Source organism: Bos grunniens, chromosome 19, assembly GCF_055505025.1.
Source record: "Bos grunniens cultivar Pamir isolate PY7600 chromosome 19, Bosgru_T2T1.0, whole genome shotgun sequence".
NCBI lineage: Eukaryota > Metazoa > Chordata > Mammalia > Artiodactyla > Bovidae > Bos > Bos grunniens.
The window spans coordinates 36,050,871-36,185,173 of record NC_141183.1 but is presented as its reverse complement, the minus strand read 5'-3'; the positions used below and the strand labels follow the sequence as shown (position 1 = coordinate 36,185,173).

The 134,303-nt window shown below is 48.6% G+C and overlaps 12 protein-coding genes, 1 long non-coding RNA gene and 4 other non-coding genes across 63 annotated transcripts in view; 12 read left to right on the top strand and 5 right to left on the bottom strand.

Annotated features, from left to right (window-relative positions):
- Positions 1–13,893, bottom strand: part of LOC147352141 (uncharacterized) — a 44,390-nt gene extending 30,497 nt beyond the window's left edge. For 3 of the 4 annotated variants that reach the window (XR_015147942.1, XR_015147944.1, XR_015147943.1), the window contains exons 1-2: positions 13,505–13,867; positions 8,692–8,755 (exon numbers count right to left, since the gene is read on the bottom strand). This is a non-coding gene — a long non-coding RNA (uncharacterized LOC147352141). Of the gene's footprint in view, positions 1–8,691; positions 8,756–12,754; positions 13,310–13,504 lie in introns of those variants that run through there. The other variant, XR_015147941.1, reaches the window with a different exon arrangement.
- Positions 4,693–22,101, top strand: LOC147352140 (tumor necrosis factor ligand superfamily member 12-like). 2 transcript variants are annotated; one of them, XM_086359182.1, is made up of 6 exons: positions 4,887–5,137; positions 5,285–5,332; positions 5,864–5,936; positions 6,716–6,751; positions 11,670–11,794; positions 11,986–12,758. In XM_086359182.1, the coding sequence occupies exons 1-6, from the start codon at positions 4,997–4,999 to the stop codon at positions 12,268–12,270; spliced, it is 708 nt and encodes a 235-aa protein (XP_086215308.1). In that variant the 5' UTR covers positions 4,887–4,996; the 3' UTR covers positions 12,271–12,758. The 2 variants fall into 2 exon arrangements, with proteins under 2 accessions (XP_086215309.1, XP_086215308.1); XM_086359183.1 differs by lacking the exons at positions 11,670–11,794; positions 11,986–12,758 and adding an exon at positions 21,830–22,101 and having other exon boundaries at positions 4,693–5,137.
- Positions 22,102–66,403: 44,302 nt separating this feature from the next.
- On the top strand, positions 66,404–74,231 carry TNFSF12 (TNF superfamily member 12). 6 transcript variants are annotated; one of them, XM_086359161.1, is made up of 7 exons: positions 66,404–66,616; positions 66,764–66,811; positions 67,348–67,420; positions 68,065–68,118; positions 68,202–68,237; positions 73,182–73,306; positions 73,501–74,231. In XM_086359161.1, exons 1-7 carry the CDS (start codon positions 66,458–66,460, stop codon positions 73,750–73,752), a joined length of 747 nt encoding a protein of 248 aa, XP_086215287.1. In that variant the 5' UTR covers positions 66,404–66,457; the 3' UTR covers positions 73,753–74,231. The 6 variants fall into 6 exon arrangements, with proteins under 6 accessions (XP_086215287.1, XP_086215291.1, XP_086215286.1 ...); XM_086359165.1 differs by having other exon boundaries at positions 66,761–66,811; positions 73,182–73,195; XM_086359160.1 differs by having other exon boundaries at positions 66,761–66,811.
- On the bottom strand, positions 74,228–75,444 carry LOC147352138 (uncharacterized). Its single transcript, XM_086359139.1, has 2 exons — positions 74,986–75,444; positions 74,228–74,782 (listed from the first exon to the last, which is right to left on the bottom strand). The coding sequence occupies exons 1-2, from the start codon at positions 75,442–75,444 to the stop codon at positions 74,243–74,245; spliced, it is 999 nt and encodes a 332-aa protein (XP_086215265.1). The 3' UTR covers positions 74,228–74,242.
- On the top strand, positions 75,297–78,018 carry TNFSF13 (TNF superfamily member 13). Of its 3 annotated transcripts, none has more exons than XR_015147939.1 (7): positions 75,297–75,700; positions 75,893–75,966; positions 76,055–76,133; positions 76,266–76,313; positions 76,457–76,575; positions 76,786–76,924; positions 77,172–78,018. XR_015147939.1 is itself a non-coding variant. In XM_086359169.1 (7 exons), exons 1-7 carry the CDS (start codon positions 75,443–75,445, stop codon positions 77,279–77,281), a joined length of 798 nt encoding a protein of 265 aa, XP_086215295.1. In that variant the 5' UTR covers positions 75,297–75,442; the 3' UTR covers positions 77,282–78,018. The 3 variants fall into 3 exon arrangements, 2 of the variants coding, with proteins under 2 accessions (XP_086215295.1, XP_086215294.1); XM_086359169.1 differs by having other exon boundaries at positions 75,893–75,937; XM_086359168.1 differs by lacking the exon at positions 75,893–75,966 and having other exon boundaries at positions 75,298–75,700.
- A 383-nt stretch (positions 78,019–78,401) lies between these two features.
- On the top strand, positions 78,402–87,731 carry SENP3 (SUMO specific peptidase 3). 2 transcript variants are annotated; one of them, XM_086359127.1, is made up of 11 exons: positions 78,402–78,643; positions 79,784–80,509; positions 82,841–83,080; positions 83,170–83,281; positions 83,663–83,810; positions 83,940–83,987; positions 84,397–84,474; positions 86,150–86,287; positions 86,472–86,555; positions 86,677–86,727; positions 87,191–87,731. In XM_086359127.1, exons 2-11 carry the CDS (start codon positions 79,795–79,797, stop codon positions 87,299–87,301), a joined length of 1,725 nt encoding a protein of 574 aa, XP_086215253.1. In that variant the 5' UTR covers positions 78,402–78,643; positions 79,784–79,794; the 3' UTR covers positions 87,302–87,731. The 2 variants fall into 2 exon arrangements, with proteins under 2 accessions (XP_086215253.1, XP_086215252.1); XM_086359126.1 differs by lacking the exon at positions 78,402–78,643 and adding an exon at positions 78,833–79,100.
- An 886-nt stretch (positions 87,732–88,617) lies between these two features.
- On the top strand, positions 88,618–94,625 carry EIF4A1 (eukaryotic translation initiation factor 4A1). Of its 3 annotated transcripts, none has more exons than XM_086359134.1 (11): positions 88,618–88,654; positions 90,034–90,082; positions 90,499–90,631; positions 91,094–91,233; positions 92,172–92,340; positions 92,670–92,779; positions 92,942–93,085; positions 93,168–93,305; positions 93,426–93,515; positions 93,774–93,853; positions 93,961–94,625. In XM_086359134.1, exons 1-11 carry the CDS (start codon positions 88,632–88,634, stop codon positions 94,103–94,105), a joined length of 1,221 nt encoding a protein of 406 aa, XP_086215260.1. In that variant the 5' UTR covers positions 88,618–88,631; the 3' UTR covers positions 94,106–94,625. The 3 variants fall into 3 exon arrangements, with proteins under 3 accessions (XP_086215260.1, XP_086215261.1, XP_086215262.1); XM_086359135.1 differs by having other exon boundaries at positions 88,618–88,889; XM_086359136.1 differs by lacking the exon at positions 88,618–88,654 and adding an exon at positions 88,832–89,338.
- LOC147352135 (small nucleolar RNA SNORA48) lies at positions 90,666–90,800 on the top strand. The gene has a single exon (XR_015148507.1). It is a non-coding gene; the product is annotated as a small nucleolar RNA SNORA48 (small nucleolar RNA).
- Positions 91,518–91,662, top strand: LOC147352134 (small nucleolar RNA SNORA48). The gene has a single exon (XR_015148508.1). It is a non-coding gene; the product is annotated as a small nucleolar RNA SNORA48 (small nucleolar RNA).
- LOC147352133 (small nucleolar RNA SNORD10) lies at positions 92,436–92,576 on the top strand. Its single transcript, XR_015148515.1, has one exon. It is a non-coding gene; the product is annotated as a small nucleolar RNA SNORD10 (small nucleolar RNA).
- Positions 93,561–93,704, top strand: LOC147352132 (small nucleolar RNA SNORA67). Its single transcript, XR_015148475.1, has one exon. It is a non-coding gene; the product is annotated as a small nucleolar RNA SNORA67 (small nucleolar RNA).
- Positions 94,626–95,139: 514 nt separating the features above from the next.
- CD68 (CD68 molecule) lies at positions 95,140–97,140 on the top strand. Of its 2 annotated transcripts, none has more exons than XM_086359138.1 (6): positions 95,140–95,271; positions 95,425–95,810; positions 95,978–96,097; positions 96,217–96,289; positions 96,402–96,572; positions 96,804–97,140. In XM_086359138.1, exons 1-6 carry the CDS (start codon positions 95,223–95,225, stop codon positions 96,935–96,937), a joined length of 933 nt encoding a protein of 310 aa, XP_086215264.1. In that variant the 5' UTR covers positions 95,140–95,222; the 3' UTR covers positions 96,938–97,140. The 2 variants fall into 2 exon arrangements, with proteins under 2 accessions (XP_086215264.1, XP_086215263.1); XM_086359137.1 differs by having other exon boundaries at positions 95,350–95,810.
- A 699-nt stretch (positions 97,141–97,839) lies between these two features.
- MPDU1 (mannose-P-dolichol utilization defect 1) lies at positions 97,840–102,244 on the top strand. Of its 18 annotated transcripts, none has more exons than XM_086359145.1 (8): positions 98,844–98,961; positions 99,759–99,896; positions 100,098–100,163; positions 100,352–100,484; positions 100,822–100,907; positions 101,026–101,144; positions 101,304–101,414; positions 101,548–102,244. In XM_086359145.1, the coding sequence occupies exons 2-8, from the start codon at positions 99,857–99,859 to the stop codon at positions 101,668–101,670; spliced, it is 678 nt and encodes a 225-aa protein (XP_086215271.1). In that variant the 5' UTR covers positions 98,844–98,961; positions 99,759–99,856; the 3' UTR covers positions 101,671–102,244. The 18 variants fall into 18 exon arrangements, with proteins under 18 accessions (XP_086215276.1, XP_086215282.1, XP_086215275.1 ...); XM_086359157.1 differs by having other exon boundaries at positions 100,786–100,907; XM_086359148.1 differs by having other exon boundaries at positions 100,273–100,484.
- Positions 102,245–105,176, bottom strand: SOX15 (SRY-box transcription factor 15). Its single transcript, XM_086359167.1, has 2 exons — positions 103,293–105,176; positions 102,245–102,639 (listed from the first exon to the last, which is right to left on the bottom strand). Exons 1-2 carry the CDS (start codon positions 103,823–103,825, stop codon positions 102,471–102,473), a joined length of 702 nt encoding a protein of 233 aa, XP_086215293.1. The 5' UTR covers positions 103,826–105,176; the 3' UTR covers positions 102,245–102,470.
- Positions 105,177–105,179: 3 nt separating this feature from the next.
- FXR2 (FMR1 autosomal homolog 2) lies at positions 105,180–118,900 on the bottom strand. 11 transcript variants are annotated; one of them, XM_086359121.1, is made up of 17 exons: positions 118,452–118,900; positions 112,749–112,801; positions 112,312–112,405; positions 111,842–111,913; positions 111,578–111,726; positions 111,248–111,341; positions 110,666–110,782; positions 109,137–109,307; positions 108,782–108,860; positions 108,353–108,462; positions 108,037–108,123; positions 107,503–107,749; positions 107,124–107,321; positions 106,836–107,036; positions 106,645–106,740; positions 106,401–106,501; positions 105,180–105,314 (listed from the first exon to the last, which is right to left on the bottom strand). In XM_086359121.1, exons 1-17 carry the CDS (start codon positions 118,530–118,532, stop codon positions 105,309–105,311), a joined length of 1,956 nt encoding a protein of 651 aa, XP_086215247.1. In that variant the 5' UTR covers positions 118,533–118,900; the 3' UTR covers positions 105,180–105,308. The 11 variants fall into 11 exon arrangements, with proteins under 11 accessions (XP_086215247.1, XP_086215249.1, XP_086215250.1 ...); XM_086359123.1 differs by having other exon boundaries at positions 106,645–106,737; XM_086359124.1 differs by having other exon boundaries at positions 107,527–107,749.
- An 8,655-nt stretch (positions 118,901–127,555) lies between these two features.
- Positions 127,556–129,239, bottom strand: SAT2 (spermidine/spermine N1-acetyltransferase family member 2). Its single transcript, XM_086359170.1, has 6 exons — positions 128,879–129,239; positions 128,655–128,706; positions 128,435–128,518; positions 128,233–128,334; positions 128,066–128,106; positions 127,556–127,933 (listed from the first exon to the last, which is right to left on the bottom strand). The coding sequence occupies exons 1-6, from the start codon at positions 128,942–128,944 to the stop codon at positions 127,766–127,768; spliced, it is 513 nt and encodes a 170-aa protein (XP_086215296.1). The 5' UTR covers positions 128,945–129,239; the 3' UTR covers positions 127,556–127,765.
- SHBG (sex hormone binding globulin) lies at positions 129,008–133,917 on the top strand. 5 transcript variants are annotated; one of them, XM_086359130.1, is made up of 10 exons: positions 129,008–129,253; positions 129,863–130,023; positions 130,195–130,399; positions 130,561–130,652; positions 131,438–131,627; positions 132,100–132,261; positions 132,499–132,658; positions 132,775–132,911; positions 133,293–133,500; positions 133,750–133,917. In XM_086359130.1, exons 3-10 carry the CDS (start codon positions 130,220–130,222, stop codon positions 133,896–133,898), a joined length of 1,278 nt encoding a protein of 425 aa, XP_086215256.1. In that variant the 5' UTR covers positions 129,008–129,253; positions 129,863–130,023; positions 130,195–130,219; the 3' UTR covers positions 133,899–133,917. The 5 variants fall into 5 exon arrangements, with proteins under 5 accessions (XP_086215256.1, XP_086215257.1, XP_086215255.1 ...); XM_086359129.1 differs by lacking the exon at positions 129,008–129,253 and adding an exon at positions 129,372–129,516; XM_086359131.1 differs by lacking the exon at positions 129,863–130,023.
- The last annotated feature ends 386 nt before the right edge of the window (positions 133,918–134,303 follow it).

Here is a 134,303-nt window from a genome sequence, read left to right as displayed (position 1 = left end):
AACTGTTTGAACACCTAACACTTGAATGATGGGGTTATTGTGATTGTATTTACCCTTCCTTTGTTTTATGTAAGTCTCAAGGAAATTGGGGTGGTGGGTTTGGACACGTACACATGGGGTATAAAAGATTTTCACAAATGCTGGTCGGGGTCCTTGGCTAAGACCAGACTCTGCCTTGGGCCCACCAGGGTAATAAACTGCACTCCACTATCTGCATTGTTCTTCTGAGTGAGTTTGTTTCCCGGAACGCATGGCTATAACACCGACAGCTCTGCTCAGACTCAGGATGACCCCACAGTCCCAAGGTTCTTCTCCATACAAAATTGTGTATGGGAGGCCCCCTCTCATAATAAAACAGGTGTCAACAAATTTGCCTCAGGTAAGGGGAGATGCATATTGAAAAGCAGAGACATTACTTTGCCAACAAAGGTCCATCTAGTCAAGGCTATGGTTTTTCCTGTGGTCATGTGTGGATGCGAGAGTTGGATTGTGAAGAAAGCTGAGCGCCGAAGAATTGATGCTTTTGAACTGTGGTGTTGGAGAAGACTCTTGAGAGTCCCCTGGACTGCAAGGAGATCCAACCAGTCCATTCTAAACACGATCAGCCCTGGGTGTTCTTTGGAAGGAATGATGCTAAAGCTGAAACTCCAGTACTTTGGCTACCTCATTCGAAGAGTTGACTCATTGGAAAAGACTCTGATGCTGGGAGGGATTGGGGGCAGGAGGAGAAGGGGATGACAGAGGATGAGATGGCTGGATGGCATCACCGACTCAATGGATGTGAGTTTGAGCGATCTCCGGGAGATGGTGATGGATAGGGAGGCCTGGCGTGCTGCGATTCATGGGATCGCAAAGAGTCGGACACGACTGAGCAACTGAACTGAACTGAACCGAAGTTTTTACAAGAAAGGGTGCCATTCCCCCTTGGGGAACAGATTCACGAATTTGTGCCTGGGGATCAGGTGTGGTCAAGGACTGGAAACACGACTCCTTGGCCCCACATTGGAAGGGTCCATATACTGTTGTTCTAAGCAGCCCTACTGCAGTTAAAGTTGCAGGTGTCACTCCCTGGATCCTCCACATGAGGGTGAAGAGAGCAAACCATGAGACCCGGAGGACGCCGAGCAGACTACACAAAAGGACCTCACTGATCCCTGTGAAGCCAAGATCATCTTAAAGAAGAAACAGAGGTGAAGCTCTACAATCAACTGCTGCTACAAGGACTTGCTGGTATCATCTTGAGACTAACCGTAGTTTCAGTACAAAGAGGGACCTGTGCTATAATTAAAGTTGAATGTTGTGTATATATTCCTGATTTATCTGGCTATATATCAGCCACCCTAGATGACATGAAAGGTCAGGTAAAAGCTATGTCTGATGATAATCTTCCTTTTTGAACTTCGGTCCTATCTGGGTGAAGGGTGATTGGTGGAAAACTATATTTACCATTGTTGTAGTTGCCTTGATAGTTCTGCTTTGTGGACCCTTTATTTTATAATGTATTATGAACTTTGTAACCCAAAGGTTGATGTCTTTCTCCCAAATTGGAGGTCAGAGAGTCGGAGGTCGGAGGTCGGGTGCAATATATCCCTATGAATGATGCTCATACTATGAGTTAAGAGCATCAAGAGGGGGGAATGAAGGAGGAAGCAGACAGAACAGGCTCCATCTTGAAAGCAGGACTCCATCTTGGCCAGACTGTGGACTTTGAGTTAGATGCCCAGTATCTATGGAAAGGACACACCAACTGGAAAGCCAGGCCCCCTGGATGGAAGAGCCCCAGGGCTCGTATCTAGACTCTCTGTTGCCTAAAAGAATACCCTAATTATCTGTGTAACCGAATAGGATCATAAATTCTATTATGCTTATTGGGGTATGACCACAGGCCTATTGATAATTGTCCACTGTTAACTACCTAGGCTTAAGACATATGAATCATGGGTTAACTTTGATAGTATCTTTCTTTTCCTTTGTTCAGACTAGTTTCAGGGAATTTGGGGAGGTGGGTTTGGGCACGTACACTTAGGGTATATAAGGTTTTCAGAAAAATTGGTCAGTGTCCTTGGCTAAGAGGAGACTCTGCATTGGGCCCGCCGGTGTAATAAACTGCACTCCACTATCTGCATTGTCCTTCTGAGTGAGTTTCTTTCCCGGAACCATGATTACAACAATATCACAACACTTCCCAACCCTGAGCAACCCCTGTTCCTACCCTAGCATGCAAAAACCTGCTTTAAACCAGATTTCAAAGTCTTAAGAAATGTTGTGGCCTCACTTATTTCCCTGTGAAGTGTTGTCAGACTGTCAAGGGATAAGTAATAAACTTGGCTTTGAGTGGTCCAGGGTTCAGTCAATTCAGTTCAGTCACTCAGTTGTGTCCAACTCTTTGCGACCCCATGAATCGTAGCTCACCAGGCCTCCCTGTCCATCACCAACTCCCGGAGTTCACTCAGACTCACGTCCTTGGAATCAGTGATGCCATCCAGCCATCTCATCCTCTGTCATCCCCTTCTCCTCCTGCCCCCAATCCCTCCCAGCATCAGAGTCTTTTCCAATGAGTCAACTCTTCGCATGAGGTGGTCAAAGTACTGGAGTTTCAGCTTTAGCATCATTCCTTCCAAAGAAATCCCAGGGCTGATCTCCTTCAGAATGGACTGGTTGGATCTCCTTGCAGTCCAAGGGACTCTCAAGAGTCTTCTCCAACACCACAGTTCAAAAGCATCAATTCTTTGGCACTCAGCCTTCTTCACAGTCCAACTCTCACATCCATACATGACCACTGGAAAAACCATAGCCTTGACTAGACGGACCTTTGTTGCTAAAGTAATGTCTCTGCTTTTGAATATGCTATCTAGGTTGGTCATAACTTTCCTTCCAAGGAGTAAGCGTCTTTTAATTTCATGGCTGCAGTCACCATCTGCAGTGATTTTGGAGCCCAGAAAAATAAAGTCTGACACTGTTTCCATTGTTTCCCCATCTATTTGCCATGAAGTGATGGGACCAGATGCCATGATCTTAGTTTTCTGAATGTTGAGCTTTAAGCCAACTTTTTCATTCTCCTCTTTCACTTTCATCAAGAGGTTTTTTAGTTCCTCTTCACTTTCTGCCATAAGGGTGGTGTCATCTGCATATCTGAGGTTATTGATATTTCTCCCAGCAATCTTGATTCCAGCTTGTGTTTTTTCCAGTCCAGCGTTTCTCATGATGTACTCTGCATATAAGTTAAATAAGCAGGGTGACAATATACAGCCTTGACGTACTCCTTTTCCTATTTGGAACCAGTCTGTTGTTCCATGTCCAGTTCTAACTGTTGCTTCCTGACCTGCATACAGGTTTCTCAAAAGGTTCGTCAGGTGGTCTGGTATTCCCATCTCTTGAAGAATTTTCCACAGTTTATTGTGATCCACACAGTCAAAGGCTTTGGCATAGTCATAAAGCAGAAATAGATGTTTTTCTGGAACTCTCGTGCTTTTTCCATGATCCAGCGGATGTTGGCAATTTGATCTCTGGCTCCTCTGCCTTTTCTAAAACCAGCTTGAACATCTGGAAGTTCACGGTTCATGTATTGCTGAAGCCTGGCTTGGAGAATTTTGAGCATTAGTTTACTAGCATGTGAGATGAGTGCAATTATGCGGTAGTTTGAGCATTCTTTGGCACTGCCTTTCTTTGGGATTGGAATTAAAACTGACCTTTTCCAGTCCTGTGGCCACTGCTGAGTTTTCCAAATTTGCTGGCATATTGAGTGCAGCACTTTTACAGCATCATCTTTCAGGATTTGAAATAGCTCAACTGGAATTCCATCACCTCCACTAGCTTTGTTCCTAGTGATGCTTTCTAAGGCCCACTTGACTTCACATTCCAGGATGTCTGGCTCTAGGTCAGTGATCACACCATCGTGATTATCTGGGTCGTGAAGATCTTTTTTGTACAGTTCTTCTGTGTATTCTTGCCACCTCTTCTTAATATCTTCTGCTTCTGTTAGGTCCATACCATTTCTGTCCTTTATGGAGCCCATCTTTGCATGAAATTAGCTTAGGTGTGGTGTTTTGGTTTTGCTAAAGATGGCTCCCCACAAGGGACTCCATCTGGGGTCGATTTAAAGGGACCTCCCTGAGCTCCTTGTAACTCCTCGCTGAGCTCAGGTAACCCTTATTATTTGCATAAGTGGCTGGTGTGTTTCCAGAGAACTGCATTTGGGGAACACACTTGGGGTGGGGGTGGGGGCACACAGCTACCGGGGCACAGTTCTAGAAGCTTGCTCTCCTCAGGTGCAGGATCCTGGGGTTTAAATCAACTACCAACTGATTTGCTAAAAGAAGTAGAAACCCAGCCTGCACGAATGCCAGACCTCAGCTCTTTTCCTTACTTGCGGAGGAGGATGTCTTTAGGTGCGGCTGCTAAAATCCGAATGTGCCCTGGCCTCCAACTGTGTTGACTGAGGGAATATTAAGACCAGCCACATGTGGCCTTGTCACCTTGGCCTGCAGGCCTAATTTAGCAATCTCGCTCAGGCAGGACTAGACCCGCCGCACTTGCGGCAGTGCTCCCGCCCCGCCACCGGCACCCAGGCCGCGTAGAGTTTCTGCTGTTTCAACCCTCGCTCCCTCTCTCCCGCCGGCCGGCCGCCCGCGTGGAGAGAGCTCAGCCGCACACCCCAGCTCGCCCGCTGCACACTCACACACACATCGCCCCGCTTTTCCGCGCTCGGGAGGTGCGTGCCTCCAGCCGGGAGCCGCTCTGGGCTCTGCAAGCCCAGCGGCGCGCGACCCGCTCCGTGAACTGAGCTCGGCCCGGCTCGGAGTTTAATCACAGGGTCCGGTTTCCTGTCCTCATCCCCTACCCACCCCCCCACCAGCTCCTGCCCCGTTTCCCTGGACCCTCCCTCTCCCCGGCCAGATCCGCCCGCCGGCTCCCCCTCCCCCGATGCCTAGGGTCCAGGGATGGGGGGCCGGTGAGGCAGGCACAACCCCCGCCCGTGGCCACCGGTTGGATCCAGATGCTCCAGACGCGGATTGAGCGCCAAGCGGAGCCCGGCACCGCCCTGCTGGCCCTGCTCGTGCTGGGCCTGGGCCTGGCCTGCCTCGGCCTCCTGCTGGCCCTGGTCAGCCTAGGGAGTCGGGCATCGCTGTTTGCCCAGGTGAGGCTGGGCTGCACACCCCTCCCTGGGACTGTCCCGAACATCTGCTGGGGCCCGTGGGCAGAGGGGAAAGGGGGCCAGGAAGGTGGGTGGAGGGTGAGATGTCAGGTGGAGAAGGACAAGGTAACGCTGCCTCCTTCCCAGCAGGAGCCTTCCCAGAGGGACCTGGTGGCAGAGGAAGACCCGGACCCGCTGGTGAGTTGGGGGTGGGTGCTGGCTCCATGGTTGCTCGGCATGGGAAGTGTGTGCCCTGCCTTGTGCCAGACATGTGTGGGGGGGGCATGTGCATCAGCCCTCTCATGCCTGGGTACATGAGTGACAACTGTGTGTAAGGGTTTGTGCCCCCTTGATGTCAACCAAGTACGAAGTGTTATTGGCTGTGGGGGACGTGGGAGTGTGAGATGCAGGAGGCTGCTATGGAAGAGGGATGGTGGGTGTGTGTTCAGGGTGTGTACTCATTTTGCACACTGACTGGGTGTGGGCGTGTGTGTGTGATGTACCAATTGCTGGTTGAGGGGAGCAGACTAGGGGGATGTGGCTGGTTTTGGGGAGAGGGGTGAGCCCTGACCCCAAGAAGTTGCCTCCCGGTGGCCTCGGCCACTCTTGGCTGAGGGACTCGGTCCTCTTGCTGACTGGGCCTCTCCTGACGGGCCCCCTGTGGGTCTTAGCTTGTGTCTTTGGAGTCCCTGGTGAGATCCTGGTTTAGCTCTGCCCTAATGCCCTTAGGACCTGAACCCCCAGCCCGAGGAAAGCCAGGATGCTGTTCCTTTCCCGAAACTGGTTCGGCTTTGCAGAAATGGTGAGCAGCCCTTTATCCCAACCTTAGGAATCATATGGTGGTTTCTGGACTCACTGTCTGTTTTGCTCATCATAACAGCCCTGTGAAGCAGGCAGAGCAAAACCCATTATCCTTGCTTATGGGTAGAGAAACTGAGGCACAGAGAGTAAAAGTGGGGTTCGGAGTCACAGAGACTCAAACCTAGAATTCTGACCCTCCCTCTGAAGCTCCTTCCATTGCATAGACCTGCTTCTCACTCAGACCCCACCCTGAATATGAAGGCAGGTGGCCAGGAGTTAGGAGAGCTCCTGAGGTCCTCATGAAGACAAGGTACGGAATCAGAGGCCCAAACCCCCAAAAGCAAAGACTTATGACTGGGGTGACCCTGTGACCATGTGTCCAGGCTTGCAGGCTTACACCTGTGGGCTCAATGTGATGATTAATAATCCCCTCTTGCGCTCAGAAGCATCCCACTTTGGATGATAAATTATCAGTGGCTATACCTGTGGAGGAAGATACGGCCTGAGGTTCTGAGACCAGGAGACTGAACAAGAATAAGGATGCCAGGGTACTGGGGGGAACGGGGCTGAGAGAGTAGCTCCTGGCCACCAAGCCCCCAGACGTGGGGACTGCTTTGCCCATCTGTCTTTCCTTGATCCTCAGCATCTAAAGGCCAGAAACCATGGGCGCGCAGAGCAGTTGCAGCCCACAATGAAAGTGCAGCATGGGGAGCCATGCCCAGGGAGAAGGGGTGGCAGGGTGCAGGGCATGGCTCACCACCCCTTTCCTGTGTCTTACAGTTCGCCCACGACCAGGACAAGATGGAGCACAGGCAGGTGAGGCCCCGATCCGCCTCTGAGCTCTTCTCTTACCCTCACAGCCCTGGCCTTCTGGACAAGGGACCCCTCCAAAACCTTGATTCCCAGCCCCATCCCCACCTTCAACATCAGAAACTCCAAAAGCCAGTTCAGGAAAATGCTTAGAGCTCGCTTCTCTTGGCTCCCCAAACTGGACTTTGTCCGTGACTCAGACATGGGACCCCAGGGAGACCCCTTCCCCTTTCAGAGACCAGGCAGATCCCCCCAGCAAAACACCAGCTGGGCTTCTCCCTCAGCCCTCGCTCATCTCCAAGAAGCATCCTTGATTTTTTTCACTCTTCTTTCCCCTCCATATTCCAAGAGTTTTTGTGCTCTGATCATTTTTCTCTAAATATTTCCAATCTCTGATCTTCTTTTCCATCCCCACCCCACCCCCGCCTCAGCACCATGACCTCAGAACCTCAAACTCAAGTCTCCAGCTCCTTCTCCATTCTAGACTTTTCCCACCCCTACTGTGTCCCACCTGTGTTGCCAAGTTCAGCCTCCTTAAGCATCTCTCTCATTCTTCTATTGCTTTTCTGCTTGGCTTTCATCCTCTCCACGCTCCGGTCTCAACCTCTTTTCCTGGCACATCCGTATGCCCTCTCCACGCTTGTTGGCTGACACCCCCTGCCCACCAATGTGCTTCTTCTGGACTTTGGACATACTGTTCGTTCACCTGGAATTCCCTTCCATGTGATAGGCCAGGAGCCAAGATACGAGAGTGACTTAGTCTAGGGTTGGCAGCTGAGACGGAGAGAAGTAAATGGATTCAGTGTGTAGTTTGAAGAGAAGGACTTGGTGGAGCAGGATTAAGGGGCGAGGGGGAAGGAATGACTTCTAGATTTTTAACTTGGGCATCTTTGAGAATAATGGTGTCTTTTATTAAGTGGTGTTAACCAGGAAGGAAACAGGTTGGGGGGGGCATGTAAATTAATAATTGAATTTGAGAGCTAATAATAACTAAGTGGATAAATAATAAACAAGTGAGTTTCACAAATAGTTAGCTGGACTTGGTGAGTGGCTCAGGCCTGGGCAGGGTGTGTAGAGTCAGGAGTCATCACCAGATGGATGGTATTTAAAGCTACAGGACTGGATGAGACACCCACGAGGGAAGGGGGCCCCACAAGGAAAGCCCTGAGGCTCTTGGAGCAGAGTGGGAGAATCCAGAAGAGACTGAGAAGCAGCCAGAGAGAGGGGAAGAAACCCAAGGAGGGCAGTGTCCTGGAGTCTCAGAGAAGACATAGTTTCAAGAAGGAGGATGTGGCTGTCTATGTTGAATGCAGCTGAGTGGTCACATGAGATGAGAACAGAGAAATGACTGCTGCATTTAGTAACATTCAAAGTCAACTGGTGACCTTGACAAGGGCGGTGGCTGGTGTGGTTAGGTTGGAAGCCAGTGTGGACTGGGTTAAGAGAAAATCGGAAATAGGAATCAGAGACAGTGACAACTCTCTCCAGAAGTTTCTCTGTGACAGGAGCAGAGAAATGGGCCAGGAGGTAGAGAAGGATGTGAGTCCAGGAAAAGTTCAGTCCTTAAGCAATACTGCCTAAATCATAGCTACCTATTCAGGTTTTAATCTCACCTAATCCTTGAAAGAGTCCTAAAAGGAAGATAATCCAGCCATCTGCTTTTTACAGAGATGACGGTAACCTGTCCAGGTCATGATGATGCTAAGAGGTGGGGCCAGGATTTGAATCCAGCTATCTGTGCTTGTGTTGCAGACATTGAGTGAGAGGCGATTGCCAGTGCAGGGGTGGGGGAACCTGCAGGCAGCATCCAAGGAGGTGGGAGGGGGTGGACTCCAGAAGGAAGAAAGGGACGGGACGTGTCATCTCATCTCCGTAAGAGGGTCAGCGGTGACCACGAGAACAAGTCGGTTTGTGGTTTGGGTGGGAAGACAAAAGGTAGCCCTTACCTGATGCCTTCGGGGTCCTCTGGAGATTGAGGGAGATGGGCAGGAGGGACGGTGAAAAGCAAGCCTAGCAGGGAAAAAAGGGGGATTGCCGGGCAGTAAAGAATGAAATTTAGTGATACCATGGTCTCAGGCACACCATGCCCTTAGCCACAACCAGCTCAAACTAGTTCCCTAGCCAGGAATGCCCTTTCTCCTTCTCTCCCCTACTCTTCATGCCTCAGGCCAGCTTTCCTCCCTTCTGACTGGACCATTATTTTAGCAGTTACCCAGACATTTACTCATTTGTTGACTCAGCACACATGAGCTGAGATGCTACTGTTTGTATGGACCCAGCTAGGTGCCCACACTGAGTAATATCCAGACCTATTTGCAAGGAACTGCTGTCTAGGAGAGGAGGCAAGCATCTAAATTTGTAAATTACAATGTGATATGACAAGAATAATAATGAAAGTAGCAAGAGACACATGGCCAGTACAGAGGAAGACAACTTTACAATGGAGTCAGGGACTCTTCCCCAAGGAGGCATGGGCTCTCACCCAAGTGTGAGTATAAGATGGACAGAGGGGCAGGGCCACTTGTACAAAAGCCCAGAATTTGCCAAGAGTCTGATGAGGCTGGAGGACGGGGAGCAAGCGGTTCGATGTGGTTGAGGAGACAGATCCAGAAGAGCAGGATGGGGTGAGGCTGGAGAAGCATATGGAGCCAGGTCACAGTTGGAGTCTGGAGGTTATTCTGAAGTCAAAGCAGGAAGAGACAGTCTCATGTCTGCATTTGAGAAACATCACTATGGCTCTGTGTAGTGTGGCGAGTAAACTGGAGCAGGCAGTTTACTCCCAGTGGAAACAGGGAGCCTAAAGAGGAAGGAGCCTGAAAAGAGTCCCAGTGAGAAATGGCCGAGTCCACACACACAGGGGACGGAGACAGCTACTTAGGTGGCAGACTTGCTAGGAACTGGTGATCAATGGATAAAGCTGGTGAAGGAGAGAGAGGCTTGAGTGCTTGACAAGAGGTAGGACCAGGAGCCCATTGTGGAATGCAGACGGTCAAGCAAATTTGGGGTTGGGGGGGGGTCAGGCTCAGTTTTGGTCTAGGTGAGTTTGCAGTGGGGAGCATGGGGAGGTTACTCTAATGGCAGGCAGGGAGCAGTGTCAGGAGGGGCAGAGCTGGAGACTCAGACTGGAGTCTTGCAAAATAAAAGCCAAGGCAACCCATAGGCAGGGATGAAAATGCCCTGTGAGCATTATGTTCTTGAGAAAGGAACCAGGAGAGCACCCCGGGGCAGGCAAAAGATGGGGGTGCCGGGAAGGAAGCTTCCCAGGCTACTGAGATGAGGTGCTGGAAGCCCCGGAGAGCAGCCTGTGGACCCAAACAAGAGACAGCTGCCTCTACAGCCTCTTCCTCCCCTCTGTTTTCTTCCCACCAGCATGTGCTTGGTGTGTGCTCAGAGCAGGCCCAGCTGCAGGGCCTGGGGTGCGATAATCAGACCAATTCCCCTGCTCCTTGGGGGAGGCAGACCCCAAACTATCACAGAAGGAAATAAAGATGATTTCTGTCCTTGGTGACTGCTATGAGAGAGATGCGGTGAGTGGAGAGTTTAATGGAGACTAGCTATTAATATTTCAGACTGGGAGGCCTGGGGAGGTCACTCAGAGTGACCAGACTGACTGAAGGGAGGGAGGAATCCTGGGGGGAGGCAAGAGCAGTAAAAACCCTGTGGAAACAGTGAGCTTGGTGCCTGGCAGGAACAGAAAGTGGGCCTGAGGGCCTGGAGTCTTGTGACTTGGAGGAATGTGTGAGATTAGATCTGAGAGGTAAACAGGGGCGGCTCATGGAGGACTGTGAAGTCACTTGAGACCCTGCTTTGTCATTTGATTATTTGTCTTCTTTACAATTTGCAATTACCTTTACTCTAGTTTTGTTATTGTTAACGGCTTTATTGAGATATAATTCACATACTATACAATTCACCTTTTAAAAATGTACAGTTAAGCTTTTAGTATAGTCACAGAATTGTATGATCATCACTACAGTAATTTTAGAGTTTTCATTACCTCAAAAAGAAACCCTGTATGCTTCACCCACCACACTGTATTTCCCTGATCCCCTCCAGCCCTAAGCAACCACTGATGTACTTTTTGTCTCTGTGTATTTGTTTATTTGGAAATTTCATGTGCATGCGTGTTCAGTCGCTTAGTCATGTCTGACTCTTTGTGACCCCATGGACTGCAGCCCTCCAGGCTCCTCTGTCCATGAGATTCTCCAGGCAAGAATACTGGAGTGGGTTGCCATTTCCAACTCCAGGGGATCTTCTAGACCCAGGGATCCAACCCCCATGTCTTGTGTCTCCTTCATGGGCAAGCAGATTCTTTACCATTGCGCCACCTGGACAGTCATAGAACACGTGATCCTTTGTGACTAGCTTCTTTCACTTAGCATGGCGTTTTCATGTTTCCTCCACATTGTAGCATGCATTAGTACTCCATTTCTTTTTATGGCTGAGTAATATCCCATTGTATGGACTTAACACAATTTTCCTTATCCATTCATTAATGGAGATTTGGGTACCATTTTATTATTTTTAATTTTTTGTTTTTATATTTTTCCCTTTTGATTTTTTATTTTAATAACCCATGTTATATATGATTTAAGTAATGCATGCATACCTTCTCCAAGTAAAAGAGCAAATGGTGCAGACACAACCTATAAAAGCCCCCGTGCTTCTTGAGTCCTTTTCCTGTCTCCAGAAGCAGCTGGTGAGAACTTGCTGTCTATCATTCTAGTCCTCTAGGTCGGGTTTCTTCCCCTAACTTCGTATCACACTCCCAGCTCCCTAGGCTGTGGCTCCTCCCTTGTCCCGGGCCTCCTAGATATCTTCTGGGTAAAGTGGGCCCAAAGGTTTATAAACTCAGTGTCTCACTGGCCAGTGTGAGAAGGTTCTATAGAGGGAATTCCCCCTGTCTCTGAACACCCACATTCAGGTGTGGACGGGACGGTGAGTGGCTGGGAGGAGGCCAAAATCAACAGCTCCAACCCCCTGCGCTATGACTGCCAGACCGGGCAATTTACGGTCACCCGGGCTGGGCTGTACTACCTGTACTGTCAGGTAAGCCCCACCTGGCTCCACGGGTAAAGCCGGAACTGAAGAAGGGCTGGGCTTCCAGGTTGGGGGCAGGTTAAAGGTGGAGAGGGGAGCGTGGGGTTTGGGCTGAGAGGAGCCTTGGGCCTCTAAGGACACCTGAGATGAAGCCCAGGGCCAGCAGAGGCCTGGACTCCGCCCCTCCCCTGCCCCCCCAGGTGCACTTTGATGAGGGGAAGGCTGTCTACCTGAAGCTGGACTTGCTGGTGGATGACACGCTGGCCCTGCGCTGCCTGGAGGAATTCTCGGCCACTGCGGCCAGTTCCCCTGGGCCCCAGCTCCGTCTCTGCCAAGTGTCAGGGCTCTTGCGCCTGCGTCTCTGCCAAGTGTCAGGGCTCTTGCGCCTGCGGCCAGGATCCTCCCTGTGGTTCCGCACCCTCCCCCAGACCCAACTCAAGGCTGCCCCCTTCCTCACCTACTTTGGACTCTTCCAAGTTCTTTGAAGGGCCATGGTTTCCAGGTGGCTTGTCCCCACGGCCGCTCTCTGAGCACCCCTGTCCCCTCTGCCCCACCCTGAGCTGCTCCTCCCCCAGACCTGGCTCTCCCCCGCTCCCCCAATGAAGGCTGCCAGGGCTCACGTGAGGTCCATGCCATGCAAATATTCCCAGCTCTTCCCACCTCCAGCTCTCCACCTCACTAGCTCCCCAGCCCCATTTATCTCCTGACTCCCCAACCCTGGCTGCAGCCCCCCAGGACACTGTGTTGACTGTACTCTGGGTGATGATGGGTCCTCCATACCCCCTCTTCAGCCACTAAGAGGGGCCGGATGCCAGAGAGACAGGGACTAGGCCAGGAGTTCCCCAATGTGAGGGGTCAGAGACCAGGACAGGCTCCTCCCCTGATAATTCCCTGTGGATTTTTAAAACAGATATTATTTTTATTATTATTGGGACTAAATGTTGATAAGTGGATACTAAAGAGAATAAGTCATGGTTTCTCTCTTTATTGGGGCTTAGGGGGTATCCTCAGGGTAGCTGAGGGCCAATGGAAGGGGGGGTCTGGGAGGTAGGGGGTGGGGGCGACGGTCACCTGAATTCCAGGTCGACATCCAGGCTTGGGCACGGAGACCTATGTGCCTTGAAGCCCCAGGCAGGAGAAGAGAATCAAAAGGCAAACTGCCAGGGGGGAAAAAAATCAATTCTCTGCCCAAGGTCCAGCAGAAGTGGCCTGATTTACCTAGGAGGCGGGCTTCCTCCTGTGGGGAATCCCTGGGCTGGGAGGAGCAGCGGCCCTTCCCTTGGCAGCCTGGGCACCTGCAGCAGGTGCTGGCACCAGCCTAGGCTGGGACTTGGCGCAGGGAGCGGGGAAGCGGGGGGTGGGCAGGGAAGCAGGCGCGATGTGGGGGCTCAGGGTCAGGAAGTGGGACACTAGGGCCCAGGAACACGGGAAGCTGCGCCCCAGGGTCCAGGCAGGAGTCCTACAGTGGTGGGGCGCTCCGGCTGTCTCTTTCTCATTTGTCCAGAGCCTTATGTAAGAGCGTTTCTGGGGAAACAGGAAGTCCCGCTTGCCAAGTTCAGCAGAGAGAGTAGTGCAGGCCTCCTTCCAACACACCCGGCCTGCCCTTAACCCCGGAACTCAGCCAGTTCCTTGCTTCCCCGACCCTGGTTCTCCTCCCCACTGACCCCCTCTCCTCCCCTACCTTCAGTCACGGTGAGCAGACTGCCCCGGAGATCTCACCTGTGCCTGGGCGCGAGGGTCTTCCACTCTCCGCCCTTCACCCTCGGTTTCCCTTTTTCCTCTTCTTCCCCCGAAGCCTTTTCCTTTCCCTTCCTCATTTTTCTCTTTTGGGGAGACAGAAACATCTCCGGAAGGTCGGAGGAGAGCTCCTTTCACCCCTTAGCGTTCCCCCGCCTCCTTCCCTCCCCGACCTTTCCCTCCTCCAGCTTTTTCTTCACAAACCGGGGAGATCCTCCCCAGCCGCCGCCCGGACGAGGTCTGAGCGCCTAAGTGGAGGCGGCGCAGGCTTTTTGTACTGAGGTTTGCGCCTGCGCAGCGCGCCTGCGTCCACCATGCACGGGGGGTGGCCCCCGCTCCTGGGGCAGCGCATGCCCGCTGCGCACCATCAAGAGCGTGCAGTTCGGAGTCCTCAGTCCGGAAGAACTGGTGTCCTCCCACTACTCCTCCCTCCCGCGTTGGGGGCGGGGCTTGACGGTAGCCGTGGAAACCTGGCACTTCTCCTGCCCAAGGGGACCGGATGGGTTAGTGGCGCCAAGGCAGTGCTGGGTCCAACTTTGGCTGCTGCTGCTGCTGCTGTTGCTAAGTCGCTTCAGTTGTGTCCGACTCTGTGCGACCCCATAGATGGCAGCCCACTAGGCTTCTCTGTCCCTGGGATTCTCCAGGCAAGAACGCTGGAGTGGGTTGCCATTTCCTTCTCCAATGCATAAAAGTGAAAAGTGAAAGTGAAGTCGCTCAGTCGTGCCCGACTCTTAGCGACCCCATGGACTGCAGCCTACCAGTCCATGGTATTTTCCATGCAAGTCCATGGGATTTTCCAGGCAAGAGTACTGGAGTGGGGTGCCATTGCCTTCTCCGCCAGCTTTGGCTAGCCAGAGTTAAATTTCCTTGGGGGTCAGCAAACTTAGTGCTGTGTCCGAGCTGGGGGCCTGGCAACAGGAGGGGCTGGAGGGTGAGCAGGAGGGAAAGAAGTGGGGGTGATTGGCTCCACACCCCAGACACCAACGTTAAATGAGATGACACGAATGCTAAGAGGTCTTTACAAGTTTGGATGAGAAGTTGAGCCCCCAATTTTTTTCCCTCCCCCTGCTACAAGTATTAACTGAGTACCTGCTACGCAATAGGCAGAACAGATGCTGGGGATACAGAACTGAAAAAGATGAGGACCCTATCTTCTAGAATCTAGAGCACTTTCTTTGAGAAGGGCCAGGGAAGACAGACGATAAACACGAATAAATGAACAAGATAATTCTGTTAAGGGCAAGTGCCTTGAATAAAGTGAAATGGTGTTATGCGATGGATAATGAATGAGGTGAGGCTTCTTTAGATGGGGTGGTGTCACTGGAAAGGCCTGAGATGACATTACCCGAATAATGAGAAGCAGCCAGTCTCCTAGGCCATAGGTTCTCGGACAAGAGCTTTTCAGGCAGAAGAAAGAATAAGTGCAAAGGGCCTGAGGGAGGGTGTACCCTGGAAGCTGAAAAGTGACCAGGGTGGCTGGGGTTTAGTGGTGAGAAAGAGAGTATTATTAAACCATTCCTGAAGACACATGAGGTGGGGCAGGCCGGGTGGGATATCGTAAATCATGGTAAGGAATCCAGATTTCATTCTGTTTTCGATTGGAAGCTATTGGAGAATTTGTAAGCAGGAGAGGGATATCAAATTTACATTTAAAAAACAATGACTAGTTTGATTGTTGTATGAAGAACTGACTGGGGAGGACTAAGAGTGGAAGCAGGAGGGACCAGGGAGGAGGGAGGGCTATGGGCGAATCCGACTCCTTTGTGGAATGAACTGGAGGAAGCCAGCGAGCTGGAAAGAATGGAATTGAATAGCTCTGTGATGGAGACAATTTTGCTAGAGGCAGGGGCCCAGCTATAGGAAAGTTGTGTCAGGAATTAGAACATCCTGAACTCAGACCACACAGAATACATTCCAGATGGAGTGAGGTTGACGTCTAAAAAGCAAAACTATAAAGCACTCAAAAAGTATAGACAGCTTTTGGAGGATGATACCAGGGGAAAATCCTTAGAAGGAATGAGTGAATTATGGGTAAATTTTATTGAGTGCCTCTTATGTGATAGGCACCCAGCTAAGCATTTTATCTACAAAGAAGAGCAAGGCAAACTTAAAGATAAGAGCCACTTCTGTTTGTCAGCGACACCATGAACAGCTGAAAAACAGATTGGGAAACCATATTTGCAACGTGAGGGACAAGGTTAGGTTCCTTAATGTATAAGGAACACTTAGAACTCAGGAAGGCACAAATCTAGATAAGAGGATCAGGGATAGGAATAGGCAGTGCGTAGAAGTACTACAAATGGCCAATAGAAATATTCAACTTACTAATAGAAATATGCAAATTAAACACAAACTTTTTTTTCTTACCTGATTTTCCCCTGTTGACAAAAGCACTGGGAAATAGGCATGCTTACACAATTTTTGGTAGGGATAGATTGGTGTATAACCTTCTTGGAGGACAGTCTTGACAGTATGGATTGTTTAATATGCATATTATTTGGCCCAGTGCTGCACTTCTAAACATTTATCCTTAAATAAAAGACTATTAATGTCTCTCCTCAAGTATGTCCCTGCCCCAGTCTTGCCTGGGTCAGCAAGCAGGGAGGGCTCCACAGTGCCTCCAGTGGCTCCCGCCCTAAACCCAAAAGCCATCTTTTTGACTCTTCCCTTTCTCCCAGCCTCTGCTCAGTCTGTCTGCCAGTCTGTTTGTTCTGCCTTTCAAAATGTGGTGGAATCCAATCATTCATGACTGGCTCAGCCACCATGGTTCACCCCACCATCGTCTTTCCCACGGGGTGCCACGGTAGTCCCAGACCCTAGTTATTTCTGTTAGAGTTTGCAAAGCAGCTAGAGAGATCTTTTAATCGTATCTCTCCCCTGCATGGAATTCTCTTCAAAGGATCCAGACTCCTTACTCTGTTCTGTGAGGGCCTGTGCTTTCTGACCCCTGCTGACCTCTCCATCTCATTCCAAATCTCCTTTTTGCTCTTTAACTTCTCCGACCTGCTGGTTGATCCAGAACTAGGAGCTCATTCCTGCCTCAGGGATTTTATTATTCACTGTTCCTGCTGCTTAGAAGAACATTGCTCAGACCTCAGCAGGTCTGTTCCTTTATGTCAGTATGTGTTCTGCTCAGATGTCGTAGCCGCTGATCTCCAACCACCCTATTTAAGTAGCATCTTTTTGCATTCTCTAACCCCGTCTTGACTTTATTCTACTTCATAGCTGGTCAGTACTTGAAAGGATTCGTTTTTTTTGTTTCTTACTTCCTGAATAGAATGTAAATTTCAGTGAGTTAGCTCAGTCGCTCAGTCGTGTCGGACTCTTTGCGACCCCATGAATCGCAGCACGCCAGGCCTCTCTGTCCATCACCAACTCCCGGAGTTCACTCAGACTCACGTCCATCGAGTCAGTGATGCCATCCAGCCATCTCATCCTCTGTCGTCTCCTTCTCCTCCTGCCCCCAATCCCTCCCAGCATCAGTCTTTTCCAATAAGTCAACTCTTCGCATGAGGTGGCCAAAGTACTGGAGTTTCAGCTTTAGCATCATTCCTTCCAAAGAAATCCCAGGGCTGATCTCCTTCAGAATGGACTGGTTGGATCTCCTTGCAGTCCAAGGGACTCTCAAGAGTCTTCTCCAACACCACAGTTCAAAAGCATCAATTTTTGACGCTCAGCCTTCTTCACAGTCCAACTCTCACATCCATACATGACCACTGGAAAAACCATAGCCTTGACTAGACGGACCCTTGTTGCCAAAGAAATGTCTCTGCTTTTGAATATGCTATCTAGGTTGGTCATAATTTTCTTTCCAAGGAGTAAGCGTCTTTTAATTTCATGGCTGCAGTCACCATTTGCAGTGATTTTGGAGGACTTTGTTATTCACCTCTCTTCCTCCAGCATCTCAAATAGTGCCTGGCACATAATAGGCATGTAGTAAAAGTTACTCGAATAAATGGGTGAACGAATAGTTGGACAGGTACATAAAAATACACATAGAAGGATTTGTACTGCAACATTGTTTCTAAATGATACTGTTTGAAATTATAAGTCACGTAAGTATTTACTAATGCAGTTCAGTTCAGTCGCTGGAATTCTATTTAATAACCAGGGTTTATTATAATAGAATAAGACTCTCTTAATAGGTTAAGTCCCCTGACTCCCTATTGGCAAACTCGTGAGGCACCGCAGCACCCACAGGGATCCAGTGGGAGATTTTTAAATTTTCAGGAGAAGTAGAGCTCATCTGCTTGATGCCTTGGGAACCACTCGATTGGGCAGCTTTCTTTTCAGCATTAGATGGCGCCAGATCCCTTTCGATGACGTCATATCTTTGTGAAGCTGGGGTTTTAGCAGTGGCTAAATACTGGGCAAGAATCAGTGTGGAACCAGAGATAAGAGTGGTGTCTGATTCTAAGATTTGAGAAGTGTGGTGCGCAACAGGTGTCATACATAAGTAATTGTGGTTATTCTGGATAAGGAAAAATGTTATTTTTATTTTAATACATTAAAATAATATTTGTCTCAGTTTTTGTGTGTTGTTTTTTCAAAGGGCTGTTAAGTTGCTCTCATGTAAATCATTACTAGGTTGTTTGGATCCGGGTATTTAACAAGTGGATCTCTTTTGGCTGTGAGAGGTAGTGAGGCAGTAAGGGCATTGTGAACCGCTAAAGTTTAGGAATCTGGAAAAAGAAAAAGGTTCCTCAACAGTATGTAGAATGAGGCTCCGTTTATGGAAGAATGGGAATATATTTGTATTTTTTGAAAAGCATGGAAGGCTGTGCACAAAATTTCACAGGCATCATCTCTGGTGTGTAGGCTTTTCCAAGACTGATTTTGTTCTGCAAGGCTTACCGGCTTACCATTTATATCATACTTCGTCTTAGAGGGAATAACAAAGTTCCACCTAGGCCTGGAGAAGCCTATTGGGGCACAGACAATATTAAAGGTAAAATATTTTCCAGACGTCTTGACAGTAGTGTATGTGTTGAAATAGAGAGGGCTCTTGGGTTGACTGTAAGACACAGCAGTCGTCTTTGCTGTTTGAGGAAGGTTTTGGCTGTTGTTGCCAAGGGCTTCCCTGGTGGCGTAGAGGATAAAGCGTGTGCCTGCAATGCAGGAGACCGGGGTTCAATCCCTGGGTCAGGAAGATGCCCTGGAGAAGGAAATGGCAACCCACTCATGCCCTGGAGAAGGAAATGGCAACCCACTCCAGTACTCTTGCCTGGAAAATCCCATGGACAGAGAAGCCTCATAGGCTACAGTCCATGGGGTCACAAAGAGTTGGACACTTGGCTGTTGCCAAGTGAGGGGAAGGAAGCAAGGAGGGTTGCTGCTGAGGCTTTATGCAAAGCTTGTACAGAGTCCAGGGAAGTGGGCTCCTGATTACTTGAAGGCGTTGCCCCCATTCATTAAAAGCAGTTGTCCACTGTGGAAAGCATAAGTCAATTTGTTGATACTCCAACTTATTCCAGGAAGAATTTAAAACAGTAATAGACTCTTTTAGGTGGAGTGTGGGCTACAAGGGTGAATCAGAAGGTTATCCTGGTCCTCAGATTATTTATAACTCAGTGAGGGGTTTCCTATACATGCAGCAGGTGTTCACTGAGCCCCTACCCTGTGCTGGTTACTTTACCAAACAAATGAAACGTGATCCTTGCCCTCAAGGATTACAGTCCAGTGGGAGAGACAGATGTGTAAACAAGTAATTAACGTTGGGCTGAGAACTTTGCTGGGGTGTAGATAAGGCTAGGAAGAGTTGAGAATGCTCTCTAAAGAGGTGACATTTGAACTGGGCCTTGAGAATAAGTTTGCTGGAAAGGAGAGCATGTGAAGAAAAGGAACTTTGAAAACTCTATTGTAGTTGGAGCAGAAGTGTTGAGCCCTTGGAAGTCAAACCTTTACCATATGGGCAGTGCGAACCGATGGATGAAGGATTGGGGGCTGAAGTATTTTGTGTGTAATCCAAAATATAACTTAGGTAGAGGGGTTAGTCCAGAACATTCCAGGACAGCCCCTGGCCCACTCTCAATGCCTGGAGGCAGAGGGAGTCTTTAGAAGGTGGCTGCCTTGGTGAGCATGGACTTGGAGCAGAGGGGCGTGAAAAGCCTTGAGTGTGATTTCCTTTGGGCCTGTCTCTAGTGACCTCTGGAAGCCAGATTCAGGCCTGCTCCTGCTTCGTTGTGTTTGATTCAAGGCAAGCAAACACTTCTGTTGTGTTTCTCACGAGACACGATGCAGCTGATGGGGTCTGGCTTCGTGAATTTAGTCAGCACAGGACCTATCTCCTTGAGATTTCATCAGGTCATCTGGATGAGCATTGTGGATGTTCAGAACCTCTTAGCCCTGTATCTGTAGACCACAACCCAGCAGTGGCTAATCAGATTTCATTATGAGAGGATCATTGGTTTGACTATAAGGGAACAACCTTTCTCTTTTCAAGTTCTTTGAGGGCACTTCCCTGCAGTGGAGGGTCCTAAGCAGTTTAGATCAGTTTCACATGATCAGGATAATAGAGGAATGCTACCTGCCCAAGAGATGCTTAGAATCTATGAGGAAGACAAGCCCCAGTAGATAACTTCATTGTGTTATGAGATGTGCAGTGATGGAGGGGTGTGGAAGCATGGCAGGGGCACCAGTCTGCCTGGGGAGGCTGTGTAAAGGCTTTCTGGAAGAAGTAGTGCCTGAGCTGAATCTTTTATTTTTTTAATTATTACTTTTTGGTCTTTGTTGGCGTGCATGGGCTTAGTTGCCCGGCAGCATGTGGGATCTTAGTTTCCCAACCAGGGATCGAACCCGTGATCCCTGCACTGGAAGGTGAATTCTTAACCACTGGAGTACCAGGGAAGTCCCTGTATCATATTTTAGATTCCACATATACGTGATATCATATGGTATTTGTCTTTCTGTGTTTGACTTCACTTGATATGGTTATCTTTAGGTCCATTCAGGTTATTGCAAATGGCATTATTTCATTTTTCATAACTTAGTAATATTCCGTTATATATATGTATCACATCATCTTTAGCCATTCATCTAAATGAATGATGAGCATTTAGGTTGTCTTGGCTGTGATGAATCGTGCTCCGGGTGTCCTTGAGTTTAATTGTTTCCGCTGCAGTACCGTAGGATGATGAGCATATGTTTGGAATCAGAGAGAGCTGGATTTGACTTCTGCTGGCTCCTTGAGATTGAGGCCTTGGGCAGTCACTTTATATAGCCTCAGGTTTCTTATGTCAAAGAGATAGGAATTCACTTACAGCAGGTTAGTGGTTAGGGTTAGACAAACAAGGTACATTAGGCATGTTTAGTGCCTGGCATGAAGTTGACACTCAAACTAGAAGCTTTTATTAAATTCTTCTGAGTTATTCTCTGTGCAAGTTTAGTGGACCAAAGCTTAACTAATTTTAAAGTTTCTGGTTTTCAGTGTGTGAAAAGTTGCCATGGGTTTCCTTGAATAGCTCAGAGCAGAAGTCTCTTCTTGAGGTTGTACCTGTTTCTGAGCTCTGCCTTCTCTCCCTTTCCTCCACTGAATTGGTCCCATTGAGTCCTGGCTGTACCTTCCCCAGGATTCTCACCAAGGGCCAAAACCCTCAAGCCATCTCTTAAGGCTCCAGGGTTCACCCTGAAAATTTTCTGTGCTCCAGACAATTTTCACCAACCCTTTGCTCTAGTGCTCCCTCCTTCTGTCTTATCCTAAAATGTCTGAACATAGAAGGGATTCAGGCTGTCCCAAGCCCTTGAGAAAGAGGAGGTGACAAGGATATAGGCAAAGAGTGCCTAACTTTAGGAGGTGAGGTTAGAGTTGACAAGGCATGTCTTGGGGCAGCACACCTGAGCTGTCAAGGTGTGGTGGCCATACGGGGAAGTTCCTGCCAGGGACCCCAATTCTGGCCTTGGTTTCAGCTTTGGGAAACAAACAAGACATTGATTTTTTCCCTTTTCTTTCCCCCTTTGAAGCAGCTTTATTTCTTTTGTGGTTAAATTCTATAGATGACAGTGGCCTAGAATTCATCCCAGAGGAATGAATAGTGTGTGTGGAGCCCAGAGCTGCCCACACACTGGTCTGCATGCCCTGTCTCACTCAGAAGGTGACTGGAATGAGCTTCTGACTTGTGGTATCTGACTTTGGCATTTTCAGAATCAAATATCACACACACTGACCTCCCACTCCTCTCACTCCAAGATAAACCTGCTTAGTTCTTTTGTAAGTAGTTGAGGGTCCTTTGAGGCCTTGGTATAGAGCTCCCCAGCCATGAAATCTGAAAACTAGGGATTCAATTCAGTATTAGCCTTTCTTTTCCACAGAAGCGAATGTCTGTGACAGAGGGCGGCATAAATACCCAGAGACGACCGAGGGAGGCCGCCCCAAGCTCAGGGGGCTGATGGATCGGAGGCAGGGGGTGATTGAGAGGACGGGCCGCTGCCAAACCTGTGCAGGTGAGCAGAGAGGGCTGGCGTGGACCCTGGAGGGAGGGAAAGGCTTGACCTCACAGAGAACTGGGGCTGAGGGTGGAAGCACAGAGACCTGGTCTCTGAGGTGAGTGCTGGAAGGAACATGTCGTGTGTATTTTCCCAGCTACTCCCCGACATCGCCTGCCTATGAGCCCCGCTCCCCTGGAGGCTACACACCCCAGAGTTCCTCTTACTCCCCCACTTCCCCCTCCTACTCCCCTACTTCTCCGTCCTACTCTCCAACCAGCCCCAACTACAGCCCCACGTCACCCAGCTACTCCCCGACCTCTCCGAGCTACTCACCCACTTCTCCCAGCTACTCACCCACGTCTCCCAGCTACTCTCCCACTTCCCCAAGCTACTCTCCCACATCACCTAGCTACTCACCCACATCACCCAGCTACTCGCCCACCTCTCCCAGCTACTCGCCCACCTCTCCCAGCTACTCGCCCACCTCACCCAGCTACTCGCCCACCTCGCCCAGATACTCGCCCACTTCGCCCAGCTACTCACCGACATCTCCAAGCTATTCACCGACATCGCCAAGCTACTCTCCAACTTCTCCAAGTTACTCACCCACCAGTCCTAACTATTCTCCAACCAGTCCCAATTACACCCCAATATCACCCAGCTATAGCCCAACGTCACTGAGCTACTCACCTACTAGTCCCAACTACACACCAACAAGCCCCAACTATAGCCCAACCTCTCCAAGCTACTCTCTGACTTCACCCAGCTACTCCCCAACCTCGCCAAGCTACTCTCCTTCAAGCCCACGATACACACCACAGTCTCCCACCTACACCCCCAGCTCGCCTAGCTACAGCCCCAGCTCGCCCAGCTACAGCCCAACTTCACCAAAGTACACCCCAGCCAGTCCTTCCTATAGCCCCAGCTCACCAGAGTACACCCCACCTCCCCCAAGTACTCACCTACCAGCCCCAAATATTCACCCACCTCCCTCAAGTACTAACCTACCAGCCCTACCTACTCACCCACCACCCCAAAATACTCACCCACATCGCCTACTTACTCACCAACCTCTCCTGTCTACACCCCAACCTCCCCCAAGTATTCACCCACTAGCCCCACCTACTCCCCCACCTCCCCCAAGTACTCACCCACCAGCCCCACCTACTCCCCCACGTCCCCCACAGGCTCTACTTACTTGCCCACCTCCCCCGGCTACTCGCCCACCAGCCCCACCTATAGCCTCACCAGTCCAGCCATCAGCCCGGATGACAGTGATGACGAGAACTGAGGGTGAGCTGTGCGCAGCGGCACCTGGCTAGGTGGAGGGCAGCCTTGAGGTACCCTGCCGCTCCGCTCCCCTGTGGGGTACAGCCCCAGTCTGGCTCCCTTGTACATAGCTCCTTGTGACCGTCCCCTGTTGAGGTTCCAGACCCATTTCTGCTGGGGATTTTGTTTTGTTCTCTACTTGCGCTATGGCAGAACCCACTCACCCTCTGTGGTGGTCTCCTTCCTGCCCCACTACCCCAGGCCTGTCCCCAAATCAGACATCCTTCTCGCTGTGGCTTGATTGGGGATAAAGGGTATTTTCACTTCTTAGGGGTAGGTCCAGCTCTGGGTTGTCACACCTGATCCTCGGGAAGAACAAAGCGAAAGCTGCCTTTTGTCTGTTATTTTATTTTTTGAACTTTAAATAAAGTTTACTAGTTTTGACCAAAAGTGTGTCTGTTGAGTGGTTTAACAGGAGGTAAGACCAGCCAGGCTCAACTCCCTGCCTGGGCTGCTGTTGCATTTCCAGTGTCAAGGCTGATCTCTGCTAATGGGCAGGGGCAGGAACCAAACGCAGACAGTACATTCTTTCATCCAACAAACTGTGCACCAGGCATTGCTCTGTCTTGGCTTTGGGGTCGAACAAATAGGCCTCATCCTGCTTTAAAACAATATTGACATAACATCTTTTTCAGCAGTTCTACTGATTGTCATACTATATGGGCTTCCCTGGTGGCTTAGTGGTAAAGAATCTGCCTGCCAATGCAGGAGACAAGGGTTCAATCCCTGGGTCAGGAAGATACCCAGAAGGATATGCAACCTACTCCAGTATTGTTGCCCGGGAAGTTCCCTGGACAGAGGACCGTGGTGGGTGATAGGCCATGGGGTGGCAAAAGAGTTGGGCACGACTTAGCAATTAAACAACATGATTTTAGAAAAGCACAGAGGTGTAGTACAGAAGCAAAAAAGTTATTACCCTTTACCATCGCCACCAGGAGGCATATTTTCTTTGGGTATTTTTCTTAGAGGGTTCTCAAGTCACTTCTGATCAGTGTTTGTTTTGGCCTCAAACCAACAATGAGATTATGAATACTACGGTATTTTTTAAAGCTGAAGTTAAAGGAGTTGCTGATAATTTTCTGTTTTCAGTTGGCCATGTCATATTTTGTTTCATGAGTTCTTTTTTAAATTCTTACTTTGGCCTCACAGCTTGTGGGATCTCAGTTCCCTGACCAGGGATTGAACCCCAGGTCCCTGGCAGTGAAAGCCCAGAATCCTCACCACTAAGCCATCTGCGAACCCTCTGAAGTATTTCAAATAGTTTGGAAAGTAACATGGCCAAGATCTATTTACTAAGATTATAGATGGTAGATACCATTTTGCAATATTTAATCCAGGTCTTAAATTGTTTTGATAGATGACTTTAATGACTTTAAAATTTATTTTTTATTGAAGGATAATTGCTTTACAGAATTTTGTTGTTTTCTGTCGAACCTCAATATGAATCAGCCATCAGATCCCATCAGATCAGTCGCTCAGTCGTGTCCGACTTTTTGTGACCCCATGAATCGCAGCACGGCAGGCCTCCCTGTCCATCACCAACTCCCGGAGTTCACTCAGACTCACGTCCATCGAGTCAGTGATGCCATCCAGCCATCTCATCCTCTGTCGTCTCCTTCTCCTCTTGCCCCCAATCCCTCCCAGCATCAGAGTCTTTTCCAACAAGTCAACTCTTCGCATGAGGTGGCCAAAGTACTGGAGTTTCAGCTTTAGCATCATTCCTTCCAAAGACATCCCAGGGCTGATCTCCTTCAGAATGGACTGGTTGGATCTCCTTGCAGTCCAAGGGACTCTCGAGTCTTCTCCAACACCACAGTTCAAAAGCATCAATTCTTTGACGCTCAGCCTTCTTCACAGTCCAACTGTCACATCCATACATGACCACAGGAAAAACCATAGCCTTGACTAGACAAACCTTTGTTGGCAAAGTAATGTCTCTGCTTTAGAATATGCTATCTAGGTTGGTCATAACTTTCCTTCCAAGGAGTAAGCGTCTTTTAATTTCATGGCTGAAGTCACCATCTGCAGTGATTTTGGAGCCCAGAAAAATAAAGTCTGACACTGTTTCCACTGTTTCCCCATCTATTTCCCAAGGGTATACATATATCCCCTCCCTTTTGAACCTCCCTCCCATGTCCCTCCCCGTCCCACCCCTCTAGGTTGATAGCACCTGTTTGAGTTTCCTGAGCCATATAGCAAATTCCTCTTGGCTATCTATTTAGTGACTTGTTTTTATAAAAGAAAATGTTCATTATCGAAGATGCAAGCATGACAGAACATCTCCCGAATCCTCTGAATTACACTTGGTTGTTGGTGAACATAATCCCAGACAGGTCTCTTATCATATAGAAGGATAGGAATTTAAATAGAAATGGCTCGTTTTTTGGTGGTAACTCAGTATTTACTCTTCTTTTTTTTTTAAGATTTATTTTATTTATTCTGGTTGCCCTGGGTCTTTGATGGTGTACAGGCTTCTCTAGTTGCAGTGAGTGGGCTTCTCATTGCTGTGGCCTCGTTGCGGAGCGCGGGCTCAGGGCGCCCGGGCTTCAGTTGTTGCTTCATGTGAGCTCGGTAGTTGAAGTTTGCAGCCTCTGGGGCTCTGGCTCAGTAGTTGTGACACCCGGGCTCAGCTACCCTGCAGCGTGTGGGATCGTCCCAGACCAGGGTTGAAACCCATGTCCCCTGCATTGGCAGGCGGATTCCCAACCACTAGACCACCAGGGAAGCCCAGGATTTACTCTTAACAACTTTGCAGTATACCGTATAGCCGTCGCCATGTTGTATACGTGACATTCCCAGTACTTTACTTATAACTGGAACTTTGTACCTTTTGACCACTTTCATGTAATTCCTCCATCCCCTGCCCTCACCTGGTAATCACAAATCTGATTTCCTTTTCGATGAGTTTAGTTTTTGTTCTGTTTGGTTTAGATTTGGCATGTAAATAAGATTATGTAGTATTTATCGTTACTTTTTTGGGCTGTGCATGTGGCATGCTGAATTCTAGTTCCCCATCTAGGAATCGAACCTGTACCCCAACCTCTAGGAAAATCCCTACATAATATTTCTGTTTGACTTATTTCACTTTGCATAATGCCCACAAGATCCATCCATCTTATTACAACTGGCAATTAGATAAGTGAACTCTGCCAGGGCCAACCTCAGGAGAGGCAAACAGGGCACTCTCCACAGGGACCAAATTTAAGGGGCAACAAAAAAACTCATAAATAATACTTTAATACAGTATTTTAAAAATTAAAATTAGTATAAAAATCCATGATGGACACACAAGTGTAATAATTAATACTCAAAAAATAAATACACTTTTAATATCAACTTTATTTTAAAGGTTTTACTCACTCGAGCGTTCCACCCTTAAAAAAAAAAAAAAATCCATGATGGAGTAAAGAGTAACAGTTTTTAAAGATTTTTATTTTTTTTGGATGTGGACCATTTTCAAAATCTTTATTGAATTTGATATAGTATTGCTTCTGTTTTATGTTTTTTGGCCCCAAGGGGATCTTAGCTTCCTGATCAGGGATCAAAGCTGCACCCCCTACATTGGAAGGTGAAGTCTTAACCACTGAATTGCCAGAAGTGAAAGTCGCTCAGTTGTGTCCTACTCTTTGCGACCCCATGAACTGTAGCCTGCCAGACTCCTCTGTCCATGGAATTCTCCAGGCCAGGATACTGGAGTGGGTAGCCATTCCCTTCTTCAAGGGATCTTTCCAACCCAGGGGTTGAACCCATGTCGCCCGCATTGAAGGCAGATTCTTTACCATCTGAGCCACAGATCAGATCAGATCAGATCAGTATCTCAGTCGTGTCCGACTCTTTGCGACCCCATGAATCGCAGCATGCCAGGCCTCCCTGTCCATCACCAACTCCCGGAGTACAGGGATGCCCCTAAAATTGCCAGGGAGGTCCCCAAATAGTAACATTTGAAATTTTGAAAGGATCTATATGAATCCCCCACCACGACCCCATGTTTGCCTCTGGCCCCACTGTGACTGGACACAGCGCTGGTCTTCACAGGTGTCATTCTGTGGTCTCTTGTCTCTTGCGATGACTCATGATGCCTCATTTAAGGCTTGTGTGTGTTTTTTTGCTTTAGATCGTGAGCTGCTCTCTTTCCTTGGAACTTAATCTTTGGGAGAACTTTGAATCTTTGATGGAAGTGGCCTACCTATAGAGAGAATGTATGTTTGCTTTCTCCCAGCCCGAGGCTGCACTAGCAACCTGGGAACCCTTTGCATTTTGTGAAGGTTTTCTTAAGCTCCTCAAGTGGGTGAATTGCACCACAAACTATGGAAGGGCTGGGTTGTAGTTTCAGGTTTTCAAGAAAGATTATTTTTTCCTTCCATTCAAGGTTGAGCCAGGCAAGTTCCCTTGCTCCTTCCTTCCTAAAATGGGTTTTGGATTTGGTTTCCCCGTCTTTATACTGAGCTTGCAGGAGGCCCTGATGATGTGCCGAAATCTCCCACAATCTTGGTGGAGCCTTGGGCTTTAGCTCCTGTCCCCTATAGCCCAGAAAACAGTCTGGACAAAACTCAAGGTCTCCTATGTTTCACAGAAACCCTTCGGGAGAAAAGCTGACTTAGGTGCTTACTTACCTCCCAGGCTTCCTGAGTTTATTGCATTTTCGGCCTCTGTAGAAATATTTCTATTTATTCCAGCTCAGTAATGTTTATTTTCTGTTTTTTTTTTTTTTTTTTTACAAAATATTTATCCACAAATTTAGTCTTTTCAATTAGGAAAGCCATGTAGGCTACCTAGTCAGCTGATGGCCATCCTACCTCGCAAGTATGGCTTTTATCCTTTTTTGGTCAGGTTTTATAATATTTACTTTCTGTTCTGCAAATATAATCCCTGCAGTTATGCCCTCTTATTGATGTATTTAAATGGCTCATCTTTAACTTATCACGGCTCCTTCCCTATCATCTTTTTTATTCATCTCTCTAGGATGTTTTTCAGAAAGGGCTCATAACTGCTTCATTATAATCCCTGAATCTTTTATTTTTGAAACTCTTCTGTAGCCTTCAAAACTGAAAGCATATCTTGGCCGGATATTTCTTTCTCTTATACTTTTGTGGACGTTGCTGATTTTTGTATTGGTCAGAGTTCTCCAGAGACTCAGTAGCATGAATATGTATGTGTATATGTATATATTTCGGAGGCTGAAAATGGATGATTTTCATGATCATCCACTTGCAAGTTGGATACCCAAGAAAAATAGGGGTGTAATTCAGCCCAAGTTCAAAGGCCTGAGAAGATTAGATGACATGTCCCAGCTCAACCAACTGAGGCTGGAAAGAAAAGGGGTGAATTTCTCCTTCCTCCATCTTTTGTTCTATTCAAGCCTTTGATGGATTGAATGATGCCCACCCACACTGGGGAGTGCCATCTGCTTTACTGGGTCTACCAGTTCAAATGCTAATCTCATCAAGAACACCTTTACAGACACATTCAGAAATAATATTGAACCTGGGCACTTCGTGGTCAGTCAAGTTGACACAAAATAATCATGACCAGTCCACCCCTTTTCAATTTGTACCCCAATGCATCTCTTTAAACCATATTTAATCTCCAAATAAAGATAATAACAAGATCATAATTCCATGATACAACTGTCATGTGTACAGCTGAAAATACACTAACCCCTTCCCTGGCAAAAGAGCTAAAGTCCTTGAGTGGTATTTACTCTTCTTGTTATGTCCTAACTTAAATACTATGATGTAAAATTAACAATACTTAAAAGCTATGATAGCTTCCCTGATAGCTCAGTTGGTAAAGAATCTGCCTGCAATGTAGGAGACCCCGGTTCAATTTCTGGGTCAGGAAGATGTGCTGGAGAAGGGATAGGCTACCCTCTCCAGTATTCTTGGGCTTCCCTTATGGCTCAGCTGGTAAAGAATCCACCAGCAATGTGGGAGAAATGGGTTTGATCCCTGGGTTGGGAAGATGCCCTGGAGAAGGGAAAGGCTACCCACTCCAGTATTCTGGCCTGGAGAATTCCATGGACTGTATAGTCCATGGAGATGCAAAGAGTTGGACACGACTGAGCGACTTTCACTTGTCACTTAAAAGCTATGATGTAAAGTCAGTACATCTTCAGTTACATGATAAGACAATAAGAGAGGAAAGAAAACAGAGATACACATACAAACACATATTCATCAAAAAATAAAATATTCACAACAGTTATAGCTATAACTAGCCATGTGTTCATGCAAAGTCGCTCAGTGTTCATAGCTGGCATTTATAACTACCTTCTTCTAACCATTCTGTAATGTCTACCTTCAGCAAGCACCTCAGGTGGTTATGATTCTTTACTTGGGGGGATGACCCAAACCTTCATTTTTGAATATTTTAATTTATCTATCATATTTATTTATTTTGCCACACCACACAGCTTATGAGATCTTAGTTGCCTGACTAGGGATTGAATCTGGCAGTGAAAGCTCTGAGTCTTAACCACTGGACCACCAGAGAAGTCCCCAAACCCTCATTCTTGAAGGGTTTTAGACCATTACTAATCCTTCCTCCATTGGATTGTTGTCATTTTCCATTGACTTTAATTGCAGGACATGGTGATACTAAGAGATGCCCACACACACTCTTCCTTACCTCCACTGTCGATAGTAGTCCAATTTCTGCTTGGCAGTCAGGATCTATCACTCTAGCCAGCCAACATCATAACTCCCTTCTTTGCCTGTTGAGTCATGAGATGCCCAAAGTGGCTGGGTGGCAGTCTTAACGTCAAGTGCAATGAAATCTTTATTGTGTCTCCTGGTGGAAGCATCCTTCCCTCTGGAAGAAGGCCTCTAGGTCAGCAGAGCATAAAGTCACAGAAACAGGAAGCAAAAATCTTGCTGATGAGTCATTAGGGGAAATAGGGTACCACTCCCTTGATTCCTGGACCCATGAATCCTGGCTATCAGAGAATCAGCACCATATATCTAATGCTGATTCAGAGCACACACAGCCTCCTGGAGAACCTCGCCCCAGTCCTGGAACTGTGAAGTGAGTTCTTCTTTTTCTTTTCTTAATTGTATTATTTATTTTTGCCTGTGCTGGTTTGTGGCTGCATGAGGGCTTTTCTCTAGTTGTGGTGAATGAAGGGCTACCCTCTAGTTGTGATGTGTGGGCTTCTCATTGCAGTGGCTTCTCTTGTTGCAGAGCAACAGCAGTAATTGTGGTGCATGGGCTTAGTTTCCCCAGGGCATGTAGGATCTTAGTTCCTGGACCAGTGATTGAACCCATGTCCCCCGCATTGGCAGGCAGATGCTTTACCACTAGATCACCAGGGAAGTTCCCCACCATAGTTTTAAACTCATCTGACTCTGGTTTCCATGCTTGCTCTGTCTCTTCAAACTGTTTTAACTTTTAGTATGCCTTGTAAATTGTTGCTGAAAACCAGACAAGATGCACTGGATAAAAGGAATTGCTATAAACAAGGCTTCAGTGATGTTGCCTTGAAGTCTGTGGGTAGGGGAAGGGAAGCATTCTACAGCCTATGAGTAGGTCTCACTATTTTAGTTAGCCGATGCCCTGGGCGACAAACTTCACAGGTGTTTCTCCAGTTTTGGGGATGGGGTTGTTAGAGAGCGCTGCTGCTGCTAAGTCGATTCAGTCATGTCTGACTCTGTGCAACCCCATAGACGACAGCCCACCAGGCCCTCCATCCATGGGATTTTCCAGGCAAGAGTACTGGAGTGGGGTGCCATTGCCTTCTACAGTTAGAGAGCGCTAGGATTGGGTATTTCCTTTCTCCCAGGTGGGTTAGGCTCTGGTAAAATAGCTTCTCTTGAGGGCAGATCTCATTAAGAAGAACAGAATATTCTGAGGGTGTCTCAAAATGGCTGCTTTTCCTCTCCTCCTGACAGAAGCAGATTTTTCTCTGATCTTCACTTTAAGAATCTGGTGGAGTTCCTGGAGGTAAAACTCACAAAGAAAGGGCCACTCCATCTAAGCCTGGGCCCCCTGGAGTTTTAAACCCTTAGGTTTGTCCACACTGAGCCTCCAGTAATTCAATGGCCAGGAGTGTTTTGTTTGTCTTTCTTTAAAATTTTGGCTGCATTGTTCAGCATGCAGAATCTTAGTTACCGTACAAGGATTGCACTTGTGCCCCCTGCAGTGGAAGCGTGGAATCTTAAATTCTGGACCGCCAGTGTTTTGATATTCCTACCCTAATGGGGTTCTAGTGGAGGCGTCTGTTCACATGTTTCTGCTCTGGTTAAGTTGTAATTCTTTGTATGTTCCTGTCTCTCCCCAACTGGGAGGGTGGGCAGGCAGAGGTTTATGCTCTGACCCCAATTGTCTAATGGATCTAAAAAACGGTGTTGATTCATTTTGTTCAGCTTTCTACTCTTTAGGATGGAGTGACAACTTCCAAGCTCCTTACATGCCAGACAGGAAACTGGAAGTCTCTCTCTCTTTTTAAATGACAGCTTTATTGAGATATAATTCATATATAACAAAACTCACCCTTTTAGACTGTAAAATTCAGAGGTTTTTAGGATATTCACAAAGTTGTGCAATCCTCTCTGTTTTGTTGTGCTCAGTTGTGTCCAGCTGTTTGCGACCCCATGGACTGTAGCCCGCCAGGCTTCTCTGTCCATGGGGATTCTGCAGGCAAGAATACTGGAGTGGGTTGCCATTTCCTACTCCAGGGGATCTTCCCGACCCAGGAAGATCATATCTGTTGCATCTCCTGCGTTGGTAGGCAGATTCTTTACCACTGAGCCACCTGGGAAGCCCTTCAGATCAGATCAGATCAGTCGCTCAGTTGTGTCCGACTCTTTGCGACCCCATGAATCGCAGCACGGCAGGCCTCCCTGTCCATCACCAACTCCCGGAGTTCACTCAGACTCACGTCCATCGAGTCAGTGATGCCATCCAGCCATCTCATCCTCTGTCGTCTCCTTCTCCTCCTGCCCCCAATCCCTCCCAGCATCAGAGTCTTTTCCAATGAGTCAACTCTTCGCATGAGGTGGCCAAAGTACTGGAGTTTCAGCTTCAGCATCATTCCTTCCAAAGACATCCCAGGGCTGATCTCCTTCAGAGTGGACTGGTTGGATCTCCTTGCAGTCCAAGGTACTCTCAAGAGTCTTCTCCAACACCACAGTTCAAAAGCATCAATTCTTTGACGCTCAGCCTTCTTCACAGTCCAACTCTCACATCCATACATGACCACAGGAAAAACCATAGCCTTGACTAGATGGACCCTTGTTGCCAAAGTAATGTCTCTGCTTTTGAATATGCTATCTAGGTTGGTCATAATTTTCCTTCCAAGGAGTAAGCGTCTTTTAATTTCATGGCTGAAGTCACCATCTGTAGTGATTTTGGAGCCCAGAAAAATAAAGTCTGACACGATTTCCACTGTTTCCCCATCTATTTGCCATGAAGTGGTGGGACCGGATGCCATGATCTTCGTTTTCTGAATGTTGAGCTTACCACTATCTAATTTCAAAACATTTCATCACTTCAAAAAGAAACCCCATTATCAATTGCTCCCATTCCCTCCTCCACCTCACCTTACCCAACCACTGCTTTAAGTCTCTAGAGATTTGCCTATTCTTGAAATTTCATATAAATTGAATCATACACTATGTGGTGGTTAGCTTCTTTTATGTAGCATAATGTTTTCAAGGCTCATCCATATGGTAACACGTATCAGTACTTCATTTCTTTTTATGGTAGACTAATATTCCATTGTAGAACCGTACCACATTTTAGGTATCAGTTCATCAGTTTATGGACATTTCCGTTGTTTTCACTTGGGGGCTATAAGGAACAATGCTGCTGTGAACATTCGTGGACAGATTTTTGTGTGAACATGTTTTTGATTTTCTGGGATATATACCTGAGAGTGGAATATGTGAAACTCTTGTGTTTCAACATTTTGAGGAACAATACTTACTGGTCATTTGTACATCTTCTTTAGAGAAATGTCTGTTTAAACCCTTTGCCCATCTTTAAATTCAGTTGTTTGTCTTTTTATGATTGGGTTGTAAAAGTTCTTTCTTCTGGATACAGTCTCAGAGCCATGATTTGCAAATAATGGGTTGTCTTTTCACTTTTTTCATGGTATTCTTTCAAGCTAAAAAGTATTTAAATTTGATGAAGTCCAATTTATCGAATTAGTTTTTCTTTAACTTTTTTCCTTTTGGTTTCATATCTCAGAAATCATTGCCTAATTCAAGGTCACAAAGACATAGGCCTATTTTTTCTTCTAAGAGTGTTATAGTTTTAGCTCTTACATTTAGATCTATGGTCTATTTGGGATTAACTTTTGTGGATAGTGTGAACTAGGGATCTAACCTCATTTTTTTAAAGTTGGAGTATAGTTGCTTTGCCATGTTGTGTTAGTTTCTGCTGTGAATCAGCGATACATATACATACAATCCTCTTTTTTGGGTTTTCTTCCCATTTAGGTCACCAACTTCATTCTTTTACATGTGACACTCCAGCTGTCTTAGCAGTATTTGTTGAAAACACAATTGACTTGGCATCCTTGTTACAAACTGGTTGGGCATAAATGTAGGGATTTCAGATCAGATCAATAGCTCAGTCATGTCCGACTCTTTGCAACCCCATGAATCACAGCACGCCAGGCCTCCCTGTCCAACACCAACTCCTGGAGTTCACTCAGATTCACGTCCATCGAGTCAGTGATGCCATCCAGCCATCTCATCCTCTGTCATCCCCTTCTCCTCCTGCCCCCAATCCCTCCCAGCATCAGAGTCTTTTCCAATGCATCAACTCTTAGCATAAGGTGGCCAAAGTACTGGAGTTTCAGCTTCAGCATCATTCCTTCGAAAGAACACCCAGGACTGATTGCCTTCAGAATGGACTGGTTGGATCTCCTTGCAGTCCAAGGGACTCTCAAGAGTCTTCTCCAACACCACAGTTCAAAAGCATCAATTCTTCAGTGCTCAGCCTTCTTCACAGTCCAACTCTCACATCCATACATGACCACAGGAAAAACCATAGCCTTGACTAGACGAACCTTTGTTAGCAAAGTAATGTCTCTGCTTTTGAATATGCTATCTAGGTTGGTCATAACTTTCCTTCCAAGGAGTAAGCGTCTTTTAATTTCATGGCTGTAGTCACCATCTGCAGTGATTTTGGAGCCCAGAAAAATAAAGTCTGACACTGTTTCCACTGTTTCCCCATCTATTTGCCATGAAGTGATGGGGCCGGATGCCATGATCTTCGTTTTCTGAATGTTGAGCTTTAAGCCAACTTTTTCACTCTCCACTTTCACTTTCATCAAGAGGCTTTTGAGTTCCTCTTCACTTTCTGCCATAAGGGTGGTGTCATCTGCATATCTGAGGTTACTGATATTTCTCCCGGCAATCTTGATTCCAGCTTGTGCTTCTTCCAGTCCAGCGTTTCTCATGATGTACTCTGCATATAAGTTAAATAAGCAGGGTGACAATATACAGCCTTGACGTACTCCTTTTCCTATTTGGAACCAGTCTGTTGTTCCATGTCCAGTTCTAACTGCTGCTTCCTGACCTGCATACACATTTCTCAAGAGGCAGGTCAGGTGGTCTGGTAATCCCATCTCTTTCAGAATTTTCCACAGTTTATTGTGATCCACACAGTCAAAGGCTTTGGCATAGTCAATAAAGCAGAAATAGATGTTTTTCTGGAACTCTCTTGCTTTTTCCATGATCCAGCGGATGTTGGCAATTTGATCTCTGGCTCCTCTGCCTTTTCTAAAACCAGCTTGAACATCAGGAAGTTCACGGTTCACATATTGTTGAAGCCTGGCTTGGAGAATTTTGAGCATTACTTTACTAGTGTGTGAGATGAGTGCAATTGTGCGGTAGTTTGAGCATTCTTTGGCATTGCCTTTCTTTGGGATTGGAATGAAAACTGACCTTTTCCAGTCCTGTGGCCACTGCTGAGTTTTCCAAATGTGCTGGCATATTGAGTGCAGCACTTTCACAGCATCATCTTTCAGGATTTGGAATAGCTCAACTGGAATTCCATCACCTCCACTAGCTTTGTTCGTAGTGATGCTTTCTAAGGTCCACATGAAATGAGGTTCGTGACATTGTACAGGAGACAGTGATCAAGACCATCCCCATGGAAATGAAATGCAAAAAAGCAAAATGGCTGTCTGGGGAGGCCTTACAAATAGCTGTGAAAAGAAGAGAAGCGAAAAGCAAAGGAGGAAAGGAAAGATATAAACATCTGAATGCAGAGTTCCAAAGAATAGCAAGAAGAGATAAGAAAGCCTTCTTCAGCAATCAATGCAAAGAAATAGAGGAAAACAAAAGAATGGGAAAGACTAGAGATGTCTTCAAGAAAATCAGAGATAGCAAAGGAAAATTTAATGCAAAGATGGGTTCGATAAAGGACAGAAATGGTATGGACCTAACAGAAGCAGAAGATATTAAGAAGAGCTGGCAAGAATACACAGAAGAACTGTACAAAAAAGATCTTCATGACCCAGATAATCACGATGGTGTGATCACTGACCTAGAGCCAGACATCCTGGAATGCACCTTGCTAATTCTTACTCATTTTTTTGTGGTTGCTCTTGTTAAAATGTATTTTCTTTCTTTCTTTTTATTTTTGCCTGTGCTGGGGCTTCGTTGCTGCTCAGGCTTTCTCTAGTTGCAGAGAGCGAGGGCTGCTCTCTAGCTGTGGTGCGAGGGCCTCTCGTTGCAGTCATTTCTCTTGTTGCCCAGCGTGGGCTATAGAACGAGTGGGCTTCAGTAGTTGCGGCTGCTGCTGCTAAGTCGCTTCAGTCGTGTCCGACTCTGTGGGACCCCGGAGACGGCAGCCCACCAGGCTCCCCCGTCCCTGGGATTCTCCAGGCAAGAACACTGGAGTGGGTTGCCATTTCCTTCTCCAATGCACGAAAGTGAAAACTGAAAGTGAAGTCGCTCAGTCGTGTTGGACTCTTAGCGACCCCGTGGACTGAAGCCTGCCAGGCTCCTCCGTCCATGGAATTTTCCAGGCAAAAGAGTACTGGAGTGGGGTGCCATGGCCTTCTCCAGTAGTTGTGGCACTTGGGCTCAATAATTAAATTTTGCAGGCTCTAGAGCACTGGCTCAATAGTTATGGCTCACAGCTCAGTTGCTCCGCGGCACATGGGATCTCCTCAGAGCAGGGATCGAGACTGTGTCTCCTGTATTGGCAGACGGATTCTTTACCACGAGCCACCAGAGGAGCTGCCTGACTCATTTTTAACAAGTCAAATCAAACATCTTCCTCAGTGGTGCCTTCCCGACCATCCTGCCTCCCTCTGCACCCAATTAGTTAAGGCTTTTGTAATGTCATCTCCAATCCCGGTTCACAACCCTCTGTATGTAATTATTTACCTCCCTCCTGCTCCATGTCTGACTCTGTAGATTCAAACCCTCTGAAGTCACTGTAGCATTTGAGTGCCCTGTACCTGGGTCCCTATAGGATATCCTCAGCTTTTTTTTTTTTTTCTCTTTTTTTTTGCGCAGGATCTTGGTTCCCCAACCGGGGTGGAACCTGCACCCTTGGCAGTGAAAATTTAGAGTCCTAACCACTGGACCGCCAGGGAATTCCCAGCTGCTGCCCTTTTGAAGGAAGGTTTTCTTTGTGGTGCTGGTTTTGCCTTTCTAGGGTGACCAGATCATCTCTATTTCCCTGGCGCTGGAAGTCCGGGGTCCCAAGGAACACCTCAGTCCCAGGCAATGTGGGTGGTTGGTCAGCTGACCGTTCGTGCTCCGGGACAGGTTTGGGTCCTGGGTGGAGGCTCTTGCACCCAGGCCTGAGTCCTTGTCATGCTCCTCAGCTCTCCCCGGAGTCTGTGAACCTGACTCCTCCTCCGTGTCTGTAGAAAGCAGAGTATGTGCTCCACTGACCACGGGGGTTTCCTGGTGACCCTGTCGCCACCTCACTGCCACTTATCAGGCTCCAAGGTCTGCAAGAGACAGAATCCAAGAGGCAGAATTCCTATACACCTCTTGTTCTCCTTGACAGCCTGGGCCAAACCCAGAGGCAGAGAGTCAGCGAGAGGTCAGGGCTCATCACTGACGTCCAGGCTGCACCTACCAGACTGTGCTGCAGGCCACATGGAGGGCTTTTTAGGAACTACCCATGATTCTTGCTCTCAAAGCTTCATGAGGAGGTCAATTCCTTTTTTTTATTTCTACTTAAAAAAATTTTTTTTAATTTAAATTGAAGTATAGTTGACTTACAATGTTGTGTTAATTACTGCTGTACAGCAAAGTGAGTCAGTCATATATATATATATATGTATATATTCTTTTTTATATTCTTTTCATTATGATTTATCATAGGATATTGAATATGGTTCCTGTGCTATACAATAGGACTTTGTTGTTTATCCGTTCTATATATAATAGTCCCCATTTGCAAACCCTCCCCTCCCACACCATCCATCCCCAAGCCCCATCTGCTGTGGCCACCACCAGCCTGTTCTCCGTGTCTGTGATTCTGTTTCTGTTTCATTGACAGGCTCGTTTCTGTCATATTGTGTCATGTTTTAGACTCCACATGTAGGTGATATCATATGGTCTTTGTCTTTCTCTTTATGACTTGTTTTACTTAGTATGACCATCTCTGGTTGCATCCATGTTGCAGCACATGGCATTCTTTCATTCTTTTTGAGGGCTGAGTTGTATTCCATTGTGTATATGTACTGTATCTTCTTTATCCATTCATCTGTCAGTAGACATTTAGGCTGTTTCCTTGTCTTGGCTATTGTGAATACTACTGCTAGGAACATAGGGGTACATGTATCTTTTTGAATTGTAGCTTTGTCCAGATATGTGCCCAGGAGTGAGCTTGTGGGATCATCTGATGCTTCTATTATTAGTTTTCTGAGGACCCTCCATACTGTTTTCCACAACAGCGTAGGAGGGTTCCCTTTTCTCCACATCTTCTCCAGTATTTTGTTATTTATAGACTTTTTAATGATGGCCATTCTAATTGGTGTTGTACCTCATTTTAGTTTCAATCATATTTCTTAAAAAATCAGGAATGTTGAGCATCTTTTCATGTGCCTGTAGCCATCTGTCTTCTTGGAGAACTGTCTTTTTAGATCTTCTACACATTTGTGAATAAAGTTGTTTGCTTTTTGTTGTTGAATTGTGAGCTGTTTATTTATTTTGGAGATTATGCTCTTGTCAGTCTCATCATGCAAATATTTTTCCCATTCTGTAGGCTGTCTTTTTGTTCTGCTTATGATTTCCCTTACTGTGCAAAAGCTTGTAAGTTTAATTAGGATCCATTCGTTTATTTTTGTTTTTATTCCTATTGCCTTGGGAGTCTGACCGGGAGGTCAGTTCTTTATCCAACCTGCTAGGAGGATCTCAGGAGAAATGTCTCCATGGATTGATCCTAAGACCAAGAGCAGAAGTTTCCTGAGCAGTTGGTTGGTTATTAATCTCAGAGACTCTCAGAACCGTGTTATTGAGCGAGTCATCCTTCCTTCATCAGCTGCGGGGATGTCTGGAGCACACTTGTGTTCCACTCCCCCAATGCAAAGCATTTAGGACATCATGGTCCCCACTTTGTCCTTGTTCCTGGTGTGTGATGGCCCCACCTTGCCATTTCATTCCTCTTTCCCCTTCTTTGCTTTGTTGACGTAAAATTACATCCAGTGAAAATGCACACATCTTACGCATACAACTGGATGAGTTTTGACAACTCAAATGTTGACACCCATGTACCAACGCCCAAATCAAGAAAAAGCACATTTCTATCACCCAGAAAGTCTACTCATATTTCTTTACGGCCAACTTCTCACCCTGAAACTATCCTTTCCCTGCTTTTAATACATTCTCTTACTGTTTTTCATGTAGTCTCCCCCACCCCCACTGGTTGTAGTCACTTTATATACATATTTTTTATTTTTATTTCCTTTTTGGTTGTGCCACAAGGCAAGTGGGATCTTAGTTCCCTGACTGGGGACCGATTCCAAGCCCCTTGCAGTGAAAGTATAGAGTCCTAATCACTGGACCGCCAAGGAAGTGCCCATGTAGTCTTTTGAATATCTTACATCTTCCCTTGCAATGAGAAAGAGCATGAGTAAGGAGGGTATTGTAATGAGGGAGATGTCCCAGCCCTGGCTCAATATTGTACAGAGCTTCCCTCCCACCTGGGAGAATGACAGAGCGTAGAGTGCTGAAGAAGCTCGGATCCCACCATCTGAGGCCTACTGACCACATCCAGGTTCCCTGCAGGCCCTCCTCCCCTCTGTGTGTCTGGAAGCCTCCTCCGTGTGGTGCTGCCCAGCCTCGGGGTGCTTCCCAGGACTCCTCCTCGTGGGTGACTTGTCTTTGTTCACTGTCTCCCCCATTGCTAACCATCATGGATGCTCCCATTCCTTCAACCCAGCCCCAAACTAGTCTTCACATTTCATCCTGCAAACCAGTGCCTGCCACTGTGCTGAGTGAGGGAGACGCATAGACAAGGCTGAGATGGTTTTGGCCCTCTGGGAAGTAAGGGGCTTGCTCACGCATACATGGAGAAGTCACCTCACAATACAAGACTACGTGTGACCACAGGAGAGGAGAATTGCTGTGCATTTATGCACACGAATGTCTGCAGCAGTCTAAGGTCCTCGAGTTTATTAAGCCATTCAAAAATATTTATTTAATTTTGCTACATGCAAAGCATAGTTCTATAATTTTTTTAGGCCACGTGGCATGTGGGATCTTCATTCCCTGACCAGGGATTGAACCAGCAGCCCCTGCATTGGGAGGGTGGCGTCTTAACCACTGAACCAGGGAAGTCCCCAGGCACAGTTCTAGACACATCAGTAAACTGTGAGGTCCCCTGCCCTTGGGGAGCTTGTACTGTCGTGGGAGAAAATACACAATAAATGTGAGAAATCAGTAAATCGTGTAGACTGTGAGAAAGTAACCATTGCTGTGGCAAAAAGGAAAAGAACAGGATCAGGGATCAGGAATTTGGGGTGGTGGGCCTGATGCAGGATTAAATGAGGTGGTCTGGGTAGGTGTCACTGAGCAGGTGAGATTTGAACAAAGACTTGATGGGGGAGGGAGGAAGCCAAGTGGGTATCTAGGAAAGCCCATTCTAGGCCAGGGGTTCTCAGTCTGTGGTGATTCCTCCCTCCTACTCAGGAGACTTTTTGCCAATGTCTGGAGACATTTTTATTGTCACAACTGTGTGTATGTTTGGGTGCTGCTGGCTTCTCCGAGGGAGAGGCTGTAAACATCCCACAATACACGCAGGACAACTCCCACGACAAAGAATTAGCCAGACGGCCAATGGTGCCAAGGTGAGGAAGCTGGTCTGGTAGCAGAAAGAGCCAGCGCAAAGGATCTGTGGCAGAAGCATGCCAGGCATCCATAGAACTGCTGGGAACCCATATGGCCGGAGGGAGGAGACAGGAGCCAAGGTGAGAGGCAGGCATGCCAGCTGACATAGGGCAGGGAAGCAAGAGATGACTGACATGAGTCGTCACTGCAGGGTTTGAAGTGGAGGTTGATGTCATCTCACTGAACATGTTAGAGTCTCCATCAGGCTGCTGTGCTGGGAACAGGCTGTGGGACCGAAAGCCAGTGACCTGAGAGCCGGTTTGGACTTTCCCCTCTTTCCTCCCCATCCTCTGCCCCCGCTCTCACTCGCAGATGCCTCAGAGCAAAAGCAGCAGCTGTGAGATGTGCCCCCCTCCCCCGGCCCCCGCCCCCGTCCTGTCCTTTCCCGGCGCAGGGCACAGGCCAAGCCCCAGGCAAGGGCTCAGGATTCCCCTCCAGTGCATCCCTTCAGTGCGCAGGCGCATGCCCATGTCTCCCGGATGAGAGAGACACTGCCCAACCAGCCCCAGACACAGAGCTGGCCTTCAACACAGGAAAGTCTGGGAGGGGGTCACCATCATCAAGTGCCAGCCTTTCATAAATTGAATCTCTTTCTTATGAAAGATCCTAGGGGTTCCCTGTACCTTACCGTATGAATTCTTTATGAGCAGGCATTCCTTTTCCAGATAAAACAGAAGCAAAGATTAAAAATATTTAACAAAAATAACTAAAAAACACCCTCCACTGGCCCTGGAGCCCCTCTTCAGCTACCATCCCCCCCCCCCTCTCCTCCCTACCCCTTTGCATCAAACCTCATCTTCACCCACTGCAGTCTGGTTTCTGCCTCCCCCACTGCACCCAAACGGTTCTAACCTCTGTGTTGCTAAATCAACACAGTTGACAACCTCCTTGCTCCCTGACACCCGGTCTTCCCCTCCGGCCCTACCTGGGCTCCTCTTCTGGTCTTCTGGAGTTCCTCAGCGGGATCTTAGTCCATGACGGGGATTGAACCCGGGCCTCCTGCATTAGGAGTGTGGAGTCTTAACCACTGGACCGCCAGGGAAGTTCCCAATCAGCCTCTACTTCTCTCTCTCTGGGTGGTCTCCTCCCACAGATCCAAATAACATTTACATTTAAAATATCATTTATAGGGGCTTCCCTGGTGGCTCAGTGGTAAAGAATCTGCCTGCCAATGCAGGAGACAAGGGTTTGATCCCTGGTCGGGGAAGATCTTACATGCCTCGGAGCATTTAAGCTCGTACACCACAACTAGTGAGCCAATGCTCTAGAGCCCAGGAGCCACAGTGACAGCCCATGTGCCGCAACTATTGAAGCCCACACACCAAGAGCCCATGCCCCACAGCAAGAGAAGCCACTGCAGTGAGAAGCCGGAGCACCACAGCTAGAGAGTAGCCCTGGATTGCCACAGCTAGAGAAAAGCCTGAGCAGCAAGGAAGACCCAGCACGGCTTAAATAAATAAATATATTTTTTAAAATATCATTTATAGCATCAGCCTGACTCCAACCTGAAATACCCAAGCACTAGGCTTCCCTGCTTGGGCATCTCACGGGTATTTCAGACCTAGCAGGATGGGATGGAACTCTGTCTCAGACTTGTTCCTCCCTGGAGGTCCCCATCTCAATGCATTGCACTCACATCCACCAGGTGCTTGTTCTGTCTTTATGATTTTGACTACTCTAGGTCAAGACTAGTTGCTGCTTAGCCTCTTGGGGTGATCCTGTTTCTGGCACCAGTCACGCAGGTGAGTTTGGCCATGAACACACAACATCTTTGTTCTTGTCATCTGCTGTCCCCACACCGCACAGCTGGACGCACAGCAGCTCCTGAACTGACAGGTCAGGTGAATGAAAGCTTCAATCAGGCATTCTTCCTGCTCCCTGAAAAATGGGGCCTGCTCCTCCACTGCAGGGAGAAGCCTGAAATGCTTTTTCAGAATCCTGCCTAGTCAGACTACAGAGTACATTTCTTATATCCAACTACAATTTCCTCGTTGTATAATGAAAATTGCTCTCAATGCTCCTTGCATCCAAATGAAGGCTCAATGACTATTTGTTAGCAGTGAACAGATAGTGATACCTCAGTGATTGTTAGCTAATGAGCGTGAACATGACTTAAGTATAAGCAAAATGTAAAGAAACAAGCCTTAACCTCCACCAAAACGCTAAGGACAAAGCTGCCACCAGCATGGGCATTAGGTCTCATTTGGAAGCCAAGAATCTGATCATCCTGTCTGGGCAATTTCCTACCATAGGCACGTTGCTAGGAGGTAAAGCCTTCCACCCTCAGTAGAGACCCTATGGCCAGAGGTTCACTTTCCCAGCATCCCTTGCAGCTGATGGGGGTGACACATGACCCAGGCTGAGTCAGGTGGACCACTGCCCCCTGAGATTTTGGTTTGAAGGCTAGAGAAACAAAGCCACATGAAGCGTATCCATCTCAGGGCCAGCAGGGGCCTCCAGCGTCCAGGGCCAGTGGTGCTGGCAATCCTGGCTGTGCATCTGTGTCCTGCAGGGCCTGTGGTGGGCCTGCCCTCAGCAGGCCAGATCCGCAGTGAACGTTGGTCCCTGTCCATGCTGTGACTCCCTTGACTAGGTTTATTTCCTGAGCCTGGCTATCCAACCTTCCTGGAGACTGGGAGCCTATGGCCTTCTTTCTGATTGATTTTTGCTGCACCGCACAGCTTGTGGGATCTTAGTTCACCTACCAGGGATCGAATCTGCACCCCCAGCATTGGAAGCTCGGAGTCTTCACTACTGGACCTCCAAGGAAGTCCCCCTACGGCCTTCTGATAAACTCCTTTCCGGCTTGTAAACACCAGGGATGGTTTTTATTGCTTAAAACTCTAATAGCTCGCCACAAACAAGAACTTAAGGGTGAGGTGGAGGCCTTATGTCCTGCTCGTCTGAGAGGCACGCATCAACTCCAGGCTCAGGCTCTGACAGGGGACTCCTCCAGCAGAACCTGAGCAGGACCCTGAAGTGGTGGGGCCAGAGGCTGAGAAAGTCCTTCCTAGAGTGAGGTCCCCAACCAGCAGTGGAGGCGTTATCAGAAATGCAAATCCCCCCTCCCGGATCAACAGAACCAGAGGTGCAGGTGGGGGCTTCCTGGTAGTCCAGTGGTTAAGACCCTGCCTTCCACTGCAGGAGGTGTGGGTTCGATTCCTGGTCAGGGAACTAAGATCCCACATGTCACAGGGTGCAGCCAAAAATTAAAAAAAAGAAAAAAATGCTGGTGGTGAGTCCCAGCAATTGACACTTTAAGGAGCCCTGTAAGTGACTCAGATGTACCCTAAAACTTACCCTGGAACTTCAAGGAGGAGCCATGTGCAGCAGAAAAAGCATCAGATAGAAACCAGAGACCTGGTTCTAGCTCTTGACTAGTTGACTTTGGACTCATTTGCCTTTTCTGAGTCTAGTTTCCTTTCATCTATAAAACGGGGCTTGTGACATCACCACAGAGGCTTTTTGTGAGGATCAAATTAAATAACACTGTACACATACAGTGCCAAGCCTGATAACGGGCCCCAGGAGAGGCCCAGGAAATGCCAGCCCTCACTGTGCAGAATGGTTGCAACTCATTCTCTTGGTAGACATCTGTGCAAATTTGGGTGGGGCCCCTAGTGTCTCAGCCTCTTTTTCTCTCTGTAACATGCAGATAACAACCCTCACCTAGGCTGGTTTGGAGAATCAAGGAAGATAAAATATGAAAGGAATGTTTTGTCCAAACTGAAACATGAAACTGTGAAAACGCAAAATGAAATAAAGTTCAAATATATTCTACCTAGGGGACGTCCCTGATGGTCCAGTGTCTAAGATTACACGCTCGCACTGCGGGGTTTGATCCCTGACCAGGGAACTAGATCCCACATGCCACAGCTAAAGATTTTGAATGCCACAACAAAAATTGGAGTTCCTGTGTGCCACAACTAAAACCTGGTGCAGCCAAATAAATAAATAAAAATTTTAAAAATAAACCAAAAGTATTCCACCTAGACAGCAACACACCAACACAAGGTGAGGAAGGGCTTACTTAGGGGTTTCTCATGAGGCCTGGGCTCCCACTGTGGGTGGAGGCTACATTAGGCATGGAGGATCCTGCAGTGAACTGGCAGAAATAGTCTCTGCCCTTGAAATTGTTCATAATTTAACTTTCAACTCATTCAGGCCAGAATGTCATATTTCGACAGTAAAACATTTATGTAGAGTTATGCCAAAGAATTGATGCTTTTGAACTGTGGTGTTGGAGAAGACTTTTGAGAGTCCCTTGGACTGCAAGGAGATCCAGCCAGTCCATTCTGAAGGAGATCAGCCCTGGGATGTCTTTGGAAGGAATGATGCTCAAGCTGAAACTCCAGTACTTTGGCCACCTCATGTGAAGAGTTGACTCATTGGAAAAAGACTCTGATGCTGGGAGGGATTGGGGGCAGGAGGAGAAGGAGACGACAGAGGATGAGATGGCTGGATGGCATCACTGACTCGATGGACGTGAGTCTGAGTGAACTCCGGGAGTTGGTGATGGACAGGGAGGCCTGGCGTGCTGCGATTCATGTGGTTGCAAAGAGTCAGACCCGACTGAGTTATGTGTGTGTGTTAGTCACTTAGTTGTGCCCAAATTCTTTGTGATTCCATGGACAATAGCCCACCAGGCTCCTCTGTCCATGGAATTATCCAGGCAAGAATTACTGGAGTGGGTTGCCATTCCTTTCTCCAGGGCATTCTCCCAACCCAGGGATCGAACCAGTGTCTCCTGCATTGCAGGCAGATTCTTTATTGTCTGAGCCACCAGGGGAGCCCAACATATTTATATATACACACATGTATATTTATATATATTCATACATATGTGCTTGTATGTGCTCAGTCGCTTCAGTCATGTCTGACTCTCTGCGACCCCGCCAGGCTCCTCATTCCATGGGATTCTCTAGGCAAAAAGACTGGAGGGGGTTGTCGTGGCCTCCTCCAGGAGATCTTCCTGACCTAGGAATCAAACCCGCATCATCTCCTGCATTGCAGGTGGATTCTTTACCCACTGAGCCACCTGAGATAACATATAAACCTTTGTTTCTCTGCATGTGAGTGTCAAATTTGTGTGCGTATATATAATTACATAGACGAGTTAGATTTAAACTGAAGAAAGATTTGGAAACACAGATTTTAAAAACTGTGGTGCCAATTCTTTCCTTACTGTATTCATTTGTTTAGACCAGATGACACATACACATGGCTATAGAAATCTATGGCAAAAATTCTCTCTCACCGCAGACGCTCAGATTCCCAGCTCTTCTGCTGCAGGGAGAACCCTGGTACCAATCTCCTGTGTCTCCTTCTAGAAACATAGGCTGCGCTTATGCAAGTTACGTGTGTGTGTGTTTACATGTGTGTTTCCATATTTGCTCTTTTAATGATATATAATAGAGCTTGTTCCTTAAACAGCTGCACGTGTAAATTAGGTTTTGTCCACGATATCTTGACCTCAAGCAATTCAGTTCAGTTCAGTTGCTCAGTTGTGTCCGACTCTTTGTGACCCCATGGACAGCAGTACGCCAGGCTTCCCTGTCCATCACCAGCTCCCGGAGCTTGTTCAGGCTCATGTCCATCGAGTTTTTGCAAGCAATTCTTCGACAACAAAACACACTGCTTGAAAGTATGCCATGGACTGCCTTGGGGGTCCAGTGGCTAATACTCTGTACTCCCAATGAGGGGCCGAGGTTTGATCCCTGGTCAGGGAACTAGATCCCACATGCTGCAACCAAGAGTTTGCATGTTGCAACTAAGGATCCGGTTTGCCACAGTGAAGACTGAAGCCCCCACATGTGGTGTGGTCAAACAAATAAATACGTTCAAGAAAAGAATGCCATGATGTGATCCCACTCTCCCCTCTAGCAGGATTCCCCTCACCCACCTGGCTTCAGGCCTGATTTCTTTCAGCACGTTTTATCATTTGAGACTCCAAAAGCTGGACGGTTCATCTGAGGCCTTACCAAAGATCTGAAGCCAGTGGAGACCAGAATCCAGGTTTTCCATTTCCAGGCCCACTTCCAGCCAGAGGGTCAATGGCTGTTGGCAGACACCACAAGTGTATTTTTTTGTTTTTGACTGACTGACTCGTGCGTTTACATTTGCCTTCCCCAAAAGGGTCTGAGGTGGCTGCCAACGAAGTATCAGGACTTGTGTTTGCTTTTACCGTTTTCTCCTGCTTGGAGGGAGGCCAGATGGTCTGAGCCATTGCAGCGAAGCTAGAACTGAGTCAAGCTGCAGCTCAGGGCCAAGGCTGAGGTAGGTGCCAAGGGCCAGGGGCCAAACTAGATTGACCATATTAGTTATCAGGTCAATCTCCATGGTGCCAACGTAGCCAAGTCTGAGCCTCAGGCCACAGAGCTAGCCCAGAGAGTGGTGTCCAGAGCACACACCACCCAGGAGCCTGGCCCCCTCCTGACATTCAGTACCATCTGGGCTGAGTCTTACGCTGAGGCAGCTATGAAATGGACGGAGAGCTGAGGATAAAAGTAAAAACCTTGTGGGGACTTCCCTGGCGGTCCAGTGGTTACAAATCAGCCTTGCAATGCAGGTGATGCAGCTTCGATCCGTGGTTAGGGAACTAATTTCCTGAAAGCCTTGGTGCAACTAAGCCTGCATGCTCCAGGACCTGAGCACCACAGCAAAAGGTGTGGCACGAGGCAAGGAAGATCCCGTGTGCCCCATATAAGACCTGATGCAGCCAAATAAAAAAAATTTAAACAACAACAACCATGACCTTATGACAGAAACCCTGAAATAGAGAAGGTACAAAGTCAAAGGCGCAGATGACAGTCAGGCTAATCATTGCTCATCTAACCTTGAAAGGCTGATCCTTCTTCTCTACTCATCAAATCCTACCCAGTCTTCAAGGCCAGTACTTCTTTCCCCTCCTCTGGGAACTGATGGGACACATAGGGCAAGGGGCCACGTGGGAGTCCCAGGTTTGAATTCTGGTACCTTCACTTCCTGGCAAAATCACTCATTCATACAATGAGTGTCTATGGAGCATCTACTATGCGTGAGGCATTAGCTGGGGTAGGGAAACAAAGATAAATTGATCACAGCCCCTGTACCCATGAAGCTGACAATAGGGAGTCAGATAAGTCAACAGATGAAAATGTGGAGGGACAGTGATATGATAAGATAAACACAGGCAGCTGGAATTCAGAGCCAGGCCCTAAGCGTCAAAGGATGCAGAGGGACCCAAAAGGTCCAGGCAGAATCCTTTGGAGAATTCCCTGAGACCAACCAAGGAAAAGTAGCCATTTATTCAACAAATACATGGAGTGCGTTACTGTGTGCCTGGCAAGAAATAAGGCACTGGAGATACAATGGTCCATAGCACAAAGAACTTCACACTCCAGTGAGGGGATGCCCAATGCATATGAATTTTGCCTGGACTTCCCTGCTGGTCCAGTGGTTAAGACTCCACGCTTCCAACTCAGGGGCCCTGGGTTCGATCCCTGGTTGGGGAACTAATATTCCCACATGTCACATGGGACCACCAATAAATAAATCAGTTGGGTCAAGTGCAATGATAGAAACACAGCATTGTGATCAAGAGTAATGCTGGGGATGGGATGTGAAGGGGATACAACTGTTGGAGGGAGGATGAGGAAGAACCTTGTGGTGTTAGACCGCAATGAAAAGCGTCATAGGAATTTATTATATGGTATGTATCCTATCTATGTCTGATAAAGGGTCTAGAAACAGTAGTATTTCCCAAACTGCTGACTTTACTTTGTGCTTAGATCTTGGTTTCTCATAGACCTCTCTGTGATAGGAAACAGAGTTCTTTGAAGAACTCCCAGGGCTGGTAGAGAGGAAGTACAAAGGGCACCTGGAAGAGAGAGGTGCGGGGGGTGGGGAGAAGAAAGAGAAAGGGGAGGAGAAGGCGAAGAGGAAGAGAATAAGGACAACAAGAAGGAAAGGCTCAAAAACTAAAGAGGGTGCAGGGATCAAATGGAAAAATCTCCCACTGGATGAATCTGGACAATATAAATATTGAAATGGAGGATGACTTAATAGGTTATAATACATGAAACAATACGTAACTAATGGGCACATGGTTATCCTAAAACTAAAGACAAATAAGTTGGGGAAGAAGAGAATTTATAGTATACTGTAGTCTATAAATACAGAGGGACAATTACGAAGTCCACGTCTTTAAACCAACCTAGTAATAATTGTGGCACCCCACTCCAGTACTCTTGCCTGGAAATCCCATGGATGGAGGAGCCTGGTGGGCTGCAGTCCATGGGGTCGCTAGGAGTTGAACACGACTGAGCGACTTCACTTTCACTTTTCCCTTTCGTGCATTGGAGAAGGAAATGGCAACCCACTCCAGTGTTCTTGCCTGGAGAATCCCAGGGATGGCGGAGCCTGGTGGGCTGCTGTCTGTGGGGTTGCACAGAGTTGGACACGACTGAAGCAACTTAGCAGCAGTAGCAGTAATAATTGATTCAGGCAAGAATCATTAAAGGATGTTAAAATCTTCAGACAAAGTTTGTTGGAGGACAGGATATTTATAGGGTCTCAATGTCTTTCCACAGATTTTTTTTTCCATGTGGCCTGTGGGATCTTAGTTCCCCCAGCAGGGATCAAGCCCACAACCCCTGCAGTGGAAGCAGAGTCCTAACCATTAGATCATCAGGGAATTCCCTCTACAGACTATTCATTCATTTCAAAAATGATAAATGTAACTTTAGAGTGGAGGAGCCTGGCACACATGACCTTAACCAAGGGATAGAAGTTAACATCACCACTAACGGGATGAACTATGACCTGTGCCTCCTGGTATGAGGCACCAGGAAGGACATTACAGCATTTCTAGGTCTTCGCTGCCAAAAATGTGCAATCTGATTTATTCATTAAAATAAAGAAAAAAATAAGGGATGTTCTGTGATATTTTGTTTTATAATAAGAAATATATATTTCATCTTTGTCTCCATTTCTGGCCCAGAGTGCCTAAAGCCCTTGGAATTTCCCAATCCATAAGAGCAATGGGAATATCTTTTCTTTTAGCATTTGGTCTTTTGTCCTTGGGTTCTGAAAAAATGCCAGGGCCATAAAGGTGCAAAGAATGTGTCATAACAAGTGTCATAACAAACCCCTTTCTACCACAGGTGAGTTTATGTTAATGGAGTGACTTTTGGAAAGCCTCTGGGGATGGGGGCGGGTTACCAGGGAAACCAGTCATGTGATTAGAGGGTTGGACTTTCAATCCCAAACTTCCAGGGAAAGGCTAGAGATGGAGTTCAAGCACCAATGGCTGATGATTTGATCAATCATGTCTATGTAAAAATGTCTCCATAAAACTGCAAAAGGACCAGGTTTATAGAGCTTCTGGGTTCAATGGACATTTGGAGGAGCCTGGAGGGTGCATGCCTCTTCCTACATACCTTGCTCTATACATCTCTTCCATCGGCTGTTCCTGAGTTGTATCCTTCTGTAATAAACTGATAATCTAGTAAGTAAATGGTTCTCTTGAGCTCTGTGAACCTATTAGCAAATTAATCAGTGATTAATTAACCACTGCTTCATAGCTGGTTGGTCAGAGGCATGGTATCAACCTAGACTTTCCATTGGTGTCTCAAGCATATGGGGAGGGGATAGTCTTACAGGACTGAGCCCTTAACCTGCGGGATCTATGCTATCTCTAGGTAGATGGTGCTGGAATTGGAGTTAAATTGTAGGAAACTCAGGTGGTGTCATGGAAATGCCTGATGTGTGGGAAAAGTGTACATCTGGTGTCAGAAGTGAAGTGGAGTAGTAGGAGTACTGACAGTAGAGGAGACACACAACAGGAAGTGAGTTTTTCCTTTACACCATCTGTAAACCAGCAACCTGGACACAAAAACAATGTCGTGAAAGACAAAACAAGGCCAAGAAACCAGTCTCAATAAAAGGAGCCTAAAAAGGCATGACACTGTGACCTGTGATCCTGGATCAGAAGAAACAATTGCTATAACACACATTATTGAGACAATCAGGGAAACTTGAATGTAGATTTTACACAAGATAATGATATTGTGTGTGTGTGTATGCGCTCAGTCACTCAGTCACTCAGTCGTGTCTGATTCTTTGCGACCCAATGAACGTAGCCTGGCAGGTTCCTCTCTGCAGGGAATTTTCTGGGCAAGAATACTGGAACAAGTTGCCAATTCCTACTCCACGGGATCTTCCCGACCCAGGGATCGAACCCAAGTCTCTTGAGTCTCTGGTATCTCCTGCATGAGCAGGCAGATTCTTTACCACTGTGCCACATGGGACGCCCCAGTGGTGTTGTCCAGATATTAAGTATCCAGATTTGATAGTTACATTGTAGTTAAGGAAGAGAAAACCTCTGGGAGTTCCCTAGCCATCCAGTGGTTAGGACTTGGTGCTTTCACTGCCATGGCCCGGAGTTCAGTGCCTAGTCATCTGGGAACTAAGATCCTGCGTGGCACGGCCCCACAAATAAATAAATACAAAATAAAAGAATTTATTTAAATAAAATCTTTGTTCTTAGGAGAGCCAAGCTGAACTATGTAGGGTAAAAGCCTGCAATACCTGCTACTTACTCTTACATGTATCAATAAGAATAAGAAGATGAAGTATATTAATGTGTATATGTGAAGAGAAAGGTAAAATCAATGTGGGAAAAAGCTGGCCATTGGTGAATACAGGGGAAGGTCTAAGGGTGGTCATTACACTATTGTTGTTTAGTCGCTAAGTCGTGCCTGACTCTTTTATACCCCATGGACTATAGCCTGCCAGCCTCCTCTATCAGTGGGATTTTCCAGGCGAGAATATTGGAGTGAGTTGCCGTTTCCTTCCTCAGGGGCTCTTTCTGAGTGGGTTCGAACCCACGTCTCCTGCATTGGCAGGCGGATTCTTTACCACTGAGCTGTGAGGGAAACCCTCATTGTACTATACTCGCAACTTTTCTGTAGGTTTAAAATTGTCCAAAATAAAGTTTCAGAATAAAAAGCTGGACTTCTCTGGTGGTCCAGTGGTGAAGGATCCACCTTCCAGTGCAGGGGACATGGGTTCAATCTCTGGTCGGACAACTAAGATCCCACACGCTACAGGGCAACTAAGCCCTCGAGCTGCAACGAAGACTCAGGGCAACCAAAAATAAATGAATACTAAAAATAAATCAAAAGCTAAAACCAGTTCCAATTTAAAATACTTTGGAGTGAATTCAGTATCAAGTGTGAAATTTCTGTATCAGCTCAATTTATGATACCAAGTTTGGTAAAAGAAATGAATGAACCAACTTAAGGATAGTGCATTTATCTTCCTTAAAATGACTAATGAAGGAAATGAGAAGCCAAAGAGGTAGAGGCCAAGAAAAGAGGGCTTCAGAATGAGAGTGAAAAACAAAGACACTACGAAGAAGTAAGATGTGGGCTAAGGTATATCTGCTGAGGTGAGTAAAAGGGACTGGTCTTCCAGCAATCCCATGACTGGGGGTATACCCTGAGGAAACCATAATTGAAAAGGACAAATGTACCCCGGTATTCATTGCAACACTGTTTACAATAGCTAGGACATGGAAGCAACCTAGATGTCCATCCACAGATGTATAGAGAAAGAAGGTGTTGCACATATATACAATGGAATATTACTCAGCCATGAAAAGGAACACATTTGAATCAATTCTAATGAGGTAGATGAACCTAGAGGCTATTATGTAAAGTGAAGTAAGTCACAAAGAGAAAAACAACTCCTGCATATTAATGCATATATGTGGAATCTAGAAAGATGCTACTGATGAACTAGTTGCAGACCAGTAATGGAGATGACTGAGCTCCTTATTGCCAAATTCAGACTTAAATTGAAGAAAGTAGGGAAAACCACTAGACCATTCAGGTATGACGTAAATCAAATCCCTTATGATTATACAGCGGAAGTGAGAAATAGATTTAAGGGACTAGATCTGATAGAGTGCCTGATGAACTATGGACTGAGGTTTGTGACATTGTACAGGAGACAGGGATCAAGATCATCCCCATGGGAAAGAAATGCAAAAAAGTAAAATGGCTGTCTGGGGAGACCTTACAAACAGCTGTGAAAAGAAGAGAAGCAAAAAGCAAAGGAGAAAAGGAAGGATATAAGCATCTGAATGCAGAGTTCCAAAGAATAGCAAGAAGAGATAAGAAAGCCTTCTTCAGCGATCAATGCAAAGAAATAGAGGAAAACAACAGAATGGGAAAGACTAGAGATCTCTTCAAGGAAATTAGAGATACCAAGGGAACATTTCATGCAAAGATGGGCTCGATAAAGGACAGAAATGGTATGGACCTAACAGAAGCAGAAGATATTAAGAAGAGGTGGGAAGAATACACAGAAGAACTGTACAAAAAAGATCTTCACGACCAAGATAATCACGATGGTGTGATCACTCACCTAAAGCCAAACATCCTGGAATGTGAAGTCAAGTGGGCCTTAGAAAGCATCACTATGAACAAAGACTAGTGGAGCTGATAGAACTCCAGGTGAACTATTTCAAATCCTGAAAGATGATGCTGTGAAAGTGCTGCACTCAATATGCCAGCACATTTGGAAAACTCAGCAGTGGCCACAGGATTGGAAAAGGTCAGTTTTCATTCCAATCCCAAAGAAAGGCAATGCTAAAGAATGCTCAAACTACTGCACAATTGCACTCATCTCACACGCTAGTAAAGTAATGCTCAAAATTCTCCAAGCCAGGCTTCAGCAATATGTGAACCGTGAACTTCCTGATGTTCAAGCTGGTTTTAGAAAAGGCAGAGGAACCAGAGATCAAATTGCCAACATCTGCTGGATCATGGAAAAAGCAAGAGAGTTCCAGAAAAACATCTATTTCTGCTTTATTGACTATGCCAAAGCCTTTGACTGTGTGGATCACAATAAACTGTGGAAAATTCTGAAAGAGATGGGAATACCAGACCACCTGACGTGCCTCTTGAGAAACCTGTATGCAGGTCAGGAAGCAGCAGTTAGAACTGGACATGGAACAACAGGCTGGTTCCAAATAGGCAAAGGAGTACGTCAAGGCTGTATATTTTCACCCTGCTTATTTAACTTATATGCAGAGTACATCATGAGAAACGCTGAGCTGGAAGAAGCACAAGCTGGAATCAAGATTGCTGGGATAAATATCAGTAACTTCAGACATGCAGATGACACCACCCTTATGGCAGAAAGTGAAGAGGAACTCAAAAGCCTCTTGATGAAAGTGAAAGTGGAGAGTGAAAAAGTTGGCTTAAAGCTCAACATTCAGAAAACTAAGATCATGGCATCTGGTCCCATCACTTCATGGGAAATAGATGGGGAAACAGTGGAAACAGTGTCAGACTTTATTTTTCTGGGCTCCAAAATCACTGCAGATGGTGACTGCAGCCATGAAATTAAAAGATGCTTACTCCTTGGAAGGAAAGTTATGACCAACCTAGATAGCATATTCAAAAGCAAAGACATTACTTTGCCAACAAAGGTCCGTCTAGTCAAGGCTATGGTTTTTCCTGTGGTCATGTATGGATGTGAGTGTTGGACTGTGAAGAAAGCTGAGCACTGAAGAATTGATGCTTTTGAACTGTGGTGTTGGAGAAGACTCTTGAGAGTCCCTTGGACTGCAAGGAGATCCAAACAGTCCATTCTAAAAGCGATCAGTCCTGGGTGTTCTTTCAAAGGAATGATGCTAAAGCTGAAACTCCAGTACTTTGGCCACCTCATGAGAAGAGTTGACTCATTGGAAAGGCTCTGATGCTGAGAGGGATTGGGGGCAGGAGGAGAATGGGATGACAGAGGATGAGATGGCTGGATGGCATCACCGACTCAATGGATGTGAGTTTGAGTGAACTCCGGGAGTTAGTGATGAACAGGGAGGCCTGGTGTGCTGCAATTCATGGGGTTGCAAAGAGTTGGACATGACTGAGCGACTGAACTGAACTGAACTCAACTGTACTGAATGGAGATTAAGATATAGAAAACAGACTTGTGTACACAGTAAGGGAAGGAGACGGTGGGATGAATTGAGAATGTAGCATAGAAATATATATATATATGACCATATGTAAAATAGGCAACCAATGGGAATTTGCTCTATGACAGGAAGCTCAAATCCAGGTGCTCTCTGACAACCTAGAGGGGTGGGACATGTGTATACCTATGGCTGATTCATGTTGATGTATGGCATAAACCAACATAACATTGTAAAGCAATTATCCTCCAATTAAAAATAAATAATTTTTTTAAAAAAGGAGGAGAGGTCTTTGGTGGAGCATTGGTTCAGCTGGCTGATGGGTGGGGGGAGGCGTAGGAGGGAGGGCCAGGAATCATCAGCAAAGGGATGGTTTTGAATGTCTGGGGAAGGCTGAGGATGGGGAATAGGAGTGGAGGATTTCAGTTGTTTTCTTAATTGATTAGGTTTTGAGCATACAAATTTTGACCAGAAGTGTGTGGGGTGGTGGCTTGGGAGGGTGGTTATGAATAGCTAGTCCTCTCCTAGGCTTGGTACCAATTCATTCCTGTTGCCTGGGATTGTTCCAGGTATAGCATCACAAGTTCCCCCTCCTAGGAACCTTCTCAGTCAGGCTTGTTACTCTCCATTCCCAGGCTGCTCCCACCAATAAATATTCCCTGGTCACTGCCAGCCCATGAGGTTAGATTGTATTTATTCTTTCAGCAAGCTTTTGCTGGTGCTGAAAATATGGTGGCCAGCAAAGCAGACAGCCGCCACCCTTACAGACCATGTGAAATTCCTTCTTTGCACTGAAGTGGTATTAATAAAACTGGGCCTCTTTAAAAAAGAAAATCTCATTTCCCCTCATCATAATTGTAGAAAACTTGAGAAGAAAAGCGTAAAAAGACAAAGGAAAAAAAACCCACACTGGCAGATTTCCTCTCAGTATTTTTCCTACACATTTCCCAAGTCACTTCCGATCAGTGTCCAGAAAAATGCAAGTTAATTTTAATTTTGGCCGCAAACCAAGAACAAAAAGGTTAAGTGCATTGAATTAATTTTTCAAGCTCAAGTTAAAGGCTCTGAGGGTGATCTGCTGTCTCCAAGGATCCAAACCTGCTGTTTTTTCCACTAGCAGGTGTGATCACAGACCTGGCCCAGGTGGGAAATGACTTTCTCTCCTCAGCAAGGCTTCCAGATTTGCAATTTCTCTCTTTTTCCAAATAAAATGCTGCATTCACTGATAAGGAATCAAGCAGAACAGAGGCCATTACCCTGAGAAACAGCAGAGCCTCACCCCTGCCCATCCTGTTCCAGCCCACCCCACTCCCTCGACCTAGAGGCAACACTTTTTAACAGTTTCTATTTTTGTTTCTTCTGGAAGCTATTTCCAAAAATCCTAGCTCAAATGCCCATACTTTATTTCTTTGTATTCTGATTTCAGTGACTATTGACGTTCCAATATAAAACATGAGGCATTTAACTCATTTACATTCCCTCTTCCTCTCTTCTTCCCAATGATGACTATCTATATTATTATTTTGTTTTCATTTTTGTTATTATTTTTAATTTAATTTTTTGGCCAGACCTCACGGCTTGTGGGATCTTAATTCCTTGACCAGGGATTGAACCCCTGGCCCTTGGTAATAAAAACACAGGGTTCTAACCACTGGAAAGTGAAAATGTTAGTCCCTGACTCTTTGCAACCCCATGGACTGCAGCCTGCCAGGTTCCTCTGTCCATGGAATTCTCCAGGCAAGATTACTGGAGTAGGTAGCCATTCCCGTCTCCAGGGGATCCTCCTGACCCAGGGACTGAACCCAGGTCTCCTGTCTTGGGCTTCCCTCATAGCTCAGTTGGTAAAGAATCCACCTGCGATGCAGGAGACCCTGGTTTGATTCCTGGGTCGGGAAGATCCACTGGCGAAGGGATAGGCTACCCACTCCAGTATTCTTGGGCTTAGCTGGTAAAGAATCCACCTGCGGGAGATTCTGGGTTCCATCCCTGGGTTGGGAAGATCACCTGGAGAAGGGAAATGCTACCCACTCCAGTATTCTGGCCTGGAGAATTCCATGGACTAAGGCCATGAGATCACAAAGAGTCTCAGACACGACTGAGAGACTTTCACCTTCACCTTCACCTTCACCTTCACCGATCTCTCACTTCCTGTGTTGCAGGCAGATTCTTTACCATCTGAGCCATGAGGGAAGAAGCCCCCTAACTACTGGACCACTAAGGATTTCCCTATTTTTGCTTTCAAATAAATTATTATATTTTGGTTCCATCTCTTTTCCTTGGTATCTCTAGTGAGAGGCCAGTTTATAACTCCTCTTTCTCTCCACACTTCCACATGCAAACTTTTTCTCAGCCTTTCATTTACATACTCAAGATTTTGAGTATTTACAATCATTCCAGCCACCAAAACAAAATCTTCCAGATTTTTCTACATTGATTCTAAAGGTTGAGGTCTAATGAACAGTACTTGTGGTCGCACTCAGGCCAAACAATGGGCAGGATTATATTTTCTATACCTTGCCTTCAATTCTACAACCCAGGAGAATGTTTCAAGCACATGGTCAATTCAATTAAATTAATACTAGGTCAGTTAAACACCATCATGTCATATTATATCTTGCCTATCGTTTACATCAAGAATTTCTTTTTCAGTTTTGGCCTTTTCCTAGAGATTCTGATCACTTTTCTTTCTTCTTGTATTCCTTACATATACCATATCTTTTTTTTTCCCCAAGTGATTGTTCACACCATTTATTCAGTTCAAGCTCCATTTGCCTCTTCCTCCAATTAGAACCCATTACTCCTTAAGTCTGCTCCACAGTCATCATCCTGGCATCTTCATGCACTGATCTTTGGGCTTAGATCCACTGCTTCCTGTGTCCTATTTTGTCTTCTTTCTGGTTCGCTACCACATTTCCTGGTATACACCCTCAACTTTCTAGGAGTGTAGAAGCCAACTCTGCACGTCAAAACAAGCCTTTATGTGTTTGACTGGATATAGAATTCTAGATAGAAATTCATTTCTCTCAAAATTGTACAGGCATTTCTCCATTTAATCTTCTAGGATTCAGTGTTATTGATGCAAAGTTTGTGGCCATTTTGATTCTTGTTCCTTTAGAGATGAATAGTTTTTCTCTTTAGAATGTTTATCATCTTCCCTTTATTCCTGATATTCTGAAATTTCATAAGGAAGTATCTAGATACAGATGATTTTTCATTCATTATCTTGAGCACACAATAAACCCTTTCAGAATGGAGACATTAGTTTTAGTCTTGAAGTTATCTCTTATTCTTTTCTAAGATATTTTCCTTCCCTTCAATTTATTCATTATTATTTTTCTGGGGTTCCTAATAGCTGTACGATCCTTCTGGATTTGTCTTCTGTGTTTGCCGTCTCTTCTCTGATTTCCATTTGTCACTCTTTTGCTCTCTATATTTTTTCAAGTTGTATTTATTTATTTTGGCTGTCCTGGGATTTCATTGCTGAGTGCAGGCTTTCTCCAGTTGCAGTGAGCAGGGGCTACTCTGGTTTGGAGTTCGGGCTTCTCATTGTGGTGGCTTCTCTTGTGGCTCGTGGGCTCTCGGGCTCGTGGGCGTCAGTAGTCGCAGCACGTGGGCTTAGTGGCCTCCCAGCATGTGGAATCCTCCCAGACCAGGGAGAATCTGGTCCCCTGTGGACCACTGGGCCACCTTGCTCTATTATTTTTAGAAATCCACCCCCCCAACTCTATGTTTTAATCCTTCTAATGAACATTTTACTTTTGCAACCACATTTTTAGTCCCTGCAAAATAATTCTTGTTCTCTGTTTCTCTTTCATACAGCATCCTGTTCTTTTTTTATGGATGTTTTGTCTTCCTGAATCTCAAAGTATATTAGATCTTTCTCTTTGTACTCTGGATTATCTCTTTTTTCTTGTGTTACCTTTTGTTTTGTTTTTTTTTTGCTTATTTTCGTCTTTCTTTGCATGCAGATTCTCCTTATATGCCTGGTGATCATTGGTAATACGTGATAAAGAAGCACCTAGGTATCCTCAGTGATGGCATCACCAACTCGATGGACAAGAGTTTGAGTACGCTCCGGGAGTTGGTGATGGACAGGAAAGCCTGGCATGCTGCAGTCCATGGGGTCCCAAAGAGTCGGACACAACTGAGCGATTGAACTGAGGTATCCTCAATTATATTATTTCTTCTCTACATCTCTCCCTGGTAGAAATTTGGCCTAGAAATTCTTTGTGAATCAAGATAGGATATATCAACTGAAAGGCTTCAGTAGGGATAGGGAGAGTTGATGGTCAATTGTCAGTTTATTTTTCCAAGAGACTTTTGCCCAGGAAGATGAATGTTCCAAATTAACTTTACTGCTTATTCCAGGAACTTCCGGTAAGACCCATTAGCTCTTCAACAGAAGGCATCAACTGATGAAGAAGGAAACAGACAGAGCTGGACTCCATCTTAGGCCTGGCTGCGAACATTAGGCTACACGCATGGTCACCCTCCCAAAGGACTCTGAACTTTGTGCCCGGTGTCTATAGAAATGGCATACCCATGGAAAACCAGACCCCTGGATAAAAGAGCCTCAAGACTTGTACTTGGATTCTCCTTTGCCTAAAAGAGTATGCTAATTATCTCTGTAACAGAACAAAGTGGTAAATTCCATTATGTTTATCAGGATATGACCCCAGGCCTACTGATAAACATCCACTGTTTATCTAGTCTTGTGACACAGGAATCATGGGTTAACTTTGATCCTATCTCTCCTTACCTTGTCCAGACTAGTTTCAAGGAATTTGGGGAGGTGGGTTTGAGCAAGTACACTTAGGGTATATAAGGTTTTCACAAAACCTGGTCGGGGTCCTTGGCTAAGAGGAGACTGTGTCTTGGGCGCGCCGGTGTAATAAACTGCACTCCACTATCTGCATTGTCCTTCTGAGTGAGTTTGTTTCCCGGAACGCGTGGCTACAACATTTGGTGCATTGGCCAGGAAACTCCTCACTTTGAGGAGACAAGTCCCATTTGGGACTTCTTCTAGGCCTTGCAGCTTGAATCTTCTAGAGGGGGGAAGATGCCTTGCCCTTCTGGAGGGATTCTGGGTCTCAATGCCTGGACCTTTCATGTTAGCAGGTAGTGGACAGCAGCAGGGAAACTGAGCGCTCAGGTGAGGAGGAACCCAGATGGAAGAGGGGGCCTGATCACCCCCCTGGGAGGGACTAGAAGGAGCGGGGACCCACAGGAGCCTGGAATAGGCAGGCGGCGATTCCTTGGTACACAGGTCGACCAGTGTGCTAGGGCTTAGGAAGGGAATTTGCCAAGGTCATTAAGGAGGTGTGTCCACTCCATCTCAGGGAAAATTATTACCAGTGATCGCCAGGGGATTTTTAGGATAGGAAACTTGTCGTTGTATGTTCATATTCTGCCCTCCCCCAGGAGGTGTCCCGTCTGCTGTGAAATGCTTGACCCCCTTGGAATTGTCAGGCTAGAAGAAGGGGGATACATAAGTGAGTATGAACTGGCTTTTCCGGAGACGGCCTGGGACATGGGATATTTAACCCATCTATGTTTTCATCCTCACCTGATCAAGCCCACCAAGGCAGAACGGATTTTAAGGTAGAAACAGTCTTGGACCACGTTGTGTTCTGGTTCGGCCTTGCTGACCGGCAGGTGAAGACACGCCGATCTCCCTTCTCCCTCTGGGATCTGGCAGGATTTGGACAAGGATAACCTGCCCCTCCCCTATACTGGATGACTCGCCCACCGGCCCAGTGCTCCACCAGGACGGAGGCCGCCTTAATTCCAGATCCAGGGCCAGGTGAAGTTCCTGCAGCAGCTGCTGCTCCTCCACCAGCTCTCCCACAGTCGTAGAGACGCCACCTTGGCAGGCTCCGATCTGGTGGCAGAAGCCTCTGGCCAACACTTCCAGGATCCGGCTCCAGCCGAACAGCCCAAGCTATACCCGCTTTTCCCGGTGAGTTTGACAGGAAGGGGAGGGAGACGTTGGAATTAAGCAGAGACTGAGCTCTGCCAGAGAGCTGGAGGGAACAGACAAGAGGTTTGCAATGCTAGCTGCTGCTCTGGGAAAGTCTATCTCTGGCCCTCTGGAAACCTCCTCTGCCCCAGGGACAGGACAGTCCTTCAACGGGTTCTAACGGAGGCCCCATTACAGACAAACCAGTGTGCCTAGTGCGGAGGTTTTGGCCACTGGAAGAATAAATTCCCTAGGGCAAGAAAAGAAGAGGAAGCTCCCGCAGCTGTGGGGCTTGCTGGCTTGGAAATTAAATAGGGCTGCCAGGGCTCAGAGATATCAGGTCCCCGAGAGCCCATGGTAACCTTAAAAGTGGGGGACCAAACAGTTACTTCATGGTGGATACAGGAACAGAACTGTCAGTAGTAACAAAGCCTGTGGCACCACTGTCCAAAAAGACTACCGCTGTAACTGGGGTATCGGGAGAAGAGATGAGTAAATCGTTTTGCCAGCCCAGAAAATGTCAGATGGCGGGGCACCAAGTGATTCATGAATTCCTCTACATTCTGAGGTCCCAGTACCCCTGTTGGGAAGAGACTTGCTCTCTAAACTAGGAGCACAAGTGACTTTCTCCCGAGGAGAGGCCCACCTTCCAGATGGGCACTATGACTTATTTGCTCTCTCTCTCAAGACCCCCCAAGATGACTGGAGGTTGCATGAGCCTCTGAAGGAAGAATCAGGTGGGCCAGGAGAGCATGAGAGAGAGCTAACTCAATTATTCCCTGAGGTCTGGGTGGAAGATAACCCCCCCTCCCCCCAGGCTGGCTAAACATCAAGCCCTAGTGATAATAGAACTCAAACCAGGCACCATCCCAGTTACAAAGCGCCAGTACCCGCTACCGATAGAGGCTTGGGCTGGCATACTGCCCCACATCAATAGATTAAAACAGGCGGGCACTCTAGTAGAGTGCCAGTCGGCTTGGAATACACCGATCCTGCCAGTCAAAAAGGAAGAAGGACAGGACTATAGGCCTGTAGAAGATCTCAGGCTAGTCAACTAGGCTACTGTGACTTTACACCCCACTATTCCAAACCCCTATACCTTACTTAGCCTCCTCCCGCCAAGGACTAAAGTTTATACTTGCCTAGATCTCAAGGATGCCTTCTTCTGCATACACCTCACCCCAGCGTCACAGCCCATCTTTGCCTTTGAATGGGAAGATCCAGTCGGGGGCACCAAATAACAGCTCATCTGGACTCCCCCACAAGGGTTTAAAAATTCCCCAACCATCTTTGGGGAAGCCTTGGCTTCTGACCTGAACTCATCCCATCTGGAAGAGTATGGATATTGGTTCCTACAATATGGGGATGACCTGCTGCTGGCTGCCGAGACCAAGGAAAAATGTTGGGAAGGGACAAAAGCACTGCTCCAGCTGCTGATGGAAGCAGGTTACCGGGTGTCGAAGAAGAAGGCACAGATCTGCAAGGAGGAGGTAAGGTCTCTGAGGTTTGTTTGAAAGAAGGACACAAGGTTCCAGACCCTAGTTGGGTCCTATATACTGATGACACTAGCCTCATAAAACAAGGACAACGGCTGTCAGGTTAGCCAAAGCGGAAGGGGCCATCAAGACTGAAAAGGGATGGTGGGAATTGCCAAGTGGCAAATTGTTGGTACTGGAGGAGCTGGCACACACTCTGGTAAGCCAAACACACCATGCGACCCACCTAGGCCATGCTGCCTGCCCACAGGTTAATGCTGCCTCTCGGTGTTCAGACAAAAACCTCCGGGTATTCAGCTGAAAGGCACGCTGCCCTTTGAACACCTGGGAGTGGACTTCACTGAAATGAGACCTCATCGACACTACCATTACCTGCTGGTCATGGTATGTACATTTTCGGGATGGGTAGAAGCTTTCCTACCTGGACTGAAAGAACATCAGAAGTAGCCCGGTGCCTGCTTAGGGAAATAGTTCCCAGATTTGGATTTCCTAGCAGCATTGGATCAGACAATGGCCCGGCTTTTGTAGCTGATTTAGGACAACAAGTAAACAAAACTATAAACATCAAATGGAAACTGCACACTGCATATAGGCCCAGAGTTCTGAGATGGTGGAATGAACCAACCGGCCATTAAAGAGACTCTCCAAGTGGATCATAGAGACTGACTGCTCCTGGATGGACTTATTTCCGATTGCTCTGCTCAGACTCAGGATGCCACAGTCCCAAGGGTCTTCTCCGTACAAAATTGTGTATGGGAGGCCCCGTCCCATAATAAGACAGGTGTTAACAAATTTGCCTCAGGTAAGGGGGGATAGGATTTTGTAGCAGATGGAACTGGGTAAGGTAATAAATCGGGTAACTAAGTTTGTACAAGAAAGGGTGCCATTCCCCCTTGGGGAACAGATTCATGAGTTTATGCCTGGTGACCAAGTATGGGTCAAAGTTTGGAAACTTGATTTGCTAGCCCCTCGGTGGAAGGGCCCTTATACTGTTATTCTAACTACCCCTACTGCAGTTAAAGTTGCAGGTATTGTCCCTTGGATCCATCATACGAGGGTGAAGAGAACATATCACGCAGACCCAGAAAACGCTGAGTTGACTGCACAGATGGAACCCGCTGACCCTCAAGAGACTAAGACCATCCTTAAGAAGAAGGAAAAGATGATCCCAGACGAGCCCCTTGAGGATGAAGCCACATAATCAACTCCTGCTGCTTGGTCTCATCAACGTGCACATTCCTATGCCAACTTCCACAATTCTTCCAACTGTTGGGTATGTGGGGCTATGCCTCTGTCTGTGATGGATGGACTTCCCTGGTGGCTGTCACCGCTCCGCCAAGGAGATTTTAAACCACTCTGCTCTTTTCTGGGACACAATCATAATCTTTCCCTGCTCTCTGGGTGTAAGCCAGACCTACAGTCAATAGATTCAGGTCATAGGGTTACATTTGATATAAATGCCAGTGTAACAAAAGCCTAACCTACAACAAGCCCTGGTAAATCTACCTTATTTACATGCTAGGTGGCCAAGATCTGTGTTTCAGTGGTATAAGTATATTGCTGCCTTATTCATACCCTCTATAGGGACAATAGATATTATGATTAAAGTAGAAGCCTTGACTAATTTCACAAAACAGGCCCTCCTAGATAAAACAAAAGCCATCCAAGCCTTAAATGAAGAGCACATCCAAATGAGAAAAGCAGTAATTCAAAATAGAATGGCTTTGGACATACTCACAGCTGCTCAAGGAGGGACCTGTGCTATAATTAAGGTTGAATGTTGTGTATGCATTCCTGACTTATCGGGCAATGTATCAACTGCTTTAGATGTCATGAAAAACCAGGTAAAAGCAATGTCAAATGAAACGTTCCTTTATGGACTTTGGTCCTATCTTGGGTGAAGGGCGATTGGTGGAAAACTATATTTACCATTGTTATAGTTGCCTTGATAGTTCTGCTTTGTGAACCCTGAATTTTACAATGTATTCAATGTATCCCTATGAATGATGCTCATAATATGAATTAAGAGCATCAAGATGGGAGAATGAAGGAGGAAACAGACAGAGCTGGACTCCATCTTAGGCCTGGCTGCGAACATTAGGCTACACGCATGGTCACCCTCCCAAAGGACTCTGAACTTTGTGCCCGGTGTCTATAGAAATGGCATACCCATGGAAAACCAGACCCCTGGATAAAAGAGCCTCAAGACTTGTACTTGGATTCTCCTTTGCCTAAAAGAGTATGCTAATTATCTCTGTAACAGAACAAAGTGGTAAATTCCATTATGTTTATCCGGATATGACCCCAGACCTATTGATAAACATCCACTGTTTATCTAGTCTTGTGACACAGGAATCATGGGTTAACTTTGATCCCATCTCTCTTTTACCTTGTCCAGACTAGTTTCAAGGAATTTGGGGAGGTGGGTTTGAGCAAGTACACTTAGGGTATATGAGGCTTCCCTGGTGGCTCAGACGGTAGAGCGTCTGCCTGCAACGCGAGAGACTCAAGTTCAATCCCTGGGTTGGGAAGATCCCCTGGAGAAGGAAATGGCAACCCACTCCAGTACTCTTGCCTGGAACATTCCATGGACTGAGAAGCCTGGTAGGCTACAGTCCATGGGGTCGCAAAGAGTCGGACATGACTGAGCAACTTTGCTTCACTTAGGGTATACAAGGTTTTCACAAAAAACTGGTCAGGTTCCTTGGCTAAGAGGAGACTCTGCCTTGGGCCCGCCGGTGTAATAAACTGCACTCCACTATCTGCATTGTCCTTCCAAGTGAGTTTGTTTTCCGGAAGGCATGGCTACAACACTGACAGGTTGCATCCTAGACTATTTGAATCCCTTACCTGAAAACCCTCATTTTTCTGTTGTTGATTCTAAGTTATTATATTACAACCCTTCCCAACCCTACCAACCCCTGTTCCTACCCTAGCATGCAAAGACCTGCTTTAAACCAGATTTCAAAGTCTTAAGAAATGTCCTGGCCTTACTTATCTCCCTGTGAAGTATTGTCAGACTGTCAAGGGATAAGTAATAAACTTGGCTTTGAGTGGTCCAGGGTTAAGACTTAACAAACTGGAGGTCCAGTGGTTAAGACTCCACACTCCCAATGGAAGGGGCATGTTTTCCATCCCAGGTCAGGGAGCTAAGATCCTGCAGGCTGTATGGCAGAGCATGAAAAAAAAAAAAGAAAAATTTCCACCAAGTAAATTTGAAGAACTAATTGGCTTTATTCAACATTCACGAATCAGGGATCAGAAAACATCCCATTTAACAAGCAGACAGGCCCTCCAAGGAAATAAACGGATCTTTTATAGAGACAAGGTGTTTATCAGCAAAAGAAAAGAAAGAATTGTTTCAGGCAAGGTCACCTGGTCACCTTTCCTTTGGGGTGAGGAAGGGCAGGGGTCTTATCCAGCAGACTACCTCCTCATTAACATGCATCAGGGAAATTCCAGACTAATTGGTTTAAATCTCTGCTACTAGGAGAGGCTGAAACTTCAATTAGCTTAGACGTGGTGTTTTGGTTTTGCTAAAGGTGGCTCCGCACAAGGAACTCCATCTGGGGTCGATTTAAAGGAACCTCCGTGAGCTCCTTGTAACTCCTCGCTGAGCTCAGGTAACCCCTATTATTTGCATAAGTGGCTGGTGTGTTTCCAGAGAACTGCATTTGGGGAACACACTTGGGGTGGGGGTGGGGGCACACAGCTCCCAGCGCACAGTTCTAGAAGCTTGCTCTCCTCAGGTGCAGGATCCTGGGGTTTAAATCAACTACCAACTGATTTGCTAAAAGAAGTAGAAACCCAGCCTGCACGAATGCCAGACCTCAGCTCTTTTCGTTACTTGCAGGAGGAGGATGTCTTTAGGTGCGGCTGCTAAAATCCGAATGTGCCCTGGCCTCCAACTGTGTTGACTGAGGGAATAATAAAACCAGCCACATGTGGCCTTGTCACCTTGGCCTGCAGGCCTAATTTAGCAATCTCGCTCAGGCAGGACTAGACCCGCCGCACTTGCGGCGGTGTTCCCGCCCCGCCACCGGCACCCAGGCCGCGTGGAGTTTCTGCTGTTTCAACCCTCGCTCCCTCTCTCCCGCCGGCCGGCCGCCCGCGTGCAGAGAGCTCAGCCGCACACCCCAGCTCGCCCGCTGCACACTCACACACACATCGCCCCGCTTTTCCGCGCTCGGGAGGTGCGTGCCTCCGGCCGGGACCCGCTCTGGGCTCTGCAAGCCCAGCAGCGCGCGCCCCGCTCCGTGAACTGAGCTCGGCCCAGCTCGGAGTTTAATCACAGTGTCCGGTTTCCTGTCCTCATCCCCCACCCCCCCGAACAGCTCCCGCCCCGTTTCCCTGGCCCCTCCCTCTCCCCGGCCAGATCCGCCCGCCGGCTCCCCCTCCCCCGATCCCTTGGGTCCAGGGATGGGGGGCCGGTGAGGCAGGCACAGCCCCCGCCCCATGGCCACCCGTCGGATCCAGAGGCGGAGGGAGCGCCGGGGGGAGCCGGGCACCGCCCTGCTGGCCCCGCTTGTGCTGGGCCTGGGCCTGGTGCTGGCCTGCCTCGGCCTCCTGCTGGCCGTGGTCAGCCTGGGGAGCCGGGCATCGCTGTTTGCCCAGGTGAGGCCCGGCTGCACACCCCTCCCTGGGACTGTGCTGAACATCTGATGGGGCCGGTGGGCAGGGGGGAAAAGGGGCCAGGAAGGTGGGTGGAGGGTGAGATGTCAGGTGGAGAAGGACAAGGTAACGCTGCCTCCTTCCCAGCAGGAGCCTTCCCAGAGGGACCTGGTGACAGAGGAAGACCCGGACCCGCTGGTGAGTTGGGGGTGGGTGCTGGCTCAATGGTTGCTCGGCATGGGAAGTGTGTGCCCTGCTTGTGCCAGACATGTGTGTGGAGTGTGTGTGCATCACCTCTCTTATGCCTGGGTACATGAGAGAGCGACAACTGTGTGTAAGGGGTTTGTGCCCCCTTGATGTCAACCAAGTACGAAGTGTTATTGGCTGTGGGGGACGTGGGAGTGTGAGATGCAGGAGCCTGCTATGGAAGAGGGATGCTGGCTGTGTGTGCAGGGTGTGTACTCATTTTGCACACTGACTGGGTGTGGGCGTGTGTGTGTGATGTACCAATTGCTGGTTGAGGGGAGCAGACTAGGGAGATGTGGCTGGTTTTGGGGAGAGGGGTGAGCCCTGACCCCAAGAACTTGCCTCCAGGTGGCCTCAGCCGCTCTTGGCTGAGGGACTCGGTCCTCTTGCTGACTGGGCCTCTCCTGACGGGCCCCCTGTCAGGCTTAGCTTGTGTCTTTGGAGTCCCTGGTGAGATCCTGGTTTAGCTCTGCCCTTAACACCCTTAGGACCTGAATCCCCAGCCGGAGGAAAGCCAGGATGCTGTTCCTTTCCTGAAACTGGTTCGGCCTCGCAGAAATGGTGAGCAGCCCTTTATCCCAACCTTAGGAATCATATCATGGTGGCTTCTGGACTCACTATCAGTTTTGTTCATCATAACAGCCCTGTGAAGCAGGCAGAGCAAAACCCATTATCCTTGCTTATGGGTAGAGGAACTGAGGCACAGAGAGTAAAAGTGGGGTTCGGAGTCACAGAGACTCAAACCTAGAATTCTGACCCTCCCTCTGAAGCTCCTTCCATAGCATAGACCTGCTTCTCACTCAGACCCCACCCTGAATATGAAAGCAGGTAGCCAGGAGTTAGGAGAGCTCCTGAGGTCCTCATGAAGACAAAGTACAGAATCAGAGGCCCAAACCCCCCAAAGCAAAGACTTATGACTGGGGTGACCTGTGACCATGTATCCAGGCTTGCAGGCTTACACCTGTGGGCTCAATGTGATGATTAATAATCCCCTCTTGCGCTCAGAAGCATCCCACTTTGGATGATAAATTATCAGTGGCTATACCTGTGGAGGAAGATACGGCCTGAGGTTCTGAGACCAGGAGACTGAACAAGAATAAGGATGCCAGGGTACTGGGGGGAACGGGGCTGAGAGAGTAGCTCCTGGCCACCAAGCCCCCAGACGTGGGGACTGCTTTGCCCATCTGTCTTTCCTTGATCCTCAGCATCTAAAGGCCAGAAACCACGGGCGCGCAGAGCAGTTGCAGCCCACTATGAAGGTGGGTGATGGGGAGCCATGCCCAGGGAGAAGGGGTGGCAGGGTGCAGGGCAGGGCTCACCACCCCTTTCCTGTGTCTTACAGTTCGCCCACGACCAGGACAAGATGGAGCACAGGCAGGTGAGGCCCCGATCCGCCTCTGAGCTCTTCTCTTACCCTCACAGCCCTGGCCTTCTGGACAAGGGACCCCCTCCAAAACCTTGATTCCCAGCCCCATCCCCACCTTCAACATCAGAAACTCCAAAAGCCAGTTCAGGAAAATGCTTAGGGCTCGCTTCTCTTGGCTCCCCAAACTGGACTTTGTCCGCGACTCAGACATGGGACCCCAGGGAGACCCCTTCCCCTTTCAGAGACCAGGCAGATCCCCCCAGCAAAACACCAGCTGGGCTTCTCCCTCAGCCCTCGCTCATCTCCAAGAAGCATCCTTGATTTTTTTCACTCTTCTTTCCCCTCCATATTCCAAGAGTTTTTGTGCTCTGATCATTTTTCTCTAAATATTTCCAATCTCTGATCTTCTTTTCCATCCCCACCCCACCCCCACCTCAGCACCATGACCTCAGAACCTCAAACTCAAGTCTCCAGCTCCTTCCCCATTCTAGACTTTTCCCACCCCTACTGTGTCCCACCTGTGTTGCCAAGTTCAGCCTCCTTAAGCATCTCTCTCATTCTTCTATTGCTTTTCTGCTTGGCTTTCATCCTCTCCATGCTCTGGTCTCAACCTCTTTTCCTGGCACATCCGTATGCCCTCTCCATACTTGTTGGCTGACACCCCATCCCCACCAATGTGCTTCTTCTGGACTTTGGACATACTGTTCGTTCACCTGGAATTCCCTTCCATCTGGCAGGCCAGGAGCCAAGATACGAGAGTGACTTAGTCTAGGGTTGGCAGCTGAGACGGAGAGAAGTAAATGGATTCAGTGTGTAGTTTGAAGAGAAGGACTTGGTGGAGCAGGATTAAGGGGCGGGGGATAAGGAATGACTTCTAGATTTTTAACTTGGGCATCTTTGAAATAATGGTGTCTTTTATTAAAGTGGTGTTAACTAGTAAGGAAATAAGTTGGGGGGGGCATGTAAATTAATAATTGAATTTGAGAGCTAATAATAACTAAGTGGATAAATAATAATAAACAAGTGAGTTTCACAAATAGTTATCTGGACTTGGTGAGTGGCTCAGGCCTGGGCAGGGTGTGTAGAGTCAGGAGTCATCACCAGATGGATGGTATTTAAAGCTACAGGACTGGATGAGACACCCACGAGGGAAGGGGGCCCCACAAGGAAAGCCCTGAGGCTCTTGGAGCAGAGTGGGAGAATCCAGAAGAGACTGAGAAGCAGCCAGAGAGAGGGGAAGAAACTCAAGGAGGGCAGTGTCCTGGAGTCTCAGAGAAGACATAGTTTCAAGAAGGAGGATGTGGCTGTCTATGTTGAATGCAGCTGAGTGGTCACATGAGATGAGAACAGAGAAATGACCGCTGCATTTAGTAACATTCAAAGTCAACTGGTGACCTTGACAAGGGCGGTGGCTGGTGTGGTTAGGTTGGAAGCCAGTGTGGACTGGGTTAAGAGAAAATCGGAAATAGGAATCAGAGACAGTGACAACTCTCTCCAGAAGTTTCTCTGTGACAGGAGCAGAGAAATGGGCCAGGAGGTAGAGAAGGATGTGAGTCCAGGAAAAGTTCAGTCCTTAAGCAATACTGCCTAAATCATAGCTACCTATTCAGGTTTTAATCTCACCTAATCCTTGAAAGAGTCCTAAAAGGAAGATAATCCAGCCATCTGCTTTTTACAGAGATGACGGTAACCTGTCCAGGTCATGATGATGCTAAGAGGTGGGGCCAGGATTTGAATCCAGCTATCTGTGCTTGTGTTGCAGACATTGAGTGAGAGGCGATTGCCAGTGCAGGGGTGGGGGAACCTGCAGGCAGCATCCAAGGAGGTGGGAGGGGGTGGACTCCAGAAGGAAGAAAGGGACGGGACGTGTCATCTCATCTCCATAAGAGGGTCAGCGGTGACCACGAGAACAAGTCGGTTTGTGGTTTGGGTGGGAGGACAAAAGGTAGCCCTTACCTGATGCCTTCGGGGTCCTCTGGAGATTGAGGGAGATGGGCAGGAGGGACGGTGAAAAGCAAGCCTAGCAGGGAAAATAGGGGGATTGCCGGGCAGTAAAGAATGAAATTTAGTGATACCATGGTCTCAGGCACACCATGCCCTTAGCCACAACCAGCTCAAACTAGTTCCCTAGCCAGGAATGCCCTTTCTCCTTCTCTCCCTTACTCTTCATGCCTCAGGCCAGCTTTCTTCCCTTCTGACTGGACCATTATTTTAGCAGTTACCCAGACATTTACTCATTTGTTGACTCAGCACATATGAGCTGAGATGCTACTGTTTGTATGGACCCAGCTAGGTGCCCACACTGAGTAATATCCAGACCTATTTGCAAGGAACTGCTGTCTAGGAGAGGAGGCAAGCATCTAAATTTGTAAATTACAATGTGATATGACAAGAATAATAATGAAAGTAGCAAGAGACACATGGCCAGTACAGAGGAAGACTTTACAATGGAGTCAGGGACCCTTCCCCAAGAAGGCATGGGCTCTTACCCAAGTGTGAGTATAAGATGGACAGAGGGGCAGGGCCACTTGTACAAAAGCCCAGAATTTGCCAAGAGTCTGATGAGGCTGGAGGACGGGGAGCAAGCGGCTCGATGTGGTTGAGGAGACAGATCCAGAAGAGCAGGATGGGGTGAGGCTGGAGAAGCATATGGAGCCAGGTCACAGTTGGAGTCTGGAGGTTATTCTGAAGTCAAAGCAGGAAGAGACAGTCTCATGTCTGCATTTGAGAAACATCACTATGGCTCTGTGTAGTGTGGCAAGTAAACTGGAGCAGGCAGTTTACTCCCAGTGGAAACAGGGAGCCTAAAGAGGAAGGAGCCTGAAAAGAGTCCCAGTGAGAAATGGCCGAGTCCACACACACAGGGGACGGAGACAGCTACTTAGGTGGCAGACTTGCTAGGAACTGGTGATCAATGGATAAAGCTGGTGAAGGAGAGAGAGGCTTGAGTGCTTGACAAGAGGTAGGACCAGGAGCCCATTGTGGAATGCAGACGGTCAAGCAAATTTGGGGTTGGGGGGGGTCAGGCTCAGTTTTGGTCTAGGTGAGTTTGCAGTGGGGAGCATGGGGAGGTTACTCTAACGGCAGGCGGGTAGCAGTGTCAGGAGGGGCAGGCAGGGGCAAAGCTGGAGACTCAGATTGGAGTCTTGCGAAACAAAAGCCAAGGCAACCCATAGGCAGGGATGAAAATGCCCTGTGAGCATTATGTTCTTGAGAAAGGAACCAGGAGAGTGCCCCAGGGCAGGCAAAAGATGGGGGTGCCGGGAAGGAAGCTTCCCAGGCTACTGAGATGAGGTGCTGGAAGCCCCGGAGAGCAGCCTGTGGACCCAAACAAGAGACAGCTGCCTCTACAGCCTCTTCCTCCCCTCTGTTTTCTTCCCACCAGCATGTGCTTGGTGTGTGCTCAGAGCAGGCCCAGCTGCAGGGCCTGGGGTGCGGTAATCAGACCAATTCCCCTGCTCCTTGGGGGAGGCAGACCCCAAACTATCACAGAAGGAAATAAAGATGATTTCTGTCCTTGGTGACTGCTATGAGAGAGATGCGGTGAGTGGAGGAGAGTTTAATGGAGACTAGCTATTAATATTTCAGACTGGGAGGCCTGGGGAGGTCACTCAGAGCAGACTGACTGAAGGGAGGGAGGAATCCTGGGGGGAGGCAAGAGCAGTAAAAACCCTGTGGAAACAGTGAGCTTGGTGCCTGGCAGGAACAGAAAGTGGGCCTGAGGGCCTGGAGTCTTGTGACTTGGAGGAATGTGTGAGATTAGATCTGAGAGGTAAACAGGGGCGGCTCATGGAGGACTGTGAAGTCACTTGAGACCCTGCTTTGTCATTTGATTATTTGTCTTCTTTACAATTTGCAATTACCTTTACTCTAGTTTTGTTATTGTTAACGGCTTTATTGAGATATAATTCACATACTATACAATTCACCTTTTAAAAATGTGCAGTTAAGCTTTTAGTATAGTCACAGAATTGTATGATCATCACTACAGTAATTTTAGAGTTTTCATTACCTCAAAAAGAAACCCTGTATGCTTCACCCACCACACTGTATTTCCCTGATCCCCTCCAGCCCTAAGCAACCACTGATGTACTTTTTGTCTCTGTGTATTTGTTTATTTGGAAATTTCATGTGCACGCGTGTTCAGTCGCTTAGTCATGTCTGACTCTTTGCGACCCCATGGACTGCAGCCCTCCAGGCTCCTCTGTCCATGAGATTCTTCAGGCAAGAATACTGGAGTGGGTTGCCATTTCCAACTCCAGGGGATCTTCTAGACCCAGGGATCCAACTCCCATGTCTTGCGTCTCCTTCATGGGCAAGCAGATTCTTTACCAGAATCTGGTAAAGATTGTTGCGCCACCTGGACAGTCATAGAACACGTGATCCTTTGTGACTAGCTTCTTTCACTTAGCATGGCGTTTTCATGTTTCCTCCACATTGTAGCATGCATTAGTACTCCATTTCTTTTTATGGCTGAGTAATATCCCATTGTATGGACTTAACACAATTTTCCTTATCCATTCATTAATGGAGATTTGGGTACCATTTTATTATTTTTAATTTTTTGTTTTTATATTTTTCCCTTTTGATTTTTTATTTTAATAACCCATGTTATATATGATTTAAGTAATGCATGCATACCTTCTCCAAGTAAAAGAGCAAATGGTGCAGACACAACCTATAAAAGCCCCCGTGCTTCTTGAGTCCTTCTCCTGTCTCCAGAAGCAGCTGGTGAGAACTTGCTGTCTATCATTCTAGTCCTCTAGGTCGGGTTTCTTCCCCTAACTTCGTATCACACTCCCAGCTCCCTAGGCTGTGGCTCCTCCCTTGTCCCGGGCCTCCTAGATATCTTCTGGGTAAAGTGGGCCCAAAGGTTTATAAACTCAGTGTCTCACTGGCCAGTGTGAGAAGGTTCTATAGAGGGATTTCCCCCTGTCTCTGAACACCCACATTCAGGTGTGGACGGGACGGTGAGTGGCTGGGAGGAGGCCAAAATCAACAGCTCCAACCCCCTGCGCTATGACTGCCAGACCGGGCAATTTACGGTCACCCGGGCTGGGCTGTACTACCTGTACTGTCAGGTAAGCCCCACCTGGCTCCACGGGTAAAGCCGGAACTGAAGGAGAAGGGCTGGGCTTCGGGGTTGGGGGCAAGTTAAAGGTGGGGAGGGGAGCGTGGGGTTTGGGCTGAGAGGAGCCTTGGGCCTCTAAGGACACCTGAGATGAAGCCCAGGGCCAGCAGAGGCCTGGACTCCGCCCCTCCCCTGCCCCCCCAGGTGCACTTTGATGAGGGGAAGGCTGTCTACCTGAAGCTGGACTTGCTGGTGGATGACACGCTGGCCCTGCGCTGCCTGGAGGAATTCTCGGCCACTGCGGCCAGTTCCCCTGGGCCCCAGCTCCGTCTCTGCCAAGTGTCAGGGCTCTTGCGCCTGCGGCGAGGGTCTTCCCTGCGGATCCGCACCCTCCCCCAGACCCAACTCAAGGCTGCCCCCTTCCTCACCTACTTTGGACTCTTCCAAGTTCACTGAAGGGCCCTGGTTTCCAGGTGGCTTGTCCCCACGGCCGCTCTCTGAGCACCCCTGTCCCCTCTGCCCCACCCTGAGCTGCTCCTCCCCCAGACCTGCCTCTCTCCCCGGAAGGCTGCCAGGGTTCACGTGATGTCCATGCCACACCAATATTCCCAGCTCTTCCCACCTCCAGCTCTCCACCTCACTAGCTCCCCAGCCCCATTTATCTCCTGACTCTCCAACCCTGGCTGCAGCCCCCCAGGACACTGTGTTGACTGTACTCTGGGTGATGATGGGTCCTCCATACCCCCTCTTCAGCCACTAAGAGGGGCCGGATGCCAGAGAGACAGGGACTAGGCCAGGAGTTCCCCAATGTGAGGGGTCAGAGACCAGGACAGGCTCCTCCCCTGATAATTCCCTGTGGATTTTTAAAACAGATATTATTTTTATTATTATTGGGACTAAATGTTGATAAGTGGATATTAAAGAGAATAAGTCATGGTTTCTCTCTTTATTGGGGCTTAGGGGGTATCCTCAGGGTAGCTGAGGGCCAATGGAAGGGGGGGTCTGGGAGGTAGGGGTGGGGGCGACGGTCACCTGAATTCCAGGTCGACATCCAGGCTTGGGCACGGAGACCTATGTGCCTTGAAGCCCCAGGCAGGAGAAGAGAATCAAAAGGCAAACTGCCAGGGGGGAAAAAAATCAATTCTCTGCCCAAGGTCCAGCAGAAGTGGCCTGATTTACCTAGGAGGCGGGCTTCCTCCTGTGGGGAATCCCTGGGCTGGGAGGAGCAGCAGCCTTTCCTCTTGGCAGCCTGGGCACCTGCAGCAGGTGCTGGCACCAGCCTAGGCTGGGACTTGGCGCAGGGAGCAGGGAAGCGGGGGGTGGGCAGGGAAGCAGGCGCGATGTGGGGGCTCAGGGTCAGGAAGTGGGACACTAGGGCCCAGGAACACGGGAAGCTGCGCCCCAGGGTCCAGGCAGGAGTCCTACAGTGGTGGGGCGCTCCGGCTGTCTCTTTCTCATTTGTCCAGAGCCTTATGTAAGAGCGTTTCTGGGGAAACAGGAAGTCCCGCTTGCCAAGTTCAGCAGAGAGAGTAGTGCAGGCCTCCTTCCAACACACCCGGCCTGCCCTTAACCCCGGAACTCAGCCAGTTCCTTGCTTCCCCGACCCTGGTTCTCCTCCCCACTGACCCCCTCTCCTCCCCTCCTCGCCCACCTTCAGTCACGGTGAGCAGACTGCCCCAGAGATCTCACCTGTGCCTGGGCGTGAGGGTCTTCCACTCTCAGCCCTTGACCCTCGGTGCTGCCCAGCATGTCTCTCCATCCCGGCTCCTGGCACCATGCCCCAGAGCCAGCCAACCTTCCCTCCCCCACTTCTGGGGCCGCCCCGGGGTTCCTGCGCTCTGGCCGCTCCTCCTGGGTGTCACTGGCAGCCCTGTCCTTCCTAGAGAGACTAACACCAAATTCTTCTGAGGCTGGAGGAGGTGAGGGGTCTCGGGACAGTGCTGGCCCCGCAGCAGGGTGCCAAGAGCACCAGCAGTGCCCCAGCTTGCTTCCCGCCTCCCTTCTTTTTATTCTCAAGTTCCTTTTTATTCCTCCCTTGCGTAACGCCCTTCTTCCCTTCTGCACCACTGCCTGCACCCCCACCCTCCCCGTCACCTCCTTGCCACCCCACTCCTGAGACCACAGCTGTTGGCAGAGTCCCCAGCTCATGCCGGCCTCATCTCCTTCCTTGCTAAGCCCCAAAGGGCCCCAGGGAGACATGGGGGGCCCCGTCCGAGAGCCGGCGCTCTCAGTTGCCCTCTGGTTGAGTTGGGGGGCGGCTCTGGGGGCTGTGGCTTGCGCCATGGTTCTGCTGACCCAACAAACCGAGCTGCAGACCTTAAGGAGAGAGGTGACCCGGCTGCAGAGGAATGGAGGGCCCTCCGAGAAGGGAGAAGGGAATCCGTGGCTGAATCTCCAGGAGCAGGTGAGTGAGGGAAGAAGCATGTCTGGCAGAAAAGGATGCGTGGCAGGGCGGTCTCTGGGTCTCTCGGTTCTAGCTGCTTGGTCGGCAAAGTTTGGAATGGGTGCAAGAGAGGGTCCCAGGGTTTAGAGGTCAAGGGAGCAACCATTCCAGGAAAGGAAATTGTTAAAGATTAATGCTTCTCATACCTAACAGATTCTGGAGGAGAGCCAGTACCCAGACTCAGGTTGCTGGGGAAAGGTGCAGGAGAGATGTGAGGCATTCCTGGGGTAGGTGGGAGGTGGGGGGTAGGGCTGGGGAAAGGCTTTCTGGGACCCTTGCATCTTAGCCTAACCCTGACCCTCTTTCCATGAGCAGAGCCCTGATGGCACAGAAGGCCGGGAGAATGGGGAGAGATCCCGGAGAAGGAGAGCAGTGCTCACCCGTAAACATAAGAGTGAGGCCTCCGGGGTGCAGCAGGGGTGGGAGGTGATCCACAGCAGGGGGATCTGGAGACTGCAACCCTGAGCCAGGGCGAGGGCGGAGGGCTGACAGCCTCGCAACTGCTGAGATCTCTCTCTCTCCCCAGAGAAGCGCTCAGTTCTGCATCTCGTTCCCATTAACATTACCTCCAAGGGTGAGCACTATTTCCAATCACGGCTTTGGGGTGGGGGGCAAGATCTAGGAAGTGTGGGATTGGCACATTGGCCAAAGAGAACCTTAGAGAATAAGTGTCTGAGTGTGCACAGAAATCCTCACTGCCACATTCTTTGCCTCCAGAGGACTCTGATGTGACAGAAGTGATGTGGCAACCAGCTCTCCAGCGTGGGCGAGGCTTGGAGGCCCAAGGATATGTTGTTCGAGTCTGGGATGCTGGAGTTTATCTGCTGTACAGCCAGGTAACCCCAAATATCCCGAGCCTCACCTGAGGGCCTGGAGGTCTTTTCCCAAAGCCTTGTACCCCAGCACTGAGGTTTCTCAACCCCTATTTATACCCCACTTAGAGGGCCCTTCTTCTTTCCTCGGCTCCTTTGTCAGGGCTCCTGAGGCTGTCCGGACCCGAGCCATGCCAGCCCACTTTCTTTAGCATCCCCTCCCTTCCCTGTCAGGTCCTGTTTCATGATGAGACTTTCACCATGGGTCAGATGGTATCTCGGGAGGGACAAGGAAGGCAGGAGACTCTATTCCGATGCATACAAAGCATGCCCTCCAACCCTGACTGGGCCTACAACAGCTGCTACAGTGCAGGTGAGAGGTGGGTGGGCAGTGGAATGTGCATGTGAGGGGAGCAGATCCCTGACCTGGGGCACCAGTGGGGGAGCTATGGCAGGGGCTTGGAAGCTGGGGTATAGAAGCGGAGGTGAGGAATGAAGGACAGAATGCCTTAGTCCTTACAGGAGGCAAACATAAGGTTGAGCTGGATAAGGGAGGGGAAACAATCAGATTATCTGTATGGCTGTGCTTCACTGAGCATCTGTTTTCTCCCCTTTCTCAGGTGTCTTCCATTTACACCAGGGGGATATCTTGAGTGTTGTAATCCCTCGGGCAAGGGCCAAACTTAGCCTCTCTCCACATGGAACCTTCCTGGGGCTTGTGAAACTGTGACTGTGTTGTAAAAGGTAGTTCTGAGCTTGGAAGACCAGGGTGGGTACACTTTGGAGATGGCCAAGAGCTGATTAGACAAAGGACAGGGAACAGTCAGGAACAGAGGCCTGCCTCTGCCCCCAGGTTTGACAGCTCATGACTCTCCCTTCTTCCCACCCTCACCCCCAGGACTTTGAATTCACGGATATTAAAGAGGTAGAATAGCTTCTTCTTATTCTCCATCCAGCCCCAAATTCTTGAGGGAGTCGGGTAGGGGTGGGGGTGGGAAATGCCAGGCTTTGTCTAGACTTGCTCTGGGTCCCACTGGAATGCTTCCAGAACAGCACCACCATCTAGCGGCGGTTTGAGACAACCATCCTGTTGGCAAATGTCCACGAGTTCTTCCTCCGCTCAAACTCCTGGTTCTGAGGTACCCTCTGCCTCTCCACCCCACAAGAAGCCCCATCCTCACTTCGCTCTCTCCATCTACTGGGCTCCAGTTTCCATCACTATCTCCAGAGGTGTTGTTAGGCGCCGGTCTGCAGAGGGTGCCGGATGACGACGGCCCCCTTTAAGCCACACCATAACTCTTCAGGTCCCAAGTTTTGCCTTCACTCTGTCCACTATCGTGGCCCGGCAGGCCGGGTCGCCTTGGCTAAATCTTACACCCCAGTCCTGATCCTGACTCACTCCTCTGATCTCTCCTTTCTGCGCAAGCCTTGCCTAAAATTTAAAAATAAAGAATAAATAAGATCTTGGATCCATTTCCCCCACTGCTGTGCCTCAGCCCCGTCCACGCACCGGGACCTCCCAGCCCTCTTCCGACGCGCTTCACTGGACCCACGTGTCAGGGCCCCCAGTTCAGGCCGTGGTGCGTGGAACACCAGGATACACGGCGCGGGAGCGGAGGGCGGAAGATCGGCACAGGACACGCAGGCGCAAAAGAACTAATGGAGCGGCTGCCCGGCGCAGCTCGGGTTCAGCGGGTGTGCGCAGGCGCATCCCTGCGTGGGGCTTGTGGGCTTGACGGTCCCGGGGCGTCTACGCTCTCGGGTAGGCGGGGCTAGGCGCGTGGTGGCCCCGCCGGCGCTCTTCGCCGGGTGTGACGCACTAATTGTGCGCCACCGCGGCCGGTGGGCCTGGGGCTAGAGGGAGGGGAAGGAGGAGGGGGAGGTGGTGGAGGTGGAGGCTGAAGCAGAGCAAGAGGCGGCCACGGTGGGGCGGCGCGGCGCGCGGCCCAGAAGCGTTGGAATCCTAAATTGAGACGGCTGCGCCTGAAGACAGCAGAAGTGGTGGGGCCGCCGCCGCCGGAGAGATGAGCCGGGAAGCCTGAGGCCGGAGACGCCCGTCCTCGGGCCTGTCCGCCCGGCTTCCCCGCTCTGGGTGAGGACGCCCCCTCCCCTCCCCCCAGCTCTGCCACGGCCTCTCCCATTTCTGGACCCCATTCCCACCTAATGGGGGCCCAGGAGGCCCTCGAAGGGGCTTTCTAAGGCCCTTGCACGCGGAGTCTCCCGAGCCTGTAGGACCACACCGGTGCTGGGACGTATTCTGGTCCCCAGGACGGAGCAGGAAGGGGGCTGGGCCAACCTGGCTCGGCTGAGTTCCGTCTCAGCGCGCCTTGACTCGGCTCCTTAAGCGCCATCCGGTTCTCTTTCAGTTTCTTCTAAAATCCTTCCCTTCTCATTAGATTCTATGACCTGAACCGTAGCCCTCGTATCCCCATTCCCTCCTGAGACGACCCGAGCATGCCCCATTCATTCCACGGTGATGGAGAATTCTCTTCTCACTCTCGTTTACGGATTCCCGGCGGAAGTTGTGTTCTCACGTATCTCTGTACAATGTCAGTATTCCCGTACTGAGCCATTTCCCTTGTTAGCTCTCAATTAGGATATCCCTTGTGCCAATAGACTTGTGTTAGTGCTCAGTCGTGTCCGACTCTTTGCTACCCCATGGACTGTAGCCCGCCAGGCTCCTCTGTTCATGGAATTCTCCAGGCAAAAGAATACTGGAGTGGGTTGCCGTTTCCTTCTCCAGGAGATTTCCTGACTCAGGAATAGAACTTAGGTCTCCTGCATTGTAGGCGGATTCTTTACCGTCTGAGCTACCAGGGAAGCCCCTGGTGGTATTCAAGTAGAGAAGTGGAGCCTGAAAATACTAGGCTTGATGTGGGGATCTGAGAAATAGGAGCCCTGAGGCCTGCTGCTTAGCCATTCTTCCTTGCCTCAGACTCTAAAGGGCAGCTTGTGGACCATGTTAACTATAAGGAAGATCTGAAGTTAGGAGTGGGCAGAGGAGGGGGTGGGGAGGGCTAAGATTCTGGGAGAGCAGGAGTCTCTTGCTGTGTTAAGAGCTGGGTCTAAGGAAAGGGAGTGCTGGTTTAGAAAAGCCAGTCATGTCTGCTTGAAATCTCTCTTTTCAGTAGTTTATTTGTGTCTGATTGCAGAAGACGCATGCTGAGAAAGAGAGGTGGGATCTGGGGTGTAGGATGTTTGGATTCTGACACTCCCAACTTTTGTTTTCCAGGCTATTGGAAGATGAAAGAGACTATACAAGGGACTGGGTCTTGGGGGCCTGAGCCTCCTGGACCCGGCATAGCCCCAGCTTTTTCAAGTCCCAGGCGGGAGCGTCTTCGTTGGCCCCCACCCCCTAAACCCCGACTCAAATCAGGTGGAGGGTTTGGGCCAGACCCTGGGTCAGGGACCACAGTGCCAACCAGACGCCTCCCTGTCCCTCGGCCCTCTTTTGATGCCTCAGCTAGTGAAGAGGAGGAGGAAGAAGAGGACGACGAAGATGAAGATGAGGAGGAGGAAGTGGCAGCTTGGAGGCTGCCTCCCAGATGGGGTCAGCTGGGAGCTTCCCAGAGGCCTCGCCCTCCCCGCCCTACTCATCGGAAAACCTGTTCACAGCGCCGTCGCAGAGCTATGAGAGCCTTCCGGATGCTGCTCTACTCAAAAAGCACCTCGCTGACATTCCACTGGAAGCTTTGGGGGCGCCACCGGGGCCGGCGGCGGAACCTCGCACACCCCAAGAACCATCTTTCACCCCGGGAAGGGGCTGTGACACCACAGGTGCCATCCCCCTGCTGTCGTTTTGACTCCCCCCGGGGACCACCTCCACCCCGGCTGAGTCTGTTAGGTGCTCTCATGGCTGAGGATGGGGTGAGAGGGTCTCCACCAGTGCCCTCTGGGGCCCCCATGGAGGAAGATGGATTAAGGTGGACTCCAAAGTCTCCTCTGGGCCCTGACTCCGGTAAGGTGGGAATGGGGCAGAGGAGAGGGTGGAGAGGGCTAAGATCCTGGGAGACCAGGAGTCTCTTGCTGTGATAAGAGCTGGGTCTAAGGAAAGTAGGAGGGCAAAGAGAGATGTTGCAGAACAGTTGTGCAATGTTTTAAGCCCCACTCGGAGCAGGAACTAAGACTGGGAAGAGAGTCAAGGCCTGGAAACAGGATTCCTAAGTAGGTGCCCTGTGCATAGATGAGAGAGGGAATCATGGTTTAGAAAAGCCAGTCATGTCTGCTTGAACTCTCTCTTCATTTGGCCTCTGAGGGTGAGTGCCCCATGCATGTACATCTCATTCTTAGAGTGGTGGGATGGACCTCTCTGGGTAGAGGAGTACGTCACCTGGACAGTTGTGTGTGACATTCTCACTCAGAATGTTTCTCTTTTGGAGAACCCCAACTAAACAACATCAGGCTGTCTTTATTAATTATTTGATTATTTATTGAGTCTTTGCTGTATACCAGGTACTATGCTAGTATGCGAGGCATTATGAGAAATATTTTTGAAATTTACATCTCTCTGAAACCTAATGTTTTCTTGCTTTCCTTCTGTTTTTGAGTACACGCATACCTCATTTCATTGTGCTTCACTTTATTGTACTCCAGAGACATTGCATTTTTTACAAATTGAAGGTCTGTGGCAACACTGAGTAGAGCAAGTCTTATCAGTGCTATTTTTCCAACAGTATTTGCTCAGTAGCATGTCTGTGTCACATTTTGGTAATTCTTGAAATATTTCATTGCCTCCACTCCTGAAAAGATTACTGCTCACTGAAGGCTCAGATGATAGCATTTTTAGCAATGAGGTTTTTTAAAAATATTTTTATTTTATTGGAATATAGTTGATTTACAGTGTTGTGTTAGTTTCAGGTGTACAGCAAAGTGATTCAGTTATACATGTATTCATTCTCTTTTAGATTCTTATGCAGGTGATCACAGAATATTGAGTAGAATACCCTGTGCTATATATACTAAGTCCTGTATTATATATAGTAGTGTGTATATGTTCATCCCAAGCTCCTGATTTATCCTTCCCCTCCACATTTCTCCTTTGGTAACTATAAGTTTGTTTTCAATATTTCTATAAGTTGGTTTCTGATTTGTAAATAAGTTTATCTTTTTTAAAAATCAGGTTCAACATACACGTGATAGTGGTTTGTTTCTCTCTGACTTCACTTAGTATGATAATCTCTAGGTCCATCCACGTTGCTGTAAATGGGAGCTTTTTCATTCTTTATTTTATGGCTGAGCAACATGCTGGTGTTTACATGGGCCGCGTCTTCTTTATCCATTCATCCGTTGACGAACGTTTAGGTTGTTTCCATGTCTTGGCTGTTGTAAATAGCACTGCAGTGAACATCAGGGTGCAAACCCTTCAGATTAGGGTTTTCTCCAGATGTATGCCCAGGACTGGGACTGCTGGGTCACCAGGTAGTTGCTGTTTTTAGTTAAGGAACCTCCATACTGTTCTCCGTAGTGATTTTACCAGCTTACATTCCCACCAACAGTGTAGGAGGGTTCCCTTTTCTCCACACCTCTCCAACGTTGTTTCTAGACTTTTCTTTTTAAGAAGACAGAGGGGTTTATTTATTTTTTTGACTGTGCTGGGTCTTTGTTGCTGTGCATGGGCTTTCTCTAGTTGTCGAGAGGGGGGGCTCTTCTTCGTTGTGGTGGCTTCTCCTGTTGTGGAGCACAGGGTCTAGACACACGGGCTTAGTTGCTCTGTGTCATGTGGACTCTTCTCTGACCAAGGATCACATTGGCAGGTGGATTCTTATCCACTGTACTACCAGGGAAGTCCTCGTTTGTAGACTTTTTGATGGTGGCCATTCTGACCAGTGTGAGGTGATACCTCATTTTAGTTTTGATGTGCAGTTCTCTGATGATTGGTGATGTTGAGCATCTTTTCATGTGTAATAAAGTATTTTTAAATTAACTTTTTGGATATAATGTTGCACACTTAATTATAGTATAGTAAAGGTAAGTTTTATATGCACCAGGAAACCCCCAAATTTGTATGACTCAGTTTATTACAATATTTGCTTTATTGTAGTGGTCTGGAAGCAAACCTGCAATATCTCTGAGGTATGCCTGTAATAACTCTTCCTCTCTGTCTCTTATAACCTCTTGAACATAAGTATTTCATGCTTTAGGGTTTTCATTCTTTAGTATTTGTACTGGTAGATTTTGTTTCCGTTCCTCCTCCTCGTGGTCTTATAATTTGCGTGCCTCATTTACTCTTCCCATTGTTCTTTGATGTGAGCGAGTTTCTTGCCTCCATCCTGTTTCTCCTGCTTTGCAGGTCTCCTCTCTTGTACTCTGCCCAATGGCTTTGGGGGACCACTTGGGCCAGAAGGAGAGCGAAGTCTGGCACCCCCTGATGCCAGCATCCTCATCAGCAACGTGTGCAGCATCGGGGACCACGTGGCCCAGGAGCTTTTTCAGGGCTCAGATGTGGGCACTGCAGAAGAGGCTGAGAGGCCTGGGGAGAAAGCTGGCCAGCACAGCCCTCTGCGGGAGGAGCATGTCACCTGTGTGCAGAGTAAGGAGCCCTCCGGGATCTCGTCTTCCCCTCAGCTGACTGTGAGATCGGAGTCTGGAGTCTCACTTTTCTCTCTTCCCTCCACTCAGGCATCTTGGATGAATTCCTTCAGACTTACGGCAGCCTCATCCCCCTCAGCACTGATGAGGTAGTGGAGAAACTAGAGGACATTTTCCAGCAGGAGTTCTCTGCACCTTCCAGGTGAGGCATGAAAGAGATGCCCTTTGGAAGAGGGCTGGGACCTGAGAGATGGGGAGAGAATGCTGCTGCCTTTTCTCCCATAGGGATGTAGTCGGGGAGGAGGAGGAAGCTAGAACTGAAGGGGAGGAATCTGCAGACAAGGTGCCAAGCCCCCGTGAGCCACCCGGGAGGGCCTTTACCTGGGACCCTGAAATACCACGTGGACCTAAGTATTCCTATGCTTCTTACAGGGGAGTGTGCCTTTAGCAAGTCCTCAAAAGGACCCATGACCCAAAGAAAAAGTTTTAGATTCTTATTCTAGGCAGTAGAAGGTACTTCTGTGTGCCCAAGCCACTGCCCCGTCCCCAATCTCTTGCATGACTCAACCCTTGACCTACCCAGGAAGGGCCTGGTGCTGCAGTTGATCCAGTCATACCAGCGGATGCCAGGCAATGCCATGGTGAGGGGCTTCCGAGTCACCTATAAGCGGCATGTGCTGACCATGGATGACCTGGGAACTTTGTATGGACAGAACTGGCTCAATGACCAGGTAAGGAGGTGTGGAGAAACAGGCCCAAGAGTAGGTTTGGGGAACAATGTATTTGGGGCCCTCTCTGTGGGGAAGCCCTGTACCCATGCCACACCCTCCATGGCAAGTGGCCTCCCGTCTTCTCCTCAGGTGATGAACATGTACGGAGACCTGGTCATGGACACAGTCCCTGAAAAGGTAGGCCTAACTAGATACTTCAGTCCTTGGAAAAACTTCTGAAGTTTTAAGCAGCTTTTTCAGTCTCTCATGTCTTCCATTTTACGTAAAGAGGGTCTTTCTTTCTGGAGAGAGGCAGTAGAAGGTAATTTGTTAAATTCAAATTTGTAATCTTGGTCCTGAACTTTTCTAGTCCTTTCCCCTAGTCTGCAGTGTTTTTCCCCAATGGCTAGCCCCACAAATCAGGGTGGGAACTTATAAGATGAGGTTGAAAACAGTTTGTGCTTTTTACCTTTAGTAAGTTGGACTGGAGTTTGTGGAAACCAGTCCTTAGAGCTGTGATGAAATGGAATGGGCGGGGGAGAGGACACGTGGCGGGAGGGCCTGCGGTCTGTTGATTCCACCTGGCTCTTTTGTATCGTTGGCACAGGTGCATTTCTTCAACAGCTTCTTCTATGATAAACTCCGTACCAAAGGTTATGATGGGGTGAAAAGGTGGACCAAAAACGTGAGTTATGAATTCACATCTTATGTAACACCTTGCCTCTAAAGAAGAGTTCTGTTTCCTGTGAATCCTTTCCCCAGCTCTGTTCATTCAGACTTTCAAGTATTTATTAAATGTCTTTTGTGTGCCAGGTACTGTTCTGGGCATTAAGGATACAGTATTAAATAAGGAAAACTTATTGCCTTTTAGGGGTGAGAATCAATAAGCCAGTTAAAGTACAGCTAGTGATAATTTGCTGTAAACAAAACAGTAATGTGGTAGCATGGGGCTGGGTACTTCAGATAGGGTGGTTTGGGAAGGCTTCTCTTAGCTGATACTTTAGTGAGCCAGCCCTGTGCACATCTGGGCAAGGGTGTACTAAGCAAAGGGAACACCGGGAACATGGGATACAGAGCAAGAAAGAACATTTGAGGATCAGAGGGCCCGTGTGGCTGCCTGTGTGGTTGGAGCAGAACGAGCAAAGGAAAAACCATAGAAAATTTGGTCAGAGAGTAGATCATGTGAGGCGTGGAGGGCAGGTCAACCAGGGTAGATTTTATTCTTTGTGGTCTAAGAAGCCATTGAAGAGTGTCGAGCAATCTGGGAAGTGACTCACGTTTTAAACTCCTGTTTCGGCGATGGAAAGAGGGCAAGAGTGGAAGCAGGCAGACTAAACAGAGTAGCTGAGAAGTCCTGATGAGAAACTTGGACCAGAGTGGTCAATGTGGAAATATTGATAGTAGTAGTTTTATTTAGGGTAGCTCTTGCAGGTAGAACCAATAGGACTTTCTGATGGATTGGACATGAGAGATGAGGAAAAGATAGCAATCAAGGATGATGTCTAGGTTTTTGGCCTAAGTTACTGGGGAATATAATTAAGGCGGAGGGCAGCAGGTTTGGTGGGGTGGGAAAGAGTTCTTTTCTCCATTCTGATTAGTTTACCTGTCCTCTGATTCAAAGGCCAGGAAATTCCAATAGTGAGGTAGGGCTATTGCCTCTAGTATTTCTTAATTCCTGTTTCCCTGTAGAGGTGGGGTGACATGCATGGGAAAGAACTTGGCTTTCTATATGCCTGTGTCCTGTGTTTAAATTCCACCTCTGTCATCTCTTATTTCTCTCACCTTGAGCAAGTTGCTTTACTTTTCCAAGCCAGTTTCCTCATGAGAACTTTGTTTCAGGATTGTTGTGTTAACTGACTGAGCATCTGTTAGGTGCCATGCATTGTTCTTAGAGTATTGTGGATATCAACTAGTTCAATCTGTGTAACAAACAGGTGAGGATAGATACTGTTATTTTCAGTCTTACAGAAAAAGAAATTGAGGTATAGAGTTACTAAGTAACTTGCTTAGTAACCCAAGTAACTTAACTAAGTAAGTTAGTAACCCAGGTTACTTACTTACTTGGGTCATACATGGAGGAGCTGAGTTTGAACCTTGAGAGTCTGACTCCAGGATCTTGAACCTACTAAGCATTTGTACCTTTAATGTGTAAAAAGTACCTGGCCTATCCTGGGCCCTCCAGTGTTTGTTCTGTACCACCTCCTCTGTCTTGCTTTCCTCCTTAAGCCCAAGAATCCGAATATCCAGATGCTGGGCCTTGCCTCACGGTCCAGGGGCTAGGAGTTGAGTTCTTCCACTTAGCTCCTTGCCTGCTCCTCCTCCTGTGCTATCTTACCTGACCTCCAGCCCTGCCTCCTTAGGTGGACATCTTCAATAAAGAGCTCCTGCTAATCCCCATCCACCTGGAGGTACATTGGTCCCTCATCTCTGTTGACGTGAGGCGGCGCACCATCACCTATTTTGACTCGCAGCGCACCCTGAACCGCCGCTGCCCTAAGGTTTGAGAGGGGAGGGAAAGGTGGGCAGAATGTGGGGAGGAGATCCAGTGGCAAGGCATTTCAGGCAGAAGGTTGGGTTTTGGGTCTCTGATGAGCAACCTGGGCTTGGTGCCTGTGACCAGCACAGCTTGGGTTCAGTTGGGAAATGCAGAGGCTCACTTCCTTCTTTCCTCCATCTACATAGCATATTGCCAAGTATCTGCAGGCAGAGGCAGTGAAGAAAGACCGGCTGGATTTCCACCAGGGCTGGAAAGGTTACTTCAAAATGGTAAGTTCCTAGAGGAGGTTTAAGCAGGGTTGAGGTGGTGGGGGGTGTGGTAGGAGGCAGAAGCTGAAGCTATACACATAGGGTCTCCAGGAGAAGGGCTTACCTTCTTCTTCTTCTCCAGAATGTGGCCAGGCAGAATAATGACAGTGACTGTGGCGCCTTTGTGTTGCAGGTAAGCAGATACTAGGTGGGTTAAAGAGTTGGGAGGGAAGGGGAAGCTGTTCAGCCTCCCTCACTTGACTTAGAACCACTTACGTAGCAGGAGTAACCCTACGTGTTAGAATGCAGAAAACCTGATTTCATTGGTCCTCTCTTGGCTTCTCCATACCATGTTCGGACTGGATCCTTGGGCTCTGGCCCTGATACAGCTGCCTCTGATCCCCAATGCAAAGTGTTTTCTGTTAACATTTGATATTTTATGTACCAAATAGGAACCTTGGCTTTACAGTCAGACTTTTTTTGAACCCCAGCCTATGGGACCTTGGTTTCGTTTGTTTTTGAAATGGGAATATTCTTGGAAAGATCCAGTGAGAGGTGTATCAGAAGAAATATGTAGCACAGGTCCTACTGGGGGTGGTGGTGGTGGGGGGCCGTGCTCAGTAGGTGGTTCTCATGGCCTGCTTTATTAACCCCAGTATTGCAAGCACCTGGCCCTGTCTCAGCCATTCAGCTTCACTCAGCAGGACATGCCCAAACTTCGTCGGCAGATCTACAAGGAGCTGTGTCACTGCAAACTCACTGTGTGAGCCTCGTATCCCAGGCCTCAAGCCCATTTGTTAATGGGCAGGGGAACATGGGAGACCCTTCCCAAGAAACTCAAGTTCCTTTTGTCTTTAGCCTCTTTCCACCCAGTTCCCTTTGGTTTTTCATATTTAAATGTTTGATTTCTGTATTTTTTTTTTCCCTTTGAGAGAATACTTGTTGATTTCTGATGTTCAAGGGGTGGCCATGGAAAATCCCCTATTTCCCGCTGTCTGCAAGGGAGTATGGCCTTGTGGCCTGAGTGGGGCAGTCATCTCCCTTCCATGTGCAGGGGCGGGAGTGGGGGGGCAGAAAAATCTAGGGGTGGTGGGCGGGCAATGGGATTACTGCCTGCCAAATCGTCAAACATTTTTTATATATATATATATAAATGCCACGGTCCTCCTCTGTCAATAAAGGATCCTTTGGAGATAACATAGTGGTGGTCTTCCTTAAGGGGCCTCAACCTAGTGGATATGCTCTCAGGCTTTCCTCCAGCCAGTGCTGTTAGCTTCCCCTTATGGGATTTAAGACTCCTGGGGCGAGCTTTCCATTAGTGGCTCAGACAGCACCACCACCATGCCGTCCACAAAAAGAATCCCCCAGTGGGGGGCGCCAGGCTGGAAGTACGGAGGGTTGGTAAGCCTCAAAAATAAGGGAGCTTGAGAGGTGCTAAAGTTGGGGAAACAGCACACTTAACGGGGCCGGCAGGATTTATGACAGCAACCCCAGATGCTAGTAAACTCATAAATCAGTTTACTCCATCCCTTCTTCCAGCCCAGGAACCCTCCTAGCCGCTGGGATATGGTTCTTGATTCCATTATCTCTGCACATTCGGGGTTGGGGTCCGATTTATCGTTGGTGCAGGAGAGAACAAAATTAAACGTAGGTCCAGGGGAGACCTGGAGTAGAGATCGACGAAAGTGGTAGTCCCGGGAGCCCGGAAGTCCCTGGAGGCTGAAACCTCGCCCCCTTTGCCTGATAGGGCGCGCTAGGCCACATGACCAGGGCACTATTGCCTCCGCACGTGTAGGGGTGCAGGGCCCCAAGATGGCTGCCAGGCCTCGAGGCCTGACTACAGTATGTCACTTCCGTACCGGCAAGAAAGGCGGGTCCTTTAGCCAATGAGGCTGCGGGGCGGGTCTTCATCTTGATAGGCGCTCAAGTTATCCAATGGTGGCTGCGTGCCAGGGCGCCTACGAATTGACGTCACGCCGGGTTGCTGAGAGGCGGCAGGCGGGGCCGAGGCGGTCAAGCCAATGTGATGGCTGGGGCGGGGTCGGGCGCTCTATAAGTTGTCGATAGGCGGGCACTCCGCCCTAGTTTCTAAGGATCATGTCTGCGAGTCAGGATTCCCGGTAAGAAAGATATTTGCAAGAGGTTGTGGCTACTTACCTTGCTACCCTTTCCGAAGACTCCAGTGGGGGGAGCTGAGGCCCCCCAAGCCCCAGGCCCCCCAGGGTTGAGGGGAGACTCAGGACGGGAGGATCCGTCGCGTGGGGGGGGGGGTGAGGGGCGGGTCCACGACCGACGTTGCCGCCAGGCCCTGGGAGAGGCCGAGGACAGCTTGGCTTTCGGGACCTAGCTCGCAAGGTTAGTGAGGGACCCTCGACCGACGCAGTGCGCGAAGCCCCATCACTGAGTCGGGCGGCGAGGTCGCGACTTTTAGTGGGGAAAGGTAGAGGCGGGCGTGCGTGGCCCGGAGCCGCCGGTCCGATTGCCTCACTACCGGAGGGAGGGCTCGCGCGCTTGGGGTTCCGGAGGATTCTGACGGTACCACTCGCCGAAGGCAGGGGTCCTTAGGTCTGTAAATCCAGTCGCTTACTCGCGTGGAGCTATGGGTTGGGGGGAGAAGAAGCCGGCCGTTCAGTGTGCTGGTTTTCTTGACGGCCAGGACCGAGCCTAATCCCGAGGAGCGGCCGCGTGAGGCACCGGGAGCCCACCCGGCGCCGGGCGGGCGGGTCCATTTTGCCGCACAAGTCGGGCAATTGGCAAACTGCGGATGGGCAGGTCCACTTTACTTCAGGGGTGAGCGGCCTGAGGTATGGGAGGGCGACGCCATTTCGCGACGGGGGCGGGCGGGATGTGGATTGTTCCCTGTAGGCGGGGGGGGGCCGTCGCCGGGTGGTCGAGGGAGCAAGCACATGGCTGCTCGAGGCGTTCCCCTCCCCCAGTCCGCTTCGCTGCTAAGTGTTGTGCAATCTATCCCTTTGCTAGCTCGGCTGGGGCTCATTGTGCGTGAGGCCGCCACCGCCCGCGGCCTCCCACATCCGGGCACTGCGAGGGGGGGAGATGGGCTGGAGGGAGTGGGGGAGGTGCGGGCGGTGTGACGTGGGGGGAAGGGGATGTCCTACCCCGGCGTCTGGAAGGTGGAGGGCGGGATTTCCGGCAGGCAGGGGCCACGGTGGGAGGTGCACGCGCTTGGGTTTGGAGCGCCGGACCCGGGACACGTGGCCCAGGAGGCAAGCACCACCTCCGCGCCCCTTAAGCGCAGCGCAGTTCTTCCAGCCTTGGGGTCTTCACGGAGCGTTACTCCATCTGGTCGGGGGTGGCTTGTCCTGAGCCGCTCCCGGGATGGGGCAAAGGCTTGACTCAGTTGTAAAATGACTTGCGTCTTACGGGAACTCGTGGGGGTTGGAATAGGGAGTGCAGGCTGATGGCATCATGCAAAGCCGGTTGCTGGTAGGAAGAGATTGACTGTCAGGATTTCTACATACTCCTGTTTTTAAACCAACAGATCTAGAGACAATGGCCCCGATGGGATGGAACCCGAAGGCGTCATCGAGGTGAGGCTGGATCCCTCCCACCATTATCTTTTCAAGTCTGGGAAAGCCAGTGGTAGTAGCATTATTTCGATTTTGCACTGGGGGTTTAATGAATAAAACCAGAACCCAGGATTCAACTGTGCTTAGTTTAAAACCCCCAGATAGGTAGGATTCTAATTCCTTTATGGTAATACATAATGCTTAATGTTTGAGACATATCATCCAAATTCTGTTCTCCCTTGTATTAACAGCCAGCTTCACTGTTTACAGGTGGGCTGACCCCCTAGGGTGGTTTCCCAGGCTGAGTAGAACCAACCAGCTGGCTTCCTTGGGTTGAAGAGAGTGTGGTTTCTGAAGTTTTGGTGCAGGTACAGGGGCTTGTTTGCTCTTAGACAGGAGCACAGCCCCATTTCTCTGGATTCTTTTGCTTCCTGCAGAGTAACTGGAATGAGATTGTCGACAGCTTTGATGACATGAACCTCTCAGAGTCACTCCTCCGTGGCATATATGCCTATGGTTTTGAGAAGCCCTCTGCCATTCAGCAGCGAGCCATTCTTCCTTGTATCAAGGGTAAGATCCCTCTGCCCTAGAACAAGTTCTGAACCGTCCCTGACCTGGGTAGAGTGGCACCTGGTTGGTGGCGCCTGTCTCATATCAGTGAGGGACAAAACAACTCCTTGTTTATCCCAGCTTGGCTTTTGCTCTGTGCCCATGCCTGGTTCATGCCCTGGACACATGGATTGACTACTGGTTTAATCTCTGAGGTAGTGTTTTGGCCATATCATGTTGGCTTTTTACAGATATATTTCTAGACTAATTTTGTTGCAGTACTAAATGACTGAAACTTGGCTTAGTTTTCAGTTCTGTTCCTGTTTGGGTACTATGTTGTCAAAAAGTCTGAAGCACTTATTGCTGAGCACATAACATCTTTGTTGGTTGCTTATTGATCTCATTCAGCAGGGCTTTTGAATGTCCCATGATTCCCAAGAATGCTTTCTACCATATCAAATTTCTCTCCCAATTTGTGTTTAGGTTATGATGTGATTGCTCAAGCCCAATCTGGGACTGGGAAAACGGCCACTTTTGCCATATCAATTCTGCAACAGATTGAATTAGATCTAAAGGCCACCCAGGCCTTGGTCCTGGCACCCACTAGAGAGTTGGCCCAGCAGGTGAGTTTACTTTCCTTCTCTTGAGGGACTCATTTAGAAATGATCTGCAGAAACCAGAAGTATGTACCCTAACTACTACTGTTTCTAGAACTGAAGTAAGGGGAAAACAGGTGATGTGAAGTTGGTTGATGACTTCCAGGTCTCAAGACTTACTAGATTAATTATAAGCTTTTTTCTAACCAAACACTAAAAGCATCCCTTACTCCACCCATTTCCTGAGTCAGATGAAAAGGCTGCTGGGTGGAGCCTAGCTGGCTGGGCAAGTTTGGCCATTTTATGAACAAACTCCCTGGCAATGGGCAAAGAGGCACCTGGTTGGTGGTGTTGCTCTTATATCAGTCAGGGGCAAAGCAGATGTCTAGTCCTTTGTTCATCCTAGCTTGATGCCTGGATTGGTGGCCAGAGCTATTTCATGCCTGGGGCACATAAAATGTAGGGCTGTTTTCCTTAGTCTTAAAAAGATGAGAAACCCCTGTCTCATAAGTTGACTGCTAATTGAGTTTAAGGGAATGTATTCTTGTAGTGTTCTATGGAGGTATCATGGTCATTCTGTGCCTGACTTCTGAACAAAGATAATGTAAGCAAGAAGTTACCATAAAGCTCTCCTCTGGGGCCTTAGGGTCTAGAATATGATTCGAAAATGAAGATCTAACATAGGTTCTATGGCAGGAGTACAAGAGGATACAGGTGACCATATAGAAATTATTTCAGGGCTATTTTTGTGAGTCAGTGTGTACATTGAAGAACCATCCTGAGTTCAAATTCTGAGTCTGCCTTTTATCAGCAGAGATCTTAGTCTTACATGGTATGTTCACCGGTTTCTTGCTTGAGGGCGGTTAACTTAATAGTGTTAGGTCTCAAAAGTTGGAAAGAATGACTTTAAAATGGGGCCTGGCAGTTGGAGCTAATATACAGGCACTGTTCTTATTCTGATTCAGATACAGAAGGTAGTTATGGCCTTAGGAGATTACATGGGTGCCTCGTGCCATGCCTGCATTGGGGGTACCAATGTACGTGCTGAGGTGCAGAAGCTGCAGATGGAAGCCCCCCATATCATCGTGGGTACCCCAGGCCGTGTGTTCGACATGCTTAACCGGAGATACTTGTGTGAGTGCATCAGTTTTCTAGTCCTCTGGGTCACTTCCCTATGTGTGCTTAGTTTGGCTATAATTTCATTCCCAATGATATCCTCTGAAAGAGCTGCTCTGTGATGAACTCCATGCGTGTCATCTGAGCCTGGCTTCCCTGTCATCTCAGCCCAGGTAGTGTTCTACTTCCCAAGGCTGTTGTCTGGCCTGGAAAGGGGATCCCAGGCAAAGGATCAACCTTTGTATTCTGAGAGCAGAAGACTGCCTATGCTCTGTTCTTTATCAGGATAGTTAGGTATATTTCAGATTTTTTAATAACTACCCGTTGGTGTTTCCTTTTTCTTGTAGCTCCCAAATACATCAAGATGTTTGTACTGGATGAAGCTGATGAAATGTTAAGCCGTGGATTCAAGGACCAGATCTATGACATATTCCAGAAGCTCAACAGCAACACCCAGGTGAGGACAGGACATTGGGGTTGTCTTGCTTGTATGGCTGATAGCTTTGCATACAGGTTGTGGTATGCTTGGGGGTGATGATAGGAGCATTTATCAACTGCCAGGGAAACCATGGAATTCTAGAGTATTCCCTACCCTGAAGCTGATTTTATTTTTCATTAGGTGGTTTTGCTGTCAGCTACAATGCCTTCTGATGTGCTTGAGGTGACCAAGAAGTTCATGAGGGACCCAATTAGAATTCTTGTCAAGAAGGAAGAGTTGACGCTGGAGGGTATCCGTCAGTTCTACATCAATGTGGAACGAGAGGTGGGGCCCAGTGCAGGAGGCGGACCTGGTGGTGAGTTGTTGGGTATAGCCCCTGACTGATCTCCCCACCCCCACCCCCCAGGAGTGGAAGCTGGACACACTGTGCGACTTGTATGAAACCCTGACCATTACCCAGGCAGTCATCTTCATCAACACCCGAAGGAAGGTGGATTGGCTCACCGAGAAGATGCATGCCCGAGACTTCACCGTCTCTGCCATGGTGAGGTTTCTCTGCGTCATTTACCAGCACAGTAAAACATGGCAGAGTATTACTTACAGCCAGTTCTCTCAGAAGCAACAGACCTACCCTTTACATACACCATTTCATTTCCTGTTTTAGCACGGAGACATGGACCAAAAAGAACGAGACGTTATCATGAGGGAGTTCCGCTCTGGCTCTAGCAGAGTATTGATTACCACTGACCTACTGGTGAGTAGAGGGGCATTTGGACAAGACTGGAAGGAAGAGGAGAGAATCCAAGTTGATTCCCTCTTCCAAGGGGCCTACTAGTGCCCCTCTTCAGGAAAGTAGCAACTTGGAATAAAATCTGGCACGCCTCAGGCTTCTGAGGAAAAGGGGGTGTTTATTTCCTTTGCCTGCCTTTGGCTGCCTACATGTATGGTTAATTTCTGGATAGACTTGTGCTTTCTCATTCACACCCTGAAACTGCCTTCTTTCTTTACATAGGCCAGAGGCATTGATGTACAGCAAGTTTCCTTAGTCATCAACTATGACCTCCCCACCAATAGGGAAAACTATATCCACAGGTAAATGAAAATCTGGTCTTGTTAACCAACCCAGTTCCCCTCTTGCCCAGTCCTCCCTACAGAGAAGCTTCTGATTTTTCTATTTTCCTTATCCTCACTTGTTCCAGAATTGGTCGTGGCGGACGTTTTGGCCGTAAGGGTGTGGCTATTAACATGGTGACAGAAGAGGACAAGAGGACTCTTCGAGACATCGAGACCTTCTATAACACCTCCATTGAGGAAATGCCCCTCAATGTTGCTGACCTCATCTGAGGGGGGGCTGTTGTGCTACCTAGCACCAGCCGGGGATGAAACCTTGGAGGGGGCTGAGGAGCAGCAGGAGGGGGGAGGGAAGGGAGCCAAGGGATGGACATCTTGTCATTTTTTTCTTTTTTTTTTTCTTTGACTCTTTGAATAAATGTCACTTTTTGAGGCAAAAGAAGGAACCGTGAACATTTTAGACACCCTTTTCTTTGGGGTAGGCGCCGTCTTCTTCTCCCAAAAACACTAATCCATTTCCCTAACCTAGTCAACCTCCAAACCCCAGAGGCTCTCCCACCCCAGCTGAATTCCTCTGAAAACATTCATTCAGTAGGGGCTACAATTTTGCTCCACCTCATCTGCTGGGCCAAATCTGGAGGGTGAACCCCTGAGCTAGGTAGCCCAGGGGGTTGTCCTCAGGTTGGGGGAGCAGGGGAGAGAAAATGGTAGCCATTTTTACATTGTTTTGTATAGTATTTATTGATTCAGGAAACAAACACAAAATTCTGAATAAAATGACTTGGAAACTGCCTGCCTTGGCTTCTCATTTCTTCCCTCCCACCTGCTGTTGGGTACAGCTCTACTGCCCCCACTGCCCCCATCCCTGCTAATAGTTACTTTCTGTTGTGCTTTCTTGTTGACTGGAAAATGGTCATGTTAACTAGCGGGTATGACCTTTCCATAGGGGTTGAGCAAGGACCATCATAAGCACCTCACATGTCTCAGCAAAGAGGAAGTGATGGAGGCAAAAGGGAGTGCTCTGAATTTACATCCTAGTGAGCTCTCCCATAGAGGGGCTGCTGCCTCTCTAATCACTTGTTGCAACTGCCAAGCATATTTTGCTGAGGAAGACAAATCCATAAGGATCAACTTCCCCAAAACTCCCCATCTCGCTACCCACATGATGCAGCTAGCTCCTTTGGTGACACCAGGGCCAATCACTTAATGACTAAGAGATCACGGTGGCCGGGGCTGAGGTGCCTGAGTCAGGCTGGGGGTGGGATCACCTCGAGTTAACAGGAAGTCCGAGATTTCCTCTTTTTTCCAAACAGAAGGCAGAGGGTACAGGGTTGGTTGAGCAGGCAGCTGGTACTAACACTGGTGGACTTGGGGTGAAGGCTGTTCTGTCATGAGGTTGGCTGTGTTCTTCTCTGGGGCCTTGCTGGGGCTACTAGCAGGTAAGGAGGAAGGGGACGGGGAGGAGGGCCCCTGGGAAGAAGCCTGCCCTGGGTTGCTAACCAGTTTTATCCTCAAAGCCCAGGGGACAGGGAATGACTGTCCTCATAAAAAATCCGCCACTCTGCTGCCATCCTTCACGGTGACACCTACAGCTACAGAAAGCACGCCAAGCCCTGGAACAACCAGCCACAGAACTACCAAGAGCCACAGAACCACCACTTGGAGAATCACCACCACCACGCATACAACCAACACCACAGGAACCACCAGCGGCGAGTCCCCAACAGCCACTCATAGTCCTGCTACCACCACCAGTCATCAGAATACTACAGTTCATCCAACAAGCAACATTACTGCCACGAGTCCAGGACCCTCCACCAGATCCCCCCACCCAGAACCACCACCCTCTCCAAGTCCTAGCCCAGGCTCCAAGGAGGCAATAGGAGACTACACTTGGAGTAATGGTTCCCAGCCCTGCGTCCGGCTCCAAGCCCAGATTCAGATTCGAGTTTTGTACCCAACCCAGGGTGGAGGAGAGGTAAAGCTAAAAGAGTGGAGGACATAAAGGGAAGGGGCTGAGGCCTGATATGATTCAGAAGTGGGGGAGGAAGAGCAGAGGAGACGACAAATACAGATTGAAGACAATGGGAACATGGAATGGCAGAGCTGTGTAGTCTTGTGACCTCTCATCTTTAACTTCTACAGGCCTGGGGCATCTCTGTACTGAACCCCAACAGAACCAAGGCCCAGGGGGGCTGTGAAGGTACCCATTCCCACTTGCTCCTCTCATTCCCGTCCGGACAGCTCAGCTTCGGATTCAAGCAGGTATTAACCCTCATCCCTCCCTGTCACCCTATCACTACCAACCTCTTGCCATACCCCTTACTCTATACCTGGATGCAACTCCCCCCTGCTGCCCTGAGTCTTCCTGGTTGCCTCCCCAGGATCCACTGCAGAGCGCAGTCTACCTGAACTATATGGCTGTGGAGTACAACGTGTCCTTCCCCCAGGCAGTGCGTGAGTAACCTTCCCTTTCTCACCACTTGCACTAGATATTTGGGTTCCTGAAGGGACCCAGGCTAGTGGGTGGAGATGTGGATATGGAGCTAACTCTTCCTCATTCTTTTAGAGTGGACATTCTCAGTTCAGAACTCATCTCTCCGAGATCTCCAAACCCCCCTGGGCCAGAGCTTCAGTTGCAGAAATGCAAGCATCATTGTTTCACCAGCTTTACACCTTGATCTGCTCTCCCTGAAGCTACAAGCTGCTCAGCTGTCCCCCTCAGGGGCCTTTGGACCAAGTAAGACCTACTTCTTCCTGCCTCGAATTTTCCCATTGCACTGAAAGCCCCCACCCAGGCTTATAAATCTCCCTCCTTGCACCCCCAAATCTCCTCCTCTCAAGCTTGTCACAGCTGGGGTAACTGTCCTTCCTCCTCCATAAGGCTTCCCAACATCCCCTACATTCCTTCCTCCCACCTTGATCCCAACCACCACCACTGTGACACCCACTTGACCTGTCTTTCCACCAGGTTTCTCTTGTCCCAATGATAAGTCCATCTTGCTGCCTCTCATCATCGGCCTGATCTTACTCGGCCTCCTCACCCTGGTGCTTGTTACCTTCTGCATCATCCGAAGACGCCCACCCACTTACCAGCCCCTCTGAGCATGTCTCAATATCCAGGGCACCAGGAGGTCCTTTCATTTCTCATCACTCAACTGACTTAAAGAGATAAAAGGTATCATCCTTCTCTATCTTGATGAACAAAGAGATAATGCAATTGGGAAGGATGAGGGAAAAGATGTTTATTAAATATGACTGATTCCCCATCTCCCATGGGAAAATAATAAAACTTGCTCAAATCTTTATCCTTGGTTTTCCTTGTCCTTCCTGCCAGAATTAAAAGCCGTTAAGTTTCTTGTCACACACCTTTTGGTACCTTCCATGGTTGAGTCTAAGGGTCCTAGAAACAGCTCACCAGGAGCGATGAAAATGTCACTTTGTGGTGCAATGCCCTCATGGATTCCTCCTTCAAAGTCTGGCACAGCTGTTGTCAAACTGGCCTTGCCTCCCTTGCTCCTCTTTTCCTGGGGTCTCTGGCTGTTCCAGTTACCTCTCCTCCAATCCAGGGGAGCCACCCATCCCAGCAGCCTGTCAAATGCTCTGCCCTACCAACTGTGTCCGAGCTAGCGAACAACCCAGATTAAACTCTGGCTGCATCTGGGATGCTCCTATCTCACCTGCAAAGGATTTTCATCAACCACAGGAGCAATATGTACTGTGACTTCCATAAAATATCCTTTACGCTCCTGGGCAATCCACAGTCCCTGGTGGTGGTGCCCCCTAGTGGTGGTGGGTGGCACCCCTAGGACAGCCCCAGTGTGGATTCTAAAAAGGATCTCCCCGACCGCCCTAGCCTGAACGACCAGACCAGGAAGTGCTAAATTCCCCTTTACAGTTCATGGCCCTGTGAGCATCGCCAGGGCCAATATGGGGCCCTTCCAATTGTAGGAGCCTTAAAAAGCTACAGAAAGCAGCCGCCGAGACCGGCAGACCCACCCCTTTTGTGGGAGCTCGTGTCCGAGACCCAGCAAACAACACACCACCGCCTTGCGACACCTCGTAAGACCCTGCAGACTGTGGCGCAGGAGTCACCGAAGGGTGTGGTATTCCCAGCAGGTGCCCAGCCACCAGAGCGCGATGACCAGTGCCATCTCCACCAAGACTTAGTGTCCGGGCACTGGGTGCCAGAAGGCATCGCTACTGCTGGGTAGTCTTGAGATGTCCCTAGGCGAGATGCTAGGGCGCCCCCATCTGGCCCAAATCCTGGCTAAGCATGTGGTGATAGGAGGCCGAGAAAGGGGCCATGGCCCAGAGGTGGCGCCCTCGGGCCAGTGAGGTGAGAGGGAACCCCGGGGCCTTCGTTTCACAGAAGCAGCCAGGACTGGGCCCATATGGGAGCTAGGGACGCTGCCATCTCCGGAAACCGGGCTCTCCTTCCCCACCACCCCTTCCTCTGTTTCACTGTCCTGGCCCAGCGCACCCATTTGCCAAGGCCTCGGCGAACCTGAGGGAGAAGCATGGGCCTTGCGCCTAAGGTGAGCGGCCTGGCTCACACTGTCTCGCTCCCATCGGCGCCATGTCCTCTGGAGACATCGAGAGTACAGGAGGCGGAAAGCTACACCGCCCACACCCAACGCCATTTTGGAGACTCACGCCCCTTCTCTCTCAACTTCGAACAATGTAGTAAGCTGGAAGAAGACAAGATGGCGCCGAGCAGGAGGAGCGCAGAAAGGATAAATCTTACTGCGTAAACAAAGGCTCGAAAAATGAAACTGCGCAGGCGTACAGCTTTGGCACGCTTTAAAAATTCGAGCAGCAGGGAGGGAGCGCTCCAAAAACGTGGTTTCCAGGCGAGACCTATTTTACGTTAACGAAGGTGGGATGGCGTAAGGAAGAGCTGGGGCGGGAGGCGGGGCGCGGTCCTGCTTAGTGGCGGGAAGGCGGGAGGCGGAGCGCTCGGAGCGCGCGTGCGCACCGTCAGTCAATGGCGGTTTGAGGGATTGGCGGAAGTTAGCTTTGCAATATGGCGGCCGAGGTAGACGGGCCACTTAAACGGGTGCTGGTGCCGCTTCTTTTACCTGAGAAATGCTACGACCAAATTTTCGTCCAGTGGGACTTGCTTCATGGTAAGTTTTATTTGGCATCGGGTCACAGTTTTGCGCCAGCGCTCTCCGGCCGTAAAGGGGCCATGAGTGCGGACTAAGTGACGGCGCTGACTATTGCCACAGCATTCTGGGCGGAAGTCGTGTCTGAAAGGGGCGGAAGTATCTCGGGCTCCGTAGAATTATGTCTCCATATTTGGGCGAGAGGGGAAGTCGCCAGGTTCGGAGTACTTTGCTTTAGCGACCGATGAAAGACGGAAAGACTCAAATTTTACAAAACACAGTTTAAGATCTGATTAGATCGTTCTAACATCTAATAGATCTGTACACCTTCAGGAGCAATGCTACAAATGATTCAAAGCCTCTTATGAATCAAGGCCTTCTGTGGCACCCCCAAGGCTCCTGCCATCCTAATGGCTTTGCTCCCAGCCTCCACGTTTGCTCACGGTGTAATTTTGGACTTAATGTGTCTGGCTTCCTTTTTCTATCTACTAGGCAACGGCACAGCCAAAACCCGCCTCTGACATCAGACCTTTAGGGAAGCCTTCACAGTCCACCCCCTTCAGTTTTTTGGTACCCCTCTGTTCTCCCGGGACAGTGCTTTTTTTAGCTGCGTTCATGACCCATGATAGTCAGACTACCACTGGGGCAAACACTTTGGGGGTGGACTTCCAGGCTAGAGAAGATGTTGGTAGCGAGAACATAAAAGCGGGCCGCGAAAGTTCCTGAGTAGGGGCCAGGGACAGTGTTCGAGAATGAGCGATATAAAGGAAACCTATTCTTGGAGAGAAAAGACGTGTGGATTGCCTACTTGCTTACAGGCGGGGAATAAAGGATCAGAGGACTCTTGGGCCTTGTTCAGCTCTACACAAGGAAGCAGTGGAGAGCCTTGGAAGTCAGATGAAGGAATTTAGGTGTGATGGGCAGGGAACGGAAGAGTGGGTCAGAGGAAAGAAAAGGTAAAAGCTGTTTTGCAGTCACCTTGTCTGAACGTGATATGATTTGGAGTAGGAAGAACTAGGCCTTTTTCACCTGCCTTCAGACCACCCAAGATTTCCTTTTGTGGGTATGTCAAGATCTTAAAGCACTTAAAGCCTTTAGGCCTGCAAGTCCTGGCCTGGGTTCCAGAAGTCTCATCTCTGCTTAATTTCTCTTCTTAGTTCCCTGCCTCAAGATTCTTCTCAGCAAAGGCCTGGGGCTGGGCATTGTGGCTGGCTCACTTCTGGGTATGTTTCTTATCATCTTCAATTCCTGCTGCTGGGAGGTGGGTAGAGTGCTGAGATACCATAGACTGAATGGGTTCCTTAACTAGAAGTGGGGTTAACATGCCTCCAGGTCTGCTCTGTGGCTGTTCTGCTGTGCACCCAAGGGATGTCAGTTCCTCAGCCCTGCTCTTCTCATCGTCTTTTCCCAGTAAAACTACCCCAAGTGTTTAAAATACTGGGAGCCAAGAGTGCCGAAGGATTGAGTCTTCAGTCGGTAATGCTAGAGCTAGTGGCATTGACTGGGACCATGGTCTACAGCATCACCAATAACTTTCCCTTCAGGTAAGGGGCCCTGCCCTTTATCTCCAAGGGTAAATGCTCACAACTCTAGTAGGGGTTAGAGGGAGGGAGGTAAAAGGGCAGGAAGACTTAAACCTTTCTGGAACTCTAGTCATCATCTATGGTGATGATGAGAGGAGGCGAGCAACCCAAGAACACCCAGTTTCCAATCCTGAATCAACTGCATGGGGGCTGCCGGGAGGCAGGAGGTAAGGGACCAGTAGGGCTGTCGCGGATAGGGAATAATCAGAGAATTGTGTCCCCAAGATGGACGGGCTCTGGAGGCTTTCCCTGCCTCTTCCAGGCCCGTCTTTCTTCCTTCCAACTCTTGACTCTGCAGCTCTTGGGGTGAAGCCCTGTTCCTGATGCTCCAGACAATCACCATTGCCTTCTTGGTCCTGCACTACAGAGGACAGACTGTGAAAGGTGCTGAGGATAGACCCATGAGCTGGCTGCCAGCTCTCAGGAACCTTGCTGGGAAGGCAGGCTTGGGGAAGCCAGGGGACTCAGAAGTTGACACGAACTCCTTATTTCCGTCTCCCAGGTGTTGCTTTCCTAGTGTGCTACGCCTTGGTCCTTCTGGTGCTGCTTTCACCACTGACGCCCCAGGCTGTAGTCACCCTGCTCCAGGCCTCCAACATGCCTTCGGTGGTGGTGGGAAGGGTGGGTGCTGGGAACAAGGGAGAGGATGTTGGGGAGGGGGGTGGGTAAAGAGTAGAGGAGAAACCCAAAGTTTGCAGGGGGTGGGACTGAGAGAAATGACATGGGAACATGGAATGAGTTCAGATGACAGAACAAAGCGTGTCTCAACTCTTCCCTTAGCTGCTCCAGGCAGCCACCAACTACCGCAATGGGCACACGGGCCAGCTCTCAGCCATCACAGTGTTTCTGCTCTTTGGAGGGTCCCTGGCCCGAATCTTCACCTCCATTCAGGTGAGTGCACCTCCTCCCCTCTAGAGGGCACCATAACTTCACCTTACCTCTCCCTGCCGGAGGACTTCAGGCTGCCTCTTTTGGAACCCTTTCTCACTATGCTTAAGTGACCCTAGCTGTGTCTCTCACCCAGGAAACTGGAGATCCCCTCATGGCTGGAACCTTTGTAGTCTCTTCTCTCTGCAACGGCCTCATCGCTGCCCAGGTCCTCTTCTACTGGAATGCCAAGGCTCCCCACAAGAAGAAAAAGCAGTAGAGTTGAATGGGCTCCTTGAGTACATTCCATGTTTGCATTCATCCACCCAACCTTGGGGTCCTTCCCGTCTGGATCAGTTTGCTGCTGTCTTTTAACCATTCCCCGTCTTCTGCAATTGCAACTTTGATTGGCCCAGATCCTTAGGATGGGGTAGAAATTTTCAGGCTGACATTTTAACATTGTGTGCTGTCCTGTGTATATGCTCTGGAGACATTTAAACATTTGGCTGAAATTTTCTTTTAGCAGAAGTTTCTAGCTAGTTAATATATTCTGGGCAAAAGTCTTACCTGTCTTCCCCATTTCCCCACTTTCCTTCTGACCCTGAAGGACAGAGCCTGGACAGTGGAAGGGACCAGGTGCTTATGGTTTCCTTCCTCCCCCAGCCTGGCTCCTGGACCCCAGTGCTTGGTGGGGGGGTAGGGGGAAGGGGACAGAAGAATGACTCAGGCAGGGCCCCAGGGTGGGGTGAGGAGGTTCCTGCTCTGGCAGGTCCAGGCGGAAGGGAGTGGAGACTGCTGGTTCCTGCTGCAGTAAAGGGGAACAGAGATGGAACAATAAAGACTCAGAGACATGGTTTAATTGTACAAAACTGTATTCAGCCTACCAAAAAAAAAAAAAAAAAATCTGTGGGTGTTGTTCCCCCTAGCTTTCTGGGGTTTGAGGAGTACTGCTCATCTCTGAACGGTGGTCCAACACAGTTCTAAAGAATTTGCAGCCTGGGAGTGGGGGTGGTGGTGTTCTGGGTAGAAACATAGAAAAGGAGACTGGAAACCTTTCTGGGTGGTCCACGTCTGTGAGGGTTAGAGGTGGGTTAGGGGCAAGGGGGTCCCTGAGAGGGGTGGGTTGTACAGAGGGGGAGAGCCTGGGGGTGGGTAGGGGCTGTAAGCAGTGAGTAGCTCCCCCTGGAGCCTTGGGTTACTCTGAGGGAGAGAGCACGGTGAGGGGCCCTCCGGTTTACAGTGGGAAGAGCTGCAAAGAGAAACACTATGGTTAGAAGGCATTTGCTCCCTGGATTGGAGGTGCCAAGTAGGGTCCCTGACTCGTATGTGGGGGTAGTTCTGACCAATTCTGCACAGACGGGTGGAATTAATCAGCCACCCATCCATCCCTGGCTATCTGGACCCCTCAGAGTACCAGTGGTAGGGAAGGGAACCCCATGATGGCTTAGAGCTGCACCACCACCACAACCATGTCAGGGCACGCTCAAGTGCGAGCTTGCGTGCTGCGCGCCTGTTTTTCTCTTTTGGGGCGGCAGGCCAGGAAGGGGTAGAGTTGGGCTTGGCCTGTCCTTGCCCCAGGGCTGGGAGAGGAAGCCGGGTCACACGAGGGCCAGAGCGGGGGCCGGGGCGGGGGGAAGGATGGGAAACTCAAGTAACTAGAACAGAGTCACATCCAGGTTGCTGCTCTTGCGGTGTCACCACCAACAGACTCTGATGGAAGAAAGACCCTGGCTCCCCTGAAGTCTCCCACCCTTCATCGGGCACCCTCCAAATTCCTGCATGAAGTGTCCCCTACTTGGGTGGGCTCAGGACCCCTGCCAGCCAGGCTCTCTGGTATCTGCCCCCACCCAGACTCTAGGACAGGGGCACAAGTTTCTGTCATCCTGTTCCTCGGGTACTCACCCATAACTGCCAGGAAGGTAGGCTGTCGAGTAGTTGGGGGGCTGGTACCCAAAGCCTCTGCTCCCCTGGTTGGCTGCATATCCAGGCCCCCAGACTGGCCCGCCGCCAGCCACGCCGCCGCTTCCCTGGCTGAAGTGGGGCGACCCGGCGCCCGCGCTCTTGGTCTTGCGCCGGGGCCTGTACTTGTAGTCGGGGTAGTCGCGCAGGTGTCGGGCCCGGAGCCGCTTAGCCTCCTCCACAAAGGGCCGCTTCTCATCCTCACCCAGCAGCTTCCACTGCGCGCCCAGGCGCTTGGAGATCTCCGAGTTGTGCATCTTCGGGTTCTGCTGCGCCATCTGGCGGCGCTGGGCGGAGCTCCACACCATGAACGCGTTCATGGGCCGTTTGACCTTCTCCAAGGGAAGCCCCCTGGAGACAACTGGGCTCCCGGCGCCCTCCCGCTCCTGGGGGCCCGAGGACGAGGAGGTAGGGGCCGTCGGAGTGGGAGGGTCCAGGTTCCAGGCCTGGTCGTGTGAGGAACCCGGTACCGCCATGGGGGTGCCGAAGGGAAGCCTTCAGAGAGCGTTTCTACACGCCCTCTCCTCCGAAGTGAAACGTTGATCCCCAAACCCGGTATCCTAAGTGTCTTTCTAATCCGGAGTCGTTACAGAGAAACTCGTGTCCTTTATAAACCGTCCCAAGTTCAGAGTCCTTATAATGGAGCCCGTACTTCCAACCAATCCGGCACTTCTGGGGAGTCCAGCGCAAAAACCGCTGCCTGGTACCCGCTCCTGTACAGGTTGTGCTCTTTCCTTGTGGCTGCGAGGTTCCCGGCGACCCAGTCTGGCGCCCCCTGCCCGCTGCCCGCCAAGGGCCCGGCTTCGGTGAAGGCGGTAAACCTCTGCGATCGGGGGTCCCGCAGCTGCCAGGCAGCGTAGCCCAGGTGCCACGGCCCTCTCTCACCAGGTCTCAGCGTCTGTGGCTGGTGGGTGGGCCAGGCTGGGGAACAGCTTTTAACGACTGGCTCCTCCCCACTCCCTCCCAGCCGACCGCGCCTCCTTAAGGGCGCCAACATCCCCCTCCCTTAGGCCAACCCAGGTGTCCCGTTCTTCCCAGCCCCCCACTCTCCCCCCAGGGGACCACACCCCCTCTCCACCCAAGACCTAGAAGTCAAGCCTTCCAGCCCCAATAGCCTAAACATCTACTCCTCCCTTCTTAAGCACAGCGATTTAAAATCAATATCTTTGCACAATGGGATCAAGTAGAGGGGGATCAAGAGCCCTCAGGGTCAGAGTTGTGCTGGGAAGAAGGTGGGAACACCCAACGCACTAACCCAAACCTTTTTCTGGTGCCTACAACTCCTCAAGCCCCTGACCAGCCCGGGGGCAGAAAAGTCAGGAGGCAGGCAGGCAGGCCATTTTTGTTTCCTGAGTCATCCCAGCAGGTGCTCGGGTGGTGATACAACCCCTTGCCAGGTGAGAAAATTTAAACCCTCACCACTGTAGCCCCCAAACCTAGGTTTCTCCACATGTTTTCTCTCTAAACCTCAGAGTTCGGAGGCAGGGCACAAGGAAGCCCAGGAAGAACCAAGGCTGAGATCAGTGATATGGATGCTGGAGAGGAAGCCTGGATCCAGAGCAGAGTACCAGCAGGAATGAGGGCTTGACACCTAGGTTCCAGGGGGCTGTCTTGAGGGAACCCTGCTCCCCACGCTCCCCAAGGCCCAGCCCAAGCCCCAGGCCTCGGGTAATCGGATTAAGCAGCCTGCCTTGGCTCTCAGTTCTTAGCAGGAACAGCTCCAGCTCTGAGCAGCCCTACCTAGCCTGCTGTGACTCAGGGTATAGGAGTGGCCTAGCTCCCTCTACCAGCAAACCTGGGGGAGGGGAGAAGCAGCAAGGCACCAGCTGCTTTTCTCTAGACCAGGAGGGTACCTGGGCCTGGGGAATTCAGGAATGTCAGAAATTCCTAGACGTAGACCATCTCTGGAATGCTAGAGAAGCCAGCTGTGGTGACACAGGAAACAAGGGCCAGGGCAGGTCACTCCTATAGAAACAGATGGACCAAACTGGGCACAAGGAAGGTACAGGAACCGGAGAGCCATTTGGATTTTTTTTATTCTCTTTTTAAATACTGTACAGTGAAAAATAAATACGCCTTCTCATCCACCAGACAAGGTTGGTCTCCCCCTCCCCTAGGGGACCTTGTCACCCCCCTTCATACACACCCCTGGTTCTACTCCAAAACCTTCCCCATGCCTCCCACCCACTTATACCCTTACTATCCCCGTCTTCCACAGTGATGAGGCCCCAGAAATGGGGGGTACAGGATGGGAGGAGGGATAGCAGGGGAGCCCCCCTGAACTGTCAAATCTGGGTGGGTCAAGGAGCACCCCGCACCAACAGGCGGAGAATGGGGGTGTTCAGAGAGAGATTGGGGCATTAGAGGATAAAGGCACATCCAGTCTGATGGGGAAGGAGAGAGGCTCCCCTCACCCTGGGGGAAGGGTGGACAAGAGGGAGGGGGTAGGACCCTGTTACACACCCCTCCACTAGCTCCTGGAGGCTGGGGGGGACCCAAGCTGCTGTGCCACCCCCCTCCCCCCTAGATAAGAGCAGCTCCAGCGCAGGTCAGTCGGGCCTGTGAGGGCCATTGGTGTTGGGCAGCAAGCGAGATGGAGAAGGGAGGGATGCGGGCTGGAGGGTCTATGAAACCCCATTCACCAAACTACCCAACTCCAGGGGGGCGGAGAGCTCCCCATTCTCTGAGGGGCCCTTAGGAAGCTTGCTGACAGAGTCACCCTGAAGGGAGAGTGGGAAAGAAAATGGAGAGGAATGAAAGGAGGTCAGTAGAAATTCAGGTAATGCTATTCCCTACCACCTAAGAGCTCCAGGCATCTGGTGGGACCCAGGGGTTGGTTGCCAGTAGTCACTTTTACTGGGATCCAGAAAATATGAACCAAATGGCCCTTTCTCTTCTATACAAACTTTTCACTATTTTACATGCAGCCTAAACTCCAGCTGCATGTCTTCCTTGCAACTTCACAAGCGATTTCTTAGCGAGTTTTCATGTGCCCCCTACTCCAGAACAACACAAAAGGTAGTGGGGGTAAACTATGTCTTCCTTGCCTACCTTCTGCCCTGAAAGAGAATCCTCTGAAGGTTTAGTGCGTTCCAGGGGTGGCCGCTGGCGGCTCTGAGATTTTGCTCGGGAGATATAGTCAGCCACAGTCACTGGGGAAGACAGAGGATCAAGTTTCAGAAGGAACCCAGGTATCCAGCCCCTAGACCCTCACTGAACCCCTACCGCTAGTTTCCACAGGATAGGAGGCATCCTGTTCTCTGAGGTAGTCTGCTGGAATCCAGTGTTAGCTCACCTGGCTGACGGTCTCCACTGATAGAGCCATCAGTCCGGTTACCACGGTTACGGCGGCGGCGGCTCCGATTACGACGCTGGGGTCTTGACTCATCTTCTGTGGAGCAGGGGAAAATGAGAACTGTGCATCAATCGCCCACCCCCTCAATTCTTTCCCAGCTGTAGCCTTTCACACCCTCACACACCCCTTACCCAGGCCATTCTCTGTCATGCCGGGCCCGTCGGATTCCAGGCCTCCGTCCATGACAGTCCTATCCTCATCTGTGCGGCGGCGGCGCGAGCGGCGGCGTCTGGCGCTTGCTGGGGGGGGTTCCCCCGGCTCTGAATCAACTGGGGGCTCTGGTTCGGATGTGTCCAGTAGGCTGTAGGGATTACTGTCTGGGTCTTTCAGCACTGGTTGGAGGAAGAAGGAGTTGGGAGTCAGGTGTCCACCATCTTTCTTTTTGGCCCACATTCATGAGCCCAGCTGTCTGCTTCTACCTGAGCTAATCGATGAAGAGTTGTATCTTGAGGTGGGCCGGGGGGCAGGTGGGGGTCCCCTACCCCGGCCTCCTATAGGACGCCTCCGGCTTTCTTCCCCCCGGGTCGGGGGATCCCGGTCGCCAGGCCCAGCTCGGGTGGGCTCCTCCCTCTTCTCTGACTCCGTCTCAGAAGCTGTGGATAGGTCTGAGTTGGGGCCTGAAGAACATAGTGGCGTTCAAACAGGGTCCCTCACCCTATCCCAGGATCCATCCCCACCCCCAAGCTGGAAAATTCTCCCTCACTCCTTAGTCCCTTAGCCAATCACTTCATCTTCTCAATCACCCTTTCCTCAAGCTTCCACCCAGGCCACTGACTCCCACAGCCCACCACTGCTCACCCCCTACTCGCATAGCTGTCTCACCATAGGCAGGACCGCCTGTCCTCCGGCCCCGGCCCCGGCCCCCATAGCTGCCCCCATAGGTTCGTGTGGTATGAAGGGAAGAGGAGGAGCTCTCATCAGTGGTATATCCAGCCTTGTCACTGCTGCCGCTGCCCCGCCCACTTCCAGGAGGCCGAAAGCCCAGCCCAATCTGCCGAAGCTGCTCATCAATCTGCAGCCTCTCCAAGCGGAGCTGCTCCACCTCCTGGTTGGGTAGAAGATGGAGAAAAACAAGGAAGAAGTGTAAGATCAGTAGTCTCTCTTCACACTTCTCTGCCCCAACTGTCCCTAGGGACCTGAACTCTCAGGAACACAAGGCTTAAAACAGGGAAAATGATGGGTTCCAACTCCACAGCCCCAATTTTCCACCTAACAGTTTCTGTTCTACTCAGGGACACAAACTGGAAACCACCACTTTTAACTCCATCCAGCATGCTCCTCAGACCCCTGTACACGTGGGTTTTTCCTCTCCCAGGCTCCTGGCTTGGGTACCTGCAGGTAGGAGAGGTGATATTCCAGCAGAGCCTGAGCATTGCTGATGTTTTCTCGGGTGCCAACAAATATGAAAGGAACCATGCCCTGGAGAGCAAAGGACACAGGGATTAGAAACAGACTCAAATCAAGTATTAAGTCCACCTTGTCTTCTAGAGAAGCCTACACAAAAAGGATCTTTCTGGGCTCTCCATCTACTAGGAAAAACCAAAGTTCCCATGTCCCATCCCCTAGAAATCCCAGCCCTCAAGAGAATGGCTTGGAGAACAATCACATCTACTCTGGAAACCAATCTCTAGGTGTAGTTGCCCCATACCTCTTCCCTGGGGTTCTTCTTATCATTATCACCTTCAACTCGAACCCTCACCACACCAGATTTATCCACAATCTCCTGGATCACTTTCCCATTCTTTCCAATCACTTTGCCTGAATAGGTAAAGGAGGAGTTAGGCTTTTTTTTTTAAAGGAAAGAAAAAAGAGCAAAAACAGACAAGTTTTCCAGCTTGTATAAAAGAATTCTGTTTAATGAATCTCCTGCTTCTAGGCTTCTAGTGTGTTTTCACAGGACAGAACACCACAATCCCTAGAAATCAGTTCTCCCATTTTTGTCACTCCAACTACAGACTGTTTGGTCTGTCCTCGTGAAAAGAAGCTCACCGGGAGGTGCGAAGCCAGAATCATTTTAGAGCATCTCACATCTGGCCCCCAACATGTTCTCTTATATACATACACAACCCTAACTCACCAACCAGGTTCCTGGGCACTTGCACGGAGTCCTCAGAAAACTCAAGATAGCTCCGGGCCTGTCGGCATGCTTCAGGAGTCTAAGAGAAGAATGGGGAGTTATTAATAAAACAGAGGACCTGGATCTCAAACAGTGATCTTCCTGCCACTCTCTGTCTTTGGGAAAACGTGCTGCCGCCAAAGTCTGGGAGGGAGGAAGCAACTATACTCCAGTTAAAGAAAAAAAAAAAAAGGTTATGCACATTATTAAAAAAAAAGGGGGGGGAGTGAAGTGAATACGACAGGCTTCCTTTCTATTTCACACACTCTTCTTTCTATCCCCGCAGGGACTTAGATGACAGGTATCTTTTGCTGACCTCCCCATAGATTCGGAAAGTGCAGGTCTCTTCACCCAATTCAATGGCAGTCACCCCAGGTACTTTTCGGGCCTGCTGGATGTTGGCACCATGAGTCCCAATTGCTAGTCCCATCAGGTCCTCTCGCACTGTGAACTCCTCTTGGAAAGCTGCCGCCAGCTGCTTACTTGTCTGAAAGAAAAAAAGACACTGACCTATAGGAATCATGGTGAAATTTCAGACATCTGTCCCGGGAATCTGACGCTTTGCATAACTTCAATAAGAAAAGACTGTGAAAGAAAGCCAGAACTATCTGGAAGTCCACTGACCACCAGGACCTGTGTGGAGAATTTAGGAATGCTTCATTCCATTCCTACCTTCTCAGTACCAATGGCTTGGTGGGCAGGGGAGGTAATGATGGCAGGGTTTGGGCCAGGAGCCATCAAAGTTCTGGATTTGGCTCCAACACTATCTGGTTGTATAATCCCAAACACAACATACTCTCTGTGCCTCTGTTGTTATCCACTAAATGATTACACCTGACCTCTGTTCCATTATCCACTAAATGATTACACTTGACCTGCACCATTCCCAGACTAACAAGAGGATTAAATAAGACTGGTGTTTAGAAAGGACTTTTCACATGGTAAATGCAAGTGTAAGGAATATTTACCTTATCCAAAACAATACAAATTCCCAAAATAAAACCCAACAAGTTGAGGAGAAAGCAAGAGGTTAAGAAAAGCATAAAAAGAGGCTATGACACACCATGCTACCACTTCATTTCTCAACCAGTCCTCAGAGGGAGGCATGAGTACAAGGGCAAGCAAAGGGAAAGGCTCTGGCAGCACCCTGAGGAGCATCCCTGGAGAAGTACAGAGTACCATGGGCCAGAATTTGCACAGGCTCCCATAAAGATCACTTGAATAAAAGGAAATGGATGTTCAAATAACACATACACATGTGCACCTCATTTAGGACAGTATAATTCCTAAGGGAATCTGACCATCATAAGATGTCAGAATTCAAAAAGACCTTGTATAAACACTCTCCTTCAACTACCTCATTGTCACAGATAAGGAAGAGAAAACTCACTGGAATCAAATTATTTGCCAAAGGTCAATTATTTGACAAAGCAAGCCAGGATTGATTCCAAGACCAGGGATCTTTTCCAGTGTACAAATGGCTCTCACAAAGTGGTTTGGTTCTCAGAGGTAATTTGGGGGCACCCAGTGGAGGTAAGACCCACACCCTCTTCCACTTTTAGACAGACTTGTTCTGATTCATCTGTCTTATGCATTGTGCTTTCAAGTAAAATTTCACTTGGTCACAGGGTCCGGTAGCTTTAAAAAAAAAAAAAAAAACCTTCACACTAAAAACATGATGGAGCTCTGCCATCCGGAGGAGTTTGAGATGAAACAGCAGACCGAGGTTTAATGGCCCAGAAAGACCTTAACCTCTGTTCTATAAACATAACAGTATGAGTGGAGGATGAGGTGGGAGGAAGACAGCAATACCATTCAGCAGTAAAAAGTGGAGCCCAAACTTACCTCGAGGTGCTTGGTAGCTTCTTCATTGCGCGACATGAGCAGCAGTTTGGTGCGCAGGCTTCGAAAATGCATATCACCCAGCAGGGATGCTCGCTTCACAGGGGCTTCCGTGGTTGACTGGAAAGAAACCAACAAAAAAGTCACTAAAAACTGCCTATGTTTTAGAGGAGAGTTAGGAACTGGGAATCAGGACACCTGAATCTCTGGAAAAGGGCAGGAGTTTAAGAAACAAATTTGAGGAAGAGAAAATCATTGTTGGTCTCACAAGGGCCTACTATCTGGGTGCCTATGGGAACTGATTTTACGTGGCAAGCACAAGTGAGATTCATACTGTTCCTGAGAGTCCAAATATGCAAGAAGGGTCCTTGACCCAAACTGCAATATGATGGTCAGGTTGAAAAAAAATGAAGGTCATACATGAGAAAGACTAAGGAATGGTAGGGCTAACCTGGGTCCACAGGAGTCAGGAGCAATAAAGTCCTCTCTGACAAATAAATATAAGCACACTTTAGCTCTTCCCTTCTTGCAAAAGAGTTAAAAGGGGAGAAGGGCTTAGGTGAAGTTCAGGCAAAATAAACTCACCAGGATGAAGAGCTCACTATTTGTGATGTTGAGAAAGATGCAGTTTGCTCCCAATGCTTTCTTGAACTCTTTATGGACGTTTTCATTGGAGCAGCTGCAGAGAAAAGAGAACAGTGCTCAGTGGGCAGAGTATAGAGTATAGCTGAACATTCAGGGGAGAGAGGGGGACTGCAGTTAAAGAACAGAGATGAGGAAACAGAACTGGGAGCAGAGAGGACTCTAGAGGGCCAAGGGAACACAAAACACACTGGGAGCAGGGCCTGGGAGAAACGTGTGCAGAGATGAGGACCATAAAGGGGGTCCCCCACACCCAACATCCCAAACACTCACGCCTCTCTCAGATCCTCAGGCACAGCCATGGTAACCTTGAAGAAGCTGCCTTTGGTTGCAAGGGGATTGGGATTAACTGGCCGAAGCCGTTCCAGGGTGACAATCTCATTGTAAGTGGCATCGCAGGCAGCATATTCAATAACATAGAACTGGCAGAAGGAAAGAAAGAAGAAGGTGTGGATAACATGAGCTTCTATCTCCCACCTTTCTCTGACAAAAATGTTTCAGCAGTTCCCCCAAAGACCTTGACAATCAGTCACTCACATCTCCCTTCATCATCCGCACCCGGGCCAGCCACCAGCCACAAGGCTCTTGCTCATTGGCTCGAGAATAAACCTGAAGAGAAGTTGAAAATAAAAGAGATCTTGAGGCCCATCTAAAACCATCAAGAATAGAATGAGCATTAAGACACTTGGGAGGCATCCTAGACCAAGATGAAGGAAATTAGAGGAAGGAGCTGCTAGTTAAAATCAGAGGACACTGGAGTTCAGATGCTGTTATCGTAAATGGAAGAAAAGTGGATCCCCTGAAACTGGGAAGCTCCCTAAAGGCTTGATTGATCACAATGGTGATGGACAGAAAACTGTTGCACTTCACTCCTCCACAGACTGCCTAGCTGGATGGAGGGAGAGTGAAACAAGCAGTAAGGAGCCTATGATACCTGTATCAGGGTAAGGGAGATGCAGAATCCTGGGAAAAGTGATGTTTAGAAAAGGTGGACTTCAGGCCCTTACCTCCACTTCATCCCCTTCTGTGATCTCCTTGTTATAGTCAGCTGGAGGTGGTAGCCGGACATCCCCAAAAGGAATCTGTCTCTCACTCTGCCAGCTGCAAGGGAAACAGTGATATGATAGCTATTCAGGCTAGTGTGGTTGCCTGTTTCTTCAGAAAAAGGTAACTTCCTCCACTGGACATTTTCCACCTTCCCTGGTGATTAGAAGCTAAATTCCAGGCTCTGCTCCATACCAGTGTCTTCCATCTCTTGCTAGAACCTAAATACTGAGTCAAATGCCTCTACCAGCACCATTTCCTCTCCTAGGATCCATACAAGTCGCCCACCCAAACCCCTGGCTCTCGCCCACCTATTACATGCCTCATGGGACTCAGTCGCCCCTTCTCCACTCTCCTTCTAGGACCTAGTATGCTGGATTCTCTATTCCCAAGGTCTTACTTGTTTTCAAAGAAGATGGTGACAGAGTCTTCATGGACATCCTTCACAAAGCCCTAGAATGGATTTTAGAACCAAGTGAAAAGACAAAAAAAAAAAAAAAGACAATTAACCACCACCTCAGCCATTAGAGGAACAGACACCTTTGCAGCATCTTATACTAAAGGTTGGGCTTCTCCGGTGGCTCAGTGGTAGAGAATCCGCCTGCCAAGCAGGAGATGTGGGTTCGATCCCTGGGTGGGGAAGATCCCCATGAGGAGGAAATGGCAACCCACTCCAATATTCTTGCTTGGAAAATGCCATGGACAGAGCCTGGGGGGCTACATACACTCCATGGGGTTGCAAACAGTCGGACCCAACTCAGCAACTAAACAACAAAACTAGGGTTTTTTTCTGGCCGCACCACACGGCCAGTGAAACAGTTCCCCGATCAAGGACTGAACCGAAAGCCATGGCAGTGAAAGCCCAAATCCTAACCACTAAGCCACAAGGAAATCCGCCCCCCTTTTTTTTTCTTTTGTAAAACTAGTTTTAGATGGGAACACACGCAATCTAAAAACCTGGGTAGGGAAAGCTGCACTGGGGAAAGAATACAAATGGTGAGGTAGCAAGAAAAGAAATAATACTGGCATGGACAGAGATGTTACAAAATCCAGAAATAAGATGAGACAGAAATTAAGTAGAAGTGGTCTCCTATGGCTCCCACAGGGGCCTCCCTATCTGTCTGCCTCCTGCTGTACTTAGCAGCTTGCCAGAGTTCAATTAAAATACCAACAACATTCAGCAAAGCTAAGAATATCCCATGAGACAGTGTGAGGCTGTCCTGGAACACCTAGAGGACATCAGGATCTGCCAAGAAAGGGTCTAGCTCCTAACCCAGCAAGAGACCTGAGCAAACTTGCTGCTTTGATGCCTAGGCCATACAAAAATAATCAGAACACTGGAGAAGTTCAAAATCCAAAAACAACCTACAGAAAGAAAAATTAGGATTTAAAAGACATGAGGGAATTCCCTGGTGGTCCAGTAGTTAGGACTTTCACAGCTGTGGACCAGGGTTCAATCCCTGGTAGGGAACTACAATCCTACAAGTCATGTGGTACGGCCAAATAAAGACGTAAGATTTTTTAATGCTAGACTATGACACTGCTAAGAATTTGAAAGGGTAATAAAATTTGTAGAAGACGCCAAACTTGAGATCTTGACAAGGAACAGCAACAGGAATGACTGAATAGCTGGACTACCTATTTTCTCTGTTTTTTTTTGGACCAAGGCAGTGAAAGGGCTAAGTCTAAACCGCTGGACCGCCAAGGAATTTCCTACTTCCTATTTTCTCTGTCTTCACCGAGGAAGCCAAAGCTATGAGTTCAATCCTATGCTCCCAGTTTTCCTACCTTTTCTATTTTTCAAATACTCAAAATTAGGGATTGCTAATTTTGATAAAGTCCAATTTATCAATTTGCTCTTTTGGTTTCATATCTAAGAAATCTTCACCTAATCCAAGACCACAGAAGTTTTCTCCTATGTCCTTGTCTAGAAGTTCTATGGTTTTTATTTTACATTTAGGTCTATGATCCATTTTGAGTTAAATTTTTTAATATGGTGCCAGATATGATTAAAGTTCATTTTTAACCTATGGATATGCAGTTCTTTAAATTCCATTTGTTGAAAGACTGTATTTTTTCCAGTAACTGCCTTTGCATGTCTGTCAAAAATCAGAAAATTCAAACTAATGTATAATGACCAGAAAGCACGTTAGTGGAAGACTTTTGGGAATGACAGAAATTGTGGTGATGGTTCATTTTATATATATGTCAAAACTTAAATTGTATGCTTTCAATTTATATGCTTCATTGTATGTCAATTATGCCTCATTAAAGCTTTAAAAAAAATTAGGGGTTTCAAAAAGCATATATATATAAGAACTATTCCTAAGGTTTGCAGATAGGAACAAAACATGGGCTTAGGAGAGAAAACACCAAAAATGCACACCTGTGTCACTCCCACCTCAGGGAGAACTGTTCAATCATAAACACTTAATTCACTGTTCCTTCCTTAAATCTAAACCTAAAATTTCCCTCTTGATATGAGCCATCTTCCTCTTCTTTTGAGAAAGGATCTCATTATGGAGTCTTACTACTGCCCAGGACTCCTGGTCCTGCCTAGCCTTACATACCCATGCTTTAGCTTTCTCTGCCATTCCCTTCCTCGGAAACGTTTTTCCCACTCTTCATTCAGCTCCACCAATGCTCACTCTTCCTCTTCTCCACTCACAACTGACGCACTTTTACTTTTCACTGTTTGCCCAAGTTCCTCTTCTCTTTTGGGTTCTTCCCTTTAACTCCTCTCCCACCCCCCACCCCCCGCCACTTCTTTTTTCCTTAGCTCTTTTAAGTGTCCTCATCCCCTCCTCCCACAATAACTATTATATCTCTTCCCTCTCTTTTCTTCCTTTATAAGGGTCTGTCTGGATTTCTCTAAAAATTTCATCCAGCCTCTGCAGCTGACTTTATCCAAAATGTCTATCTTTAAGCTTTAGAAACAGTTAATAAAGAAAAAGTTAGCTATTTTCAAAACATTTCTGGGATGAGATAAAACACTGTGGAAAAGACAGAAGAGAGTCACTTGCCTGCCTTTTTTGTGAAGAGATTCCCCACTCCTAGATATAATCATTCACAAAAAATGCACTTTTCCCTCACATTACTCAGCAGTTCAGCAAAACATCACTCATTCTTATACTTCTAAGGTCTTTTTTTGGTCAAAGATTCTCCAAAACAAGCTTTCTCCTCAATTCATATTCCAATTCACTCTCTGCTCCTTAATTCCACTCATATTATCCCAGTTTTTTCCTTCATAGATACCAGTGGTAGAAAGTGAGTTCCTCGTTCTGCTCAGTCCATGCTCACTGAGAAGATAAGCAAGGGAGGGCAAGAGCAGTTGAGTGAATCTCTAGAAGGCTACCTAGATTCAAAGGATGACTCAATTCAATAGTCATGGCAAATGGGCTTTGGCTTATAGGTGGATGCTGTATCCTTAACAAAGGAGTAGGTATTGGGATATCCAGGTAAGGTCTGGAAAGTTGGATGGCCGTGCCCTGGAAGATGAACAGGTATTTCACTTGGGAGAGTACACCTTAAGGAATGATGTACATTAAGTTCTGACAGAAAAGGAAGAGTTGATGGGATAGCTACAAGATAACTTCTGATATTTTCAGTTCTAGCCTGTAAGAAGAAAAACAACAGGACCCAATTCTGAGAGGGACGAAAGGAACCACCCCAGATTTATAGTTCTAGAAGCAATGTAAACACTCCTTGAACAACACTGAAGTCTGCTGAGTCATGAATATTAAATCAGCAGCAAGGTCAGATTCGTTAAGTATATGGCACTGAAAGTTGAAGAAAGATTACTGAATTTAAGGATGTTTTTGTTATTCAAATGAGACAAGGAGCAGAAAATGCTAAAGTGGCCAAAATACAAACTCCATATTACCTGGCTTTTAGCTGAACCCCAAACTCTATTCTCTGATTCAAAGCATCCTATCTTTAACTCACTGAATCAAGTCTATCACTGCCATATAGCCCACAGGAGAAAAGGGAAAGATTCAGAGACAGACTTTCTACTGGACACTTATATGTGGAAAGGGAAACATGCCGCTTCCCAGCAGTCTCACACAGTTAATTCGAACTGGATACTGATCTTTCCCATGCTTCCTGGAACAAAAGCAAACATTATATCTTGATCTCAGACTCAATTTAAGACACACTTTCTTGGGGCTGGGAAGGACCCTGATGAAGGACAGGATACTGTGGGAAATGAGGTTAAAATCTTATGAGAAAGGGTATTTCAACAAAGGCAATGCAAGCTTGAGGGGAAAGGATATAAGAGACAAATGTACTCTATCAGAATCAGAAAGGAACTAAGAGACTTTGCCAAAGAAAACAAATGCTATGGAGGCATGCTAGAGAAAAAAGTCCCATGAGTTAGGAAAGTATGTAGAAAAAGAATGAAAGAAGGGGTAAGTTAGGAGCTTCCTTCTTCCATGTTAGCTGGGTCATGGGAATAGGTAGTTTTGGGGGATTATGCAGAAATACTAGGATAAAAACCCACAGACTTAAATTGAGAAATTAAGACAGATGTGGGTACCCATAGACACTGAAGAATATAAAGAAATCTGGTGAGGGGAAGTCAGGCAGGAATGAATAGGCATTTAGAGTGGGTCAAAAATGACTACATTGAACTTATCAATTAAAGCTGGGGCAGAAACCTACTCCAAGGGCTAATGTGAGACCCTTTCCAGTTACAGCAAGATATGACTTCACATGGAAGGAGTTGGAAAAAGTCATTTCCCAGGTACGAAGGCGGAGAGGTCCACTATGGGAGGAAAGGCTTGAGGGGAAGTGGAGGAAAGGGGGCTCTTGTCCTCACAAATAATGGATGAGAAGGTAACTGTTCCTGCTCCTCAGGGCAAAATGAGAGAACAAGACAGGAAGCAGGAAAGTCTCTGAGACAATCCCAGGCATAAAGTACAAAGCGGTTCAAAATAACAACATAACAACAGTGGCATAAAGAAAAATTCCTGAGAGGCAAGACGGGTCTCCCTCTAGCTTAATATAAATGAAGGGGGAAAAAGTGTCCTAAAAAATAGATTCAGGGGACTTCCCTGGCAGTCCAGTGGGTAAGACTCTGCATTCCCAATGCAGGAGGCATGGGTTTGATCCCTGGTTGAGGAACTAAGATCCTGAATGCTGCACAGCCAAATAAATAAATATTAAAAATGTAAAGACAGTCCTCTTCTCCTTAAAAAAAAAAAAAGAATAAATAGACTATTGGGTTTCCGAATTGGGCAAGTTGACCAAAAGTCTTCTAGAAGTGGAAATCCTTAAGAAAAAAATAAAACTGAAGGAATCCTCATGATATCTCATTTTAGATGGAGAGTACGAGTATGAAGCTTACACTCCTCAAAATGAAGAAACTATATGAATGATCTAAATGTATGAGGTCAAAGTGAGATGACAAATACAAAACCATCCTCCGGTGTAAGAGCAGACCAACTAGTCTTGGAAATAAAGGGGTGGGGTGAGAGAGACTTGTGAAAAGATGCCACCTTATGGCTAGGAGGCAACTAGACTGATACAGCCCAGAGTTCCTGAGGTCAAAGATACTAAATGTCATAAACAGCTTCTGACCGTTTCTCCTTGGGGTGGGAACAGAAATATAAGATGAAAGTGGAGTGAGTCTTCCAGAGCCAGTAGGCAGAGGCCTCTCCGAGGAAGATGAAAGGATCTAATATGGGACGGCCTTCCCAAGGGGGTAATAGGGGAGAATAAAGAGAATTCTCCATGTGCTTGGACTGTGGGGAAGAGGTGATTAAGATCCAAGGTATGCCTTCTATTAGGAGAGGAAAAGTCAACGAGACGCTGGGGTAAATGGGGTCTCTCCTGGGGGCTGCGGGGGCGCTGATCCAAGCACAATAATGCCCTGATGTTCATTCCCAGAGATGCGGGTAAAAGCAGGTGTAACAGAGGGGCCCAAAAATAAGAAGGGGTTAACTTCCAGAGGTCTCCCCCAAAGAGGACCGCGGGTGGGATCGTGGGTCCAAGGTTCTAAGGGTCAGGGCTAGCTCAGAACCTCGATCCCACCCCACTCTTCCCCGTTCTGGCTGGAGGGAGGGGGGTGAAGACCGCGTCCCTGGCCGGCGCGCCGCCTCACCTTGTAGAAGGCCCCGTTGGAGCCGCGTACCTCGACGGGCAGTCCCGGCTCCACATCCCCCCCCGAAGCCAGGCCGCCCATGGCGCCGCCACCGCCTCCGACTCCCCCGGCGGCGGCTGCAGCAGCGCTCTGAGTACGGGCCGGGCCAGGTCCCCGGCGTCTCCCCGGAGGAGGAGCTGGAGGGGGAGCCGCGGGGGGCGGGAGCCGGGCCGGCCCCACGGCGGCCCTGCCACAGCCAACGAGCAGGGGGCCGGGGCCGGGCCGCTCCCCGTCCGCCGCCGCCGCCTTGGTCTCCGCCACCGTGAGGAAAACGGCCGCCGCCGCCGCTGCCTTCGTCACCTCAGCTTCCGCCCGCCGCCGCCCCCGCTGCAGCCTCAGTCCCGGGACCCACTGCTGCCGCTGCCTCTACACGGCCTCCTCCTCCCTCTGCCGCCGCCGCCACCTACTGCGCAGACGCACCGGGCACCCGCCCGCCGCGCGCGGGCCCCGAGGGCCACGGCGCACGCGTCAAGGCTGGCGACCCAGCTCTCGCTGGCCAGCGCATCAGGGCTTCCACACTCCTCTTCCCTCTCTCACGCCCCCTCCTGGTAGCTGATTTACGCTTGCGCAGAACCAAACTGATTCCCTTTCTTCGCCACCCAACCATTCCACCGCCCCGTCTCTTCCTTTCCCCGCCCCACAACACAGAGAGCTAACCAATCATGGGGAGGGAGGGGCCGAGCTCACTCAATCGGATTGGGCTTCTGATGCTCCTTGGTCAGACCACACCCACTTCACCGCTGTGCGCTCCACCAGGCTTGGAGAAGTTAGGGACGGGCATGCGCCTGAATGATTGCTTGGTCACTTTCTCCACCTTTGTCTTTTTTGGTGCGCACGCTCCGGGGGAAAAAAAAAAGGAGGAGTCGAAAAGCAAAAATGGGCCTAGTGCGCGTGCGCTGGGCCTTACAGTCCACATGCCGATATGGACTCTTCAGTGTTTCTGTTTCTGCGCGTTAAGATTTAAATTAAGAGTCACCTTCTTGCCTTGAGAAGATTCTGATCCTGCATATGATGAAAGGTTAAAGAAAGATTTCAAGACACTACCGAAAGGCAAATGCAATTTGGCACAAGATTGATATCTAAATGCTGAGAGATTTCAAAATGGGAAAAATTGTTACTGAGAAAGGATAGTTGAGGGGAAACTTAGGGATTCATAAACTAAGTAAGAAATTTAAGTAGAAGTGAATAAAATAGCCAAGAAATTAGGATCCTGTGTGTGCAGCTAATCATTTAGCAAATATTTATTTGGCCCTCACTGTGTTCCAATTGGAGAAGGCAATGGCACCCCACTCCAGTACTCTTGCCTGGCAAATCCCATGGATGGAGGAGCCTGGTGGGCTGCCGTCTATGGGGTCGCACAGAGTCAGACATGACTGAAGCAACTTAGCAGCAGCAGCAGCGGCGCTCTATAACAATCCCATCCCCCAAACTGGAGAAACACCTGTGAAGTTTGTCGCCCAGGGCATCGGCTCACTAAAATAGTGAGACCTACTTATAAGCTGCGGAGAAGGCGATGGCACCCCAATCCAGTACTCTTGCCTGGAAAATCCCATGGATGGAGGAGCCTGGTGGGCTGCAGTCCATGGGGTAGCTGGGAGTCGGACACGACTGGGCGACTTCACTTTCACTTTTCACTTTCATGCATTGGAGAAGGAAATGGCAACCCACTCCAGTGTTCTTGCCTGGAGAATCCCAGGGACGAGGGAGCCTGGTGGGAGGCCGTCTATGGGGTCGTATGGAGTCGGACACGACTGAAGCGACTTAGCAGCAGCAGCAGCAGAAGCAGTGTTCCAATTACCCAAAACAAGAATTTTATAATATATTGGAAACAGCGCAGACAATCACATTTAAGTAAATAAAGTGATTAGAGTTCATCTGAAGATGTGTTAAAGATGAGGACTAGGATAGAGGGAATCCCAAAGACATAAACAATGGTCAGTTGCCCTTCAGCATGATAGGGAAAGACCACTGCAGGGGAGGTGATGCAAATTGAGATTTGAGGGATAAGTAGGCATTTGCTAGAGGAAAAATGCAGTAAAAATATTTTTAAGAGAACAAGGAATAAACAGCGCAGAGGAGCAGAAAAAAAAAAAAAAAAAACATGTCCTTTGGGGAACCACAACTAGTTCAAATAGCATTTGGCTTGAAGTAGGGAAGCTAAACTGTGAAGCACTTATAAATCAGGTTAAGGAGAATGGCCTTCACTTTATCAATACTACAGAGTCACTGAACGATTTTAAGCAGTAGTGTAAATGCAGTGGCTCAGCAGTAAAGGGTCTGCCTGCAATGCAGGAGCCCCAGAAGACACCGGTTCAATCCCTGGATCGGGAAGATCCCCTGGAGATGGGAATGGCAGCCCACTCCAGTATTCTTGCCTGGCAAATCCCATGGACAGAGGAGCCTGGTGGGCTACAGTCCATGGGGTCACAGAGAGTCAGACACAACTGATCATAAAGCACATGTCATACATGTCCATCCCCAACTCCCTAACTATCCCTTCCCCACATCCTTCCCCCCTGCAACCGTAAGTTCGTTCTCTGAGTCTCTCTTTTGTAACTTCATTTGTATCATTTCTTTTTAGATTCCACATATAAGGGATGTCATACAATATTTCTCCTCTGTCTGACTTACTTCACTCAGTATGACAATTAAAAATAATTTCTTTAGCCTTCCATTATGCTCACACTAGGTTAGGTCTTCGACCTCATGCTGCTAAAGCATCATATACTCTTTTACAGTACTCATCATAGTTGCACTTCTCATCATTTCTCCAATGTTTGTCTTCTGCCGTCACACTATAAGTAAACCCTGTGAGATCAGAGATTGGGTTCCACGAGTCTGTTTGTCCCCAGTATTGTATACCCAGTACTTAGCACAGTTCCTGGCATAGCAAGTAATAACCAAAGGAACCAGTGTCCTGTAGGTCAATGGATATGGCCCAAGACAGGTCTGGGCTAGAGAGGTAAATGTGAGAATTATCATCATATTGGTGGTTAAGTCGTTGTGTCCGACTCTTGCGATCCCACGGACTGTAGCCCACCAGGCTCCTCTGTCCATGGGATTCTCCAGGCAAGAATACTGGAGTGGGTTGCCATTTCCTTCTTCAGGGGATCTTTCCCACCCAGGAATTGAACCTGGGTCTCCTGCATTGCAGGCAGATTCTTTATCGACTGAGCTATGAGGGAATTCCATCAGCACATTAGACATAGTGAAAGCTATAAGAGAAAATTAGATGTCTAGAGAAAAGTGACTTAGAAATGAATTGGATCCATGATAGAACTCTCAACTACAACAGTATTTAAAGGACTGGCAGGGAATTCCCTGATGGTCCAGTGGTTAGGACTCTGCACTTCCACTGCAGGGGACACCAGTTACTTATTTTTTGGGCTACACCGCATAGCATGTGGGATCTTAGTTCCCAGACCAAGGATCAAACTTGTGTCCCCTGCATTTCTGCATTGTAAGCACGATATCTTAACCACTGGACGACCAGGGAAGTCTTAAGGAGGCACCAGTTAAATCCCTGGTCCAAGAATTAAGATGCTATGTGCCACGCAGTGCAGCCAAAAATTACAAAATAAAAAAGTAAATGAAGGGCTGGCAAAAGAAGAGGTGCGTTCAAGAGTACCTGAGACAGAAAGAACATCAGTAACTAAGGCGGCAGAAATGCTAAAGTGATTAGACTATCAGCATTGATTCTGATGGGGCTTCCCACGTGGCACTAGTGGTAAAGAGCCTGCCTGCTAATGCAGGAGACTTTAGAGATACAGGTTCGATCCCTGGGTTGGGAAGATCCCCTGGAGGAGGAAATGGCAACCCATTCCAGTATTCTTGCCAGGAGAATCCCCATGGACAGAGGAGCCTGATCGGCTACGGTTCCTAGGTCACAAAGAGTCGGACGTGGCTGAGTGACCTAGCACACAGTGTGGTGATTCTGATAAGGAGTGCTGCTGCTGCTGCTGCTAAGTCGCTTCAGTCATGTCCGACTCTGTGCGACCCCATAGACGGCAGCCCACCAGTGTTCCCCATCCCTGGGATTCTCCAGGCAAGAACACTGGAGTGGGTTCTGATAAGGAGTAGAGTGGGAGAATCAGAGAAATTAAATTATCAGGAGGGCTGGCTATCAGACTAAAAAGTTTGGTTTTGGATCCTGAAGCCACAGGAGTGTCAGAATTTTGTTTTGGAAATGGCACCATCATAACTTCCAAGCATCTGGCAGCATCAGTCCTCTCAGATTTGACTTGTATTCTTTTTCATCTGCTCCTATCATTGTCCAGAATGGCCAAGGATGAGAGTTGGAAAACAGGGGACAGCATTTCAGAAGGGGGATGGCATGTGCAGAAGGCCTACAGGGGAGAGTACAATGCATCTGAGGGACTGGAAGGAGACTAATATGGACAGAACTGACTTCAAGAGGACACAAGGCTGGAATAATGTTTCAGATGATGGAGGTTTGGGCCAGAGCCTGGAGGGACTGGCAAGAGGTTTGGACTTTGTGCTGAGAGCAGTGGGAACTGTGACTGGATTTTCAGCAGACTTGCCTTTAGGTGATATTATTTTAGCTGGACTATACAAGATGTGCAAGACCTGTCAACAGAATGCCACAACCTGCCTTAGGATTTTTTTTTTTTTTTTTGCTATACCATGTAGTATGTGGGATCTTAGTTCCTAGCCAGGGATTGAACCCGCTGCCCCTGCAGTGGAAGCATGGAGTCTTAACCATGGACCGCCAGGGAAGTCTTGCCTTAGAACTTCTAAGAGAGTTTGGGAGGAAGATAGAAAGATGGATAGATTGATAGATAGCTAGAGAGATACGAAAAATGGGGATTAAATGAAAGTTTACAGATTGAATGTTGAGACTTGCCCCAGACTCCCTCTTCACCCAGCTCTGTGTACAATCAGATTTATACCCTCCAGGCAGGAGTTTGGAAGCATCTCTTCTGGGAAATCTGATCAGACAAGGAAAAAGACCTAAGGGTTCTGACATTAGGGGTTCCTCAAGGAAATGGCCTCATGAATCACCCTATAGTAAAAGTTCGAAGTCCACATGCCTCTCTACCTCCTATACAGACACAATCACAGTTGCTGATCAGTACCTCAGTGTATAGATCTTAAATATGAGCAGACAGCTGAGGATTACCAGACATTTGAGAAAAGTCTTTAAACGAAAGACAAAGACTAAACAAACAGAGAAAGAAAAAAAAAGCATAGAGGAAATAAAGACTATGCAAGAAGGAAAACACTATTTTAAAAACCTATGAATATTCTCAGACAAGAAAAGGACATTTATCCATGAAACAAAAACAGAACATTCTTTAAATGCAGAGAACAAAAGAGAGCTCTTAGAAATTAGAAACATAAAAGCAAAAATAAAAACTCAATAGGAGGTATGTAATATATGGCATGATAAATATAATTAACACTACTGTGTGTTACATATAGAGCTTCCCTGGAGGCTCAGTGGTAAAGAATCTACCTGCCAATGCAGGAGACTTGAGTTTGATCCCTTGGTTGGGAAGATTCCCTGGAGAAGGAAGTGGCAACCCACTCCAGTATTCTTGCTTGGAGAATGCCATGAACAGAGGAGCCTGGTGGCCTATAGTCCATAGAGTCGCAAAGAATTGGACACAACTGAAGTGACTTAGCGCAGCACAGCACTTCAACTCTCTAGACACCATACAACCTGTTTCTTACAATTTACACATTTATGTCACCTGCTTATCCTTGTCCAGTGTCTAAATCATGACCATTTAACCAATGGTTATTCCACAAAAGGAATAATAAGTCACCATTGAAAGCGACGATGTATTTAATAGCATGGGAAGATGTTTCTGGCTTATTGTTAAATGAAAAATGTTTGCAAAAGAGTATGATCCAGTAAAACCACACACACTTAACTAATTATATGTATGTTTATATGTATACATATACATTGAAAAAAGTCTAAGGAATTGATACCAAAAGGTTAAGAGTAATGATGTAAGTACGGCTATGGATTCTATTTTTATCAGTTCAGTTCAGTCACTCAGTCGTGTCCAACTCTTTGTGACCCCATGGACTCCAGCAAGCCAGGCCTCCCTGTCCATTACCAACTCCCAGAGTTTACTCAAACTCATGTCCATTAAGTTGGTGATACCATCCAACCATCTCATCCTCTGTTATCCCCTTCTCTTCCTGCCTTCAATCTTTCCCAGCATCAGGGTCTTTTCCAATGAGTTAGTTCTTCACATCAGGTGGCCAAAGTATTGGAGTTTCAGCTTCAGCATCAGTCCTTCCAATGAATATTCAGGACTGATTTCCTTCAGGATGGACTGGTTGGATCTCCTTGCAGTCCAAGGGACTCTCAAGAGTCTTCTCCAACACCACAGTTCAAAAGCATCAATTCTTAGATGCTCAGCATTCTTTATGGTCCAACTCTCACATCCATACATGACTACTGGAAAAACCATAGCTTTGACTAGACAGACCTTTGTTGGCAAAGTAATGTCTCTGCTTTTTAATATGCTGTCTAGGTTGGTCATAACTTTTCTTCCAAGGGGCAAGCGTCTTTTAATTTCAAGGCTGCAGTCACCATCTGCAGTGATTTTGGAGCCCTAAAAAATAAAGTCTCGGGACTTGCCTGGTGGTCCAGTGGCTAAGACTCTGAGCTCCCAATGCAGGGGGCCTGGGTTCGATCCCTGGACAAGGAGCTAGATCCCACATGCAGCAACTAAGACCCAGTGCAGCCAAATTAAAATAAATAAATGATTAAAAAAAAAAAAAAGTCTCTCACTGTTTCCACTGTTTCCCCATCTATTTTCCATGAAGTGATGGGACCAGATGCCATGACCTTAGTTTTCTGAATGTTGAGTTTTAAGCCAACTTTTTCACTCTCCTCTTTCACTTTCATCAAGAGGCTCTTTAGTTCTTCTTCACTTTCTGCCATAAGGGTGGTGTCATCTGCATATCTGAGGTTATTGATATTTCTCCTGGCAATCTTGATTCCAGCTTGTGCTTCATCCAGCCCAGCATTTCTCATGATGTGTTCTGCATATAAGTTAAATAAGCAGGGTGACAATATGCAGCCTTGACGTGCTCCTTTCCCACATTTGAAACCAGTCTGTTATTCCATGTCCAGTTCTAACTGTTGCTTCTTGACTTGCATACAGATTTCTCAAGTAGCAGGTCAGGTGGTCTGTTATTCCCATCTCTTGAAGAATTTTCCACAGTTTATTGTGATCCACACAGTCAAAGGTTTTGGCATAGTCGATAAAGCAGAAATAGATGTTTTTCTGGAATTGTCTTCCTTTTTCGATGATCCAGTGGATGTTGGCAATTTGATCTCTGGTTCCTCTGCCTTTTCTAAAACCAGCTTGAACATCTGGAAGTTCACGGTTCATGTACTGTTGAAGCCTGGCTTGGAGAATTTTGAGCATTCCTTTGCTAGCATGTGAGATGAGTACAATTGTGCAGTAGTTTGAACATTCTTTGGCATTGACTTTCTTGGGGATGGCCACTGCTGAGTTTTCCAAATTTGCTGGCATATTGAGTGCAGCACTTTCACAGCATCATCTTTTAGGATTTGAAATAGCTCAACTGGAATTCCACCACCTCCACTAGCTTTGTTCATAGTGATGCTTCCCAAGGCCCACTTGACTTCACATTCCAGGATGTCTGGCTCTAAGTAATCACACCATCATGATTATACTTACTTACTTACAAAAAAGTAAGTATACAAAACTATACTTTTTTTGTATAGTTCTTTTGTGTATTCTTGCCACCTATTCTTAATATCTTCTGTTTCTGTTGGGTCCATACCATTTCTGTCCTTTATTGTACCCATCTTTGCATGAAAAGTTCCCTTGGCATTTCTAATTTTCTTGAAGAGATCTCTAGTCTTTCCCATTCTATTGTTTTCCTCTACTGCTTTGCATTGATCACTGAGGAAGCCTTTCTTATCTCGTCTTGCTATTCTTTGGAACTCTGCATTCAAATAGGTATATCTTTCTTTTTCTCCTTTGCCTTTTGCTTCTCTATTTTTATATGCCCCTTCAAACTTCTCTACAACAAACCTGCATGACTTGTAATAAAATAGTATGAAAGTGGGAAATGAGTCTGTTTGCCTTCTTGTCTCCATGGGTCCTAAAGGTTTATTTTAGTTCTACTAAACTGAAAATAAAGACTTTGTGACTTTTGAAAAAGAAAAAGCACTCCCTAGCTGCATGGATTTTTTTTTAAAGTTGGGGCGAGTGGTCCTTCCTGCTGCTGCTGCTAAGTCGCTTCAGTCGTGTCTACCCCATAGACAGCAGCCCACCAGGCTCCCCCGTCCCTGGGATTCTCCAGGCAAGAACACTGGAGTGGGTTGCCATTTCCTTCTCCAATGCATGAAAGTGAAAAGTGAAAGTGAAGTGGCTCAGTCGTGTCCGACTCCCAGCGACCTCATGGACTGCAGCCCACCAGGCTCCTCCATCCATGGGATTTTCCAAGCAAGAGTGCTGGAGTGGAGTGCCATTGCCTTCTCCAGTGGTCCTTCCTAGTGTCCCTGAAATGCGGCCACCAGGTGGCAGCCTGCTCCATCTATTGAGTTGGTAGGCCTGGCTCAGTCTTAAATTCCGTAAGCCCAGGCCAGATGTGGCAGGCCTTTGTCCAGATCCCAAACCTGACCAACAAGCCTGATGCGCAAGCTGATCCCTTCCCTTCTTTTTCTATATACCACAGGCCAGAGTCAGTACTCCGGTCTATTGAGGGTAAAAGTCATCTTTTTGTTTAGTCATTGAGTTGTGTCCGACTCTTTTGTGAACCCATGGACTGTAGACTGCTAGGCTCCTCTGTCCATGAGATTTCCCAGGCAAGAATGCTGGAGTGGGTGGCCACTTCCTCCTCCAGGGGATCTTCCCCACCCAGGGACTGAACATGCTCTCCTGCATTGGCAGGCGAGTTCTTTACCACTGAGCCATCAGGGAAGACCAGAAATCATCTTAGGCCCACTTTTACCCCCAGGAGCAACATCCATTGACCAGAATGCTGAGGGAGGGGAGCTGAAGCTTACGGAATCCTCAATTCTTCTACCCAAAACCACATCAACATACAGGAGGAATTCTCATTTATTTTTCACGCTTAACAAGGAGGTGGGAAGGCCTGCCTCTTCCTCACTTCTGCTCTTTCTATCTGGGAATATTCACCTCTGACCCTCCTTCCCTTCCTTCAGGGAGGCTTTGGTCAGTGGAGACAGTCTCTAAGGAGTGTTCAGTTTGTGGGGATGGAGAAGCTGAAACAGCGATCCCCCAGGGGTGCCATCACTTTCCTGCCAACTCCCTCATCGCCTCTCCTTCAAATCGAAAGCAGTGCCAGCCCTCAGCTTCCGTCAGATCTTGGGCTCCGAGGGCCTTGTACAAGTCCATAGCCCTCTTGTTCCAGTCCAGGACTGCCAGGCGTAACTGGGAGCAGCCCTTATCCAAAGCCACCTGTGAGAGAAGACACTGCTCACTTTCCTGGGGTCAAAAAGGAAGACTTTCTCACCCTCCATTCAACCCAGGTGCCTCCCATACAGCTCGGCTTTGCCAGGGCCCAGCTCCTAGTGCCATTCCTCTCCTCACCTCAGCCACTTTTTTGATTATTTTGGAACCAATCCCTTGACCTGATGTGGGGAGAAAAAACAAGGATTGTCTGAGTTGAAGAGGAGCAGCAAAGGTCATAAGCTAGGATTAAGAGACATGGTCCCTTCATGGGTTGCTTTTCTCCCATCCTGCCCTCTTCCCAGTACCTCGATATTCTGGCTTCACATAGATGTCTTCTAGATAAATATTTCGTCCCTTCCATGTGCTGTAGCTGAAGTAATACAGCCCATAGCCCACCACACAGGGCCCTGCGAGAGAAAAAAAAGAAGGATCAGGCCTCTGGGCACCTGGGGGAGAGACCTTTGAGGCTGATTGGAGAGGGCACCTCTAAAGTCGGGGTATTCTTACCCTGTGGCTCCCCTGGTGCAGAAAGAATCTCTGCCACCAAACAGTGATAGAAAGGAGTCTCTCCAAAGCCATCTGCTCTCAGGGCTGCAGAGATCGGGTTTGGGATAAAGAGATAGAGAAAGAAGGATTGGGTGTGTGCCCAGCCTGTAGTTATTGCCTGGGGAGCCCATCCTTCATTTCCTCCCCAGCTTCCATCAGGACTCAGGAGTTGGGTCCCTACCTTCTTCACTGATCTTCACTTGGTCTGAGAGTTTCTCGTACTCAGCGAGTTCCTACAGCGCGGGGGCAGAGGCTAGATGAAGGCAGGAGGGCCTCGCTGCTCCCTCAAGCAAGACCTCAGGGCGCGCTCCTCCCTCTGCTCCCACTTCCTCTTCCTCCACGCCCCCCACCCCAGCCACTCTGACGCCCCTCTTTGGACCCTGGTTTCCAGCCAGCAGCCCTCACCCGAATCAGCCTCAGGATATTTCCACAATCTCCCTCCTTGGCTTCTCGGATCATCACGAAAGCCATCCTGTTCCCCAACGTCAGGGACCGCCTGTTCCCCAACGTCAGGGACCGAAGTCCAGGATCCCCACTTCCGTTCTGCAGGAAGGGGAGACGAGCAATTCGGACCCTTTAAGGGGCCTACAAATTCCGATCCCCGAAAGCCCCAGGAATGGCGGGGAGCTAGGCGGTGGGGGCTCCGGGGGCTGGGAAGCTGAAGCCCGATTCTGGCTACTGCGGAGAGAGAGGTAGGACGAAGTGGTCCTCACTGTCTGGGCGCCCCTAATTTCGGCCCCCGCCAGCGCGCACCTGCCAGCCAATCAGCTTGCAGAACGGGTATGTCCCCACCCCCGTCCCCCGTCCCCCCTCCCCCAACTCTGCCCCACCATGGCCGAGTCTCGTGACCAGGCCCGTGGGCAGGGGTCAAGGCTGTACTGCAGAGGCTTTCTCTTCCGAGTTATCTGGGTGTTCCAGCCTGCAGTGGAGAAACCCCACGGCTCCAAAGTTACCTCTTTCTTTAACTGAAGAGTGCAGTGATTATCTGCTCTTCCCTTCGCTCAAATTCACCCATTCCAGCCCACCCAGACTCCAGACTCGGGGTGAGCCCCAAGACCTCCAGCTCTTTCCTACTGGCTCAAAGTGTGACTTCTTCTGGGGGCATTTATATTTTTAAATGGGTGAGGGAGAGAGGGATGAATTTCTATTGGTAAATGTTTAGGCGTTGTGATAAACGGATAAGAAGATAACGGGGTGGGAGGCAGAACTCCTAGTATCCACTGAATCACACTCGGAGATAACCCCTCCCTAGAAGGCAAGCCTCAGAGGCCTGGGAAAACACCGAGGGAGGAGCTCAGAGCAGATACCAGGCTTTGAATCTGCACTATCTCCATTCACCCTCCTTCACATTGAACCCAGAAAGTAGGTATTATTTTTCACATTTTGCAGACAGGACACTTCAGCACACTGGTGGGGTGACTCACCCACAGCCAGCCAGCTGGTGTTTGGGATTCCATGTCTCAGCTCTAGACCTTATAGAAGATGCTACTTGGGTAGCCCGGCAGGATTGTTTCTAGATCTCGTGTTTGTCATCAAGGCAGCCTCTGCAGGTAGGCTTGGAGGACCCAGGAAGGAGAGTGCAAGTGAGGTGTCCTCTCCCAGCTCATAAACTTGCCCAGCAATGGGGGAGGGTAGTAGAGAAACTCTGTTCCTCACTCCATTTGTCCTCAGAGGGGCCAGAGGGTCAGTGGCCCCGTCTCCTGCCCCCCTTCTTCCCCCAGGGCAACCTTTAACCCTCCAACAACAATGTGGAAGGCTGCCTTCCCCCACGCATTTGCCCCAGAGTCATTGGAGGCTAAAAGAGGACCGCAGCTGATTATGGTGAGCAGAGGTCCACTGGCCATTTGGCACGGGCTACTGCTGCTGCTGTTGCTACCACTTCCAAGCCACGGAGGACCGGCCCTGAGACCTTCTCTCCCCAGCCAGGTGCAGGAGTGGGACAGGGTGCTATGCCCTGCATGTGTTTCAGTGAGCTACGCTGGGGCTTTGCCCTCTTCTTTGCTTTCCTCCTCTGGCCTGGTAGCAATGCCTCTCCCTCCATCTGTCTCTGGCATGTCCTTATTTCGGCTTACTTTTCTCTTCAACAGACAACTGAAGACTCTCCTGCTCTGCACCTCAGCAATGGTCCTGGACAAGAACCTGTTACCATTATGACCTTTAACCTCACCAAGATCACAAAGTATGAGATTGACCTAATTCTTTGACCTAGTCTCCTGACATCACCCTCTCTCCATCAGCTCCTCTTTTTTTGCTTTATTTAATTGAAGTATAGTTGATTTACAGTGTTGCATTTCTAGGGTACAGCAAAGTGATTCAATTATATATATTTATAAAACATGTTATATATATATATTCTTTTTCAGGTTCTTTTGTATTATGGCTTATTATAAGATACTGAATATAGTTTCCTGTGTTATGCAGTATGACTTGTCGACTCTATTTTATATATAATAGCTTGTATCTGTTAATCCCACACTCCCAATTTATCCCCCCACCTTTTGCTCTTTGGTAGCTGTGAATTTGTTTTCTATGACTGTGACTTGGTTTTGCAAATAAGTTCATTTGTATCAGTTTTTAAATTCCACATGTAAGTGATAGCATATGGTATTTATCTTTCTGTCTGATTTACTTCATTTAGTATGATAATCTCTAGGTCCGTCCAGGTTGCATTGTTTCATTCTTTTTATGGCTGAATAATATTCCATTGTGTGTGTGTGTATACCATGTATATATGTATATAATTATGTATGTATGTCCATGTATGTATATACCATGTCTTCTTTATCCATTCCTCTGTTGATGGACCTTTAGATTGCTTCCAAGTCCTGGCTATTGTAAACAGTGCATCAGTCCCTCTCTTTTCCTTGTCTCTCTGTCCTCTACCTGAACTCCTCCTCCCTCAACCTCAAGTCTATGCTCAAAGCGCACGCCCCCTACACAGTCCTTCCTCTCGTGTCCTTCCAGAATCTCCTCCTCTTTTGAGTTTCGGACTTGGGATCCAGAGGGAGTCATTTTTTATGGTGATACCAACCCAAAGAATGACTGGTTTATGCTGGGGCTTCGGGATGGCAGGCCTGAAATCCAGCTTCGTAATCACTGGGCTCAGCTTACAGTGAGTGCTGGACCCCGGCTGGACGATGGGAAGTGGCACCAGGTAAGCTAGATTTGGTCCTGAGGGAGGCATATCTTGAGCTGGTCTGAGGGAGGGAACGGAACCAAGTCATTAGGCATCCCTCTGCCATTATCACCACATTGAATCCACACAGGAGCCCTGTGAAGTGGCTATTCTTGTCCGCATTTTTTTCAGAAGGGAGTTCTGAGGCTTAGTCAGTGACAGGTGACAGGTCCAGAGTGAGCTGGGAGTACCAGCTCACCCTTCAAGTACATATTCTTTCTGCCAGACTAGACTGCCTCTCTTAGGTTCCAGGTTTGGTTTGGTTTGGTTTTGGTTGATGGTTGTTCAGCAGTTAGTTGTGATTTGGGATAATTGTGATAGGAAGTGAGCTCGAGTCCTTCCACTCTGCCATCTTCAGTATGGCATATTCTAGATCACCTCTGAATAAAGCAGTAAATAATAAATCAGGCTCCAGGGACCTCTGATTCCTCTTCTCTTTTTCTTCTCGCAGATGGAAGTGAAGATCCATGGGGATTCCTTGCTACTCAGGGTGGATGGGGTGGAGGTGCTGCGTCTGAGACAGGTCTTTGGGCAACAGGCCAACAATTCCCAGCTCATCATGAGGATTGCACTGGGAGGACTGTTGTTCCCTGCCTCTGACCTCCGGTTGCCGGTAACTGCATCCCAGGGTCAGGAACCGTGACCAAAGCTGATAAAGCATTGCTGGCTGGGTGGCCATAGGGATCTGAATCTACACATTTCAAGGAGAGGGGATAGGGTGAGAGATGCATGGGGGAGGGCAAATGCTTGGGTCTTAGAGGGGAATAAACAGGGTGGGGAGGCTGAGACTGGGGCTCAGATATCCTGATTCCAACATCCTCTGCATCTTCCCTCCCGCCATGGGCTCCAGCTGGTCCCTGCCCTGGATGCCTGCCTGCGCCAGGATGACTGGCTGGACCAACAGGCCCAGACCTCGGCATCTGTCCCCACTAGTGTCAGAAGCTGTGCTGTAGAGTCTCAACCTGGAATATTCTTCCCTCCAGGGACGGGTGCAGAATTTGGTCTCCAAGGTAAAGGCTATTTTTCCCTCCATGACCAGCTCTGTGTCCATCTCCCTCCACCACTAGCCCCTTCTCTCCATGAATCCCTAGCCTTAAGACCTCAAGAGGATCATTTCTCCCCCAAGAAATTCCTCGGCCTCATGTAGAGCCCTGGGCTTTCTCCTTGGACCTGGCACTCCAGCTGGCAGCAGGTTCAGGCCGCCTCCTTGCTCTTGGGACACCAGAAAACCCTTCTTGGCTCAGCATCCACCTCCAAGATCAAGTAAGGCGGGGGATGCTGCCTGTACTCAGTGGCGCCTAGGAGCAATGGGAGAAAAGGGAATTCCGAAATGTCAACAGTATGAAGGCTTCGGGAGGTGGGGGGGTGTGTGCAGAGACACATATTAAAGCTGCTCACAGCAAGCAAATGACCTTTACTTAGATTATATATTTTCTTGGGGGTGGGTATGGTTTTATAGAAGGCCAAGACAAGAGAGCTGAGGCAGGACTGAGGTGGTGGGAATGGCCAGAGATGGATAGACTGGATAGACATAGATAGTGTGGCTGAGAGGAAGAATCCAGGCAGCCAGGGATGGGGCTACGAGGAGTGGGTGCAATTTGTTCTTCCCTCCCGCACTTATGTCCCTTCCCACACACTCTGCAGAAAGTGGTGTTGTCTTCTGGGTCGGGGCCAGGGCTGGATCTGCCCCTCATCTTGGGGCTCCCTCTTCAGCTGAACTTGACTGTGTCCGGGGTGGTTTTGAGCCAGGGGGCAAAGAAGGAGATCCTTGCTCTGCCTCCCACGGGCCCTGGCTCCCTCCTTGATCTCTGGGTCCAGCCGCACGGGCGTCTCTTCCTAGGGGCTTTGCCAGGTAAGAATGAGCAGTGGTGAAGATCTCAGCACACCATGGGAAACGGCTAAGGGCAGGGGGAGAAGCGGGAAGGGGCACATTTTTAGGGGAAGGAAACCTCTGGGAGGGAAGAGGAGAAGAGAGAGAATAAGTGGGTAGTGGGAGGAAGTGCTTTCAAATATTTAAGTTGGAGAACTGAAAAAGTGGGGAGGAGCTTCTGGATCCAGGTCCCCCCACCCTCAATGTCCCCTCCATGCTCCCTCTCTCTAGGAGAGGCCACTTCTGCCTCCTTTTGCTTGGATGGCCTTTGGGCACAAGGCCAGAGTCTGGACATGGACCGGGCCCAGAGCAGAAGCCTGAACATCTGGACTCACAGCTGTCCGCAGAACCCAGGCAATGGCAGTGACACGACCCATTAAATCCCCACCTAAGAACCTCCTTTGAATGTTACTCCTTCATTTATTCAGCAAATGCTTACAGTGTGTCTGCAATGTGCCAGGCACTGTGCTGAGCACTGAGTCATACTAAGGAGCCAAACTAACCCTGCTTCCTGTCCTCTCGGTGCTGTGGTCCCCTGGGGGAGGCAGGCATCCATCAAAGACTAACAAGTGAGTAGATAATTGGAAACTATGATAAGTACCGTAAAGGAGCAGTCAGAGAACTGAGAAAGCTCAAGGGCCAGTGGCCTTGACCTACACTAGGGATCAAGGAGGGCTTCCTAAGGAAATGATGACTTCCTAGGCTGAGACCCCAGTAACAGCACCACAGACACACACCCAAATACCAGTCACCTTCTGGGATCCAGGAACCCACCTCCCTCTCCA

What these genes read in the sequence shown, in the direction of transcription:
- LOC147352140 (XM_086359182.1), top strand. Translation starts at nt 4,997, where the DNA reads ATGCTCCAGACGCGGATTGAGCGCCAAGCGGAGCCCGGCACCGCCCTG. An exon ending in GGGCATCGCTGTTTGCCCAG is followed by an intron (nt 5,138 to 5,284) that starts GTGAGGCTGGGC and finishes CCTTCCCAGCAG; the next exon opens with GAGCCTTCCCAGAGGGACCT. An exon ending in AGGAAGACCCGGACCCGCTG is followed by an intron (nt 5,333 to 5,863) that starts GTGAGTTGGGGG and finishes TAATGCCCTTAG; the next exon opens with GACCTGAACCCCCAGCCCGA.
- TNFSF12 (XM_086359160.1), top strand. Translation starts at nt 66,458, where the DNA reads ATGGCCACCCGTCGGATCCAGAGGCGGAGGGAGCGCCGGGGGGAGCCG. An exon ending in GGTTCGGCCTCGCAGAAATG is followed by an intron (nt 67,421 to 68,064) that starts GTGAGCAGCCCT and finishes CTTGATCCTCAG; the next exon opens with CATCTAAAGGCCAGAAACCA. An exon ending in TGTACTACCTGTACTGTCAG is followed by an intron (nt 73,307 to 73,500) that starts GTAAGCCCCACC and finishes CTGCCCCCCCAG; the next exon opens with GTGCACTTTGATGAGGGGAA.
- TNFSF13 (XM_086359169.1), top strand. Translation starts at nt 75,443, where the DNA reads ATGCCGGCCTCATCTCCTTCCTTGCTAAGCCCCAAAGGGCCCCAGGGA. An exon ending in TTTATCTGCTGTACAGCCAG is followed by an intron (nt 76,576 to 76,785) that starts GTAACCCCAAAT and finishes CTTCCCTGTCAG; the next exon opens with GTCCTGTTTCATGATGAGAC. An exon ending in CAACAGCTGCTACAGTGCAG is followed by an intron (nt 76,925 to 77,171) that starts GTGAGAGGTGGG and finishes CCCCTTTCTCAG; the next exon opens with GTGTCTTCCATTTACACCAG.
- LOC147352138 (XM_086359139.1), bottom strand. Translation starts at nt 75,444, where the DNA reads ATGAGCTGGGGACTCTGCCAACAGCTGTGGTCTCAGGAGTGGGGTGGC. An exon ending in ACCCTCACGCCCAGGCACAG is followed by an intron (nt 74,783 to 74,985) that starts GTGAGATCTCTG and finishes CTGTTTCCCCAG; the next exon opens with AAACGCTCTTACATAAGGCT.
- SENP3 (XM_086359126.1), top strand. Translation starts at nt 79,028, where the DNA reads ATGGAGAATTCTCTTCTCACTCTCGTTTACGGATTCCCGGCGGAAGTT. An exon ending in GAGTTCTCTGCACCTTCCAG is followed by an intron (nt 83,282 to 83,662) that starts GTGAGGCATGAA and finishes TGACCTACCCAG; the next exon opens with GAAGGGCCTGGTGCTGCAGT. An exon ending in GTGGCGCCTTTGTGTTGCAG is followed by an intron (nt 86,728 to 87,190) that starts GTAAGCAGATAC and finishes TATTAACCCCAG; the next exon opens with TATTGCAAGCACCTGGCCCT.
- EIF4A1 (XM_086359134.1), top strand. Translation starts at nt 88,632, where the DNA reads ATGTCTGCGAGTCAGGATTCCCG. An exon ending in TCTGCGAGTCAGGATTCCCG is followed by an intron (nt 88,655 to 90,033) that starts GTAAGAAAGATA and finishes TTAAACCAACAG; the next exon opens with ATCTAGAGACAATGGCCCCG. An exon ending in ACTTCACCGTCTCTGCCATG is followed by an intron (nt 93,306 to 93,425) that starts GTGAGGTTTCTC and finishes TTCCTGTTTTAG; the next exon opens with CACGGAGACATGGACCAAAA.
- CD68 (XM_086359137.1), top strand. Translation starts at nt 95,223, where the DNA reads ATGAGGTTGGCTGTGTTCTTCTCTGGGGCCTTGCTGGGGCTACTAGCA. An exon ending in CTTGCTGGGGCTACTAGCAG is followed by an intron (nt 95,272 to 95,349) that starts GTAAGGAGGAAG and finishes TTATCCTCAAAG; the next exon opens with CCCAGGGGACAGGGAATGAC. An exon ending in CTCAGGGGCCTTTGGACCAA is followed by an intron (nt 96,573 to 96,803) that starts GTAAGACCTACT and finishes TCTTTCCACCAG; the next exon opens with GTTTCTCTTGTCCCAATGAT.
- MPDU1 (XM_086359140.1), top strand. Translation starts at nt 98,859, where the DNA reads ATGGCGGCCGAGGTAGACGGGCCACTTAAACGGGTGCTGGTGCCGCTT. An exon ending in CCAGTGGGACTTGCTTCATG is followed by an intron (nt 98,962 to 100,097) that starts GTAAGTTTTATT and finishes TTCTCTTCTTAG; the next exon opens with TTCCCTGCCTCAAGATTCTT. An exon ending in TGTGGCTGGCTCACTTCTGG is followed by an intron (nt 100,164 to 100,351) that starts GTATGTTTCTTA and finishes GTCTTTTCCCAG; the next exon opens with TAAAACTACCCCAAGTGTTT.
- SOX15 (XM_086359167.1), bottom strand. Translation starts at nt 103,825, where the DNA reads ATGGCGGTACCGGGTTCCTCACACGACCAGGCCTGGAACCTGGACCCT. An exon ending in TACCTTCCTGGCAGTTATGG is followed by an intron (nt 102,640 to 103,292) that starts GTGAGTACCCGA and finishes TTCTCTTTGCAG; the next exon opens with CTCTTCCCACTGTAAACCGG.
- FXR2 (XM_086359114.1), bottom strand. Translation starts at nt 118,532, where the DNA reads ATGGGCGGCCTGGCTTCGGGGGGGGATGTGGAGCCGGGACTGCCCGTC. An exon ending in CCTGAGGATCTGAGAGAGGC is followed by an intron (nt 111,342 to 111,577) that starts GTGAGTGTTTGG and finishes TTTTCTCTGCAG; the next exon opens with CTGCTCCAATGAAAACGTCC. An exon ending in CATGACAGAGAATGGCCTGG is followed by an intron (nt 106,741 to 106,835) that starts GTAAGGGGTGTG and finishes CCTGCTCCACAG; the next exon opens with AAGATGAGTCAAGACCCCAG.
- SAT2 (XM_086359170.1), bottom strand. Translation starts at nt 128,944, where the DNA reads ATGGCTTTCGTGATGATCCGAGAAGCCAAGGAGGGAGATTGTGGAAAT. An exon ending in ATATCCTGAGGCTGATTCGG is followed by an intron (nt 128,707 to 128,878) that starts GTGAGGGCTGCT and finishes CCCGCGCTGTAG; the next exon opens with GAACTCGCTGAGTACGAGAA. An exon ending in TGCACCAGGGGAGCCACAGG is followed by an intron (nt 128,335 to 128,434) that starts GTAAGAATACCC and finishes TTTCTCTCGCAG; the next exon opens with GGCCCTGTGTGGTGGGCTAT.
- SHBG (XM_086359131.1), top strand. Translation starts at nt 130,220, where the DNA reads ATGTGGAAGGCTGCCTTCCCCCACGCATTTGCCCCAGAGTCATTGGAG. An exon ending in AACCTCACCAAGATCACAAA is followed by an intron (nt 130,653 to 131,437) that starts GTATGAGATTGA and finishes GTGTCCTTCCAG; the next exon opens with AATCTCCTCCTCTTTTGAGT. An exon ending in GCATCCACCTCCAAGATCAA is followed by an intron (nt 132,912 to 133,292) that starts GTAAGGCGGGGG and finishes CACACTCTGCAG; the next exon opens with AAAGTGGTGTTGTCTTCTGG.